The 114,114-nt window shown below is 42.9% G+C and overlaps 2 protein-coding genes and 1 long non-coding RNA gene across 7 annotated transcripts; all 3 read right to left on the minus strand.

Annotated features, from left to right (window-relative positions):
* Window positions 1-771: 771 nt before the first annotated feature.
* Window positions 772-13,343, minus strand: irf3 (interferon regulatory factor 3). Of its 2 annotated transcripts, none has more exons than XM_055920918.1 (11): window positions 13,109-13,343; window positions 12,215-12,387; window positions 11,806-11,974; window positions 11,474-11,526; window positions 11,318-11,372; window positions 11,074-11,145; window positions 10,475-10,720; window positions 8,419-8,509; window positions 8,007-8,293; window positions 5,018-5,142; window positions 772-3,508 (listed from the first exon to the last, which is right to left on the minus strand). In XM_055920918.1, the coding sequence occupies exons 2-11, from the start codon at window positions 12,377-12,379 to the stop codon at window positions 3,383-3,385; spliced, it is 1,389 nt and encodes a 462-aa protein (XP_055776893.1). In that variant the 5' UTR covers window positions 12,380-12,387; window positions 13,109-13,343; the 3' UTR covers window positions 772-3,382. The 2 variants fall into 2 exon arrangements, with proteins under 2 accessions (XP_055776893.1, XP_055776884.1); XM_055920909.1 differs by having other exon boundaries at window positions 11,074-11,148.
* Window positions 13,344-14,842: 1,499 nt separating this feature from the next.
* Window positions 14,843-59,713, minus strand: LOC129854159 (proline-rich protein 12-like). Its single transcript, XM_055920928.1, has 15 exons — window positions 58,846-59,713; window positions 47,133-47,287; window positions 38,125-38,289; window positions 33,395-37,794; window positions 32,858-33,088; window positions 31,989-32,667; window positions 31,084-31,595; window positions 30,782-30,898; window positions 30,098-30,228; window positions 29,203-29,639; window positions 28,332-28,451; window positions 23,007-23,104; window positions 16,957-17,088; window positions 16,664-16,759; window positions 14,843-16,194 (listed from the first exon to the last, which is right to left on the minus strand). The coding sequence occupies exons 1-15, from the start codon at window positions 58,920-58,922 to the stop codon at window positions 16,060-16,062; spliced, it is 7,485 nt and encodes a 2,494-aa protein (XP_055776903.1). The 5' UTR covers window positions 58,923-59,713; the 3' UTR covers window positions 14,843-16,059.
* Window positions 59,714-98,226: 38,513 nt separating this feature from the next.
* On the minus strand, window positions 98,227-103,672 carry LOC129854168 (uncharacterized). 4 transcript variants are annotated; one of them, XR_008759247.1, is made up of 5 exons: window positions 102,878-103,672; window positions 101,676-102,346; window positions 100,810-100,930; window positions 98,710-98,822; window positions 98,227-98,631 (listed from the first exon to the last, which is right to left on the minus strand). It is a non-coding gene; the product is annotated as an uncharacterized LOC129854168 (long non-coding RNA). The 4 variants fall into 4 exon arrangements; XR_008759249.1 differs by having other exon boundaries at window positions 102,279-102,346; window positions 102,878-103,202; XR_008759244.1 differs by having other exon boundaries at window positions 102,302-102,346; window positions 102,878-103,197.
* Window positions 103,673-114,114: the final 10,442 nt, after the last annotated feature.

The raw sequence follows: 114,114 nt of genomic DNA on the forward strand, positions 1-114,114 counted from the left end.
TGACTTAAATTCGTCTTGAAAATATATGGCAAGACATGAAAATGGCTGTCTAGCAACAATCAACAACTAAATATTGAACAATCTAGGTGTTCAAAAGTTTGAAGAAACTTACACAGAAAGACTCACAGCTGTAATCGCTGCCAGAGTGATTCATGTATTGACTCAGGGGGTTGAATACTTCTCTAAATCAAGATAGTGTTTTATTTTCCTTTTTTTTTTTATGTTTGAATTTTCTTGCACTTTGACAGAATATTTTGTGTAGATCGTTGACAATAAAATGACATACTTTATAATGCCACTTTCTAACAACAAAATGTGAAAAAAAGTCAAGGGGTGTGAATACTTTCTGAAGGCACTATAGTACACCATTACACAGGTCTATACCCTACCCAGCACCTTCATTTCAGCAGCAACATTTTTCTTGGACAAACTTTCTGAATCCCAAAATCGATCCCTTGACTCTACTCCCTACCACGCTGACCTGAGAAGATCGGACAGGTGGAAGCAATATGGCGACTTCTCAACACAGCCTTTTATCATAATGCTTTACCAATCCTCTCAAGTCTACAAGTACCTACTGTCAGCACTACTGCTTTTGAAAACTGTTCTCGATCATGGTCTCTTCTCATTGGTCCACGGGGACAACATTATCCAGCCAGGGAGTGAACGCTGACGGGAAGCTGTGTGTAAATATATCAATATTCCATAAATTGTATTTTTGGTCAGCTACAATGACAATACAGAGTAAAGAACGTAATGTAGATTTAAAAACACATTTTAAAGGTATTTATTTATTGTAGTCTGAATTAGTCTCATCGCAGCATACAGTTAAGTCTTGTCTTATGAAAGAGTGGGTTTTTGAAAACGAGATGAGATAGTTATGATGAGTGATGCATTTAATCTCATACATACATAAATACATACAATTGGCCAGTAGACCTTTAAATAAAGTTGTGAAATCCATTGTACCATATCACAGTAATTTATTAAGACTTAACTTCTTGAGAATACAGGGGGTGCTGTTTCGCATTAGCATAATTGCCTCTACAGATTAAACTGCCTCTTATTCAATTATTGCTGTTACTATATGCATATAACCATATCCCATTGGATAGAAAACAAGCTATGGTTTCTAAATCCGTTTCAATTTCGTCTCTGAGTGAAACACAGGTCATTTGACAGCACTTTCCCTGAGCCAGAAGAAGATTGCAAGATGTGTATGCTCGCTTCAACGCTCTGCCTATATATGGTCACGCCACCTATGACCCGAATCACACTTCCTTCTTCTTCCTCTGGGTGTCTGGAAGACGTCAGAGGAGAAATTTTTTGTTTATCTTGTACTGACGTGAAATAAGACCTATTTCTTTAGCGTGACCGACAACTTCCGGTTTCTGAGATGCGCGTTTTCAGAGGTGCCATTGTCTTTTGTTATGCTGACGTTACGGATGAAAACTATCTCCGTCTCGAAGTTTGTTTGATACATGTGACCATATCACCGTAATGTATGTTTTTTCAATATAGTTTAATCAGATTATTAGAATTTTTTCGGGAGTTTTGCCGTGTTCCGTTCTTTGAGTTTTTTAACTTTGGACAGGGACCGTGCCAGTCGACCAGTACCCAGGCTAAATGAAGAGGGGAAGTTGCCATTGTGAATGGATTGAACGACTTATCAGGACTAAGGACACCTTGATCAACATTCTGATGAAAGACCAGCAATAGTAAGACCCAATTTACGATGTTATTTCATATATCTGTCGTGCATGTGAACTGGTCGGGCGCGTCCAGCTGGTTCTGGCTGGCCTGGTTATGCTAATTTAGCGCTACATTTTGTTTTCGCTATAAAACATTTAAAAAATCTGAAATATTGTTTGGATTCACCAGATGTTGGGCTTTCAATTTCTGTACGCTGTGTATTTTTTCTGAAATGTTTTAAGACAAGTAATTAGTTATATAACGTTGGTCTCTGTAATTGTTCTAGCTGCATCAGCACTATATCAGATTGCAGCTGCAATGTAGAACTGTGATTTATACCTGAAAAATGCACATTTAAAAAAAAATAACTATGCTATACCATAAATATGTTATCAGACTGTCATCTTATGAATTTGTTTGTTGGTTTGTGGCTATCAATATCTTAGTTTAGCCGAATTGGTGATAGCACCTGATGGAGTAAGAAACTGTTGGAGTAAGAAAATGGTGTCTTTTGCTAACGTGTTTAGCTAATAGATTTACATATTTTGTCTTCCCTGTAAAACATTTAAAAAATCTGAAATGGTGGTTTTATTCACAAGATCTGTGTCTTTCATTGGGTGTCTTGGACTTGTGATTTAATGATATTTAGATGCTACTATTTAATTGTGACGCTATGCTAGCGATGCTAATCAGTGTGGGGGAGGTGGGGGGTGCTCCCGGATCCGGGTTAGGTACTCTGTAGAGGTTTTATGTGAAATAGATGCCATGCCTATGCATTACATCTCTAGTTTAGATGGATAATAACTGTGCTTGATTTGATATTTATCCTCAATTAATAATCCTGAACTGGTGCTCACAACTTGAAAAAGTTTGGAGCACAGCATAACATTTAAGAGCACCAGAAAAGTGGATATAGCCTACACGAATTCAAACTACTTCTGCAACACATGTCGTGCCCTAGAAACTAATAGGTAACCCTGTAAACACATTTGTTTATTATTAAAAAAAAGCTAAAATTGATACAAATACCTGTCATTGAAATTACATGAGTAGGTTTCTACATAGTTTGGGCATTTTTTTTTGCCTAATTCCATTTTGTCCCAAATTAAACCACGTCATGAGGGCACTTTTGAGGTCAGGAAAAATCAAAGAAATGTACATTTTGAGTGTAGCGACATGCACCTACAGCAATACATAGACTGTTGTTTGGTTAGCGGAGTTTCTATAGTCTACGTGTGCAATCAACAAAACAAAACAATTGCAGGTAGCCTGGCGTAGGAGCATTGGGCCAGTCTTTCTCTAAGGCAATAGGAAACAATGGTACAGTGAAGTCTAATCATTACAACAATTATCTGTGTGATTATTTTTCTAGGCACACTGGTGCTCCCAAATAAAAAATCCAGGTCGCACAGCAAAATATTAGGGAGCATACGTGACCAAAATAGTTGCAATTTAGAACCCCACATGCCTCGTTGATTACAGTATCATTGAAAAAAACAAAACATAGTAATGTTCCCTATTAAACATAAATGCTTATTTAACCCATTCCCCCTCACATACTGTTGTTTTGCTACTGAACAGTTGATCAAATATGGTCATACAAAATAGTAAACATTATGATAGAAGGCATACTCAGAATTTGTACATTTTCCACAGCGAACCCTTATACAGTAGGTGGATCAGTCCCTCTTTAGCACAAGTCCATCATCTCCTGCAGGGACTCCTGCAAGGACAGCTGCAGTTCCACAGACTGCAGAGAGGAGGCACCACCTTCCACCGCGATTAACTTCAGTAGCTCCAGAGCGGTTAACACCACCTGATAGAGAGAAAGCGTATGAGTAAAAAAAAAAAAAAAAACACGCAGAGAAAACAAAACAGAATCTCACTTCCAAACACCCAATGGATTGTGTGCAGGGGCGGACTCACAGTACGGGGCCGCTGAGTGCTGAAACGTGTAGCACGTTGATGGGTTTGGATTTCTGAGCTTTAACTATTAATCATCATTAGTTATATTATTAATCATTAGTTATAATAGAGACACGAGAGGTGCCGTACTTAAGCTTGGGAGGGGATGGGTGCAGGAAAAACGGTCACGTGGCAGTACTGATAAGGGGAGGAACCGTTTAAGGCCCATATCACTTAGCTCCTTGCCTAGCAATAATGATGCAATGTTTAGCAATAAGGAGGAGACTACACTACCACGGGTGGAATCATGTCTTTGTCAATTCAGCTCTTCGATCCTCTGGGAAGAATAAACTTGGTTTAAGCTTCACAGTGTCTGTTGAGTTCTTACTACAATAATTAGAACCTAACAGCGTAAAAATAGTCAAAATAAAACCTCGTCAAAAGTAGGTTTGAATGACACTGAGGCGCAGTGTTTTTACAGCTAATGCCGGTTTGCCTGAGGCTGATGCCGTGCAGGTGTTTGTACACATGCATATACACACACTCTCATTCAAATGCACACATACACGGATACACACACATGTAAATAGTGCCAGACATGCACTCAAACATACACAATTGGCCTTGCTGTTATGATTTTAGTTGTCCTTGATCTCCTTTGTTTTTTGCATTGTTATTTTCTGTAGTCCTTTGTCTTTTTCCTCTTTAGTAAATTTTTCTTGGTTGTTGGTGGGTTCTTGGGGGGGTGGAATTCTTTACATTTTTAAATTAAAAACATTTGGGGGGGGGGGGGGGGGGGTCGAGACTTTTGGAGGGGTCTCGGATGGTTGAGGGACAGCTCTTGGGGAACTGTGGGGGGGATCTTGGAGGGTTCGGGTCCCCGTTTTTGGCCTTGTGGGAGATCTGTCGACGTGCCTTTGAGCAGGGCGTTTACCCTGGATGCTTTTGTGTGTCGCTCTGAATGGGATTCTGTTGGATGACTGGTGTGGTGTAGTTGTTGAGCAGCTTCACTGCAAGTATATTGTATGTTTTGGATATTCAATAAAATAAAAAATTATAATTGTGTCGAAAAAAAGATGTGCATTGTTTTCGATTGCGGTTTTGTCAGTCCCTTCTAAAGTGTCCTGCATGGCTTGGAAACGTTGTATAGGGAAATAGCAGACATATATTTCCTGAGAGTTTCAACGTTCAGGAATGGGGTCATAATAGCTAAATAGCCCCAACCGTAGAGCCGATTTCGGAGGAAGAAAACAGAAACCGCTCCGCTTGTCACAACCGCTAATAGTTCACATCGTAGGTTACTAACAAGCATAGGTGGACCCCGAGCGGAGGAGGAAGGCAAGATAACAGAAATGATGTATTATTAAACAAAATTATGCCAAGTTCACGAGACCTGCCTATGACTGTGTGTGTGTCTCACCTCGACCATGACCAGTTTCTTCTCCCAGGGTCTGTTGTCCGGGTCTGGCCACTTCTCGCCCAGACAGAAGAATAGAGAAAAGGGGGGACATTCTCCTCCATGATTGTTAATGAACTTCAACAGCCCTGGAGAAAGAAGGGAAGAGGGTGAAGGGATTCAAAGGTCAGTGCCAGAGAACTACACATCCACCTGAAAGACTGAATCACTCCCTCTCAAACCTATTAAAGGGGCAGTTCAGTATTTTACAACTTATTGTTAGATGTTCCTAACAGGGCTCCCGAGTGACGCAGCGGTCTAAGGCACTGCATCTCATTGCTAGAGGCGTCACTACAGACCCTGGGTCGATTACAGGCTGTATCACAACTGGCCGTGATTGGGAATCCCATAGGGCGGTGCACAATTGGCACAGAGTTGATCGGGTTAGGCCGTCATTGTAAATAATATTTTGTTCTTAACTGACTTGCCTAGTTAATTAAAGGTTAAAGAAAAAAAAGAAAAGAAAAAATGTTTCCAACCCTGAAAGTTGTCTATGGGCCAGGATAATCTGTAAAGCCAAAATCACACAGGGGACGTCCGTCGATGGCATGAATTTTCAAGTGAGAGAATCACAAGCATTAATTCACATACACAGCATTGTGTACACCTGCGTTGTCATGAAAAGTCATTTGAAAAAGTTGTACTCTCCAGCCGTAGCCTGGGCTACATCCCTATGATCAAAATGAATATAGGTAGGCTGCTGCATTGTTTTCAAATCGGTAGCCTATTTGTCAGATAGGCCTAAACCATAGCCTACAGAACGTTGAAGTCGGAAGTTTACATTCACCTTAGACAAATACATTTTAACTCAGTATTTTCACAATTCCTGTCAGTTAATCAGAGTAAAAATTCCCTGTCTTAGGTCAGTTAGGCCTACCACTTTATTTTAAGAATGTGAAATGTCAGAATAATAGTAGAGAATGATTTCTTTCAGCTTTTATTTCTTTCATCACATTCCCAGTGGGTCAGAAGTTTACATACACTCAATTAGTATTCGGTAGCATTGCCATTAAATTGTTTAACTTGGGTCAAACGTTTTGTATATATATATATAGATAGTTTTGTACCCGTATCCTCCAGCATCTTCACAAGGTCCTCTGCTGTTGTTCTGGGATTGATTTGCACCTTTCGCATCAAAGTACGTTCATTTCTAGGAGCGAGAACATGTCTCTTTCCTGAGCGGTATGACAGCTGCGTGGTCCCATGGTGTTTATACTTGCGTACTATTGTTTGTACAGGCATTTGGAAATTGCTCCCAAGGATGAACCAGACTTGTGGAGGTCCACAATTTCTTTTCTGAGGTTGATTTCTTTTGATTTTCCCATAATGTCAAGCAAAGAGGCACTGAGTTTGAAGGTCGTCCTTGAAAAACATCCACAGGTACACCTCCAATTGACACAAATTATGTCAATTAGCCTATCAGAAGTTTCTAAAGCCATGACATCATTTTCTGGAATTTTCCAAGCTGTTTAAAGGCACAGTCAACTTAGTGTATGTAAACTTCTGACCCACTGGAATTGTGATACAGTGAATTATAAGTGAAATAATCTGTCTGTAAACAATTGTTGGAAAAATTATTTTTGTCATGCACAAAGTAGATGTCTTAACTGACTTGCCACAACTATAGTTTGCTAACAAGAAATTTGTGGAGTGGTTGAAAAACTAGTTTTAATGACTCCAACCTAAGTGTATGTAAACTTCTGACTTCAACTGTAGCTAAGTAGGGAAGTAGGAACAATTCTTTGAATTCCCTTTCTACAATTGACCCACACAAACTCTAGACCAGATTTGATTAATTTGAACCAAGGCACTCAATAACCATGCACTTTGAAATGTATCAATCAAATTGTCTGTCAGCAACAGTGATACCGACAAGGAATGACATTGACAATGTGATCTATAATTCCGAAACACAATTCAGCTTGTGACGCAGTTGATGCTCACGGCCATTTGTTTTCTTTTATTCACTCCCATCCATTCTATTTCCAGCGTAAACACACTCATTCATGCGCATAAAAAAATACAATGAAACACTACCCGTGTGATTTGGACTTAATCTGTGGTTGGGTTTTCTCCACTAAAAACTTCAGCTATCTTAAAATCGATGTATAACGTCAACTGTGAAATGGTTCCCGCCCTGGGGGAGGGGGGTGACTTTTCCAGAGCTAAACAACCGTATCCCATTCTGCGCATGTTACTTTAGGCAAACAAAAACTACATCGTCGCTGCTCCCCTCCCCCTTTTCTCATTGTCAATCGTGAGCGATAATTATTTAAGTTTCACCGGTGAAATCTCCATGCAGCATCTGCATGGCAACCATATAATCTCATTTAGTTTCATGGGAATATGCATTTAGATCTTCGTGGATTACGTAGTGTTGTTTCGTGACCTATTCTTTTTTTTAGCAGATGCTGTTAAACTGTTGCCTATCTGTGTTTTGTTTCAAACAAAGCACATATTTTGCCCAGCGGCGTGCGCTGTTGAGTTATTACAACATGTCGATCGAGTTGTTTATAGTTACAGCAAACAAAAGAACAGGAAGAGCGCCGGAAGCAGCAGCGGAGAGAGCAGGGGAGCTACGTAGAAAAATCGTGTGGGAAGTAGCATATGCGCAGAAGGTACGGACGGCTGTTTAGCTATCTAGAAGAGGTGTCCAGATAATCTGGTCATGCAGCCAATCCGTTTAGAAAATTGCAAGGTCGTTCCTATCACTCCCATTGATCTTTAGCTAGCGGTGGCTAAAGTTAGCTGAAGTTTGTAGTGGGTGAAGCCGAAACACGGACTACACTTTCTCCTGGCCCATAGACTACTTTAAAGTTGAGGAACCATCTTACATTTAGTAAATACTGAACCTCCCCTTTAAGAAGTTTCTCAGAATTAAAAAAAAATCATTTTTATCATGCCTCCTTTCTAATTTTTTTTATCAGTCTCAGTATATATTTTTCTCTTTCACCTCTATAGAAGTCCTTGGCCTGATATAGTGGTTCCGGGTATTTGGACACTGCCTGGGGCCTCCTGGTCTTGTCAAACTTGTCAAGGCTCCAGAAGGCCTTAATTCCACCCTTACGGAGTCCGTAGATAATGGACCCGGAGGCACCCACCTCCAGGCCCTCTCCCAGGAGAGACAGGATTTCTTGGGTCAGTTTGGCCTGAGTTTCGTCGAGGACAGGTGGTGGACTGGGCAGAGAGACCAGATTCAGGCCAGAGTCTGGGTCCAGAAGCGGTTGCGTAAGTTCAGGTCTAGTAGAGACAGAGCTACATATTAGTCCATCAGGGCTAATCGTCCTGGGTTCATAACCAAACACACAATAGACAACAACAAAAATTACAAACATGTAGCCTAGCTGTGCTATATTCCATTTTACCTGTAGACTAATCTGAACCCTGCCTCGTTCTCAACCAGCTGCTCAAGCATCTTCACTCCCCGGTAGTACACAGAAACCCTGAAGTGAGTCTCTAGGGGAAGAAAGGAAAATAATAGATTGTTGTCAAGATGAGAGGAGGAACAACTAAACCTGGGGAAAGATAGTGTTCTGTGCATGACCATATACTGTCTAGATACAGCATTGAAATTATGGGTGGCACTCCCATAACAAAACAGGGTTGTTTCAGTAGAAAAAAACATTTTGAAATGAAGGGAAGAAGGATGTTCAACTTGTTCATGTAGAACACAGCCCTATAAGCATTTAAACTATTAACATTGGCACGCCCACAGTACAATGTACACTGCTCAAAAAAATAAAGGGAACACTAAAATAACACATCCTAGATCTGAATGAATGAAATATTCTTATTAAATACTTTTTTCTTTACATAGTTGAATGTGCTGACAACAAAATCACACAAAAATTATCAATGGAAATCAAATTTATCAACCCATAGAGGTCTGGATTTGGAGTCAGACTCAAAATTAAAGTGGAAAACCACACTACAGGTTGATCCAACTTTGATGCAATGTCCTTAAAACAAGTCAAAATGAGGCTCAGTAGTGTGTGTGGCCTCCACGTGCCTGTATGACCTCCCTACAATGCCTGGGCATGCTCCTGATGAGGTGGCGGCTGGTCTCCTGAGGAATCTCCTCCCAGACCTGGACTAAAGCATCCGCCAACTCCTGGACAGTCTGTGGTGCAACGTGGCGTTGGTGGATGGAGCGAGACATGATGTCCCAAATGTGCTCAATTGGATTCAGGTCTGGGGAACGGGCGGGCCAGTCCATAGCATCAATGCCTTCCTCTTGCAGGAACTGCTGACACACTCCAGCCACATGAGGTCTAGCATTGTCTTGCATTAGGAGGAACCCAGGGCCAACCGCACCAGCATATGGTCTCACAAGGGGTCTGAGGATCTCATCTCGGTACCTAATGGCAGTCAGGCTACCTCTGGCGAGCACATGGAGGGCTGTGCGGCCCCCCAAAGAAATGCCACCCCACACCACGACTGACCCACCGCCAAACCGGTCATGCTGGAGGATGTTGCAGGCAGCAGAACGTTCTCCACGGCGTCTCCAGACTCTGTCACTTCTGTCACATGTGCTCTGTGTGAACCTGCTTTCATCTGTGAAGAGCACAGGGCGCCAGTGGCGAATTTGCCAATCTTGGTGTTCTCTGGCAAATGCCAAACGTCCTGCACGGTGTTGGGCTGTAAGCACAACCCCCACCTGTGGACGTCGGGCCCTCATTACCACCCTCATGGAATCTGTTTCTGACCGTTTGAGCAGACACATGCACATTTGTGGCCTGCTGGAGGTCATTTTGCAGGGCTCTGGCAGTGCTCCTCCTTGCACAAAGGCGGAGGTAGCGGTCCTGCTGCTGGGTTGTTGCCCTCCTACGGCCTCCTCCACGTCTCCTGATGTACTGGCCTGTCTCCTGGTAGCGCCTCCATGCTCTGGACACTACGCTGACAGACACAGCAAACCTTCTTGCCACAGCTCGCATTGATGTGCCATCCTGGATGAGCTGCACTACCTGAGCCACTTGTGTGGGTTGTAGACTCCGTCTCATGCTACCACTAGAGTGAAAGCACCGCCAGCATTCAAAAGTGACCAAAACATCAGCCAGGAAGCATAGGAACTGAGAAGTGGTCTGTGGTCACCACCTGCAGAACCACTCCTTTATTGGGGGTGTCTAGCTAATTGCCTATAATTTCCACCTGTTGTCTATTCCATTTGCACAACAGCATGTGAAATTTATTGTCAATCAGTGTTGCTTCCTAAGTGGACAGTTTGATTTCACATAAGTGTGATTGACTTGGAGTTACATTGTGTTGTTTAAGTGTTCCCTTAATTTTTTTGAGCAGTGTATAATGATATGTTTTTCTAAGATAGACTGTATTGACACCAACTACTGTGTGAAGAGAAGCCAATTGGCATTAACTTCAATTCTAACACCCACAACTAGTAATCCAATAATATTCTGAACTTACTCAAATTTTCGCCCACCATGGTTCTGGACAATTTATTTGTGAACTGCTCCACCATCTGCTGTTCATGGGCACCACCAACGGCTCCATCCATTGGATACACCGGTTGCGGGGGCAACGCGGCTCCTCCCGATGCATCCTCCATTACAACCGGATACTGCTGTTGCCCTAGCAAATCATGCTCTCCAATCGCGCCCTCCATTGGATATTGCCGTTCCTCGATGGGGAGTTCATAAACCTGAATAGCCTCTGCAGAAGAGGTTGGAAGAGTGAAGAGAAAGACTTGGATAATAGCCTATATCATGATAATCATTATGGGCCGGTTTCCCGGACACAGATTAAGCCTAGTCCTAGGGATTCCTAGTCCAGAAAAAGGCTTAAAAGATGCACTATGCTGAAATCACTCCGTTATTTCCTGGTTGATAAAATTCTAATAGTTCACCTAATTTCAGTTTAGGTGACAAAACAATCAAGTATGGTGTATAGAATCATTGTACCATCGCAACCGCTGTGAAATATATTTTTCATAACTACTGGTAGCTCGCGATTGACCTGTTGGAGTCCCCTGGTCTAGAGTGCCACATTGGAACGGTTACTCCCACCTGTTTGTTCAATGTTCAACCCTCGCAGACATTCCTGAAGTATATCCTGGTTGAAAGTGGTTGAGATCCCCTCTGCTGGCGAATAGTTGTGGGAAAGATGAGTGAAGACATAACATGAGATAACAAAAGAGACATAGTACATTTCACAAATGTAAATTTACCCTACTTTTAGATTGCATTAAACATCATCCACTTCCTGAAAGCTTGTCGTTAAATTGTCACGTTAAACTTTTATCTGCATTACCTGTGTGTACAGTTTCTTCTGCTTCAGGGTAAAGGTCATTAAAACATGGTCGACTCTAAAAGATCAGAGTTGGGGAAAAAGAAGTGTTTAAAAAAGATTTTACAGTACAGGTACTGCATTCCATTCACAAGTGAGAATTCTTATAAGCACACTCACTTCTTGTAATGGACTGGGATCTTGATACAGATCATGTTCTGGGTGCTGAGATCCTTTAGAGATGGACAAGTTTGAAAACAAAGTGATTGAGTGTCATTTCATGTTGTTTCAGAACTGAAGTTCTGCTACTAACTTACGTCTCCATTTAGATATGTAATATTGTTGCAACTTTCAGTAAATGTTAACCTCTTGGCCATTTGCTGTATATTAAAGAGAACGTGTTCTATTTGACTCATATTTCACTCCTATGTCACACCCATATGTCATTGTTTTAATGATGAATCAAGCATTGAATTGTTGTTTTCCTTTGTATTTTTTGGTTGGTGCTTTACCTCCCGTGGATGCCTCATCTGGCCACTGGAACAGTTTGTTGGGGTTGGCTGCATCATTTTTGTTGTCAAGGAGCATTTTGAACCCCTTGGCTCGGAGGGCAGAACGGAAGTTTCTCTTCCAAATGGAGGAGTCGCCTTGAACCCTACCATTGCTAACCTCAGCCCACGCCTAAGGAGAAGTGGGGACTGTATCATACCTTCTGTATTTTTGAAAGTTATTTTATCTTGAAAACTTGATTGCTGACATGCAACACATTCTGGGACTATAAACAATGAACTAATGAAACAAATACTGCACCAAAATATAGTTTTTGGGAGGAACTTTGCTTTAAGTTTTGGGGAGCAGTAAATGGTGAGTAACACTGTTATTATTCATTTTTGTAAGTGAGGAGCGAGATATTGACTTTACCTTGAAAATAAGTACATCATCGCTGCAGGAATCCTGCCTCAAAGCGTGTTTCCAAGGGATGCAGAACTGTGTTCTCTCCTGATTGGTCCAGGTAACCCCTGGATACTTTCCACTATTTATCTGTTCGCGCAGCCATGGGATGAGGAGCGGTTTGGATTGAGACATTTTTTAATCTAAGAGTTAAAGAAGAGGATTTGTTAATTTGTGACAGCCTGTGTCCACTGGGAACAATATGTATTAAATAAATTGTGGTCAGTATCTTTCTGTAAATCACAGATTTACAAAAGTTTTTTTTTTTTTTACTACTCCCTTTAAAAAATGTAGGAATAAACCAGACATGCATGTACATTCACAGACTGCAAATGATAGAAGCGATAGAATGAATAAAAGTTAAAGTAACAGTCATAGGGGTCATCATATTACAAAAATGCACGCGTTTTAAAATCAGAGATAATCAAAATATAGCCTAGCATTCAGATTAGACGATACATAAACATGGGAAATTATAAAACAGGGGTTGAGTATACTTTGTGTAAAAATAAATTGAGCAATGCAACACAAATTACACATCTATCGATCTATCTATGTATTTTAAAACTGCTAGGATTCTGGTTTAGGCTGAGTCTCATCATAGATTATGGATTTGAAAGAAATGCAACTCCACTGTATCTGTATCATAAATGTATTCATTGTGCATGTTATGGGTCATCCTAGCTACTCTTTGCTAGTTCAGGACCGCAATAAATAATTCCCAGAGATTGTAGCGAGGTGTAATAACAGACTTTGATTTTATAAATTTGTCACTTTACCACACACACAGGTAATTGACATTTGCATTAGATTGAGTAACGCAACAGTGCTAGCAAAGAATTGCACATTTAAAGGTTATTTTACCTGGTCTTCGGAGTGTGCCGACGTTCACGAATCAGTATTGTCTGGATTAAAGTAAAGCTCAGTCTGGTAATTATCCTTAGATATATTATGCAAAAAAATTGAAGTGTGTCGACCGTGACTACAGAAACTGGAATCAAATTCAAACCGAGGTATCTGTATGTCCTATCAAGCGAATACTTTCTTGGGAAATCCAGTGTGTTCAGTTTCGTTTTCCAGTTTATACGTCACAAACAGCTATGAGGTAACTTCCTTTTTGTGATCTATCCAATACCACTAGGTGGCGTAGTTACACTATTTCAAAATCAAATCACATTTTATTGGTCGCCTAAACATATTTTGCAGATGTTATCGTAGGTGCAGTAATCAAGAACAATACACACAAATCCCCCCAAATAATTCAGAAATTAGGCAAATACCTGAACGAGCAATGATTCCGGGAATATAAATATATATGATGGCGTGTGTATATAGAGTATATGGACAGTATAGGAATTTAAAAAGGTGTGTACAGCAGTAGTTGTACAGGATGAGCCACGACTAGAATACAGTAATATACATGTGAAGTGGGTAAAACAACAGTATGTAAACATTAAAGTGACCAGTGCTCAATGACTATGTGCAGTACATTAGTCAGCAGTCTCTAAAGGTGAAGGGTAGAGTACCAGGTTGTAACTGGCTAGTAACAGTGACTAAGTTCAGGGCAGGGTACTGGGCGTAGGCTGGCTATTGGTGACTATTTACAGTGGTGTAAAGTATTTTCAAGTAGTACTTTCAAGTATTTTCACTTAATTATTTTTTGGGGGTATCTGTACTTCACTATTTATATTTTTGACAACTTTTACTTCACTACATTTCTAAAGACAATCATGTACTTTTTACTCCATATTTTCCCTGACACCCAAAAGTACTCGTTACATTTGGAATGCTTAGCAGGACAGTAAAACTGTCTAATTCACACACTTATCAAGAGAACATCCCTGGTCATCCCTACTGCCTCTGATCTGGTGGACTCACTCAACACATGCTTCGTTTGTAACTGATGTCTGAGTGTTAGAGCATAGAAGCTGTTTTTCAGTCTCTCGGTCCCAGCTTTGATGCACCTGTACTATCTCTGCCTTCTAGATCAGGGCTTAATGTCTGCTGGTTTTTGTATTTTACTTTCAATTAAGACCTAGAAAACCAGGTAAGGAGTTCCCTTACTAATCAGTGAACTTAATTCAATCAATCAAGTACAAGGGAGCGAAAACCCGCAGACACTCTGCCCTCCGTGGAATGAGTGTGACACCTGTGTTCTAGATGGTAGTGGGGTGAACAGGCCTCCAGAGGTAGAAGAGGAGCTGTTGTTACAACTTCTTCACCACACTGTCTGTGTGGATGGACTATTTCAGGTTGTCAGTGACGTGCACGCCAAGGAACTTAAACCTTTTCACCTGCTGAAGCCCACAATCAGCTCCTTCATTTTGTTGACGGAGATGGAGAGGTTAATTTCCTGGCACCACTCTGCCAGGGCCTTCACCTCCTCCCTCTAGGCTGTCTCATCGATGTTGGTAAACAGGCCTACCACTGTTTTCGTCTGCAATCTTGATGATTGAATTTGAGACATGCGTGGACACGCAGCCATGGGCGAACAGGGAGTACAGGAGGGGGCTGAGCAGGCACCCTTGTTATGCTCCAGTGTTGAGGATCAGCGTAGCGGAGTTGTTGCATTTCATATACATTGATTTCAACAACAAATTGTTCTTTGCCATTTTTATTCATTTTTCAAATACAGGGTTAATAATGTACAGAAGAAAACAATGTGTCAAGAACTGTACAATATTTACACAAAGACTTTATTTCGAAGGAAAATTTGATTGACTTTTTCTTGGAAACATAGTTATATGCCCAAACATCAAACTGATAAAAATGAAATGAATATTTCCTTTTTAAATATGACTTATTTATAACCACTCGTGTGTAAGGGAACTGGATACGGTTATTAGTTTCTTTCATTTTTAACCTGCATGATTATGATGAATGAACTAAAGCACTACAATGTCTACATTTCAAATATACTCTCCCATTCTCCCCTTTCACAGACATAGTTGATAACATGTTTTCGTCTCGTCCTCAAATCTTTTGTATAGAAAAAAAAAGGAAGACAGCTCGGATATGTGGGTGCACGATTTTATGTATAACCTGTGAAAAATGTTACTTAAAATGCTAAAGCGGCATCCCAGCGCTTGTGAGAGTTTATATTAAAAACCTCATAAATAATACAAATGTGTTTATATACTACCACATAGCGCGCCGGTACTGCCGACTACTGTCGCATAGAGCGAGCGAGAATTAACACCTTTATGTTGCATCCGTTCCCATATAGTCACACTGCTCACTGCACTCCTCTAACACAATGTTTTAAAAAGCATTCTCGCCAACGTCCACTCGTTAAAAGCCGTTAGAGTCTTTAAAAGATAATTTATGTAAAAACGAAACAGTAATAGATTCTCTCTGAACTGTTTGGGACTGACACAGTTTTACAATGTCAGTAGGACAATCCTCCGTGACTTGGTGCAATACCTCATCCACCTGCCTTGTCTATCCTCTGTGACCTTAACGTCGGTCTTTGTCTCCTGATTGGTCAGTCTCCTCTCTTGGCCCATCAGGAACGACCCCAGCACCTGTGGGGTCATCATCCATTCTCAAGGTCAAGTAACTCTATATTTTAGTAATTGAGCAACTAAGGAGAGGTCACTCTCCAAGGTCACACCTACCAACCCTCGTATTCCTAGAGTGGCCTTTCAAGTTGTCCCTCAGACCCACACGACTCCAGGTGGGATGGGGCCTCTATACAACTCTATTCCCTCGTTTCCACTCGTTCACCAACCTCCGTTTCTGGGGCCCTAGTTTCTGTGCCTTATGTTATTTGGCTTCCCCCTTTCTTTCTGTATTCTTTCCCCTTGGTCTGTCTCTCAGGCCTTGGTGCTGAGTGTGAGCAGCTCGATGAAGGAGTTGAAGAGTGTGTCCAGCCAGCCATGGTTGGCCATACACTGCTGCACCACCTCCTCCTGCCCAGGGTCCTCAGCTGCCTGCTCTATAGTATTGGTCTGCCAGGGAAGACAGAATATAAACACAATATATGATGTCTGCCAGGGAAAAAAAATAAGCACAATATACGTTTTGACTATGGTAATAGTATGTCTATTTGAAAAATAGAAGTTCATGTCTAGGCTATGGTGCATCTACCCAAGGAATAAACAATATTTGATGTATACTGGGGAAACACAATATTAATATAAAACAAAATATTTAGAATTCCTATCAACCACTGTTGATTGGCAATGAAGTATGAATTTAATTTAGTTGACTGTCAGCATGGGACATATAAAACAATATATATTACGACTCGTGTGTTTATTTGAAAAATATAAGGTTGTGTCTTTAAGCAAATGGACTAATATTTCTGCTGGGTAAATTAAAAAAATTAAATAATAACTGTTCTTGATACTATTTAAATATCGCAACATATTTAAATATCTATTACAATAATATAAAATACAGGTCGGATGTCCTTACCTCTTTCTTACAATGTAAGAAAGTATGATATTTATAATGATGCAGGGAGTGATAGAGGCTGTAGATCCGACATGACTCTGTTGACAGTTTAAGGTCCTGGCGGAAGACAGAGAGGTTCAACTAATAGTATAAAAACAATATATGAAGAAAAACCCCCCACATCTAATCAAGGTTCAACAGCACGACATGGGAATACACACAACACACACACTTTATCAACTTATAAGAGATGGACAACCAACCCCCCCCCCCCCAACACACACAGAGAATTACCAACAAACACACACACACACCTGTGGTTTGGGTAGGCTCTTCTTGACTCTGTTGAGAGTCTTGCGGTTGTAGCCCTCCCCACTGAACCGCACCCTCACAGCTCCTGAGTCCAGGGGGTCCCCCGCCATCTGAGGGTACGTGTGCAGGGCCTCCTAAACGGGTGGAGAGAGAGAAATAGGAAGGACAGAATGAAAGAAGGTAGACCTTGAATATTGAAAGGCTAGAACTTTTAGGTGCCCAATCCTTGTATCATTTGTCTTTTGAGGTTAAATAAAAACATAATATTCTATAAAACAAATATAAAATGTAAATTCATGAGAATCCTGCAAACAAATACATAAAACAGATGGACAGAGACGCATACAGAGTGAAGAATACATTAGGAACACATGCTCTTGCCATGACAGACTGACCAGGTGAAAGCTATGATGCCTTATAGATGTCACTTAATGAATCTACTTTAAAATCAGTGTTGATGAAAGGGAGGAGACAGGTTCAAGAATAATGTTTAAGCATTGAGACATTGTGTATGTGTGCCATTCAGAGGGTGAATGGGCAAGCAAAACGATTTAAGTGCCTTTGAACGGTGTATGGTAGTAGGTGCCAGGCACACCCGGTATAAAGGTGTGTCAAGAACTGCAACGCTGCTGGGTTTTTCACCCTCAAAAAGGACATCCAGCCAACTTGACAACTGTAGAAAGCATTGGAGTCAACATACAAGCTTGACAGCTGGTAGTCCATGCCCCGACGAATTGAGGCTGTTCTGAGCGGAAATTGGGGTGCAACTCAATATTAGAAAGGTGTTCCTAATGTTTTGTACACTCATAAGCGCACGCACAACTAAGACACACACACACCTAATCTCATAGCAAAAGGTCTGAATACTTATGTAAATAACGTATTTCTGTTTTTGATGGTTAATACATTTTCAAACATTTCAAAAACCTGTTTTCGCTGTGTGGGGTATTGTGTGTAGATTAAAATATCAATTTAACCATTTTACAAAAACACTATTCTAAAATGAATAAAATGTTTTTCCTTATCAATCTACACACAATACTCCATAAAGACAAAGCGAAAACAGGTTTTACAAATCCAAATCAAAACAGAAATACCTTATTTACATAAGTATTCAGCTATTGAGCTCAGGTGCATCCTGTTTCCATTGATCAACCTTGAGATGTTTCTACAACTTGATTGGAGTCCACCTGTGGTAAATTCAATTGATTGGACATGATTTGGGAAGGCACACACCTGTCTATATAAAGGTCCCATAGTTGAGAGTGCATGTCAGAGCAAAAACCAAGCCATGAGGTCGAAGAGAACCATAGAGCTCCGAGACAGGATTGTGTAGAGGCACAGATCTGGGGAAGGGTACCAAAACATTTCTGCAGCATTGAAGGTCTCAAGAACGCAGTAGCCTCCATCATTCTAAAATGGAAGAGGTTCAGAACCATCAAGACTCTTCCTAAAGCTGGCAACCTGGCCAAACTGAGCAATCGGGGGAGAAGGGTCTTGGTCAGGGAGGTGACCAAAAACCCAATGGTCACTCTGTGGAGATGGGAGAACCTTCCAGAAGGACAACCATCTCTGCAGCAACTCAACCAATCAGGCCTTGGTAGAGCGGCCAGACGGAAACCACTGCTCAGAAAAATGCACGACAGCCCAATGTCTTTCAGCGGCAGGGACTGGGAGTAGTCAGGATAGAGGGAAAGATGAACGGAGCAAAGTTCAGATAGATCCTTGATGAAAACCTGCTCCAGAAAACTCAGGATTTCAGACTGGGGCAAAGGTTTAGCGTCCAACAGGACAACAACCTTAAGCACACACAAAATAAAACACAGAAGTGGCTTCGTCGGGACAAGTCCCTGAATGTACTTGAGTGGCCCAGCCAGAGTCAGGACTTGAACCCGCTCAAACATCTCTGGAGAGACCTGAAAATATGTGTGCAGAGACGCTCCCCATCCAACCTGACAGAGATTGCGAGGAGAAGAATGGGAGAAACTACCCAAATACAGGTGTGCCAAGCTTGTACTGTCATACCCAAAAAGACTCGAGGCTGTAATCGCTGCCAAAGGTGCTTCAACAAAGTACTGGGTAAAGGGTCTGAATACTTATGTAAATGTGATTCCAGTTTATTTTTTATAAATTAAAAAATAGAGTAACCTGTTCATGCTTTGTCATTATGGGGTATTGTGTGTAGATTGATGAGGGGGAAAAAACGATTAAATACATTTTAGAAGAAGGCTGTAACGTAACCAAATGTGGAAAAAGTCAAGGGGTTTGAATACTTTCCGAATGCACTGTATAGACACAGTACCAGTCAAACGTTTGGAAACCAACTCATTCCAGGTTTTTTTTTTTTTTTCCACTAATTTCTACATTGTAGAATAATAGTGAAGACATCAAAACAATGAAATAACACATGAAGTCATGTAACCAAAAAATTGTTAAACAAATCAAAATGTATTTTATATTTGAGATTCTTCAAAGTAGCCACCCTTTGCCTGGATGACAGATTTACACACTTGGCATTCTCTCAACCAACTTCATAAGGTAACCTGGATTGCATTTCAAGAAATAGGTGTGCCTAGTCAAAAGTTAATTTGTGGAATTTCTTTCCTTCTAAATGCGTTTGAGCCAATAAGTTGTGGTATACAGAATAGAGGTCGACCGATTATGATTTTTCAACGCCGATACCATTTATTGGACAAAAAAAAGCCGATACCGATTAAAATCGGCCGATTTTTATACAGTTGAAATCGGAAGTTCACATACACTTAGGTTTGAGTCATTAAAACTCATTTTTCAACCACTCCACAAATTTCCTGTTAACAAACTATAGTTTTGGGAAGTCGGTTAGGACATGTACTTTGTGAAGCCTCATGAAGCCTCATGTTGTGGGGGTGCTTTGCTGCAGGAGGGACTGGTGCACTTCACAAAATAGATGGCATCATAAGGTAGGAAAATTATGTGGATATATTGAAGAGACATCTCAAGACATCAGTCAGGAAGTTAAAGCTTGGTCGCAAATGGGTCTTCCAAATGGACAATGACCCCAAGCATACTTCCAAAGTTGTGGCAAAATGGCTTAAGGACAACAAAGTCAAAGTATTGGAGTGGCCATCACAAAGCCCTGACCTCAATCCCATAGAACAGTTTTGGAAAGAACTGAAAAAGCATGTGCGAGCAAGGAGGCCTACAAACCTGACTCAGTTACACCAGCTCTGTCAGGAGCAATGGGCCAAAATTCACCCAACTTATTGTGGGAAGCTACCCGAAACGTTTTGACCGAAGTTAAACAATATAAAGGCAATGCTACCAAATACTAATTGAGTGTATGTAAACTTCTGACTCACTGGGAATGTGATGAAATAAATAAAAGCTGAAATAAATAATTCTCTCTACTATTATTCTGACATTTCACATTCTTAAAATAAAGTGGTGCTACTAACTGTCCTAAGACAGGGAATTTTTACTCTGATTAAATGTCAGAAATTGTGAAAAACTGAGTTTAAATGTATTTGGCAAAGGTGTATGTAAACTTCCAACTTCAACGGTATATATTTGCAATTATGACAATTACAACAATACTGAATATACACTTATTTTAACTAAATATAATAAATAAAATCTATTTAGTCTCAAACAAATAATGAAACATGCTCAACTTGGTTTAAATAATGCAAAAACAGTGTTGGAGAAGAAAGTAAAAGTGCAATATGTGCAATGTAAGAAAGCTAACGTTTAAGTTCCTTGCTCAGAACATATGAAAGCTGGTGGTTCAATATTCCCAGTTCTTCAATATTCCCAGTTAAGAAGTTTAGGTTGTAGTTATTATAGGAATCATGACGCATCGATACTATTTGTATTTCATATACCTTTGACTGTTGGATGTTCTTATAGGCACTTTAGTATTGTCAGCCTTATCTCAGGAGTTGATAGGCTTGAAGTCATTAACACTGTGCTTGAAGCATTGCTAAAAGCTGCTGGCTAATGCAGTAAAGTTTGAATGAATTCTTACGAGCCTGCAGCTGCCTACCACCGCTCAGTCAGACTGCTCTATCAAATCATAGACTTTATTATATTATAATTAACACAGAAATACGAGCCTTTGGTCAAATCCGGAAACTGTCATTTCGAAAAACAAAACGTTTATACTTTCAGTGAAATACGGAACCGGTCCGTATTTTATCGAACGGGTGGCAACCCTAAGTCTAAATATTGCTGTTATATTGCACAACCTTCAATGTTAGGTCATAATTATGGAAAATTCTGGAAAATTAGTTCTCAACGAGCCGGCGGCCCAAACTATTGCATATACCCTGACTCTGCGTGAAATGAACGCAAGACAAGTGACAAAATTTCCCTAGTTAATATTGCCTGCTAACATGAATTTCTTTTAACTAAATATGCAGGTTTAAAAAATATATACTTGTGTATTGATTTTAAGAAAGGCATTGATGTTTATGGTTAGGTACATTCGTGCAACGATTGTGCTTTTGTTAAATCATCACCCGTTTGGCGAAGTAGGCTGTGATTCGATGATAAATTAACAGACACCGCATTGATTATATGCAACGCAGGACAAGCTTGTTAACCTAGTAACATCATCAACCATGTGTAGTTAACTAGTGATAATGTGAAGATTGATTGTTTTTTATAAGATAAGTTTAATGCTAGCTAGCAACTTACCTTGGCTCCTTGCTGCACTCGCGTAACAGGTGGTCAGCCTGCCACGCAGTTTCCTCGTGGAATGCAATGTAATCGGCGTCCAAAAATGCCAATTACCAATTGTTATGAAAACGGCCCTAATTAAATCGGCCATGCTGATTAATCGGTCAACCTCTAATAGAGAAGATGGTCTTTTATCAAATAGGTTTAAGTCCATATTATGGCAAGAACAGCTGAAATAAGCAAAGAGGAACGATAGTCCATCATTACTATAAGACATGAAGGTCAGTCAATCTGGAAAATTTCAAGAACTTTTAAAGTTTCAAGTGTAGTCGGAAAAACCAAGTGCTATGATGAAAATGGCTCCCATGAGGACCGCCACAGGAAAGGAAGACCCAGAGTTACCTCTGCTGCAGGAGAAGAAGTTCAGTAGAGTTAACTGCACCTCAGATTGCAGCCCAAATAAATGCTCCACAGACTTCACACACATCTCAACATCAACTGTTCAGAGGAGACTGCATGAATCAGGCCTTCATGGTGAAATTTCTGCAAAGAAACCACTACTTAAGGACACCAATAATAAGAAGAGACTTGCTTGGACCAAGAAACACGAGCAATGGACATAAGACTGGTGGAAATCTGTCTTTTGGTCTGATGAGTCCAAATGTTAGATTTTTGTTTCCAAACGACTTGTCTTTGTGAGATGCGGAGTAGGTGAACGGATTATCTCTGCGTGTGTGGTTCCCACCGTGAAGAGTGGAGGAGGTGGTGTGATGGTGCTTAGTCTGTGATTTATTTAGAATTCAAGGCACACTTAACCAGCATGGCTACCCCAGCATTCTGCAGCGACACGCCAACCCATCTGGTTTGCGCTTAGTGGGACTATAAATTTGTTTTTCAACAGCACAATGACCCAACACACCTCCAGGCTGTGTTAGGGCTATTTGACCAATAAGGAGAGTGATGGAGTGCTACATCAGATGCCCTGGCATCCACAATCACCTGACCTCACTCCAATTGAGATGGTTTGGGATGAGTTGGACCGCAGAGTGAAGAAAAAGCAGCCAACAAGTGCTCAGCATTGTAAGGAACTCCTTCAAGAATGTTGGAAAAGCATTCCAGGTGAAGCTGGTTGAGAGAATGCCAAGAGTGTACAAAGCTGTTATCAAGGCAAAGGGTGGCTACTTTGAAGAATATCAAATATATTTTGATTTGTTTAACACTTTTTTGGTTACATGATTCCATATGTGATATTTCCGAGTTTTGATGTCTTCAATATTATTCTACAATGTAGACAAATAGTACAAATAAAGAAAAACCTTGAAATGAGTAAGTGTGTCCAAACTTTTGACTGGTACTGTATATACACACACAGAGTATATTCAGAGAAGGTTACCTGGTGCTGAGTACCCATGTTAACTCTCCTCATCAGCCTCCTCTTCTGTTCCACAATGATGCCGTCAATCTTCCTCATCCCGGGGAGGTACAGCTCATCTGAGGGAACCAATTGAAATGGAGAACAAAAAATTATTTAATGGATATGTTTCACATAGCTGTCAATCATTCCAAACCTTGGGGAGGCTAACCAGGGGCATATTCAGTTGAAATATTTTAATACAATGCGCAATGGTTTGTACTGAACGACACACTTTCCTACAACATTGTACACTGCTCTTCAACATTCCTCAAGGTATGTTTGCTCTTGTTTGTTTTGTGTGGTGTGGTGTAGCCTGATCAATAGGGGGTTGAACATTTGAAATCTCAAAACAACTGATCTCTCAGCCACCATAATCACAACTTCCTTCAACTGGTCATTCAGAACAGTACAGTTTCCGTTCAATTAAACGTTAAGCCCTTACTAAACTCTTTACTGACATATTACAGCTGACATGACCACACTAGTTGCTTTTCTCAAATGAGCACAAAGCAACTGCTGAATCAGACACTTTCTTATAACCTTGTTCCAGCAATTAAGGTGAATGCGTAACCAGGCCAACCAAGTCCTGGATTGTGTAAACCATGCAACAGTGTCCCTTTCTATCAAATACATCTAACTCCTAATCAGAATGATTTAGGGCCAAGTCCTCAACTTGGGATACGCATGAGGCAACTTGTACTTTCTCACAAATCATTGGCATATTGCAAGACCTATATTTGAAGTCGGAAGTTTACATACACTTAAGTTGGAGTCATTAAAATCCATTTTTCAACCACTCCACAAATTTCTTGTTAACAAACTACAGTTTTGGCAAGTCGGTTAGGACATCTACTTTGTGCATGACACAAGTAATGTTTCCAACAATTGTTTACTAGCAGATTATTTAACTTATAATTCACTGTATCACAATTACAGTGGGTCAGAAGTTTACATACACTAAGTTGACTGTGCCTTTAAACAGCTTGGAAAATTCCAGAAAATGATGTCATGGCTTTAGAAACTTCTGATAGGCTAATTGACATAATTTGTGTCAATTGGAGGTGTACCTGTGGATGTATTTCAAGGCCTACCTTCAAACTCAGTGCCTCCTTGCTTGACATCATGGGAAAACCAAAAAAAAATCAGCCAAGACACCAGAAAAAAAATTGTAGACCTCAAGTCTGGTTCATCCTTCGGAGCAATTTCCAAATGCCTGAAGGTACCATGTTCATCTGTACAAACAATAGTACGCAAGTACAAACACCATAGGACCACACAGCCGTCACACCGCTCAGGAAGGAGACGTGTTCTGTCTCCTTGAGATGAGAGTACTTTGGTACAGAACAACATGAAAGGAACTTGTGAAGATGCTGGAGGAAACATGTACAAAAGTATCTATATCCACAGTAAAACGAGTCCTATATCGACATAACCTGAATGGCCGCTGAGCAAGGAAGAAGCCACTGCTCCAAAACCGCCATAAAAAAGCCAGACTACGCTTTGCAACCGCTCATGGGGACAAAGATCGTACTTTGGAGAAATGTCCTGTGGTCCGATGAAACAAAAATAGAACTGTTTGGCCATAATGACCATCGTTATGCTTGGAGGAAAAAGGGGGGCGCTTGTAAGCTGAAGAACACCATCCCAACTGTGACGGGGGTGGCGGCAGCCTCATGTTGTGGGGGTGCTTTGCTGCAGGAGGGACTGGTGCACTTCACAAAATAGATGGCATCATAAGGTAGGAAAATTATGTGGATACATTGAAGCAACATCTCAAGACATCAGTCAGGAAGTTAAAGCTTGGTCGCAAATGGGTCTTCCAAATGGACAATGACCCCAAGCATACTTCCAAAGTTGTGGTAAAATGGCTTAAGGACAACAAAGTCAAGGTATTGACCTCAATCCTATAGAAAATGTGTGGGGAGATCTGAAAAGGTGTGTGTGGGCAAGGAGGCCTACAAACCCGACTCAGTTACACCAGATCTGTCAGGAGGAATGAACCAAAATTCACCCAACTTATTGTGGGGAGCTTGTGGAAGGCTGCCCAAAAAGTTTGACCCAAGTTAAACAATTTAAAGGCAATGCTACCAAATACTAATTGAGTGTATGTAAACTTCTGACCCACTGGGAATGTGATTAAATAAATAAAAGCTGAAATAAATAATTCTCTCAGCTATTATTCTGACATTTCACATTCTTACAATAAAGTGGTGATCCTAACTGACCTAAGACAGGGAATTTTTACTAAGATTAAATGTCAGGAATTGTGAAAAACTGAGTTTAAATGTATTTGGCTAAAGTTAATATAAACTTCCGACTTCAACTGCATGTCCATTCCTTCAGATTTGCGAACATTTCTCTGCCCCAAGGTGCATAGCAAAGTTAGGATTCATCCCGAAGAATGGCGGGTAAGTTAGGATTCGTCCCTAAGGGAGGCAGAAAGACAAACTTCAACTCCCTAGATGCTACTGGGGTATAATTCAGTGAGGTGAAACATTCTGAATGTTATGAATAGATCAGACATGATTCCCAATTTTATCACGATAGATAATCATATCTGTTCTACACAATATATGTCTATCTGGACATTCTGTAACTTTTCATACTCCCAAACAGGGCCCTGTTCATTAGAACACATCATGGAAAAAGTAAAATGTTTTGTAACAGAAAACGCAAGTCAGCATTTCCTATTGAACAACTTCCAAAGAGTCCCACCCTGTTTCAGTCCAATTTCTTCCATTTGCTGCCTAATGAATATGACCCAGGCCAATTGGTGTGCATTGTATGTTAGATACAGCTGTTCTTACAAAATATTGGTAGTGTGTGTTTGTGAATGAGTGTGTTCTGCAATCAACTTCTGTGTCCTCCAGGGTTTGGATCATGTCGGGGTCCAGGGCCGTGTGAGTGAGTGAGTGAGTGAGTTCTGCTCTCACTGTCAGTGTCCTCCAGGGCCAAGTACGTGTGTGTATTGTGTCATGTCGGGTCCAGAGGGGTATACTACGACGCTAGTTACCGTAGATCTTTTCATGATTTTCTAAGCCTAGCCAGCTTGAGTTAGCTTCAAAATTCTAGCTCAGGCTTCATCCATGTTAAGAAGGTGGAATTGTATCATGCAACCACCATTAACTCGAGCCAGCTTGTAACTGTGCATTCGTGTTGAACGTGGATAGTCGAACGCCAAAGTCTTCATTGAGACAACGCTGCAATAGTAATCCATGCCACATTTGAATTTTTGCCGAAATCAAAATGAAATGTTATCCTGCAAATACAGCTGGCTATGATGGAAACTAGGCAATTAGAAGTGCCGTCTTTCTTTTATTAAATCATATCATTAACGTCGTCTTTGGTGTGCACAAGCCATTTTCCCCGACTCCTATCCAAAAAATAAAAACGCATTAAGTCATAGAAAGGTTTTACTGCTTGTGAAGTTTCAATCCTGCATCCTAACATTACTAAATGTGTACTGTGATATGCGTTTGAATACTACTATTTAACACAAAATAACATTTGATTAAAGGAGCTATGTAATATTTTAGCATTGTAATTTCAGAAAACGTCCTTCATATGTCTACGGTAATAGTGGAATGATAGTACTGTGAAACACTGTTTCTCCAAAATGCTTATTGGGCCCACACAAAATTGTATTCTAATGGTGCAGCCTTCTTATTGGTCAACAAAAGACGGGCCATCTCTTGCAATGACTACATATATACACACACACACTGAACAAAAATATGTAAAATGTTGATCCCATGTTTCATGAGCTGAAATAAAAGATCCCAGAAATGTCCCATATGCAAAACTAATTCTCTCATATTTTGTGCACTAATTTGTTAACATCCCTTTTAGTGAGCATTTCTCCTTTGCCAAGATAATCCATCCACCTGACAGGTGTGGCATATTAAGAAGCTGCGTAAACAACATGATCATTACACAGGCGCACCTTGTGCTGGGGACAATAAAAGGCCACCAAAATGTGTTGTGTGACAAAACTGCACAATGCCACAGATGTCTCAAGTTGAGGGAGTGTGCAATTGGCATGCTAACTGCAGGAATGTCCACCAGAGTTGTTGCCAGAGAATTGCATTTCTCTAACATAAGCCGCCTCCAACATCATTTTAGACAATTTTTGCAGTACGTCCAACAGGCCTCACAAACACAGACCACGTCTAACTACGCCAGTCCAGGACCTCCACATCTGGGTTCTTCAACTGCGGGATCATTTAAGACCAGCCACCCGGAATACTGATGAAACTAAGGAGTATTTCTGTCTGTAATAAAGCCCAACTGGCTCACCAGTTGGTGGGCCTATGCCCTCCCAGGCTCACTCATGGCTGCGCCCCTGCCCAGTCATGTGAAATCCATAGATAACTATTTTATTTTATTTCAATTAACTGACATCCTTATATGAACCTTAACTCAGTAAAATCATTGAAATTGTTGCATTTATATTTTTGTTCAGTATATGAATGGACAAAGCCATCGATCACGTGACACCATTCATTCCTATTTGAAGACTCAATAGCGCATTGAAGTCAAATGAAGTCAGTTAAGATGGCATCTCATGGAGACATAACATGCGCAGTTTGAGCTACTCCAGGAAGTGACGTTGCAGGCTAGCTCAGTGCTGCCCCTTCTCATTGAGTAACTCACGTTGAAGGCTGACTGGGGTACTACAGGCTTCCATTAGCAACTATTACTAACTTCTTCTGTGTGGCATTTTTAAATAAATCAGTTCATGGACATACTGTACATCTTGTGTATTAGAAGCAATTTTTGGTACAAAAACCATCTTCGAATTTTTTATTTATTTACACGAAGATTGACTACGAATTGGATCCTGTTTTCTGCAAACAATGCCTGTAGTACTGTGGTCGGCCTTGAACTTCAATGGCTTAAATGGGAAGGGGCAGTACTACGAAGGAAGCTAGATCTAATCAGGGTTTTCTAAAGCTAGCCAGCTTCAGTTAGGTGTACATTACAGGTTCAGGTTTCATCCGTACTACGAGGTGGATATTTCTTGTCCACCTGCCGCTAACTCTAGCAGAATTGTATCTGTACGTGCATGTCGCACAAGCTTGTCGAACGCCGAACTCTTCATTGAGACAATGGTAAATCATCAATCCATGGGTGAGTCAGTGCCACATTTTAATTTATTCCGAAATCAAAATAAAATAAAAAAAAGTTATATTCCTTGAAATTGACTGTGCTCTGCTCTCAATGTCTGGCCTCCAGGGTTTGGATCATGTCGAGGTCCAGGGTCATGTGTGTGTGTGTGTGTGTGTGTGTGTTCTGGGCTCTCACCGTCTGTATCCTCCAGGGCTTGGATCATGTCGGGGTCCAGGGCCGTGCTGACCAGCATCTCCACATAGCTCCTAAACATCTCGCGCATCGCCCGGTTGTTCACCCCGCCTTGCACTGGCACTGCACAGAGGTTACACACACACATACAGGGTTTAGACAACACACACACAAACATAGGGTTGGCACAACACCTGTATCAAAATACTCAGGCGTATTATGGTATGGAAACTGAGGAAGAAGGGCATAATGTCATCTTATGTTGTAACTCAGAGTAAAAAAATATATATGCATTTCCAAGCTATAGCACACAATGTAACATACAGTACAAAATAAAAAAGTACAAAAAATAGTGTAGTCTGCATTGTGTGTTCCTATCGTGACAACACTACACACAGCATCTCTACCTAATTGCCAAATATATTCCTGACAGATTTTCTTTTTGTCTCCCCTCCTGAGTCATTCTATTCCATTCATTGAGGGCAGACGGACACCTATTATTCCCCCGACCATCTCATAATCCCTCCACCCAGTTTGAATGCACAAACACATACTTATAGGCTAAACAGATATGGTCTACATTCCAACTGGCACCCTATTCCCTTTATAGTGCACTACTTTTTACCAGGGACCACGGGGCTCTGGTCAAAAGTAGTGCACTATATAGTATGTATGGTGTAGCTATCAAGAAATCGGTACAAAATGGGTTCACAAAGTATCAAAAACATTATGGGCTACTTTCACGGACACAGTTTATGCCTAGTCTTGGACTAAAAAGCTAATGAGAATCTCCATTGAGAATGCTTTTTAGTCCTCTACTTGGCTTAATCCGTGTCTGGGAAACTGGCCCTATAGGCACAAAATGGCTTCTCACTCTCATCCTCACTGGCTGCCTCCTCGGACGAGTCTGAATCAGATGACGAGGGGACCTCCTTCAGCCACTTCTTCCTCTTTTTCAGAGGAGGCTCTACCTTGACCTTGGCTGGCTTCGACTTGGGAGGGCACTCCATCTTCTCTTTCTCCACTCCTCCTTTCTTCTCCTCTTTTCCCTTCCCTCGTTCCATTGTTGCCACTGCGGAGGTCCGTTTCTCAGGCTTCTCCTGAGATGGCTGCACCCTCTTCTCTTTCTCCCTCTGCTTCTCTTTCAACCCCGCGGTCGCCTTTTCTCGCTGTTCCATCTTTGCCCTTGTTCTCTCCCTCGGTTCGCGCTGCACTATCTCACGCGGCGGTGCCACTCGCTGCTCCCTCTCGGCTCGAGGCGGGGTCAGGGTGGTGGGAGGCGGGGACGCTATTTTGGGGAGGGCCTGTCGCCTGTTGAAGACGAGTGGAGATTTGAATAAAGAGAAGGAAACAATATTTCAGATGGCCAGTTCCATAAGCGCCCTCTGCCAGCAAAATAGCTGACTACTAACCCTCATTTTGTGGGGGGTTATGCCCTCGCACCCTCTAGCTGGCTACATTTTTCAGTATGCTGGCTACTTCAGATTTTCTGGAACACACTGGATGGCTAGATCAAAGTGCAAACACCATGTTAGCTCTTTAGGCTAGTATTTTCCTCTTAAACATTGTCCATGGACATTCAACAGGACCGCACTCTCAGAAATGTATATTTGAGCGGCGCAAGTAATAAACCTTCCAAGCCTATCTTTCGGACAGTACTGTCTTATGAATTGTTCAATGACAAGGTGGAAGAAAAACTTTGAGAAGTGAAGGCATAAAAAACACTGAACATGTCTAGATTAGAATTGAATAAATCCCCTAATGGGTACCTCAGTCCAGATGGTCTGTGCCAGGGTCGTCGAGAGCACACTCTCACGTAGTCCTTCTTGTTAACGTTCTCCAGGAACTTGACGTACAGGCGCTGGTACCGCCTCTTGGCATCTCCAAAATAGCCCAGATACTGAGGAAGAGAAAGAGTAGCCATTTTGTTTATTTGGATACCTGATGAGTAGCTGTCAATAAGTACCTATCTTGGGAGCCACACAAATCAATGGGCCTGTTCCAGGTCATCTTTATTGCAGTTGTGCTGCACAGTTTATCAGGTTCCGCAGTCATAAAGTCTCTCAGAGTAGGAGTGTTGATCTAGAACCAGGACCACACAGTCCACTTGTTAAAATCTAAAAAGGCAAAATAGTACGAGAGCTGATCTAGAAACAGTTTGGGCATTTTAGATCTCAGGAATCACATTAATATGATATAAGCACTCTTCTGAGAACTAAGATGACCTGTAATGCAACAAACAACCACACAGACATCATCAGGGTCGTGTTCATTAGGCACTAAATGGAGGAAAAGGTACTGAATCAGGTAGAGAATTTTAATTTCATTTTAATTTTACAAAATGTTTTAAAACATTTTCCGTTGCATGCCCTGTTGATAGACAGAAACATGCATTCTGTGTTGACATCAAGCAGTGACAGTCATGTGGTTGGTGGACAGACGGACTGACTCACGTTGCTGGTGGCACAGAACTGCCTCTCTCCGTCCTTGATCTCAGGGCTGAACTTCTGCAGCAGGGCTTTCTGCACCCTCCAGATGGGGGGAGGCTCTCGACCGGTCTTCAGGGCCAGCTAGGGTTTGAGGGGTGAGGGAGTCAATACATCACATCCTGAACACACACCTACCATATATGAACACAAACATACTCTCACACACTTAACGGAACAGATGGACTATTTTGACAAACCATCAAACGTAGCGACTGTTAAACAGTGATGTATTTTTTACTCACACATTCACGCAAACACACAAATACCTTCATAGTTGCAATGTCTTCCACACGCACCACAAACTCGTCCCTCTCTCGGAAAATGCCTTCACCTCCGCTCTCGCTCTCGTCCTCCTCGCTCTCTCCGGCGATGGCGGCATCCTCCTGCTTTTGAGCCACGTGCAGTGAGGTGACCTGAGAGGCAGGGGCTTCTTCCGGGGATGCGCGGGGCTCCGGTGAGTACTTGGGGAAATCCGTGGCCGGGGATGACTGAGGAAGCGGGGAGGAGAGAGGGAGAGTGGCAGAAGCAGGATGAAGAGGGGAGGGATAGAGAGGGAGGGTTGCGGGAGCAGGATGAAGAGGGGAGGAATTGAAAGGAGGGAGGGGGCTCAGAGGTTGGGACTTCTGCTGTTGTGCTGCTTCTTGTGGCGGCAGGGGTGATGAAGGGAGAGAGAGGGGAGGTAAGGGGGAAGGCGGGGGAGAGGGAGAGAAGGATTGAGCGGGGGAGGCGGAGGGAGGTGGGGGTGTGACTGGTGCCTCCTGGGACTCTGGGAGGGAAGCTGGAAAATGGAGAGAAGTGCTAATGTAATTTCCTTCAAGAATCAATAGGTATATAAAGTATCATTTAAATTAACCAAAACAGCTGTAAAGATCACAGTTGTGGGCCTTTAATATTATTCAGTTCAAACTTGTAGAACTATCATCATAACAATGGGACTATCGTTTCTATTATTCAGTTCTTTACTTTGTGTGCAATAGGAAATCGATTCAAGGACAGAATTTTACAGCAACAGCACAGGCACAGGCTAAAATATGACAAAGTTTTCATTTTCAATCTCAGTTGAACCTCGCAAGGACATGTTTTTCCCCCTCCTTTTGCCATACTGGTATTGGCAATCATCGACGACAAAATATCATCAATATGATCTGTATCGGTCCGGTATTTCCCTTACCTTCTAATTTGGGTGCACCAAGTGTTTCAAACTCTGGCGCCTCCTCTTCCATAACCTTCACTTCACTCTCATTACCCCCTCCTCCCATCTTCCTCTCCTCCTCATCATCATTCTCCTCCATCTCCCGGTCCTCTCGAAGTAGCACAGCCGGCTCGGCCGCCTGGAGCTGGGTGTGAGGGGTGTGTGAGGGGGTCTGGGGGCTGAGGGTGGGGGGCTGCAGAGGGGTCGATGTGTGCTGGGCCTGCCTGGGTTGGGGTTGGGACTGGGGTGGGGGAGGAGGAGGGTGCGGCTGGAAGGCCAGCTGCGGTGTATCGTAGAGAGCCGAGATGGCTGAGGAGATGCTCTTCTGCAGGTCCTGGTTCTTGCCCACCGAATCCTCCTCGTCCGAGGAGAATGAGGGCAGCGTCTCCAGGTTCCTCTTCAGCTCGTCATCCAGGGTGCGCTTGCAGGGGCTGGGGCAGCCAACCAGGGCCAGGCCGCCGTTGCCCTCACCCTCCCCGAATGGAGGCGGCACTGGAGACAAGACACAGAGCCCTCCACATTTGAGCGGTGAGGCGTCACCATGTCCTGATTCCATTCCCACAGGCATTTCCAAGCCCTGAGGTCTCTTTCCCGACTTGAGGAAGTCCATGAAGGAGGCCATGAAACCCGCCTTGGATTCCGAATCCTTCTCATCCACCTGAGGGCGAGAGAGAGGGAGCGGCGGTCGGGAATAAAGAGAAAAAAATAGATTCAGGTTCATTAGAGGGGAAATACTGCTTTCCACTCTTCATTTCACCAACTGAGAAGGGTAACATTGTCACATACAACACAAAGGATAAAACATTTTAAACTGATTCAGTGGACGAACAAATTTAAAAGTCCTTTACCCTTCCATCCATCCCTTCTCCGTCCACTCCATCACTCAGCATCTGGCTGTTCTGCTTGCTCTTGTTCTGGGTCCTGTTGGAGTCTGTCCCTCCGCACGGGGGTCCGGGACTCAGGCCAAGGGAGGGAGCCGAGCCCACCGAGCCGTCCGACAGAGCGGGGTCTGTACCAGACAGAGAGTCTATCCTCAGCAGGTCGTCGGAAGAGGACATGGGGCCGATGGGCAGTTTGATCTACGACAGGATAAAAACGTGAAAAGTTTTGTTAAAACGCTAATAGAGTACAGTAAACTTTGCTATTTCCGCTACCTTAAAGGAACATTCCACTCCAAAATGAAAAGCTGTCAGATGTCATGATGCGTTCAAATCCCATGTCATCAGTTGTGTAGATCCAGATTTATGGGAAGTGGTTAAATCTTGACATTAGACTACTTTAGAGATCTGAAACCTTTTGACAAACTTTGATTTGAAAGTGTAATGTCCCTTTAAGTATAGGCCTGCTATGACATCTATATTTTCCCCTGGGGATTAATCACTCACCTTGAGAGGTGGTATGGGCTCCTGATGCTGTGGAGCCTGGTGGTGGAGCTGATGCTGTTGTTGCTGAAGGTGGTGTTGCTGCATCTGGTCCTTCCTAGTCATCTCCATAAACATGTCATTTCTCCTCACCCGGCATCCACCACCACGGTCCCTGCCCAGTTTACCCTCCATTCCTCCTCCATTCCCCCCTCCTACTCCGGTTCCTCCTCCCATCTCACCGGTCAACATTCCGCAGGGCGTGTGCTGCTCTGGCTGCGGGCGAATGCGAGGCCTACCCCTGGGCCTGGGAGGCCCCTCTCTCTTTTGCTTGGTGGGCTTACGGCCCCTCTTCTTGACCATGTCCTGCGACATGAGCTGGGGAGGGGGGCCGAGGGGGGGGTAACCTGTCGAGTGGTAGAAGTTAAGGTCTCCCATGAGGGGGCTAAGCGTGCCTCCTCCTCCAGCCCCACCTCCTGTCTTACGGCAGCTGGAGACCAGGTCGGGGAGGAGGTCGGGGAGCCGGCGGCTGTTCAGGCGGATATCTGCCGGCTGGTTGTCCTTGTCCTCGTCATCCTCGAACTCGTACTCTTGCGCGTAGCTCTTCTTGGGCAGCGTGTTGGGGTCCCGGCGCTCCTTGAGCAGATGGAACGAGCTCGACTTGAGTAGCTTCTTGGGGCGCGATGAGCAGAAGATTGGTGAGGTGAGGCCTCCAGGACTGACACCAGTACTGCCAGCGCCCCCGCCTGGACTCGAGGACAATTTCCCCGGGCCAGTGACACCCATGCCTCCGGGGCCCTGCAACTGGATCAGGCCCAGCTGCTCCGTATTGACGGTGGAGGGCAGCTCGTGGGTCTTGAGGGAGTCCAGGTCCATGGTGCTGCTGCCTGACTCGGAGAAACCGTGGCAGTACTGCACATAGCCCTGGTCACCGCCGTGGTGGCCATGCATGTCGTAGCTGGTTCTTCCGCTTCCCCCTCCACTTCCTCCACCTGAATTAGCCTTCATGGCCTCCTCATGGCCATCTCCTGGTCCCTCTTTGTTCATCTCCCCCTGCATTGGGCCTGCGCTTCCTCCGGTGCAGCTCGACTTGGAGTAGTCGTCAGAGCAGAACATGTCCTCCATGCCAGGGAAGAAGGAGCGGTCCTCGTCTTGCAGGAGCGAGTCCGGGAAGCAGATGGAGGTGAGCGGGACGAAGTGATTCTGGCTCTGGCCGCCGCTTTTCTCCACGGGGCTGACCGTGTCAAACGGGTGCTGCTCAGAGCGCTGTTGCTGGTCCAATTGGACCTGCTGTCCCAGGGTGAGCTGGGAAGGGTGGGACTGGGACTTCTGTTGCTGTGAGTGGGTGGAAGCTGAGGGAGGGGGCAAGTGGTTGGACAGGGGGTGAGCATGGCCTTGGGAGTGGTGCCCTGAGTGGCTTTGCTGGTGGTGTGAGTTGGGGTGTTGCTGTTGTTGATGGTGCTGGGGGAGGTGGTGCACTTGCGAGGAGGCGGATAAGCCCATATCGGGCTCAGAGAGTAATGAGTGGACCTCTGAGTGTTGAGGGTGGTGGGACGAGAGCCTCTGCTGCTCTTGTTGCATGCGGCACTCTCCGCTCCCTCCACCACCACCACCTCCTCCTCTCCTCCCCTCCACTCCATCCGTACTGGAGGTCTGGGAGAGCGAGCACTCCAGCATGTCCAGGGAGGACACCACCGAGCTCTGCTGTTGTTGCTTGGACTGGCTCTGGTCCTGCTGAGGAGGTCCGTGGCTGTAGTGAGTGGCCACCACTGCGGCCTCCAAAGCCTGGGACTGGAGTTGTAGCTGAAGCTGGGAAGCCTGCTGGGTAGGAGTCTGGTGTTTATTCGGGCCCATTCGCCCTCCGGCTCCATCCATCATAGCTTGTTGTTGGCTCACCGAATGCTGCTGCTGCTGCTGATGGGGCTCCATCTTGTTGCGGGTGGTGTGGGACAGCACAGACTGGAGCAGGTGGGGCGTTTGGCGGGACTGGTGTGTGGGGGAATCCATGAGGGAGGCTGAGGCTTGAGACTGAGGGTGCTGTTGCTGCTGGACCTCGGGGGTCTTGCGTGGGTACACCAGCTCCGAGCGCTCTTGTGGCTTCTTCTGCGGGTCCATGTGAGCGAGGGATTGAAGGTGGGCATGGGAGGCAGTGTGCTGTTGCTGCGGGTGAGAGGAGTGTTGGGAGCCCAGGGAGTGCTGGGTGTATGGGTCGCCCCGGCCGTAGTGCACCACCGATCCCAAAGAGTGGTGGAGGAGGGGGTGGCTTTGCTCAGCACTTCCTCTTCCTTCAATCCTGCCACCGCCTCGTCTGTCATTCCTCTGTTGTTGTTGCTGCTGTTTCTTGAGAGACATCTCCAGCTGTCTGTCTAGGCCAGTAACCGCCCCGCCAGATTCTGTGCTGGAGGTGGCGCTGTGAGTGCGGATAACGCTCTGGAGGTGGCACCTCTCCTCAGAGCTCTTTCCCAGCTCATAGGAAGACAGCCCTTTGCCACCATCTGTGGTGGAGGAGACGGGCTGGGGAGGTGCCTGCTGTTGGGCCGTCTGTTGAGATTGTTGCTGCTGGGAGTGGTGGTGGGACGCCTGGGGCACTGGACTGGCCTGGGCTTGGAAAAGGTGCTGGATCAAGAAGTCATCATCCACGTCCTCTTGAGACCTCTGAGAGCCCACACCTAGCATGCTGTTGGGGTCAGATTTGGTCTTGTTGGAGTTGGGGTGGTAGGACTGGGGCCGAGGGCCTCTGGTGTCAGGGTAGCCCTGAGGGGAGGACATGAAGGTAGGGGAAAGGACAGAGGAGATGTATTTGTTGGAGCCCGTTCCTCCTGGGGTCTTGGTGGGGCAGGCAGGGGCGGGGGAGTGCAACCCTGGACGGATGATCCCAGAGTTGGCCGACGGGGAGGGGATCGACTCAGGGATATGGTAAGATCCTCCTCCGCCACCTCCTCTCTCATTTGCCATACTGCTCGTGGCACCTCCTCCTCCTGAGCCGGAAGTCCCCCCTCCTGAGCTGCTACTACCACCGCCTCCTGAGGTTCCACCCCCAGACGGCCCACCCGACCGTAAAAGTGCGGGGGAGTGGCCTGGGCCGTAACCTATTGACGGACTTCCCTCTCCGCCTAGAGAGGAGGGGAGGGAACCGTAAGCAGAGTCAGTCCCGTATACCGCATCCGCCGAGTACGACTGGCTTTGCCCTCCCAGGCTCCCATAGCCTTTTCTTACTCCGGATGAGCTCAGGTCTTGGGCCTGAGGGGAGCTGAAGCCGCCATAGGACTGGGGGAGGTGGGAGAGAGGGGGCTGACTGGGTGAGTATGACTGGGTCTGCGGTTGCGGCGGTGTTTGGCCTGTGAGGGCAGCGGTGGGGGGTTTCACAATGGGTGCGGGTGAGCTGTAGCTCGAGAGCCTGTGCTTGGGTAAGGGCTGCTGGGCAGACGTGGATGAGGTTGGAGGGGGCTGTTGCTGCTGGGGAGCTGGGGGAGCGCTCTGGGTGGGAGGCTGCTGTCTAGAGGGGCCCGAGCTAGAGCTGGAGGGGGGGATGGAGTTGGAGGGGTGGGCCCCCGAGGCAGAGGAGGAAGAAGAAGAGGAGGTCGAAGAGGTGGAGGACGCAGAAGGGGGCGTGTGAGGGGTGCGGGAGGAGGACACCGAGCTGGCCGAGGAGTAGCCGCTGCTGGAGTTGCTCTTGGCGCCCTTCCCCACTGCTGAAGAGGAGGAGGACGAGTAAGGGGGCTGGATGATTGGCCGATAAACCTGTTCTGTCCGGGACGAGGCCTTGTGGTCCGAGGAGGGACTCTGGTCACCCAGGGGGCTGCAGGAGAGGCCGGCATGCCGGGGGTGGGCTATCTGCTGGTACCCGGCTCCTCCGCAGCTGAGGTACTGCTGCAGGGAGTGGGCTGCCGAGGAGGAGAGCTGTGACTGGGACGGCGTGGGCCGCTGGTAGTGCTTGATTACGCTGTCCTGCCGGGGCACAGCCCTCTCCTGAACCGAGTTAGATTGGGCCTGAGCTTGGGCCTGAGCCTGAGCTTGGGCTGAGGAGAACACTGAAGCATTGTACAACTGGGAGGACTGGTCCTGCAGCTGGGAGGACAGCAGGTTGAACTGATGGGACTGGATGTGTAGCGCCGACGAGGCCTGGGCCGAGGAGGCGGCGCCTGTGGAGTCCTGGGCACCCCGGTAGGCTGCGGCGGGGCCCTGAGAGGACAGGAGGCGGTCGAAGCCCAGGCTGGACTGGGAGGGACCCTTGATGTGCAGCAGAGAGTCGTGGGGGGAGAGGAGTCCGTTGGAGGTAGGGCTGAACGTGGGAGTGTCCTGGAGGGTGGGGAAGGAGCGGCTGGAGAAGGAGGCCGGGTGCTGATAGGCCGAGAGGGCAGAGGAAGAGGGGAAGGAGCCTGAGCCGGAGATGAAGAGCTCGGAAGGGGCAGGGGTGTGCATCGCTGTCAGGGTCAGATAAAGAGAACGATTATTCAACACCCGTCAACTGAAAAAAGCGGACAAGTATGACTAAATCAATTGTAACCCACTCCCCTCCTGTAAAATGTAAAAAGATAAGACAATCCAATATCCAAATGACAACAACATAACCTCAATGCAAATCACTGACACTGACAGTAATCACCGTTCAGAATAAGGCGAGGCGCTACAATGCCGACATAAGAGAGGAATAACAATTCGACATTTAATGGCGTTGGAAATGTCATATTGACTTTTGCAACCCCGTTTTGAATGTCAACACATTAACAACACAGGGCTGGTCAAATGCCTACCTGTCTGCCAGGACGGAGTGCGGAACTGGGAAAGCAGGGAGGAGGCGGAGGGTTGAGGCTGGGGACCCCGCTGGGACTCAAGAGCAGAGATCAGATTCATGACTGAGGCGTCTGGGCCAGAGGGGCTGGCGTGGTGCAGACCTGTGTCAAATAGTCCAGAGAGCCCTGAAAAGACAAATACAACCATGAGTAAACCGTGATGACCATGTCCTTATTTGACAGCAAACTCAACAGGACCCGCTTTCTCAAAAGCATCTTACGGTTAAGTTCATCATTAGAACTGTCATAGGAGCATCGTTAAATCACAGAGCTGTTTCCCCAAAACCATTGTGACTGAAGTTGTAGTTGAAAACGCTTATTATTTACCGACTGCCACAGACCATTCGTAGAAGAGCTAAGTGCGTCGTTTAGATGCCTTTTTGCCACCCTTCCGCATCACTTTATACAAAGAAGAGCTCCGCTAAACATCCGCTAAACTCCGCTAAACATGTTCTGTCACCGCTGATAACTTGAGCATGAAGTTAAAGGATAAAAACATGCTTCAAATAAAAAACAAGATGACCGCATAATAAATTTTAAAAAATACAGTAGGCCTATATATTTAAAATCATATAAAAACACTTTCATGTTCCATTTTGCTAATTGTAGGCTACGGTCTAATTTCTTACCCCAATATACAGTGCATTTGGAAAGTAGTCAGGCTCCTTCACTTTTTCCACATTGTTACATTATAGCCTTATTCTAAAATGTATTTTTCTTAAATTCGAAAAAATAAATAAATGAAATATAACATTTATAGGTATTTAGACCCTTTACTCAGTACTTTGTTGAAGCACCTTTGGGAATGATTACAGCTACAAGTATTCTTGGGTATGTAGCTACAAGCTTGGCACACCTGTATTTGGGGAGTTTCTCACATTTTTTCTCTGCAGATCCTCTCAAACTCTATCAGGTTGGATGGGGAGCGTCGCTGCACAGCTATTTTCAGGTCTCTCCAGAGATTGATCAGATTCAAGTCTGGGCTCTGCAAGGACATTCAAAGACTTGTCCCGAAGCCACTCCTGCGTTGTCTTGGCTGTTTGCTTAGGGTCGTTGTTCTGTTGGAATGTGAACCGTCGCCGCAGTCTGAGGTCCTGAGCGCTCTGGAGCAGGTTCATATGAAGGATTTCTGTACTTTGCTCCATTCATCTTTCCCTCGGTCCTGACTAGTCTCCCAGTCCATGCCGCTGAAACATCCCTATAGCACGATGCGGCCACCACCATGCTTCACCGCAGGGATGGTGCAAGGTTTCCGCCAGACTTGATGCTTGGCATTCAATAATAAAATTAAAAAAAAAAAAAATCATAAATGTAAATGTAAATTCAGGCCAAAGTGTTCAATCTTGGTTTCATCAGACCAGAGAATATTGTTTCTCATGGTCAGAGTCCTTTAGGTGCCTTTTAGCAAACTCCAAGCGGGCAGTCATGTGCCTTTTACTGAAGAGTGGCTTCAGTCTGGCCACTCTACAATAAAGGCCTGATTGGTGGAGTACTGCAGAGATGGTTGTAGTTTTTGGAGATATGTCCTCTGGTCTGATGAAACAAAAATAGAACGGTTTGGCCATAATGACCATTGTTATGTTTGTAGGAAGAAGGCGGACGCTCGCAAGCCGAAGAACACCATCCCAACTGTGAAGCACGGGGGTGGCAGCATCATGTGGGGGCGCTTTGCTGCAGGAGGGACTGGTGCACTTCACAAAATAGATGGCATCATGAGGTAGGAAAATTATGTGGATATATTGAAGCAACATCAAGACATCAGTCAGGAAGTTAAAGCTTGGTCGCAAATGGGTCTTCCAAATGGACAATGACCCCAAGCATACTTCCAAAGTTGTGGCAAAATGGCTTAAGGACAACAAAGTCAAGGTATTGGAGTGGCCATCACAAAGCCCTGACCTCAATCCTATAGAAAATTTGTGGGCAGAACTGAAAAAGCGTGTGAGAGCAAGGAGGCCTACAAACCTGACTCAGTTACACCAGCTCTGTCAGGAGGAATGGGCCAAAATTCATCCAACTTATTGGGTGGATGCAATGCTACCAAATACTAATTGAGTGTATGTAAACGTCTGACCCACTGGGAATGTGTTGAAAGAAATAAAAGCTGAAATAAATCACGCTACTATTATTCTGACATTTCAAATTCTTAAAATAAAAGTGGTGATCCTAACTGACCTAAGACAGGGAATTTTTACTAGGATTAAACATCAGGAATTGTGAAAAACTGAGTTTAAATGTATTTTGTTAAGGTGTATGTAAACTTCCGACTTCAACTGTATATTTACATTTACATTTAAGTCATTTAGCAGATCATATTGACAATGTCGCAATATTATTTTTGCGCTAGTTGGCTGTACCTGCAACAACTCAAGTATTTTCCCTCATAGCTTGTTCTTCGTCTTCTTTTTAAATAGGGAGCCAACTTGTTTTCAGCACTTTTATTTCCATGACTTCTCAAAACTAGTTCTCATGGCTCGTGTATCTGCAGCAGACATTTAGTGAACAATATGTTCGGAACATTGAATCGCAATAAAACCACAGTATCAAATTGCAATACATATCGGCACCTACGTATCATGATAATATCGTGAGGTCCCTGGCAATTCCCACCCCTAGCACCTACCCATTGACAATTCCTAGTAATTGGTTATAGGGCATGATAAAACCACTCATCTCCGAAAAAAAGAAAGGGGTGATGTGCTGCCATGACCTGGTGTGGGTGAGAAGTTGGGCAGCAGAGTTTAACTATTTAGGACCTTGTGTTGATGCCAGAGAGTAGTGAGTTACAGTAGTCTAGTCGGGAGGAGATGAATGCATGAATACGTTTTTTAGCAGCAGGAATAATTAGGTTTTGACAGGCTGTCGGATGTGGTGGTCGAAGCAGAAGGTGGAATCAAGGATGATGCCATTGTTGGATGCGTGGGGGGAGGGAGAGACAATGGTGTCATCATATGGTGAGGTTGCCAACTTTGAGTGTGAATTTGGTGCATTGACTGCAGAAAGAAATGGACAAACAGAACGAAATGCAATACATCCAAATCCCTTTTATATCCATAAAAGGTTATAATCCAAACCTTTTACATATTCACTACCCTCTTAGACAACACCTTTTGACTTATAGAATGTGGTGAAATAAGAAATTGTTAGTCAATTGTAGAACAATAGTGAAGACATGAAAACTATGAAAAAGCACATATGGAATCATGTAGTAACCCCAAAAAAAGTATCCACCCTTTGCCTTGATGACAGCTTTGCACACTCTTGGCATTCTCTCAACCAGCATCACTTGGAATGCTTTTCCAAGTCTTGAAGGAGCTTCCACATATGCTAAGCAGCTTGTTGGCTGCTTTTCCTTCACTCTGCGGTCCAACTCATCCCAAACCATCTCAACTGGGGTGAGGTCAGGTGATTGTGGAGGGCAGGTCATCTGATGCAGCACTCCATCACTCTCCTTCTTTGTCAAATAGCCCTTACACAGCCTGGAGGTGTTGGGTCAATGTCTTGTTGAAAAACAATTTATAGTCCCACTAAGAGCAAACCAGATGGGATGGCAAATCACTACAGAATGATGTGGTAGCAATGCTGGTTAAGTGTGCCTTGAATTTTAAATAAAACACTGACAGTGTCACCAGCAAAGCACCTCCACCATGCTTCACGGTGGGAACGACACAAGCGGAGATCACCTTCTCACAAAAACACAGCTGTTGGAACCAAAAATCTCAAATTTGGGACTCATCACACCAAAGGACAGATTTCCACAGGTCTAATGTCCATTGCTCGTGTTTCTTGGCAAAAGCAAGTCTCTTCTAATTATTGGTGTCCTTTAGTAGTGGTTTCTTTGCAGAAAATCGACCATGAAGCCTGATTCACGCAGTCTCCACTGAACAGTTGATGTTGAGATGTGTCTGTTACTCTGTGAAGCATTTATTTGGGCTGCAATTTCTGGGGTTGGTAAGTCTAATGAACTTATCCTCTGCAGCAGAGGTAACTCTGGGTATTCCTTTCCTGTGGCGGTCGTCATGAGAGCCAGTTTCATCATAGCGCTTGTTGTTGTTTTGCATCTGCACTTGAAGAAACATTCAAAGTTCTTGAAATATTCCGTATTGACTGACCTTCATGTCTTAAAGTAATGATTGACTATCGTTTCTCATTTATTTTAGTTGAAGTCAGAAGTTTAAATACACATTTAAATTCAATTTCACAATTCCTGACATTTAATCCTGGTAAAAATTCTCTGTCTTAGGTCATTTAAAAAAAAGTGATGATCCTAAGAATGTGAAATGTCAGAATAATAGTAGAGAAAATTATTTATTTCAGCTTTTATTTCTTTCATCACATTCCCAGTGGGTCAGAAGTTTACATACACTCAATTAGTATTTGGTAGCATTGCCTTTAAATTGTTTAACTTGGGTCAAATGTTTTGGGTAGCCTTCCACAAGCTTCCCACAATAAGTTGGGTGAATTTTGGCCCATTCCTCCTGACAGAGCTGGTGTAACTGAGTCAGGTTTGTAGGCCTTGCTCACACACACTTTTTCAGTTCTGCCCACAAATTTTCTATAGGATTGAGGTCAGGGCTTTGTGATGGCCACTCCAATACCTTGACTTTGTTGTTCTTAAGGCATTTTGCCACAACTTTGGAAGTATACTTGGGGTCACCCATTTGCGACCAAGCTTTAACTTCCTGACTGATGTCTTGAGATGTTGCTTCAATATATCCACAATTTTCCTACCTCATGATGCCATCTATTTTGTGAAGGGCACCAGTCCCTCTTGCAGCAAAGCAACCCCACAACATGATGATGCCACCCCCGTGCTTCATGGTTGGGATGGTGTTCTTCGGTTTGCAAGCCTCCCCCTTTTTCCTCCAAACAAACCGATGGTCATTATGGCCAAACAGTTCTTTTTTTGTTTCATCAGACCAGAGGACATTTCTCCAAAAAGTACGATCTTCCCCCATGTGCAGTTGCAAACCGTAGTCTGGCTTTTTTATGCCGGTTTTGGAGCAGTGGCTTCTTCCTTGCTGAGCAGCCTTTCAGGTTATGTTGATATAGGACTCATTTTACTGTGGATATAGATATATTTGTACCCATTTCCTCCAGCATCTTCACAAGGTCCTTTGCTGTTGTTCTGGGATTGATTTGCACTTTTTGTACCAAAGAACGCTCATCTCGAGGAGACAGAACACGTCTCCTTACTGAGTGGTATGACGGCTGCGTGGTCCCATGGTGTTTATACTTGATAATATTGTTTGTACAGATGAACGTGGTACCTTCAGGCATTTGGAAATTACTTCCAAGGATGAACCAGACTTGTGAAGGTCTACATTTTTTTTCTGAGCTCTTGGCTGATTTCTTTTGATTTCCCATGATGCCAAGCAAGGTCAAAGTAGGCCTTCAAATACATCCACAGGTACACCTCCAATTGACATGTCAATTAGCCTATCAGAAGCTTCTAAAGCCATGACATAATTTTCTGGAATTTTCCAAGCTGTTTAAAAGGCACAGTCAACTTAGTGTATGTAAACTTCTGACCCACTGTAATTGTGATACAGTGAATTATAAGTTAAATAATCTGCTAGTAAACAATTGTTGGAAACATTACTTGTGTCGTGCACAAAGTAGATATCGTAACCGACTTATATCGTAACCGACTTATCGTAACCGCCAAAACTATAGTTTGTTAACAAGAAATTTGTGGAGTGGTTGAAAAACGAGTTTTAATAACTCCAACCTAAGTGTATGTAAACTTCCGACTTCAACTGTATTTGAGCTGTTCTTTCCAAAATATCGACTTCGTCTTTTACCAAATAGGGCTATCGTCTGTATACCATCCCTATCTTGTCACAACACAACTGGTTGGCTCAAACCCATTAAGGAAAGAAATTCCACAAATTAACTTTTAACAAGGCACACCTGTTAATTGAAATGCATTCCAGGCGACTACCTCACGAAGCTGGTTGAGAGAATGCCAAGAATGTGCAAAGCTGTCATCAACACAAAGGGTGGCTACTTGGAAGAATCTCAAATATATTTTGATTTGTTTAACACATTTCTGGTTACTACATGATTCAATGTGTTACCTAGTAGTTTTGACGTCTTCGCTATTATTCTACAATGTAGAAAACAGTAAAAAAAAAAAAAAAAAAAAAGTTAGAAAACACTCAGAGTAGGTATGTCAAAAACTTATAACTACTACTTACAGTACCAGTCAGAACTAAGTTACAGCATCTGTAAATTAACTTTTCATCAAGTTATCAATTTAGCATTGATGACGCTGCTGCTAAAACATAGCTAGATAACTAGCCAGTTTTGCTGCTGCTAGCTAATGACTGTTTCGTTTAAATTACACTATAGTGACCTGGAAACAGGATGAGATTGCTAAAGTAGTCAAATAATTAATTGGAAACAACTATGCCATCATTATGATGTCATCAAATGTACTTTAGAGAGATGACAATGTTACCATTAGCTAGCCAAGTTTGTCAAGAAAAAGCTGAGGTTAGTGATCCTAAAGTTAGCTTTTAGTCAGGCACCAGTCTTCAAAAGAACATTCAAAACGAAACATGCAATCCATGAATAGCATGTCCTTTTAATAATAGATAGAAGACTATCTAGACACTTACTTCTTGAATGGTTGCTGCCGCTGCCAGGTGCAAGATGCATGGGAAATCCACGTGTGTACAGTGCAATCAAAAAGTATTCAGACCCCTTGACCTTTCCCACATTATGTTACAGAATTATTCTAAAATGTATTAAATTAAATGTTCACCTCATCAATCTACACTCAATACCCCATAATGACAAAGCGAAAACAGGTTTTTGACATTTTTGCAGAGAGAAATACATTATTTAAATAAGTATTCAGACCCTTTGCTATGAGACTCGAAATTGAGCTCAGGTGCATCCGGTTTCCATTGATCATCCTTGAGATATTGCTACAACTTCATTGGAGTCCACCTGTAGTAAATTCAATTGATTGGACACGATTAGGAAAGTGGCCAGACGGAAGCCACTCCTCAGTAAAAGGCCCATGACAGCCCCTTGGAGTTTGCCAAAAGGCACCTAAAGGATTCTGACTATGAGAAACAAGATTCTCTGGTGTGATGAATCCAAGATAGAACTCTTTGGCCTGAATGCCAAGTGTCGCGTCTGGAGGAAACCTGGCATCATCCCTATGGTGAAGCATGGTGGCAGCAGCATCATGGTGTGTGGATGGTTTTCATCAGCAGGGACTGGGATACTAGGCAGGATTGAGGCAAAGATGAACGGAGCAAAGTACAGAGATCCTTCATGGAAACCTGCTCCGGAGCGCTGAGGAACTAAGACTGAGGTGAACGTTCACCTTCCAACAGGACAACGACCCTAAGCACACAGCCAAAACAACACAGGAGTTCCCTTGAGTGGCCTAGCCAGAGCCCGGAGTTGAACATCTCTGGAAAGGCCTAAAAATAGCTGTGCAGCGACGCTCCCCATCCAACCTGACAGCTTGAAAGGATCTGCAGAGAATGGGAAACTCCCTAAATACAGATGTGCCAAAGAAAACTTGAGGCTGTAATCACTGCCAAAGGTGCTTCAACAAAGTAGAGTAAAATGTCTTCTTTTTTTTTTAACTAGGCAAGTCAGTTAAGGACAAAATGACGGCCTACACCGGCCAAACTCCCAGTCACAGCCGGTTGTGATACAGCCTAGATTCGAACCAAGTTGTCTGTAGTGACGCCTCTAGCACTGAGATGCAATTCTTAAACGACTGCGCCACTCGGGACCCCCAGGTCTGAATACTTATGTAAATGTGATTTTATTTCTTTTCTAAAAACCTGTATTTGTTTTGTCATTATAGGGTATTGTGAGGAGATTGCTGAGAAAAATATATATAATTCATTTTAGAATACAGCTGTAACGTAACAAAATGTGGAAAAACTCATGGGGTCTGAATACTTTCCCAATGCACTGTACATAGCCTGATTTGCAATGCAGTCCAATGTAAAGTGTGCTCATAACAATGGACTGAACTTCTCTGGCCAAATCAGACAAAGTGACTTTTCAGGTGGAAGACAGTACAAAGAAACATTTGCTGCCTTGCAGCCAGCTACTGCACAATTTCTCTTCCTTTTGCTCATTGCTTTGAAGTAGGAATTATCTCTGCACGCTGCCAACATTGAGGAATGGAATGTCAATAATACCGGGCGAGGCCAACAGCAGTGTAGGAGGATATGCAAATAACAAATGAATTGGTCTATTAGAATCAGATCGCTGTGTGATGTTAAGCAGTGGCCCAAAAACTCCATCCCACCTGAACAGACGGAAATTCCAAGCCATTTTTGCAAACAGCTCTTACACAAAAAGGGTATTATCATAGTTCACAATTTCAGTGTTATTTTGACCTCAGTGTGGAAATAAATAAATAAAAATTTAAATACAGGAAAATCTCATTAAATGCACTGCCACTTTAAGGTAAGATTTGAATGGAGAAAGCTGATCTGAGAGCAGCGCTGCCTTCTTTCGATCCTATCAGTATTGACAATTGCTCCAGCAACGTACTTAGCGAACGTTCTCTCTGCGGGGTGTTTGGGGAAATGCATGTTACATCTTCAGACATTGTAGGAACAATGCATCGTTAAAACACTTGTACGCCTAAGTTCCACCTCTATCAGGAAACCGGGCATTTACAAAAGACAGCTATACCCATGTTATAGAATTGTATAACTACTGAATAAGTCAAGGAGAGGCCTACGTATGGTGTAATGGACAAACAGACGTTATAAATAAAATGTGGCCCTATATGTTACTCGGTAAAAACAAATAGTCCCCCCCCCACACATGTGGCTTCCATAGAAACTGCCTCCAATATAATTCTGTGAAATGCATTTGTCAGTGGCTGCATCCTTACTACCAAAAGCATGGCCTGTCATATATCATTCCGAAAGCCCTGTACTGTGGCGACAAAATAATAAGGTGTGTGACATGTCTCTCACCCAAACTCCGTCCTGCTCCCCAAGCACCTCCTTGGCCAGAGCTGCCCGGGTGGTGATTGGTGGCATAGCCCTGCAGAGGGTGAGGAGTGCCGTAGGCTTGTCGATGGAGAAGCTCCGACTCAGGGTGTGATGATCTGGAGCTCCCATAGACGAGACTGGGGAGGAGGAGAAGAGGTAATTCATTTAACTGTTCAAGTCCATTTTCATGTTAAAATGTTCCAATGGGTGACCTTTGGGAGAGGCTGTGAAATTGAAATGTATTCAACAACTATGTAAATACTAAGTGGATTGTTTGTCATGACAAAGTACAACACTCTGTTTAGAAAACTTTGCAATCGTATTAAAAAGTTATTCAGATACATCAGTCAACTTAGAGTGCATCTATTCTCCATCCTAATAAAAAGGAATATGGCATAATTACTTTAGGTCACCATTCTTGACATTGTAAAGAATGTGGCTATGAATTACACAAAATCAGTAACAAGATAATCAATTAGCATTTTCAACAACAACAAAAAGATCTTAAAGCCTGTTGTAGACTTCTTTATTCGCAATTCCTATCTGTGATATTTGACCAACACTACTTTATGCCTGTACCCCCTCCTAGGGCTGTTATAATTATTATTATGATGCATACTACCTCATTTTAAAATGTGGGCTAAACAAGCACATTTCAAGAATTAAAGTAAATTGATAGAATGGCGCATTCTTGTTAAAACATCCAGCCTATAAACTAGAACAAACTTATAAAAATATAAAAACGCAACATGCCACAATTTCAAAATGTTTACTGTGTTACTATTCATAGAAGAAAATCAGTCAGTTGAAATAAATTCATTAGGCTGTAATCTATGGATTTCACATGACTGGGAATACAGATATGCATCTGTTGGTCAAAGATGCCTTTAAAAAAAAGGTGGGCACGTGGATCATTAAACCAGTCGGTATCTGGTGTTACCACCATTTGCCTCATGCAGTGCGATACATCTCATTCGCATAGAGTTGATCAGGCTGTTGATTTGTATCTGTTATGGATCCCCATTAGCTGCTGCCAAGGCAACAGCTACCCTTCCTGGGGTCCAGCAGAATTAAGCCAGTTATACAATTTCAAAAACATTACAATACATTCATTCCAGACTTCACAACACACTAAGTGTGTGACTTAGGCCCATACACAAAATCCATGTGTGTATAGTACGCATGTTATCATGTGTGTGTATGCATGTGTCTATGTTTGTGTTACTTCCCAGACCCCGCTGTTCCATAAGGTGTATTTTTACCTGCTTTTTAAATCGGATTCTACTGCTTGCATCAGTTACCTGATGTGGAATAGAGTTCCATGTAGTCATGGCTCTATGTAGTACTGTGCGCCTCCCATAGTCTGTTCTAGACTTAGGGGCTGTGGCATGTTGGCCCACTCCTCTTCAATGGCTGTGTGAAGTCGATGGATATTGGCAGGAACACGCCATTGTACACATCGATCCAGAGCATCCCAAACATGCTCAATGGGTGAGTATGCAAGCCATGGAAGAATGACATTTTCAGCTTACAGGAATTGTATACAGATCCTTGCTCCATGGGGCTGTGCATTGTCATGCTGAAACGTGAGGTGATGAATGGCACGGCACGGTATCTCTGTGCATTCAAATCAAATTTTATTGGACCCTTACACATATTTAGCAGATGTTATTGCAGGTGTGGTGAAACACTTGTTCCAAGCTCCAACAGTGCAGTAATAACTAATACACACAAATCTAAAAGTAAAATAATGTAATTAAGAAATATTAGAACAAGCAATATTGGAGTCTGGTGTATAAAATGTACACTATATATTAAAACAAACGTATGTGGACACCCCTTAAATTAGTGGATTTGGCTATTTCAGCACACCTGTTGCTGTCAGGTGTATAAAATCGAGCGCACTGCCATGCAATCTCCATGGCTTTACGGAAGAGATCAGTGACTTTCAACATGGCACAATCATAGGATGACACCTTTCCAACAAGTCAGTTGGTTAAATTCCCACCCTGCTAGAGCTGCCCCGGTCAACTGTAAGTGATGTTATTGTGAAGTGGAAATTCCTGGAGCACCAACGGCTCAGCCACGAAGTGGTAGGCACACACAAGCTCACAGAATGGGACCACAGAGTGCTGATGCGTGTAGCACCTAAAAATCGTCTCTCCTTGATTGCAACACTCACTACCGAGTTCAAAACTGCCTCTGGAAGCAACGTAACATAACGGTTTGTCGGGATCTTCATGAAATGGGTTTCCATGGCAGAGCAGCTGCACACAAGTTTAAGATCACCATGCGCAACGCCAAGCGTCGGCTGGAGTGGTGTATAGCTTGCCGCCATTGAACTCCGGAGCAGTGGAAACGCCTTCTCTGGAGTGATGAATCACGCTTCACCATATGGCAGTCTAACTGACGAATCTGGGTTTGGCAGATGCCAGGAGACATTTACCTTCCCCAATGCAGTGCCAACTGTAAAGTTTGGTGGAGGAGGAATAATGGTCTTGCGCTGTTTTTCATGGTTCGGGCTAGGCCCCTTAGTTCCAGTGAAGGGAAATATTAACACAACATCATACAATGACAATGTTGTGCTTCCAACTTTGTGGCAAGAGTTGGAACAAGGCCCTTTCCTGTTTCAGCACGATAATGCCCCTGTTCACAAAGTGAGGTCTATACAGAAATGGTTGGTAGGGATCGGTGCGGAAGATCTTGACTGGCCTGCACAGAGCCCTGACATCTACCCCATCAAACACCTTTGGGATGAATTGTTACACCGACTGCGAGCCAGGCCTAAGTCGCCTAACATCAGTGGCCGACCTCACTAATGCACTTGTAGCTGAATGGAAGCAAGTCCCTTCAGCAATGTTCCAACATCTAGTGGAAAGTCTTCAAAGAATAGTGGAGGCTGTTATAGAAGCAAATGGGGGGACCAACTCCATATTAATGAGGGATACACAATATATCTGTGAACATATCGGAATCGGACGATATTAGCTAAAAATACCAACATCAGTATCGGCCCGATGTCTAGTTTAATGTCTACGTGCAAAACCAATGTCAAAGCTGACGTGCATACCTATATAAAACGCAGGTACATGACGTAAATGACACCCACTATCGTTAAGTTTGGGGTCACTTAAAAACGTCCTTGGTTCCATGAAAACATACATGAAATAATTTGCAAAATCAATAGGAAATATAGTCAAGACGTTGACAAGGTTATAAATAATGATTTTTAACTGAAATAAGTGCCCCTCAAACTTTTCTTTCGTCAAAGAATCCTCCAATTGCAGCAATTACAGCCCTGCAGACATTTGGCATTCTAGCTGTCAATTTGTTGAGGTAATATGAAGAGATTTCACCCCATGCTTCCTGAAGCACCTCCCACAAGTTGGATTGGCTTGATGGGCACATCTTACCATACGGTCAAGCTGCTCCCACAACAGCTCAATAGGGTTGAGATTCGGTGACTGTGCTGGCCACTCCATTATAGACAGAATACCAGCTGACTGCTTCTTCCCTAAAGAGTTGTTGAAATAGTTTGGAGCTGTGATTTGGGTCATTGTCATGTTGTAAGAAGAAATTGGCTGCAATTAAGCGCCGTCCACAGGGTATGGCATGGTGTTGCAAAATGGAGTGATAGCCTCCCTTCTTCAAGATCCCTTTTACCCTGAACAAATCTCCCACTTTACAACCACCAAAGCACCCCCAGACCCTTACATTGACTCCACCATGCAGGACAGATGGCGTCAAGCACTCCTCCAGCATCTTTTAATATGTTCTGTGTCTCACGAATGTTCTTCTTTGTGATCCGAACACCTCAAACTTAGATTTGTCTGTACATAACTTTTTTTCCAATCTTCCACTGTCTGTGTTCTTTTGCCCACCTTAATCTTTTCTTTTATTGGCCAGTCTGAGATATGGCCTTTTCTTTGCAACTCTGCCTAGAAGGCCAGCATCCCGGAGTCGCCTCTTCACTGCTGATGTTGAGACTGATGTTTTGCAGGTACTATTTAATGAAGCTGCCTTTTGAGGACTTGTGAGGAGTCTGTTTCTCAAACTACACACTCTAATGTACTTGTCCTCTTGCTCAGTTGTGCACCGGGGCCTCCCACTCCTATTTCTATTCTGGTTAGAAACAGTTTGCGCTGTTCTGTGAAGGGAGTACTACACAACGTTGTACGAGATCTTCAGTTTCTTGGCAACTTCTCACATGGAATAGCCTTCATTTCTCAGAACAAGAATAAACTGACGAGTTTCAGAAGAAATGTCTTTGTTTCTGGCCATTTTGAGCCTGCAATCGAAACCACAAATGCTGATGCTTCAGATACTCAACCAGTCGAAAGAAGGCCAGTTTAATTGCTTATTTAAATCAGAACAGTTTTCAGCTGTGCTAACATAATTTCAAAAGGGTTTCAATTAGCCTTTTAAAATTATAAACTTGGATTAGCTAACGCAACGTGCCATTGGAACACAGGAGTGGTGGTTGCTGATAATGGGCCTCTGTACGACTGTATATATTCTACAAAAAAAAAGCTGTTTCCAACTTCAATAGTTATTTACAACATTAACAATGTCAACACTGTATTTCTGATCAATTTGATGTTATTTCAAATGTACAAAACAAGGAAATTTCAAATTGACCCCAAACTTTTGAACGGTAGTGTAGGTACATGACATAATGACCCCATGTAAAATCTAGCTGCACGTGCAACACAGCATCCCTAACCTATCCCACAATGTCTGCCGTGTGGATTGAGCAGTCAACAAGTCGAGCAGTCATTTGAAAGAGTAAGAGCATTTCAGCGAGACAACTCAGAAGGCGAAATACATTAACGCCAAGATAATGGAATTCATTGCCCTTGACAATCAAACGTTCTCTGTCGTGGGTGATGTTGGCTTTCGCCGACTGGTCGAGGACCGGTACACACTACCAGGTGCGCTATTTTTCAGATGTTGCCCTACCGCTATTAGCTTCACGACATACTATGGAACACCGTTTGGGTCATTGCGTGTCAAAAAAGATACAGGTCAAATAACACTATTTGATGCGTTAAATAAGCTTATAATTTGACACATCAAATAACACAGTTCTATTATAGAATGCTGTGTGTTCGGAATTTGCACCTGCAAGCCAAGCGCCACCACTACTAATCAGTAGCACTCAAAACTGTACAAAAAAAGTCTGCAAACAAGCAAACACTGGCCACGAACGATGTGTTTACAATAATGCGTTGGTAATAAAGCAATATTTGTTTGACCGCAACTTCTGGGGTAGCTAGCTTTAAATGGTACCTAGTTAGCACATATACAACGAGCCTGAAAACAATGACCAGTAGAAACTGCTGTCATTCTCATTATTCTTAGCAATGCTTTAGGAATCCTTGTGAGTAAGTATTAGCTAGGTAGCCACTTGTTGTTCGCCTATTGAAATTTAACTTCAGTTCATGAAAATAAATAGCTAGCCAGCTACTTAACGATGTTGCCCAAAGCTAACATTATAAGCAACCAGCTAGCTTCACGGGTTGTGTGTTGTGAAGCTAGCCACAATAGTGGAATTTGCGGTTTGCCTTCAAAATAAAAGTACCTCTTTAAAAGTGATGCAGAAGGTTACAATTGGTGAAATCATGCCATATTTAGACTAGATCATGTTAAACAAGGTTAGAATGTGAAGCAATGAAATGGGGTAACAGTCTACTCGGTGACACCCACAAAACACAACTGTGAAGAGTTTACACAAATATTAGCGTTGTTGCTCTTATCGCGGGACTGACGGTGTGAAATCACCTCCCCAGTCAGCCTATTGTGTGTATTGACATTCATATTTCACTGTACAGCTTTACCTATGGATTGAGGATCAAGGAAATGTGGTATCGGTCTAATCAATACACAAGATATTTTTTCCCAACGTCCTCCTCAGAGTTACCAGACTCCAAAACATCCACATTTTACATTTACATTTTAGTCATTTAGCAGACGCTCTTATCCAGAGCGACTTACAGTAGAGTGCATACATTTTTATTACATTTTTCATTTACATCTTACATACTGAGACAAGGATATCCCTACCGGCCAAACCGTCCCTAACCCGGAAGACGCTATGCCAATTGTGCGTCGCCCCACGGACCTCCCGGTTGCGGCCGGCTGTGACAGAACCCAGCCCAGCCTGGGCGCGAACCCAGAGACTCTGGTGGCGCAGCTAGCACTGCGATGCAGTGCCCTAGACCACTGTGCCACCCGGGAGGTACTGAGCCACGCAGTATTGTTTTTCCTCGGGAATAGTGTTCAATACATATAGGTTGACAAATGTGGCTCAATTTACAGTTGTTTCAGAGTCCTGCAATAAGAGCTACGACGCTAATGTTCTCTGGGTGTCACTGAGTAGACTGAAAACCCATGTCATTGATCCACAATCCGTAGGTAGGGCTGTACAGTGAAATAAGTATAATACATCCAGTATGATTAACAAATTGTCAAATAAACAAATTATAGTATTTTGTTGATTTTATATAATACATTCCAACCTTGTTAAGCATGATCTATTCAATTATGGCATAATTCTACTATTTGTATTAATTTGCATCACTGTCAATGACATACTTTTATTTTGATGGCTAACTGCAAAGTCCACTATGTTGTCTAATCCTTAGTGTGGCTAGCATCACAGATTTTTCCGACCACGATTAATCAAGTAAGAACTGTCTTATAAATTACGGTTATTTTAGATGACACATTAGCGAGCAAACTATATAGCTCGTGAAACAGATTTTTTTGCTGTTTTTGGGGAAGTACAATGTTTGCATCCATGAGCTAGCTAGCTTTTTTTATGACCAGCACTGTAGGTGCGCGAGACAACCTGACCAGCGTCATAGCATACGTATCGATGAATCGTTGTGGCATATGAAATACGAGTGATTGTGTAATCAATGTATAATAACTATGTAAAAAACGTATGAACGTGTCGTTGCGCACTGTCACTGTGTCCGTTTCCATCTTGTCCAGTTGTGCATGTAACATTTCACATAAACCCTGTTTCTTGTCTACATCGAAGTAGCGGTCCTTGTACATAGCATCGAGCATGTTGGCGACACAAAGAGAGAATGCCACCGAATCACTTGTTCACAGCCTGTGTGGGCAGTTTTGTTGCGGGGGCAAACTGTTGTCAAGGGCAACTATTTCATTTGCCAATGTGGGCCAGTAAAAACATCCACCTCATTGGGAAAAGGGGCCAGCTTCACTCCATAGAAACTAGTCAGCACTAACGTCGCTAGTGAGAGGAAGCAATTAAGTCCATGACTAGCAACAGAGATGTATTGGCTGTCTAGATGTGTAAGGAGTAGAGGTTGACCGATTCATCGGAATGGCCGATTATTTAGGGCCGATTTCAAGTTTTCATAACAAATCGGAAATCGGTAATTCTGGATGCCGATTTTGCAGATCTTTTTTTTTTACAACTTTATTTAACTAGGCAAGTCAGTTAAGAACACATTCTTATTTTCAATGACGGCCTAGGAATGGTGGGTTAACTGCCTTGTTCAGGGGCAGAACGACAGATTTTTACCTTGTCAGCTCAGAGATTCAATCATGCAACCTTATGGTTAACTAGTCCAACGGTCTAACCACCTGCCTCACGAGGAGCCCACATGTTACGCGAATGCAGTAAGAAGCCGAGGTAAGTTGCTAGCTAGCATTAAACTTATCTTATAAAAAATAATCAATCAATCATAATCACTAGTTATAACTACACATGGTTGATGATATTACTAGTTTATCTAGCGTGTCCTGCGTTGCATATAATCGATGCAGTGCGCATTCGCGAAAAAGGACTGTCGTTGCTCCAAAGTGTACCTAACCATAAACATCAATGCCTTTCTTAAAATCAATACACAGAAGTATATATTTTTTAAACCTGCATATTTAGCTAAAAGAAATCCAGGTTAGCAGGCAATATTAACCAGGTGAAATTGTGTCACTTCTCTTGTGTTCATTGCACGCAGAGTCAGGGTATATGCAACAGTTTGGTCCGCCTGGCTCATTGCAAACTAATTTGCCAGAATTTTACGTCATTATGACATAACATTGAAGGTTGTGCAATGTAACAGGAATATTTAGACTTATGGATGCCACCCGTTAGATAAAATACGTAACGGTTCTCGGTTCCGTATTTCACTGAAAGAATAAACGTTTTGTTTTTGAGATGATAGTTTCCGGATTCGACCATATTAATGACCTAAGGCTCGTATTTCTGTGTGTTATTATGTTATAATTAAGTCTATGATTTGATAGAGCAGTCTGACTGAGCGATGGTAGGCACCAGCAGGCTCGTAAGCATTCATTCAAACAGCACTTTCGTGAATGCTTCAAGCATTGCGCTGTTTATGACTTCCAAGCCTATCAACTCCCGAGATTAGGCTGGTGTAACCGATGTGAAATGGCTAGCTAGTTAGCGTTGTGCGCGCTAATAGCGTTTCAAACGTCACTTGCTCTGAGACTTGGAGTAGTTGTTCCTCTTGCTCTGCATGGGTAACGCTGCTTCGAGGGTGGCTGTTGTCGATGTGTTCCTGGTTCGAGCCCAGGTAGCAGCGAGGAGAGGGATGGAAGCTATACTGTTACACTGGCAATACTAAAGTGCCTATAAGAACATCCAATAGTCAAAGGTATATGAAATACAAATCGTATAGAGAGAAATAGTCCTATAATTCCTATAATAACAACAACCTAAAACTTCTTACCTGGGATTATTGAAGACTCATGTTAAAAGGAACCACCGGCTTTCATATGTTCTCATGTTCTGAGCAAGGAACTTAAACGTTAGCTTTCTTACATGGCACAATTACTTTTACTTTCTTCTCCAACACTTTGTTTTTGCATTATTTAAACCAAATTGAACATGTTTCATTATTTATTTGAGGCTAAATTGATTTTATTGATGTATTATATTAAGTTAAAATAAGTGTTCATTCAGTATTGTTATAATTGTCATTATTACAAATAATAAAAGTAAAAAAATTGGCCGATTAATCGGTATCGGCTTTTTTGGTCCCCCAATAAATCATAATCGGTCGACCTCTAGTAAGGAGTTGACTGCACCTAGTAGGAGGGAATAAATATATGTGCTTGTGTAAAACTTCCTTTGCATGACCCAGTGGGTGAATAAACTTGGTTTGAGCTTTTTCCTAGTTGTCCTTGAGTTTTTACTCTTTTTGTTCAGAACAGCTCTAATATGCATGCATATGGGTGTTTTGAATTAACCATCACCTTAGAAAGTGCTGTCCATTTCTTCTGTTAGGCTTTGAAACAACATCCATAACGACCGTGTTTTCCACTCACATGCAACCGGTTGATTAACTTCTTTCTGTAAATTGATCAATCACAGTGAGGTGAGTTTTAAAAACACACACTGTTTTGATAAGTGTTTGACGTGATTTTTGATTGCATTTGCATTGATGTCAGATTGGTTAGAAAGACAATAGAGGCCTGAGTACCAGGCGAGTTGGGTACTACTAATGTATGTCCAGAGTGCATAAGAGGAGACTACCATGACTCAGCGGTCATGTAGAATTTTACTGCAGTCATGACTGCCGGTAATTTGGTCAACGCAACAGCCCTCGTGATGACTATCAACTTTTCTGATCAATTTGATGTTCTTTTAAATGGACAAACTGTTTTGCTTTTCTTTAAAAAACAAGGACATTTCTAAGTGACCCCAAACTTTTGAACGGTAGTGTATATGGATGATTTATGAAGTCAGGCACATTTAACAGTTAGGCTATTGATTATAGACCTAATTAAATTGTGGTTTCCTCTCTTCTCACTTTTCTTAGAAAATTAAGCAAAGGGCTGTTTTCTCGTTGCCTAACTCTGCTGCTGCCGCCTCCACCACATTGTTCTAAATACCAACATGCTGGTTAACGTTGCTATTCTGCACATAGCAACATGGTCTAGAAAAAGAGACCAATTCAACAGCGCATTGATGCGTTTCAGAAATGCGACCACTATCCAACGCTGGAGAAAGCGCATTTGTTATAAAATAATATGTGTATTTGTGTTGCTCCATTGTTCTTGCATAATATAACCATATACAATTTCAGTAGCACATGTCTTAAACTGATGGACTATGCCATCCCCAAGGTCTCCACAATGGATCAATCCACTTAGACAGTCACAAATCAGACAGATGTCTTGTACAGGTGTATTTTTTGCTACTGCTCGACTAAAGAAATCGATGTTGACCAACAACCTATCGACCAAACAATTGACCAGTCCACTAAATGGGGTCAGCCCATGTCATTAGGTAGCCTAGCTAGCAATCGAAATCATAGTAGATCCCTATGGATTATTGTAATTTTTGGGGAATTTTTATTAGGATCCCCATTAGATAAGGCTGAAACGCTAGCTAATCTTCCTGGGGTCGAACACCAATTAACAAGACATTACAAACAACCACAAATCAAGTCTTCACAAACACTCAACAAGTAGACAATACAGACAACTAAAATACCTGACAGGAAACACATTTAACATTCAGTTAATGCTTTTTCCTTTTCGTGTCCAGTCATATGGTCTATCGGATTGATGGCAATATGTTGAAAACACTGATAAGAGAAATTGAAATAAAGACTTAACGTATTTTGGTCACTAGCAAGACTGGGTGTAATGCATTGTAATTTACTTAACCACAATAACCTAAAGTTGTGGTGTTATTTAAGGAGTCAATGTGTTGACTATCATTATCATTTTTCATAGCATAAGAGTTGCCAACATTCAACCACTGGCACCTTGTGCTGTGACTCCCTAGACGCAAGCTATGACCAGAAGTGACTTTTCATATCAGATTAGAAGAGCATTTTCGCTAACCTTAACCTTTCCTAATTCTCCTAACCTGCTACGAAAAAGTCACTTCCCGGTCATAACTGTGTCGTGGTGTGTTTATAGGTAATCTCCCTAATGGTAATCACTTGCCAATCAAAAATGTTACATTGTAAACGTTTGATACTTCCCAGGCTGAGGTATCTCTCTTACTATGTGAAACAAATGTATCATGCAATGTTACGGTAGAAAACTGGTCAGATACCAATTGGGCATCAAGCTATTCTAAATAAACGTCCCACACAAGTTATTATTATTTCTGTAAACATGGCGCACGTACAGGACTTTTATTTTGACATGAGGTAATCAGATAGGAAGTGACCCGACAACAGACCCACGTTTGGAAAGTCTATTTAATAATACGATCAAAGATATTTTCTCAGATTTCCCCGTCATAATGACCAAATGTCCTGCCCACCGGCACAGTAAATTGAAATGGAATTGTATTACATTTCTGCCTTCCCGCGGACTGTTTTGTGCAACCCAATATAATTGAAAGCAACGCTAGTGTATGTAAATGCACCTGCGTTGCTAAGAGCAGCTAGTTCCAACCCATCCCATTTTGCTCCCGTTCAATCCCTGTCTGTATACCTAAAACCACGCATCGTGTCTGTCAATCGCATTGTCAAGAGTTCTGCTTGCTAGTCTTTCCACCCCGCTTGTTCCATTCCCTGCTGTTTATAATAGTAACAACATCGCGATGCTGCCAATAAGCAGGATACAGATCGACGTCAATGTACCAAATTAACACCCAATCGATTACAAAAAGGCAAAGAGAATGTAATATATTAGCTAGTGTGTAAACATTATATGGACTGAATCAGTTGCTTACCTTGCTTTCGCGGATCTTTCGTAACTCCATCCTGCGCCCAAATCACCGAACCCTGTTCCCGGGTAATTTCTATCCATTTTGAACTTACGAGGTGTGTGACAAGGACGAAAGCAATTATGACAGAAGTGGGGTATCCGTCTTCCCCGTGATCGATTTTAGACTATTTCCCCCTTGTCATAAACAAGTCCTTGGCCATGGAAAACAGCATATTGAAAGAGAAATGAAGGGGAGAAGAAATCTGGATGAAAAAAGGGGGGGTCTGGGGGTGTACTCTAACCACCTCAAATCAGTCTGTCCTTTCCTACACTTTCTCCAAATATAATTTCCACAATTGCCAATTTGCAACGAAGTTATGCATGATCATGATAACACTTTTGTATTTGTCAATCATCGATAAGTTGCAGAGAAACATTTGATCAAACGCGTCCTTTCCTGACGTATCTCACTCCCTTTATTTTATCAACTGAACAAATTCCGAGATTTATAAGATTACCATCGATATCTCACGATTGTTGCAAAATGTATCAAACGATAAGATATCATATTATCGTGATTTTTTTTAGCATGCAAAATACCTTCCCACCCTAAAATTGTTGTGGGCTACATTAGCAGATGCTAGCTAGCCCTGTCGACGCATCAAAATAAAACGGATTTACTATTTATAAAGCCTGCTACGCTTCCTTCTCTTTTTACATTAGAAAATAGTGATAACGACGATATCGCGAGGTCTGGAAACCATAATCTAAATTCCGAAAATCAATGAAGACGGTAGAAGTAGGCCTCTTTTTTTATATTTTTTGTTATTTTCCTATGAAGACGCCATGTTTGAAGGCGGCTGGCTCGCTCTCTTTTCTCCCTCCCCTCACTCACATCTCTCAAGCACACGCGCAATCAGTTTTTTATGTCCTCCATTCACCGGTTCTGTTTCGGCCTAGCAAACAACATTGTTTTTGTTTTGTTTGTTACAAATGAACATATCATAATAAACAAAAAACAAAGCTCATAGATATAAAATTGATACTTGCCATGCAAACTCTAAAATTTAATATTTGTATAGTCTAAAAATCCAGATACCTATTCATCCAGGCTGTTGGGCAGATATTGTTCAAACCCTTTGTTTTGTAGGTGAACAATAATGTTATTACTCAAACTTAAAATGTATTAAGTAATTTTTTACCAGGCCTCATCAGTGTTGTACTTACACATTTATTTTATTATATTTTACCTTTATTTAACTAGGCAACTCAGTTAAGAACAAATTCTTATTTTCTATGACAGCCTAGGAACAGTGGGTTAACTGCCTTGTTCAGGGGCAGAATGACAGATTTGTACCTTGTCAGCAAAATGTTATGTCCAATTCCTCTACTACCCCTGTGAAAATAGATATGTATTTAATTAATTGAATAGCCTACATGTCAGATAGCCCTGGAAATCAAATGTAAATATATATATTCTTTACCATTTTAATATTGTACAACAGCTTCCCTGCATTTTGACATGAGACCAGCAGATGGTACTCTAAATGTGTTGGAACCCTATGGTTGGAACAATGGGACACATAGGTTGCGTTCATAAATTCACTCTGGCTATCTACTCCGATTTCAGAGCACTCTCGCCTGAGTGTGCCAGACCACAGTATAACTGCTGCATTTACGAATGCTCAACACCAGTTGAATATGGCTGGTGTCAGTAAACGTTGGCAAAAAGCGTAGTTATATTGTTGCCAACAGCACAGTTACAGTCACCAACGCTCTGTATAACATGAAAACTGTCTAATCAGCTCTACTAGGCAGGGTGAGTGAGTAAAATGTTCAGAGTGAGGTGGACTTATTTGTATCTGAAAGTAGCTAGCCAATTAGCTTGGGTGCTTGACTGTCGTTGTGAGGTCAGAACGCTCGAATCAACTCTACTCTCTGCAAGAGTGTCGCGTGTGCGCGCTGAACGCGAAACGCTCTGAATTTACGAAACGACAATCTGACAACACTGAATTTACAAACGCCCAGAGGGCACTCCAGAATTAATTTACAAACACACTCATAAATGCCATGGGACAACTGATTCAATGATACGAAAGACCGTGCCCTAACAATGGTAGTAGTTGCCCACAAAGCGGCACCGCGGGCTGTCTAGCTCCGCCTATCCTTTCTTTGGATTAGTGAATATATCTAATTATTGTAATATTTTTTTAAAATATCGATAAGGGTTGTTGACATCAACTGCCGGTATTCAATGGAGAGTGACGCTATGCTACTTGCTTCATTACATGAATATGCATAGCCATCTCGAGACAATGTTGATATAAAGTGTTTTTTCTCAAAGTTGCCGAGATGTCACGTGGCCTACTTATATCAGCATACTCGTAACAACTGTAGCATCACGAAACTTCTAATCGATCAAATAAACCTCACTCAGAAAATTAGCCATATATTTTTGTTGACCAAATTCACTCTCATTGACCTCCATACAAAAACTCCTTGCTTGGTGGGCAAAACAAAGAAAAACCGCCACCTGCTGGAGGGAGACATATTTCCCATCGAGTTGGGCCCCTATTCCACTCTGATAATACCAAATAGTAAATAAATGTTATAGGTAGAAAATAAATAGCTACATTTCATTTGTGAATTTCTGTCCCACCCAACATGTTCAAATATAAGTTCCAAGAATACAGACACTGCTTTGGCTTTACCCTTTCCATTTCTGAAAGTAGTGCCCTGCTGAAAAATACCCCAAAGCGGCAGCATTTTGGGTACACGAGCACGAGGGAGTGGACGCACATTGTGGTTATGGAGCACAACAAGATTGTGTGACAGAAACCAGCAAGGGACAATCAAATCAAGACTACAACAGTAATGACACAATCACCTCATTCTTCTCTCTGTGAATTCTCAAAACTAAATACAAAAGACATGTCTACAAAAATCACCTCCAAAGGGCTACTATTGACAAGAATTATCTGTCAAAGTCAATGAGTTGGGGGAGGATTACAGACAGTACTTTGAGATGAGGAAGAGGGTTTTGGTAGTGCAGGGTTGTGCTTAGACAGTACATGTATTGTGTATCAGAGCAATTGAGAAGTGACATTTCTTAAATCTCCCATTCACAGCAATTCATACTGTGTAAGAACTGCTCTCCTCAGACTTTTCACAACTTCTTGAGCCCCCCCCCTTCACTTTGTTTACTGATCTTTTCTCTCAAAAGCAGCTCCCAAAGTCCCAAATTGTCCCGAAACAATACGCTAGCCTGTCCCATTCGGTTAACACCTTTACCAACAAAGGCGTGCTGCCCTACATCCCTTCCACAAAAAGTATAAAATGCTAACACCACAACCATGTCTTTCAAGGAGACATGCAGTACCAGCGAAACTTCTGCAAGAGAACCAAACAGTTGGTGGTTATGAAGCCCTACACCACTTTTTGGCAAAGTCTTATCCAGCTGGCTGTTCATCAGATAGGACAAGACCATTCGCCATAAGCACAAAGAATTTCAGCTTCCCCAGCCCACTATGCCAAACACCATTGCCAGTGTACCAAAGCCAGATAAAGGACTATGGCTGTGTTTACACAGACAGCCCAATTCTGATCTTTTTTTCACTAATTGGTCTTTTGACCAATCAGATCAGTTCTGAATAAGATCTGATGTGAAAAAATCTTGTGATTAAGATCAAGTAGTGGAAAAAATATCAGAATGGGGCTGCCTGTGTAAACACAGCCAGTGTAGCTCAGCATAAGACCATGTAGAACAAGGGTTTTGTAAATAAACTGAACCAGGTTATCAACCAGCTAATTATTACAACTAGACGTGCTAGATTAGGGCTGGAGTGAAAACCTACAGGACTGTAGCTCTCCAGGAACAGGGTTGGTGAGCCCTGATGTAGAACCTACATGAGATAGATTTAAAAATATATATGTATATATATATAGATTTAAAAAAATATATATATATATATATATATATATATATATATATATATATATATTTATATACATACACACATATACACACACTACCATTCAAAAGTTTGGGGTCACATAAAAATGTCCTTGTTTTTGAAAGAAAAACAAATGTTTTGACCATTAAAACAACATCCAATTGATCAGAAAGACATTGTTAATGTTGTGAATGACTATTGTAGCTGGAAACGGCTTATTTTTAATGGAATATATATACATAGGCGTACAGAGGCCCATTATCAGCAACTATCATTCCTGTGTGCCAATGGCATATTGTGTTAGCTAATCCAAGTTTATCATTTTAGTTAGCACTGCTGGAAATTTGTGCTTATTAAAGAAGCAATAAAACTGGCCTTCTTTAGACTATCTGAGTATCTGGAGCATAAGAATTTGTGGGTTCAATTACAGGCTCAAAATGGCCAGAAACAAAGCACTTTCAGAATCCCTCTTCACTGCTGATGTTGAGACTGGTGTTTAGCGGGTACTATTTTATGAAGCTGCCTGTTGAGGACTTGTGAGGCATATGTTTCTCAAACTAGACACTCTAATGTACTTGTCCTCTTGCTCAGTTGTGCACCGGGGCCTCCCACTCCTCTTTCTATTCTGGTTAGAGCCAGTTTGCGCTTTTCTGTGAAGGGAGTAGTACACAGCGTTGAACAAGTTCAGTTTCTTGGCAATTTCTCGCTTGGAATAGCCTTCATTTTTCAAAACAAGAGTAGACAGACGAGTTTCAAAATAAGTTATTTATTTCTGGCCATTTTGAGCCAGTAATCAAACCCACAAATGCTGATGCTCCAGATACTCAACTAGTCTAAAGAAGGCCAGTTTAATTGCTTCTTTAATCAGAACAGTTTTCAGCTGTGCTAACATAATTGCAAACGGGTTTTCTAATGATCAATTAGCCTTTTGAAATGAAAAACTTGGATTAGGTAACACAACGTGCCATTGGAACACAGGAGTGATGGTTGCTGATGATGGGCATTTGTACCTTTGTACACCTGTGTAGATAATCCTTTTTTTTTTTTTTATCTGGCCCGGGGCAGGCTGTCATTTTAAAATAAGAATTAGTTCTTAACTGACTTGCCTAGTTAAATAAAGGTTAACTAAAAAAAAGATCTGGGGAAGGTTACCAAACAAATTCTGCAGCATTGAAGGTCCCCAACTACACACTGGCCATCATTCTTCAATGGAAGAAGTTTGGAACCACCAAGACTCTTCCTAGAGCTGGCCGCCCAGCCAAACTGAGCAATCGGGGGAGAAGGGCCTTGGTCAGAGAGATGACCAAAAACCCGATGGTCACTCTGACTGATTTCCAGTTCCTCTGTGGAGATGGGAGAACCTTCCAGAAGGACAACCATCCCTGCAGCACTCCACCAATCAGGCCTTTATTGTAGAGTGGCCTGATCGAATCCACTCCTCAGTGAAAGGCACATGACAGCCCGCTTTGAGTTTGCCAAAAGGCACATAAAGGACTATCAGACCATGAGAAAAAAGATCCTCTGGTCTGATGAAACCAAGATTGGACTCTTTGGCCTGAATGCGTCACACCTGGAAGAAACCTGGCACCATTCCTACAATGAAGCATGGTGGTGGCAGCATCTTGCTGTGAGGATGTTTTTCAGCGGCAGGAACTGGGAGACTAGTCGGGATCAAGGGAAAGATGAACGGAGCAAAGTAGAGAGATCCTTGATGAAAACTTGGTCCAAAGTTCTCAGGACTTCAGACTGGGGCAAAGGTTCACCTTCCAACAGGACAATGAACCTAAGCACACAGCCATGACAACGCAGGAGTGGCTTCGGGACAAGTCTCTGAATGTTCTTGAGTGACCCAGCCAGAGCCCAGACTTGAACCCGATCTAAAATCTCTGGAGAGACTTGAAAATAGCTGTGTAGCGACGCTCCCCATCAAACCTGTCAGAGCTTGCAAGGATCTGCAGAGAAGAATGGGAGAAACTCCCCAAATACAGGTGTGCCAAGATTGTAGCGTCATACCCAAGAAGACTCAAGGCTGTAATCACTGCCAGAGGTGCTTCAACAAAGTACTGAGTAAAGGGTCTGAATACTTATGTAAATGTATTATTTCCAGTTTTTATTTTGAATACATTTGCTAAAATTTCCTAAAACCTGTTTTTGCTTTGTCTTTATTGGGTAGTGTGTAGATTGGAGGGGGGGGGGTGGGGTGGGGGGGATTTAATCCATTTTAGAATAAGGCTGTAACGTAAAAGTGGAAAAATTCAAGGGGTATGAATACTTTCTGAAGGCAGTGTATATCAATCTTAAATGTGTCTGCCTTGAGCGATTCACTGAATATATTTATATACGCTGTACAGGGCTCTGTAGCATCAAACAGATGCTAGACATTCAGATATCCAAATAATGTTTATTTGTAAATCAAAAATACTGGGGTGTTTACACTATTTAAAGATAGTTCAAGACAACTGGGTGTTCAACAAAAATGTTATGGTAAAAGTAACATTCAAAAAATATAGCATGAACAGTGTAGTAAAGTTCAGTGTGTCTGAGGTGTAACGCCAAGTGTAGAGTACTGTAGCTACAGATTAATACACCAGATGTGATTCACCCAAAGATTTTAGCTAACATCTTGTCTATTTCAAGTCTTCTCTCATTGATCAAGACAGGTGTGTTTCCACCCCAAAGTGCTGCATGTCATGATGATAGAGAACTGTCTCGATCCATGAGAGAAGACTTGAAATAGACAACATGGCGGCATACATATTGTTGAATTACTTCATGAAGCAAAAACAGTTTTTATTTTAATAACGGAACATTTTCAAAATTTAAAAACTGACCCTTGCAACTGGACACAGACATGTTGAGACTCCTCTTTCCTCGCCTCGCTAAGGTTGGTCAAATTCTCTGCGCTACACCAAACATGATCTATTCTGTAACTCCCAATAATGGATACCAAAAATCTTTGGTTAAATCACATTATCTGGGGTAACAATCTGTACTGTAGTCAAGAGAACTGGTGGTCATGATTAAAATGCCACTCACAAAGAAACATATAGTATGGTCAGTGTAGTAATGTTCAGGGAATACTTGTAAAGCTGTGGGAGGAGTGTTGTCATGATCAAACTGCCATTCAGTTCATGAGTCATCTGCTTAAAATCAAACAATGTCTAATTCCTGACAGGGATACAATGACATATGCAGGCAAAGGAATTCTGTTTCTGTATCTGTAATCCACTCCAGAAAGGTACCACACAGTATTTATTATCTGTAAGACAAAAAAATTGAATAAATTACTCTATTGCACAGTTTGAACGACAGTTGAACTGTTCCAGTATAATATCAACATTAGGGTAGACTAGTTTACATGCATACATGTGCACAGGCACAGATATTACATTTACAAGCTAACTAGCTAGCAAAATCCAGTCATACATTACTCATGTGTAATGTTTCCAGGTAAACCTAGTTTAGGTGGCTGGTTATAGCTTGCTGTTTAGTAGCCATATCTATGACTAAAAAGAGAATGGGTTTTACAATCGAGATACAGAAGATCTCAAATTATAAAAACTATTATATTTTTAGTCATAGATATGGCTACCGGGCGGTAGTTAAGCCAACTTAGTTCGCTAGATAAGTTAGCAAACAGAACAATTATTCGATTTCCCTCCACACTGTAACACATTAGTATTGTAATGAAACAGCAGTCGATTTCCGCGCTTATAAACCCAGAGTCGTTACAGTATGTTAGCAATACACGTTTCAGTAGATATACTAAAGTCAGCTAGCTAGGTGGCTTGCAGGAAAATAGCTTACTTAGCTAAGCACTGTATTTGTAATCTGCCCTCTTGGTAGGCTGGACACATCACATTTTTAACAATGCTTTTTTCTGATTAAAAACTAGTTAATTGCATCCGCCATGTAGCCCAGTTTCATAACGTTACCATATGCCCCTGCTGCTTGCCATAGTTTTGAAGTAATAGCGGAAAAAAGTGTCCTTATTTTCAACCCAGTCTCTCATTAAGTATGTACAAATAAGCACAATGTTTTTATGTACTAATAGCACAAACGTATGGCGAACCATACTCAATAACGCCAGATACCTCTGATGCCACGCCCATTCTGAATCTCTTTAAACTCAATGCGCCCTGAGTTTGTGCTATTAGTACAAATAAACACAACTGCTTATTTAGTTGAAGCTAGCTAGCAATTTTACAGTGAGAATGAGGTACGTTATTGGACAAGAAATGACACATAATCTAGTATTTTCTGTATTTCGGCCAGCATAATTCTAAAGTATTTTATTTGAATCAGTTACGTATATTGGTTAATCTTGCAGACAGGAAGTGATTTTTTGCTCTGGCCAACAGTATTATCACAGATAGAACAATGAGACAGATTTTTCACTGGATGTATAAATATGAAGCATCCTCTTGGTGTTGCCTCTCATTACCAAATATGGTAGTAAGAGGAAGCCCACTGGCGGGCAGTGGGAGAAGATGGAACGAGATGGATGATTCTGTAAATGTTCTCATCGAAGATACATTTGATCTCAATACAGTTGTTTTCTGTTCCCAAAACTATAATCTGTTATGAACAGAGTGGACTAAGTTTTGTAGACTTTAGCCTTTGCCAAAGTTTTTTTTAAATTGCGTTGTTTAGAAGGAGTGCGAAGTCGAATTGAGTTATTGCAGGCTCTCATTTCACAAAGAAATATGAAGATGTATGCAGGAACGAACCAATAGGATCTCGCTAGCTCGTGCTTGGCTCTGCCCACCCAGCTTGCTTGTTCTGCCCACTATGACTCATCTGTTCCCATTGGAAACGACAGGCTGTGGTCTAATAGGCTGCCCACACCGCTCGTTGCAAAATATATTAGGAAATCTATGTTATTCAATTATTGCACCCACACTGCTCGTGCGCGCCAACGAGCGTCTGCGTTGCCAAAGGCTCAAATATAAGTCATTCCTATTTCTGACGCAGATCGCGCTGCAAGTCCTGCCTCTCCCATCTCCTCATTGGTTTATAGAAGCAGGTACCCATGTGCCATCTCCTCATTGCTTATACCCACGTGGGTGATTGACAGACAAACTGATGCCGGTTGTCGTGGTAATACTATGAAAGTTTAGATGCCAATTACCATATATGTTAAATTATGAAAAAGCCTGGAAGGAGGAGAGATGACTAGAAACGACTTGGTTGAACGTTTTTATGTGTGGATTAATTGTCGGAGTAGAGGACCTTGTGCATTTCAGGTAAAATAACAACCTAATGTTTATATCCCAGTCCTCCTTCCAGGCTTTTTCTTCTCTTGACTTTATATTGAGATTGGCAACTTTCATAAATTAGGTGCATTACCGCCACTGACCTCGTTCCTCTTTCAGTAACCCATGTGGGTATAACCAATGAGGAGATGACACGTTGCTACCTACTTCTATAAACCAATGAGGAGATGGAGGCAGGACATGCAGCGCGATCTGCGTCACAAATAGAACTGACTTCTATTTTAGCCCTTGGCAATGCAGATGCTCGTTGGCGCGCACGAGCAGAGTGGATGCAATAATTGAATAATATAGATTTCTAAATGTAATTTTCAACGCTTGAGCGGTGTAGTCAGCCTGTAACTTGGTTTAGTTATATTAATCTTTGGTAGTATCTTGCATGCTAATGTTAGCTTTTTGGTTCCCGCCAGTTGCAACCCCAGTGAACATTGGGCCTTTTTAGCTAGCTTGTCGCCGTTATTAATTATGTTTTAAAAAATACATTTTATCAATCGTGTAAGCACATGGAAATACTTTTTAGTGAATTATTGAGGTATTTATTTCATGATTTAAAAGTGTCTGGCAGTGAGTGACGGACTGTCAATGAAAAAGTGAAAGCGTATCAAGCTCATTTAGCGAGAAATGGTGGTTGGAAGAGCGCACTTGTTTGAAATGGAAAAGTGTCGCTGTAGCCTTTGATAAAGAGGAACATCAAGACAAAGCAGCTGCTTTATAAGTTCGATGCACTGTTGAGCGCTATATCCCGAGGGGTTCATGCTTATTGTACGGATATTGTGACAGGACAGCCGGTTAAATGGCGTTCCTTGAGAAGGCAAGAACAAGATGTATGTCAGGAGAAGTGCAGTATTATCATAAGGAGACGCATACTTGGAATACGGAGGAGGAATGGAGGGAAAAGGAGAGGCAGAGGAGGTATAAGAGAGAGGAAGGAAGAGGGTGAGCTTGAGTCAGTTAAAAATTGTGGGGAAAAAGGGAGACGGTTTGTTTAAGAAGAATGGTAGAAAGTGTAAACAGAGTAAGCTGAAGACAGCAGGGGAAATGGAAGTGAATGAGGGCGAAGTATCGGAGGTGTAGTGAAGTTCTTGGAGCCAGAGGCTTGCACCGAGGGTCAGGATGAAGATGAGTCTGTGACAGTAGGAGTGAAGTTTTTGGAGGACCCTTGCCTTTTGGCTGATCCAGTTGTGGTTTCAGGGTGTGTGAAAACAGAGTTGGGTGCTGTGGAATCATTGAAGGTAACCAGAAGTGGTCTTGTGATAATTGTTTGTGTTTCTGCTGGTAAGAGGGAGAAGGCACTCTGCGTTAAAGGCATGGGGGCAAGAAATGTGAATTGGTTTGCTCCCATTTAAAGGGCGCCATTGAAAGGAGTGATTACTGGGGTAGCAGTACATTTAAAGTTGACCAACTGAAGGGGAAGATTCCCAGTGTTTGTGATGCTCGTCGTTTGGTGCGACGCAGACAGGGTGGCGTGAGTGGTGAAACAGAAGAGTCATTGTCTGTTCTTTTGAGTTTTGATGTTGAGTCTTTGCCTGACAAAGTGATGTTAGTATATATAAGTTATCCTGTACAAGCTTTTGTGCCGAATACATTACGTTGTTACAGGTGTCAAGCTTATGGGCATGTGGCAGCAGTGTGCAGGAGGGAGGTTCCTAGGTGTGAGAATTGTGCAGAAGGGCATGAGACAAAGAAATGTGTAGCATTGGGGAAAGTAGTGGTATGTGTTAATTGTAGGGGTGCCCATGCGGCTGGGGATCAGAAATGTCCCGTGTGAGAGAGGCAGGTTGAGGCTTCCAGGGTTAGAGTAGTGCAGAAGTTGTCATATGCTGAGACAGTGAAGAAATTAGAGGAAGATGGGTCAACGGGGAGGGATCCTGAGAGGAGCGGTGTGAGTAGTAGATCTGTACCAGTACAGAGGTGTAGGGCAACAAGTGATGGATATTTCAGTAAGATTGGATTTTTAGCATTTATAGCAATGGTTATCAACTGTACTGCAGGGATGGACGCAGAAAATTGAGGTTGTGGTGGCAGCTGCAGAGAGGTATTTGGGTGTGCGAGACTTGGAATCAAGAAGAGTTACAGGGTGTGTTAAGTGGTGGTGTCCCATCCTTTCAGGTTGCTGGCCTGAGGTAGAACTAAATAGTTTTAACCCTAAATATTTATTGCCTAGTGGAGTAGGGTGGTGTTATTTTTAATTATAGATATATAAAGTTGAAGTCTGAAGTTTACATACACCTTAGCCAATTATATTTAAACTCAGTTTTTCACCATTCCTGACATTTTATCCTAGTAAAAATTCCCTGTCTTAGGTCAGTTAGGATCACCACTTTATTTTAATAATGTGAAATGTCAGAATAATAGTAGAGAGAATTATTTATTTCAGCTTTTATTTATTTAATCACATTCCCAGTGGGTCAGAAGTGTACATACACTCAATTAGTATTTGGTAGCATTGCCTTTAAATTGTTTAACTTGGGTCAAAACGTTTCGGGTAGCCTTCCACAAGGTTTACACATAAGTTGGGTGAATTTTGGCCCATTCCTCCTGACAGAGCTGGTGTAACTGAGTCAGGTTTGTAGGCCTCCTTGCTCGCACACAGGGCGAGGTCAGAGCTTTGTGATGGCCACTCCAATACCTTGACTATGTTGCCCTTAAGGAATTTTGCCACAACTTTGGAAGTATGCTTGGGGTCATTGTCCATTTGGAAGACCCATTTGTGACCAAGCTTTAACTTCCTTACTGATGTCTTAAGATGTTGCTTCAATTTATCCACATAATTTTCCTGCCTCATGATGCCATCTCTTTTGTGAAGTGCACCTGTCCCTCCTGCAGCAAAGCACCCCCACAACATGATGCTGCTACCCCCATGCTTCACGGTTGGGATGGTGTTCTTCGGCTTCCAAGCCTCCACCTTTTTCCTCCAAACATAACGATGGTCATTATGACCAAACAGTTCCATTTTTGTTTAATCAGACCAGAGGACATTTCTCCAAAAAGTACAATCTTTGTCCCCATGTGCATTTGCAAACCGTAGTCTGGCCTTTTTTATGGCGGTTTTGGAGCAGTGGCTTCTTCCTTGCTGAGCGGCCTTTCAGGTTATGTCGATATAGGACTCGTTTTACTGTGGATACAGATACTTTTGTACCTGTTTCCTCCAGCATCTTCACAAGGTCCTTTGCTGTTGTTCTGTGATTGATTTGCACTTTTCACACTAAAGTACATTCACCTCTAAGAGACAGAATGCGTCTCCTTCCTAAGCAGTGTGACGGCTTAGTGGTCCCATAGTATTTATACTTGCGTACTATTGTTTGTACAGATGAACGTGGTCCCTTCAAGCGTTTGGAAATTGCTCCCAAGGATGAACCAGACTTGTTGAGGTCTACAATTCTTTTCTGAGGTCTTGGCTGATTTCTTTTGATTTCCCCATGATGTCAAGCAAAGAGGCACTGAGTTTGAAGGTAGGCCTTCAAATACATCCACAGGTACACCTTCAATTGACTCAAATTATGTCAATTAGCTTATCAGAAGCTTCTAAAGCCAATCATTTTCTGGAATTTTCCAAGCTGTTTAAAGGCACAGTCAACTTAGTGTATTAGTGTAACCTTAGTGTAACCTTAGTGTAACCTTCCCGCCCCAGCTCAGTACCACCAGTGCCTACACCACGCACCAGGCTTCCAGTGCGTCTCCAGAGCCCTGTTCCTCCTCCACGCACTCTCCCTATGGTGCGTGTCTCCAGCCCAGTGCCTCCAGTTCCGGCACCACGCACTAAGCCACCTGTACGCACTGTTCCTTCTCCCCGCACTCGCCCTGATGTGCGTGCCCTCAGCCCGGTACCTCCAGTTCCGGTACCATGCACCAGGCCTATAGTGCGCATTGAGAGTCCAGTGTGCCCTGTTGTTGTTCCCTCCAGTGTGCCCTGTTGTTGTTCCCCGTACTATCCTTGAGCTGCGTGTCTCCAGTCCGGTACCACCAGTTCCGGCACCACGCACCAGGCCTACTGTGCGCCTCAGCAGGTCAGAGTCGGCTGTCTGCCCAACGCCGCCTGCACTGCTCGTCTGCCCAGCACCGTCTGAGCCATCCGTCTGCCCAGCGCCGTCTGAGCCATCCGTCTGCCCAGCGCAGTCTGAGCCATCCGTCTGTCCAGCGCCGTCTGAGCCATCCGTCTGTCCAGCGCCGTCTGAGCCATCGGTCTGCCCAGCGCCTTCTGAGCCATCCGTCTGCCCAGCGCCTTCTGAGCCATCCGTCTGCCCAGCGCCTTCTGAGCCATCCGTCTGCCACGAGCCATTAGAGCCGCCCGTCTGTCCCGAGCCATTAGAGCCGTCCGTCAGTCAGGAGCCGCTAGAGCCGTCCGTCAGTCAGGAGCTGCCAAAGCCGCCAGCCAGTCAGGAGCTGCCAGAGCCGCCAGCCAGTCAGGAGCTGCCAGAGCCGCCAGCCAGTCAGGAGCTGCCAGAGCCGCCAGCCAGTCAGGAGCTGCCAGAGCCGCCAACCAGTCAGGAGCTGCCAGAGCCGCCAGCCAGTCAGGAGCTGCCAGAGCCGCCAGCCAGTCATGAGCTGCCAGAGCCGCCAGCCAGTCATGAGCTGCCAGAGCCGCCAGCCAGTCATGAGCTGCCAGAGCCGCCAGCCAGTCATGAGCTGCCAGAGCCGCCAGCCAGTCATGAGCTGCCCTCCAGTCATGAGCTGCCCTCCAGTCATGAGCTGCCCTCCAGTCATGAGCTGCCCTCCAGTCATGAGCTGCCCTCCAGTCATGAGCTGCCCTACAGTCATGAGCTGCCCTACAGTCATGAGCTGCCACTCAGTCATGAGCTGCCACTCAGTCATGAGCTGCCACTCAGTCCGGAGCTGCCACTCAGTCCGGAGCTGCCACTCAGTCCGGAGCTGCCACTCAGTCCGGAGCTGCCACTCGTCCAGAGTTGTCCCTCTGTCCTGAGCTACCTCTTTGTCCTTAGCTACCTCTTTGTCCTTAGCTACCTCTTTGTCCTTAGCTACCTCTCTGTCCTGAGTTGTCTCCTCTATTGTGGAGGGGCCTTAGTGAGGGTTCCTGGACCATGGTCGGGGGCGAGGGTCGCCACTCAAAGGACGCTAAGGAGGGGGACAAAGACAGTGGTGGAGTGGTGTCCTCGCCCACCGCCGGAGCCGCCACCGCGGACAGATGCCCACCCAGACCCTCCCCTTGAGTTTTAGGGGTGCGCCCGGAGTTCGCACCTTGAGGGGGGGGTTCTGTCACGTTCCTGACCTGTTTTCTGTTGTTTTGGTATGTGTTTAATTAGTCAGGGCGTGAATTTGGGTGGGTAGTCTATGTTTTCTGTTTCTATGTTGGGTTAAGGGTTGCCTGGTATGGCTCTCAATTAGAGGCAGGTGTTTGGTGTTTCCTCTAATTGAGAGTCATATTAAGGTAGGTTGTTTCACAGTGTTCGTTGTGGGTGGTTGTCTTCTGTGTCTGTGTATGTTGCGCCACACGGGACTGTTTCGGTATGTTTGTTCGGTTTTTGTGTAGTCTGTTTTCCCTGTCCATGCGTTCTTCGTGTTACATGTAGTTCTTAAGTTTAAGTCTGTTTAGGTCGGTTTGTTATTTTGTAATCCTTCCAAGTGTTTGTTTTCGTGTTTCGTCTTTGTGTTAATAAATCATTATGTATGCACAACCCGCTGCACGTTGGTCGAATCACTACTCCTCCTCTTCGTATGAAGAGGCGTTACACATCAGATTCAAGCTTCTGGGAAAAATTAATGTCCAGTGGCATTGCCCTACCATACCTCCTTGCCCATCCAAATAAAATATTTAAATATTGATCATTTATTTGACGGAGATGCTGCCGACAGAAAGACCCATCGTTGTCAGATAAAGCATCGGAACAATCGAAACAGCAACTCTCTATCTCAGTATGTTTAGCTCAGGTGCGGTATTTGATGCTGTCTGGACTAAAAGAGTATGGCATGACATTCTCTTTTTTTGGCACACCACATCAGATACATGGGGCTACATATTGTACGACAGAAAAGCGCTGTTTTTTTCGATCGGATGCTATTTTGGACTTACGTGCAAAGGTAACCTACATTTTGAAGTGGTTTGTTTTACAATCTGATGAAAACACCATGACTGGTTGTGTTCATGCCACATTAATAGGTAGGCTAATACATTTTTAAAGTTGAATTAAATGTTGTTACTATAAAACCCACAATAGAACTGCTAAAGCAGTCATTTGGACTGCTCATGAATTAAAACTATTTATTACTCTGCCAAGTCATGCCCCCCTCCATCCTTGACTTTTCCTAAATTAGTCTAAAATACACACTGTCGTTGTTAGAATCTTAATATCACAAACAGGACTGGTGTTATAGACAGTTTTTGGAGGGCATGTCATTTTTTATATGTTTTTCCCGTTGCCCCTCCTCTCGACTGTAGGGCTTGCTCCCCTCCTTCTTCCGATAGTTGAATATGCCATGCCCAGTTGAAACTCACCCTGATAATTGCCTCGAAAGTGAACCTAAACTATACCGAAACTAATTTCACACATAATAACAGACTAAATAAATTAAGTAGGCTAAATTGTGATGGTGGAGAATGGATGATTTGATGAGCGAGGGGAAGTGGACAACACATAATTATGTAGGTCATCCCCAATAGTGAATGAAGAACAGGGTGGGCCATTCTATTGTAATGATCTATTCTAATTATAATCTCAAAATGTTATGTACTCTATTAGTCTACTCTGGCCTACTTGGAGTACATAGTGAGAGCATACGTAATTTACAATGGTAAGATGACCTAGACGAATGGATGCACTCGTTAGCGTTGCTACAAAATCTAAATGAAAACGACTCAGATGGTGGGAAAGAAATTAATCATGATGACATCTCTGTTGCGTATTCCTCTGATGCTGAGCCTCAACCTGAGCCTACATCTCCGAGGCCTAACTGAAAAAAAAGCCAAAACTGTGCACTGAGCAGGTGCCCACGCCACAGGCAAATGAAATGGTGAGCCAGGAGAGATGATGGCACTATTTGGAATAGAATCAGCTGTTGAGAATTCTAGGGGCTATTATCAGCATAAAATGTCATCACTGCGGGAGCAGGGCCTACATTTCAGGCAATAAATAAAATCAGCAATGCACTCAACAGCTTTCGTTGTTGAGGCTTTGTGACATGGACATGCTCCAACTGATAATTGACATGGTTTTCAAACCAAACAGGCTACCTAAATATGGCTCCCAATCAGAGACAACGACTAACACCTGCCTCTGATTGAGAATCATATCAGGCCAAACACATAGAAACAGACAAACTAGACATACAACATAGAATGCCCACTCATATCACACCCTGACCAAACAAAACATAGAAACATACAACGCAAACTATGGTCAGGGCGTGACAGTACTCCCCCCCCCCAAGGTGCGGACTCCGGCCGCAAAACCTAAACCTATAGGGGAGGGTCTGGGTGGGCATCTGTCCGCGGTGGCGGCTCTGGCGCGGGACGCGGACCCCACTCCACCATAGTCATTGCCCGCTTCAGTGGCCTCTTTAGAGCGGCGACCCTCGCCGCCGACCTTGGACTGGGAACCCTAATAAAGGGCCCCACTGGACTGAGGAGCGCCTTTGGACTGAGGGGCAACTCCGGACTGAGGGGCAGCTCCGGACTGAGGGGCAGCTCCGGACTGAAGGGCAGCTCAGGCGGCTCAGGCGCCTCTGGACTGAAGGGCGGCTCAGGCGCCTCTGGACTGAAGGGCGGCTCAGGCGCCTCTGGACTGAAGGGCGGCTCAGGCGGCTCCTGACTGAAGGGCGACTCAGGCGGCTCCTGACTGAAGGGCGACTCAGGCGGCTCCTGACTGAAGGGCGGCTCAGGACAGACGGGCGGCTCAGGCGGCTCAGGACAGACGGGCGGCTCAGGACAGACGGGCGGCTCAGGCGGCTCAGGACAGACGGGCGGCTCAGGTGGCTCAGGACAGACAGGCGGCTCAGGACAGACGGGCGGCTTTTCATGTCTTGTCATATATTTTCAAGCAGATTTAAGTCAAAATTCTAACTCGGCCACTCAGGAACATTCACTGAATTCTTGGTAAGCATCTCCAAAGTAGATTTGGCCTTGTGGTTTAAGTTATTGTCCTGCTTAATGTAATCTCCCCGTGTCTGATGGAAAGCAGACTGAACCAGGTTTTCTTCTAGAATTATTTTTTTTTTCATTAAGTTTCTTTTTTATCAAAACAAAACTCCCCAGTCCTTAACGATTACAAGCATACCCATAACATGATGCAGCCACCACTATGCTTGAAAATATGGAGAGTGGTATTCAGTAATGTGTTGTATTTGATTTGCCACAAACATAACACTTTGTATTCAGGACAAAAAGGTAATTGCTGTTATGACTCTCCTGTGAGGATCCAAAGATCAGGTTACAATGGATCAGCGTCTACAGAGCCCTTTCAGCCGCAGAGGGGAGGAGGGATTGGTGTGGGGGTCTTATGACACCTCATGTCGATTGTAAATAGCAGGCAACAGATAACTCCTTTTGGTCTCTAGTATTGGTGAATGGAATCCCTTTGTTAGAGAAGGTTTTGCTGCCCAAAAACTCTAACGTCCAACAGTGAACACTGAGACAATATATTTCAACATCCGAATGTGGGGTATGATGAGAGATGGAATATGGGAAATTAATGTCTATTTTTCTGCTGTCATTTCAAATGGCATAAAAGTGATGAAACGAAAATATTGTAACCTGAAGAGCTTTTACACGGTGTATATCAGGTTTACATCCTTTACGCTGTGTATGAAATATCAAGTACGAAGAGGGAGCTCAGAGGGCATGTCAGTATGACAGAAACGTCCCTTTTTACCCAAGTGTATAAAAGTGAGCTAAGAATTAACATACCAGAATAAAAGGACCATAAGCTGCAGCTAGGTCTACATTGGTCATGACCCTGCAAATCAACACGAGTTGAAGAAGACAAAGTAGCCTCTAGCTATCAATGTTACAGTTGAATATCTGTTCTAAGTACTGTAACTAAGAAAGTTAATTTATGTAGGACCATCCGGTTATTCTCTTCAAATCATCGTCAACAACACTGCTCTCATAACAACTCTGGGGATCATCGACATGGCTGATTAGCTGTCCTCAGAAGACCACTCTTCCAGAAAGAGTGAGGTTGACGGCAACATTGAGTACTTTTCGGAGAGTACTCTTGTGTCTGATGAAACAAAAATAGAACTGTTTGGCCAAAATGACCATCGTTATGTTTGGAGGAAAAAGGGGGCCGCTTGCAAGCCGAAGAACACCATCCCAACCGTGAAGAACGGGGGTGGCAGCATCATGTTGTGGGGGTGCTTTGCTGCAGGGTGACTGGTGCACTTCACAAAATAGATGGCGTCATGAGGAAGGAAAATGATGTTGATATCTTGAAGCAACATCTCAAGACAAGGTATTGGAGTGGCCATCACAAAGCCCTTACCTAAATCCCATAGAAAAATTGTGGGCAAAGCTGAAAAAGCTTGTGCGAGCAAGGAGGTCTACAAACCTGACTCAGTTACACCAGCTCTGTCAGGAGGAATGGGCCAAAATTCACCCAACGTACTGTGGGAAGCTTGTGGAAGGCTACCCGAAACGTTTGACACAAGTTAAACAATTTAAAGGCAATGCTTCCAAATACTAATTTAGTGTATGTAAACTTCAGACCCACTGGGAATGTGATGAAAGAAATAAAAGCTGAAATAAATCATTCTCTCAACTATTATTCTGACATTTCACATTCTTACAATAAAGTGGTGATCCTAACTGACCTAAGACAGGAAATTTCTAATAGGATTAAATGTCAGGATTTGTGAAAAACTGATTTTAAAGGTATTTGGCTAAGGTGTATGTAAACTTTCGACTTCAACTGTATGTTCTGTTGCTACTGTTCCAATCACGTATTTGCGATGGTACCCATCAGACACCACTCAACAATGATCACAAATATGTGATCGTACTTATCAAAGGGTTAACTACTTCTAAATGTCTTAAGATCAGTCATGAATGAATGAATTTATACATAGCTACATGTTGAATTTATGGTTTCCTTTGGGCAAATCAGATGTCAGTGTACTTACTACATTGAATACAGACTGCGTAAACCCAACTTCACTCTGAATTTACTTTCACATAACTTGTGTAAAACAAGTTAGAGGAGTTACTTTCAACTATTCAATGTTGTCAAGGTAGAGCATAGCTACGTAAATGAGTATGGAAGATGATCAATTTCCAAATGTGTTGGCATGATAGCTCAGCAGAAACTAACACTGTTTTTTTCCAAAGTTAAGCAGGGTACAAAGAGGTAGGCATCTGGATGGTAGACTCGTTCTCTTTAGGTTGATGGCAAGATGTTGAAATGATGACATTGACTCAAACGTACCATTTTACTATCAACATTGAGACAAGGTCAAATAAAATATATCTAATCAAATAAGTAATTCACCATAATGTCAATCACCCAATATACACTGAACAAAAATATAAATGCAACATGTAAAATGTTGGTCCCATGTTTCATGAGCTGAAATAAAAGATCCCAGAAATTTTACAAACGCACAAAAATCTTATTTCTCCTAAATTATGTGCCCAAATTTCTTTACATTCCTGTTAGTGAGCATTTCTCCTTTGCTAAGATAATCCATCCACCTGACTGACAGGTGTGGCATAACAAGAAGCTGATTAAACTTCATGATCATTACACAGGTGCACCTTGTAAAAAAATATATATATATAAAAGGCCACTCTAAAATGTGCAGTTTTGTCAAACAACACAATGCCACAGATGTCTTAACCTCTTGGAAATAGGGGGCGCCCTTTTCACGTCTGGATAAAATTGTGCCCAATTTAAACGGCCTCGTACTCTGTCCTAGATCATATTATTATTACTATTGGATAGAAAACACTCTGAAGTTTCTAAAACTATTTGAATTATATCTGTGAGTAAAATAGAACTCATTTGGCAGGCAAACTTCCAAACAGGAAGTGAAAATTCTGAAATGGGTCTCTGTGAAAGGCATTGCCTATTCAATTGTCTTGTATTTATGGATCTGTATGCACTTCATACGCCTTCCACTAGATGTCAACAGGCAGTAGAACGTGGAATGAAGCCTTTTCTGGGACTGGATGGGACTCGTTGGAGTGAGAGGTCAGCCATATTGGTAGTACTTGGCTACGCACTTGGGTTTGTCATATCGTTGTCTGCAATGCGTTAGGTAGACACGAAGAAATGCTCCGTCTGGGACGTTATTGGATATATTTGTGAAAAACATCCTAAAGATGGATTCTCAACTGAGTTTGACCAGTTTTTTCGACTTTTATTATGACTTTTTGAATTTTTCGTTCATGCGTAAAATCTTCATGGACACGTGAGCTCCACCATGCTAGCCAAAGTTGCTAATTTGACAGAAGAAATGGACATTCTAAAACAAAACAACGAAACAAATGCAGGTGGCGTAGATCGTCAAAATTCTTTAAATGCTTTATTATCTTCAAAATGCTTTAAATGCTTTATTATCCAACTGTAAAAGCATATACTGTACAGTACTGTATTTCTTCATCAGCATCTTTATGCTTTCGTTAATAAAATAATGATAAAAATACTCTTTCAAACACACACGGTCACGTTGTACAGCGCCATTATGGCTATTAGCAGGGCTATATTTTGGCCTTCATGGGCGGCGCACAATTGGCCCAGCGTTTCTCTCCCTCTAAAAACAGAAATAAATGTTTCGGCCTTTACAAATATTATTTTGACCTTTATTCAGATTACAATCGCTCTCTTTAATTTTTTTGAAAAAGAAATAACCTCCAAAATATCGTTATATACTGTATTATCAAGTTGATGACACAGTCATATAGTGGCACCTACATAAAGCTGAGTGACTCACTCATTCATGTCTTTGGATCAAAATAAATAAGTTTCAACATTCTTTCTGATAGTCTTTAATAAAGAAATGTTTTGGTTATCCTGACCTGGACACCATGTACAGTATTATAATAGCCCATTATGGGCAATTAGCAGGACAATATTCCTTTACCAACACCTCTCTGTATTTTGATACTTTGTGGATGGGGGTCCTGAGTGGATTGGTGCTCCCGTAGTGGAAAATGCGTTGCTACATGTGCAGGTTCGATACCCGTGCCGGGAGACACGAGGCGGCTTTTGGTTTTAATTTAGAATTCTCCAATCCTGTATATGTAATTATTGGCGGAGAGTCAAGTCATATTTTTTGATATACTGTAGGCCTACCGTAGGCGACATGAGTCTCATTAGTGTTGAGTAATGCGCTGTTAAAAGTGGTGTAGGTCTTGTTTATTTAAAGAGCATATTGAAGTTAGAAGCAATAGCTTACAACTATTTTAGCACTGTTTCACACTGCTCTGAGACTGGTCTTGATAAATCAATGAGATTTTTATCGTCATTGAATCTCTGTGTATTGGCTAGACTACAATTATGGTGTCAAAATGTTATGCTCTTAGTGTAACCTTTATTTAATTAGGCAAGTCAGTTAAGAACAAATTCTTAATTACAAGGACAGCCTACTCCTACCTCCACGTTGGGGAATTGAACCCCGGTCGCCCGTGTGCCCCTACTGGAGAACAGTGGATTAACTGCCTTTTTCAGAGGCAGAACGACAGATTTACCTTATCAGCTCGGGGATTCGATCCAGAAACTTTTCGGTTACTGTCCCAACGCTCTGACCACCCCACTGTACTCCCTGAAAGGGGGTACACTATACTCCCTGGTACAGTGACCTGAAGAACATTGCTCGTTCAGTTAAATGGCATAACAATTGCAGGGAGAATATAAATGCCTACATTAGATTCAAGCTCCTGGGGAAAAGCTGCATCAATCATCAAATCAAAACCAAATCATATTTTATTTTATTTTGTCACATACACATGTTTAGCAGATGTTATTGCTGGTGTAGCGAAATGCTTGTATCAATCAATCAATCAATCAAGTTTATTTTATATAGCCCTTCGTACATCAGCTAATATCTCGAAGTGCTGTACAGAAACCCAGCCTAAAACCCCAAACAACTAGTAATGCAGGTGTAGAAGCACAGTGGCTAGGAAAAACTCCCTAGAAAGGCCAAAACCTAGGAAGAAACCTAGAGAGGAACCAGGCTATGAGGGGTGGCCAGTCCTCTTCTGGCTGTGCCGGGTGGAGATTATAACAGAACTATGCCAAGATGTTAAAAAATGTTCATAAGTGACAAGCATGGTCAAATAATAATCATGAATAATTTTCAGTTGGCTTTTCATAGCCGATCATTAAGAGTTGAAAAACAACAGGTCTGGGACAGGTAGCGGTTCCATAACTGCAGGCAGAGCAGTTGAAACTGGAATAGCAGCAAGGCCAGGCGGACTGGGGACAGGAAGGAGTCACCACGCCCGGTAGTCCCGACGTATGGTCCTAGGGCTCAGGTCCTCCGAGAGAAAGAAAGAGAGAAGGAGAAAATTAGAGAGAGCCAAGATTTTCAAAATGTTCATAAATGACAAGCATGGTCAAATAATAATCAGGAATAAATCTGTTGGCTTTTCATAGCCGATCATTAAGAGTTGAAAACAGCAGGTCTGGGACAGGTAGGGGTTCCATAAACGCAGGCAGAACAGTTGAAACTGGAATAACAGCAAGGCCAGGCGGACTGGGGACAGCAAGGAGTCATCATGCCCGGTAGTCCTGACGTATGGTCCTAGGGCTCAGGTTCTCAGAGAGAGAGAAAGAAAGAACGAGAGAATTAGAGAGAGCAAACTTAAATTCACACAGGACACTGGATAAGACAGGAGAAGTACTCCAGGTATAACCAACTGACCCTAGCCCCCCGACACATAAACTACTGCAGCATAAATACTGGGGGCTGAGACAGGAGCGGTCAGGAGACACTGTGGCCCCATCCAAAGATACCCCCGGACAGGGCCAAATAGGAAGGATATAACCCCCCCCACTTTGCCAAAGCACAGCCCCCGCACCACTAGAGGGATATCTTCAACCACCAACTTACAATCCTGAGACAAGGCCGAGTATAGCCAACAAAGGTCTCCACCACAGCACAAACCGGGGGGGGGGCGCCAACCCAGACAGGAAGATCACGTCAGTAACTCAACCCACTCAAGTGACGCACCCCTCCTAGGGACGGCATGAAAGAGCACCAGAAGTATGTGGATGTGTCACATATTGTTACGGGAGCGACGCAGGAGATGAGAAGCAGGTACGGGCGAGTGAAGGTTTATTAGCTGGCTGACGGACATGAAACGGAACAGGAACACATAGCAAACACAATACGGAACAATGCGGACACAGGGAACCATGACCAAGGAACAGGGGGTAATCAACAAAGTGCAGGTGAGTCCAATGAGCAGCGTTGCCAACTCCTCAGTAAGGAACGTAGCTATTGGCTGTCCTAAAACTTGCTCGAAGTCGCTAAATGACGTCATCACCTAATTTGAATAATTGGCCATGTGCATGTAATTGTGATGGACGCTGTAGGAGAGAGGAATAACTTTGTGGGAGAGACAAAAAGTGAGCACAAAACACCCTAAATATGTTTAGAACTACAAATGAGCAAACTGCAGAGAGTGGCACACACAGTCGAATAGGAACCAGATATTTGAGGCCATACTCCTCCTTTAGCACTTTATGGCCCTTATTGTTAATCCCCGTCATAACAGAGGCATTGTCAGTCCCTATCCCCAGGAGTTTCTCTTTTTTAAGACAACACTTCTCGAGGAAAGCCACAACAGCACGGGCTATAGATTTGGTATCTCCTCCCTCCAACTCAACAAGCCCCAGAAATATTGATACAATTGTCTGCTTGGTGCTACTAAAGTACCTTATCGCAACCCCCAGGTACTTAGAAACACTTACATCTGTGGACTCATCGAGGAGGAGGCTGAAACGCTGGTCACCCACATCTGCAACCAACTTTTTCAGAAAGTATGGTGCTAGAACACTATTAATCATTTCTGTGCACTTTATCCTGTGCATTTTGAAGTGGGTAGCAGCAGTGGAGTCTGAGAAAGTTGCTCTACATGCTTCTCCAATGTGATCACATGCCAGCATGGAGTAGTGTTCAGCGATAGCTAATGCCATGGTGGCCTCAACCTTTTTTTCAGAGTCAATATTTTTTACCATAAATGGCAGCTTGTTTTGGGTGGAACTGTTTTAAGGCTTTACCTTTTGAGTATGTTTTTGAGTTGTCATGTGTTTTTTTACGTCAGTAAGTTTGGCGTAGAAATCAGCCTTACAATACAGGCAGTATGCCCGTCTATCATCTCCAATAAACGATCAACCAACCTTTGAATTCAGGGTTTGATTCCCACTCCTTTCTGTATTTTTGAGTGTACAGTTTAGACTGAGACATGATGAGCTAGCCAGCATGTTTAGCTTATTTCAGAGAGGCACACACACAGTGGACAAGGTGAGTAAGTGACTGAGGCTGTGTGAGTCAAATGCAGTGATTTATTTTAGACAAAGAACATTTTACATTTACATCCCCCCTGAATGTAAGCAAGGACGGGATCAGCCAGTGGCAGCTTCCCGCATGCCCCACCATTTTGGGACCTATGGTGCAACCAGTCTGCTTGCAGTTGTCAGTTATCGTCAGGATGATCAGGGCTTTATTCAGGAACATTTATTGGGCTACTTTGATGTCTCAGTCTGTGTTTGACTTGGATTTCCAAAATGTCTTGAGTTTATATTCATGGAGAAACTTGTTGCCCAAACATACAATGGTGCAACTGTAATGAAATGTATATGCTATTTCTATTTACAGCTAACTCCCCTCCCTGATTAAAACCTCTACGGGATCAGTGTCCCTAAATTGGGACAGTTGTTCAATATGCAATAATGTGACTAGACTGACATTGTAAGCAACGGCCAACTTTCTGGGCTCCTGAGTGGAGCAGTGGTCTAAGACACTGAATCTCAATGCAAGAGGTGTCACTGCAGTAGTTGGTTCAAATCCAAGCTGCATCACATCTGGCTGTGATTGGGAGTCCCACAGGGTGGGGCACAATTGGCCCAGCTTTGGCTGGGATAGGCCGCAATTGTAAATAAGAATTTGTTCTTAACTGACTTGCCTGGTTAAATAAAAAATAAAAATAGAGGGCTGAAAGCTTTAATTCTTGTTTATCTAACTGCAGTGTCCAATTTACAGTAGCTATTACAGCAAAAAAAAATGCCATGATTGAGGATAGTCTACAACAACAAACACTTTATCACAGCAACTGGTTTGATACATTCACCTCTGAAGGTAAATAATGTACTAGTAGCTTGCTAGCTAGTAGCTTGCTCTGATTTGTCATCCTGAGGGCCCCTGAGATAAAATGTAGTGAGTTTTATTTTTTAATTTTTTAAATACATTTTTATATTCAAATGTAGGAACTGGGTTCTACAGTTTGACCCCACTGCTGTCCCTGGCTCCACACACACCCTGCCCGGCCATCTAGATGTGTGAAGGTTGGTGTCTTTTCTGTAGGGAAGCTAATGATCCATCATGTATCACATTCTTGGGAGCTTGTAAACATAAATGTTTTTATTACCATATCATTTTTGTATGTTCTCTATAGTTATGTACTTGAAAATATTTAAGTTGACCAATTCAGAACATTTGGGCAAACTCCTGGCAGTTGTAATTCTACACTGGATCAGTCTGAACCTTTGCACACATACTGCTGCCATCTTGTGGACAACATCTAAATTTACACCCCAAATCCTATCAATGGATGGCCTTTCTCTTGCATTTCAAAGATGATAGTATTATCCTTTTCCAGATCTAATGTGTTATATTCTCTGACATTAATTTCAAATTTCCACAAACTTCAAAGTGTTTCCTTTCAAATGGTATCAAGAATATGCATATCCTTGCTTCGGGTTCTGAGCTACAGGCAGTTAGATTTGGGTATGTCATTTTAGGCAGAAATTGGAGAAAAAAAGGGTCTGATCCTTATTAAGAGGTGATGACCACTCAGCTACCGTTGTCATCTCTCTCCTGACATGAACTGAAGCCACATTTCACGTGCCCGCTTATTCACTGGCAAGTTGAATGTTTCCTGTCCAAGCACTGTGAGTACACTTACACATTTTCTCTCATTACTGTATGTAGAGTCAATCACACATTCAAACATAATCATATTATTACACATCAATGATTTTAATCCTTGCTTGGACTAACTCATTCTTAGCTCTTTTGTCTAACTGTGTTGTGTTATTGTTTTTTGTCCTCCCAGTCCAAATCCTGTCCTGCCCTCAGTGGAAGAGTTGAGCTCTCTCCAAACACCATCCATCCATCCATCCATGATGAGCCTGTCCTGCACTGAAGTCTATGAACACCTCAACCCCCATCCTTCACTGAAGTCGAACCTCTGAACACCTCAACTCATGCCTCATTCAATCACTGCTGTGATCCCTTCCCAACACTGTAGGTAGCTCTCTCATTCCCATTCCCCATAATACTGTGCTATAAACATCTTTATTAAATGCTTGAGGTTAAAATAATCAGTCTTTGACGATTTTTCCTTAATTGTTCAAGTCACCAGCCTCCACTGGTGTCCACATACTTTTGTATATATAGTGTATTTCATCTGTTATATGTGTGAAATCAGTTTTGGTATAATTTCGTTTTTTTTTTTTTTTTCAATTACCGGGGTGATTATCAACTTGGCATGGCACCTTCCACTGTTGGGAGAAAGAGCAGAGCAGGCCCTACTGTCAGGAGGAGGGGCAACGGGGGAAAACCTTTAAAAAATGGCATGCCCTTCTAAAACCGGTTATAATTACAGCTCTGTTTATGATATTAAGAATCTAACAATAGCAGTCTGTTATATAGACTTATTAAGGAAAAGGGGGGGCATGACTTGAAAATTGGCAGAGAAGGATGACCAGAAGGAGCCGCTGCTCAGTGCAACGCAGCCTCCGTCCTCATGGATGAAGACCACGTGGAGCTGGTGTAGCGAACCGTGGCAGCAGTGGCCCTGCCCTCTCTGGCCATCCTGACCGGGGCTCAGGAGATCTCAGACGACTAGTGGAAGGACATGGTCCAGAAGACGCTCCAGACTCGCCAAAGCTCAGAAGGCCTGACTATGGAGCGCAAATAAGCCTGAATTGCCTCCTTTCCCACAGTGTTTTTAATTGTGTCCTGCATTTCACCATCACACTTACCCCAGGGGAGTCTGAGCTGAGGTCCTCTGAACAGGTCATGAGTCCTAGGTGTCTCAATTCTCAAGATATGAGAGAAATTGTGCAAACCCCTTTATGTCCAATTCATATTATATTAGGATATATCTCCTAAATATTTGTGTTTGAAAGGAGCCTCTGGGTACTCACTGATCCTAACCTAGAGGGCGGCAGGTAGCTTAGTGGTTAAGCGCGTCGGACCAATAACTGAAAGATTGCTGGTTTGAATCCCCAAGCCAACTAGGTGAAACATCTGCCTGTGCCCTTGAGCATGCCATTTAACCTTAATTGCTTCTGTACATTTCTCTGGATAAGAGTGTCTGTAAAATATGTATATATTTTTTTCATGAGCAGTCAAAATGACTGACTGAGCAGTTCTAGTGTTAAATGGCTGTGGGCTAGCAGACTGGTTCATACTGTGTACATTACTGTTCATACTTTGTTGTCATTGAATTTCAATTATTTTAATGGTTGTCCCTAACGGCCTGATTCATACTGTAGTTTGTAGACTACATTTCTGTACCATGCATATTGTTGTCTGTTTAGCATTGCTGAAGCCAACTAGCCAAGTCCATAGATTATAGGCACTCAGTAAATAGATATGAATGATAATTCATGAAGAGCCTCTTCATTTGTTCCCCATACATTCACAACCAAAACAAAGAATGCCAAAACAAAATATCTTCATGCAAAATGGTAGTTCAGCAGGAAACTATTGTATGCAAAAACTCACCACTGCCTGAGCAGATGATTTCATCTGTATACATTTGAGGAGATAATGGGGTTGGCGCCAGAGGGGTCTCGACGTATGACTAATGTTGATTGGGTTACTTACTTTATGCAAAAATATAAACGCAACATGTAAAGTGTTGGTCCCATGGTTCATGAGCTGAAATGTTCCATATGAACAAAAAGCTTATTTCTCTCAAATTCTGTGCACAAATGTGTTTCCCCTGTTACATCCCTGTTAGTAAGCATTTCTCCTTTGCCAAGATAATCCATCCACCTGAAAGGTGTGGCATATCAAGAAGCTGATGTGCTGGGGACAATAAAAGGCCACTCTAAAATGTGCAGTTTTGTCACATAACACAGTGCCACAGATGTCTCAAGATTTCAGGTAGTGTGCAATTGGCATGCTGACTGCAGGAATGTCCAGCAGAGCTATTTCCAGAGAATTGAGTGTACATTTTTCTACAATAATACCCCACTAACGTTGTTTTCGAGAATTTGGCAGTACGTCCAACCGCGCCAGCCCAGGACCACCACATCCGGCTTCTTCACCAGAGGGATCGTCTGAGACCAGCCACCCTGACAGCTGATGAAACTGTGGGTTTTCACAACCAAATAATTGCTGCACAAACTGTCAGAAACCGCCTCAGGGAAGCTCATCGGCATGCTCGTCGTCCTCACCAGGGTCTTGACCTGACTGCAGTTCGGCAACGTAACCGACTTCAGTGGGCAAATGCTCATGCTGGAGAAGTGTACTCTTCAAGGATTAATTCCGGTTTCAACTGTACCGGACACATGGCAGAGGTGTGAAGTCAACGTTGTGAACGGAGTGCCACATGGTGGTGGTGGGGTTTATGGTATGGGCAGGCATAAACTACGGACAATGAACACAATTGCATTATATCCAGCAACTTCGCACAGTCATTGAAGAGAAGTGGGACAACATTCCAAAGGCCACAATCAAAAGCCTGATCAACTCTATACGAAGGAGATGTGTCGTGCTTCACGAGTCAAATGGTGGTCACACCAGATACTCAGGTTTTCGGATCCACGCCCCTACCTTTCTTTTTAAATATCTGTATTCCCAGTCATATAAAATCCATAGATTAGGCCCTAATGAATTTATTTCAATTGACTGATTTCCTTTTAAACTCAGCAAAAAAAGAAACGTCCTCTCACTGTCAACTGCGTTTATTTTCAGCAAACTTAACATGTGTAAATATTTGTATGACATAACAAGATTCAACAACTGAGACATAAACTGAACAAGTTACACAGACATGTGACTAACAGAAATGGAATAATGTGTCCCTGAAAAAAGGGGGTTCAAAATCAAAAGTAACAGTCAGTATCTGGTGTGGCCACCAGCTGCATTAAGTACTGCAGTGCATCTCCTCCTCATGGACTGCACCAGATTTGCCAGTTCTTGCTGTTAGGTGTTACCCCACTCTTCCACCAAGGCACCTGCAAGTTCCGGGACATTTCTGGGGGGAATGGCCCGAGCCCTCACCTTCTGATCCAACAGGTCCCAGACGTGCTCAATGGGATTGAGATCCGGGCTCGTTGCTGGCCATGGCAGAACACTGACATTCCTGTCTTGCAGGAATTCACGCACAGAACGAGCAGTATGGCTGGTGGCATTGTCATGCTGGAGGGTAATGTCAGGATGAGCCTGCAGGAAGGGTACCACATGAGGGAGGAGGATGTCTTCCTTGTAACGCACAGCGTTGAGATTGCCTGCAATGACAACAAGCTCAGTCCGATGATGCTGTCACACACCGCCCCAGACCATGACGGACCCTCTACCATAATCGATTCCACGTCCAGAGTATAGGCCTAGGTGTAATGCTCATTCATTCGACAATAAACGCGACTCCGACCATCACCCCTGTGAGACAAAACCATTACTCGTCAGTGAAGAGCACTTTTTTGCCAGTCCTGTCTGGTCCAGCGACGGTGGGTTTGTGCCTATAGCCAACGTTGTTGCCAGTGATGTCTGTGTGGACCTGCCTTACAACAGGCCTACAAGCTCTCTCAGCCTATTGCGGACAGTCTGAGCACTGATGGAGGGATTGTGCGTTCCTGGTGTAACTCGGGCAGTTTTTGTTGCCATCCTGTACCTGTCAAGCAGGTGTGATGTTCGGATGTACCGATCCTGTGCAGGTGTTGTTACATGTGGTCTGCCACTGCGAGGACGATCAGCTGTCCGTCCTGTCTCCCTGTAGCGCTGTCTTAGGCGTCTCACAGTATCTGCAGTCCTCATGCCTCCTTGCAGCATGCCTAAGGCACGTTCACGCAGATGAGCAGGGACCCTGGGCATCTTTCTATTGGTGTTTTTCAGAGTCAGTAGAAAGGCCTCTTTAGTGTCCTAAGTTTTTATAACTGTGACCTTAATTGCCTACCATCTGTAAGCTGTTAGTGTCTTAATGACCATTCCACAGGTCCATGTTCATTATTTGTTTATGGTTCATTGAACAAGCATGGGAAACAGTGTTTAAACCCTTTACAATGAAGATTTGTGAAGTTATTTGGATTTTTACGAATTATCTTTGAAAGACCGCGTCCTGAAAAAGGGATGTTTCTTTTTTTGCTGAGTTTATGAACTATATCTCAGTAAAATCTTTGAAATTGTTGCATGCTGCTTTTATATTTCTGTTTAGTGTATATACTGCATATACATACATACATACATACATACATATATACAGCGCATTTAGAAAGTATTCAGAAATCCTTTCTTTTTCCCACATTTTGTTACTTTACAGCCTTTTTCTAAAAATGTTTAAATAAATGTTTTTCCTCATCAATCTACACACTACCCCATAATGAGAAAGCAAAAACAGGTTTTTAGAAATGTTCGCAAATTTATATAAAAAAAACACAGATACCTTTCATACATAAGTGTTCAGACCCGTTGCTATGAGACTCGAAATTGAGTTCAGGTACATCCTGTTTCCATTGATCATCCTTGAGAGGTTTCTACAACTTGATTGGAGTACACCTGTGGCAAATTCAATTGATTGGACATGATTTGGAAAGGCACACACCTGTCTAAATAAGGTCCCACAGTTGAATGTGCATGTCAGAACAAAAACCAATCCATGAGGTCGAAGGAATTGTCCATAGAGCTCTGACACGGGATTGTGTCAAGGCACAGATCTGGGGAAAGGGTACCAGAACTTTTCTGTAGCATTGAAGGTCCCCAAGAACACAGTGGCCTCCATCATTCTTAAATGGAAGAAGTCTGGAACCACTAAGACTCTTCCTAGAGCTGGCCGCCTGGCCAAACTGAGCAATCAGGGGAGAAGGGCCTTGGTCAGAGAGGTGACCAAGAACCTTATGTTCACTCTGAAGGAGCTCCAGAGTTCCTCTGTGGAGATGGGAGAATCTTCCAGAAGGACAACCATCTCTGCAGCACTCCACCATCAGACCTTTATGGTAGAGTGGTCAGACAGAAGCCACTCCTGAGTAAAAGGCATATGACAACCCGCTTCTAATTTGCCGAAAGGCACCTTTCAGACTCTCAGACCATGAGAAGCAAGATTCTCTGGTCTGATGAAACCAAGATTTAACTATTTGGCCTGAATGCCAAGCGTCACGTCTGGAGGAAACCTGGCACCATCCCTATGTTGAAGCATGTTGGTGGCAGCATCATGCTATGGGGCTGTTTTTCAGCGGCAGGGACTGGGAGACAAGTCAGGGTTGAGTGAAAGATAAATTGAGCAATGTACAGAGATATCTTTGATGAAAAACTGTTCCAGAGCACTCAGGACCTTAGACTGGGGTGACACTTCACCTTCCAAAAGGACAACGACCCTAAGTACATGTGTTTGAGTGGCCCATCCAGAGCCCAAACTTGAACCTGATCGAACATCTCGTGTGAGACCTGAAAATAGCTGTGCAGCGACGTTCCACATCCAACCTGTCAGAGCTTGAGAGGATCTGCAGAGAAGAATGGGAGAAACTCTCCAAATACAGGTGTGCCAAGCTTGTAGCGTCATACCCAAGAAGACTCGCAGCTGTAATCGCTGCCGAAGGTGCTTCAACAAAGTACTGAGTAAAGTGTCTAAATACTTCTGTAAATGTTATATTTCAGCTTTTTATTTGTACAAAAAATGTAAACATGTTTTTCCTTTGTCATTATGGGGTATTGTGTGTAGATTGATGAGGAAAAATAACAATTTCATAAATTTTAGAATGCTGGCCTTCTAGGCAGAGTTCCTCTGTACAATGTCTGTGTTATTTTGCACATCTTAATCTTTTATTTTTATTGGCCAGTTTGAGATATGGCTTTTCCTTTGCAACTCTGCCTAGAAGGCCAGCATCCCGGAGTCGCCTCTTCGCTGCTGACATTGATGCTGGTGTTTTGCCTCCCACTCATCTTTCTATTCTGTTAGAGCCAGTTTGCACTGTTCTGTGAACAGCGTTGTACGAGATCTTAAGTTTCTTGGCATTTTCTCGCATGGAATAGCTATTTCTCAGAACAAGAATAGACTGACGAGTTTCAGAAGAAAGTTATTTGTTTCTGGCCATTTTGAGCCTGTAATCGAACCCACAAATGCTGATACTCCAGATACTCAACTAGTCTAAAGAAGGCCAGTTTTATTGCTTCTTTAATCAGGACAACAGTTTTCAGCTGAGCTAACATAATTGCAAAAGGGTTTTCTAATGATCAATTAGCCTTTTAAAATTATAAACTTGGATTAGCTAACACAACGTGCCATTGGAACACAGGAGTGACGGTTTCTGATAATGGGGCTCTGTACGCCTATGTAGATATTCCATAAAAAATCAGCCATTTCCAGCAACAATAGTCCTTTACAACATTAACAATGTCTACACTGTATTTCTGATCAATTTGATGTTATTTTAATGAACAAAAAAAATTACTTTTCTTTCAAAATCAAGGACATTTCTAAGTGACACCAAACCTTTGAACGGTTGTGTGTGTGGTATATATATACAGTGGGGAGAGCAAGTATTTGATACACTGCCGATTTTGCAGGTTTTCCTACTTACAAAGCATGTAGAGGTCTGTAATTTTTATCATAGGTACACTTCAACTGTGAGAGACAAAAATCCAGAAAATCACATTGTATGATTTTTAAATAATTAATTTGCATTTTATTGCATGACATAAGTATTTGATACATCGGAAAAGCAGAACTTAATATTTGGTACAGAAACGGGAAAGAAAGGGAAAGAAAACCAAGTATCCTAGCAGGCTGCAACCTGTTCAGAATGAGTCTGACTTCATCAGATAATTTTAGTGTCAGTGATCGTGTGTCAGTTAGAATTGGTGCAGACCTCAAGTCATATGCCAAGGGGACTTGTAGAGGTTTTACTACAAGTCAATGTGTCTTACACCATTGTAGTGGCGATAGGTATGAAGGAGTCTATCTCATAGCTATGTTATCCACGGAGTAGCTAACCTCACGACGGAAGTACTCTATAAGCACTGAACCAGTTGTACGCGGTGTGATCATGGTTCATGACTTCTAATAACTTTCCTCCTGAATGGAGGGTTCTATTTATTAGTGGCATGTGTGTTAACCATTAGAAGAGTGTTTTGGAGATTCCCTTCCACGTGTTGCAATCTGAGGGACTACTGCCTCTCAATGGCAATTAGAAATGTTAGGTCTCTAACCTTCTTACTGATTGTGGCTGGACTGACTGTTTCTGGCATTGGTACTGGTACCCAAGGGAACCAGCTACCCTGTCACGTTGCCATACTGGAGTCGGGAAACAGATGCAGGACTGTGTAATAGGGTTTTGTATTTAGGCCAAACTACGGTGTGCCGTGTAAAGGCACTGGGACGCTGACCAAACAATAACAAAAACACAGGGTTAAAACCCAAAACAAAAGAGCGAGGAGTACCTCGAATAAATACAGAAACGCACAATGATTATCACACGGGACAAGCCCCGCAAAAAACTGCGCAATCCACAATGGCACGAAAGCCAAAACACAGGTACTCACGCACGCCAATGGACATTGTAACAATAATAGACAGCCCCATGGTGAACAAAGGGCACATATATACAAATGCAATCAGTGGGAATAGGGGCCAGGTGTGCGCAATGAAAGTTCCAGAGGGATCTGTGACATACCCTACCAATTAATTCAAAAATGTTATCCTACCGGAACACATGATTAGAGCATTTTACTAGTTGCATTGTAGTTGAGACTACAAATGGCAAGGAATGATTATTGTAACCATTTGTTTTTGGAGGTGGACTTATTTTACAACCAGTGTGGTACACCTCAGTGATATCTCAGATGTATTCTAAGGTTATCCTTGTTAAGATGCTCGACTTCCGGTCGCAACTTGTGGACTTGTTTAGGTGCTAATGTGCGGTTTGTTGCTAACGTTACTTTGCTACCTGCCAACTTTACATTTTTTACTTTCCCATTTTTAATAACCATTTTACATTTTTATTTTTCCCTCGTTCTACTTTTTTCTTTAAACCTTTTCACCTCCGACACTATCTGGGCATGGTTCTACAGGACCTCCACCTGCGAAGCTAAGTAGTAACATTAACATTATGCCATCTAATTGCAGTCGCTGTACTCATAATATACAGGATAACTATTATCGCCTTATGGTGTGGATAGCCATGCTACACGGGTAATTTAAGTGCAGGAAAGGATGAATCCGCGTCTGTGCCACCAATAAGTACAGATGGTCATTTAAATCCCCTCGCACAATCCCCGCAGCCGGACAATTTTCTCATGGCTTCTGGAAGGAAATGCTGTCGGAATGCTCAACCGGTGTCGCTCCATTAAGCAACAGTTGGAATCAGAGGCCAAGCCTTCTCTGGTCTCTCCTCCACCCGTTACGGGGTCTGAGACGCCAAAGCTTCTCAATATTAGCTCTGACAAATTGAAAACCCTAGTCATTGGCGACTCCATTACCCGCAGTATTAGACGTAAAAAATAATAATTGGCAATCATACACTGTCTACCAGGGGGCAGGGTTATCGACTTAAAGGCTATATCTGAAGATGGTGCTGGCTAAGACTGAAACTGGGGAGAGTATAGGGATATAGGTCACCAAGCGCAACGTAGCTTCAGCATGTAAATCGGCTAGAAAGATATGTCGGCATCGAGTAATTGTCTCTGGCCCCACACAGTCTCACAAATCAATCGCTGGTTGAAAACTGTTTTCTGCCTCTCCCAAATGATAGAATTTGTAGATAATTGGCTCTCTTTCTAGGACTCACCCACAAACAGGACAAAGCCTGACTTGCTGAAGAGTGACGGACTCCATCCTAGCTGGAGGGGTGCTCTCATCTTAAATATGAACATAGAAAGCGATCTAACTCCTCTAGCTCCACAATGAGACAGGGTGCAGGTCAGGCAGCAGGCAGTTAGCCAGCCTGCCAGCTTAGTGGAGTCTGTCACTAGCACAGTCAGTGTAGTCAGTTCAGCTATCCCCATTGAGACCATGTCTGTTTCTCAATCTAGGTTGGGCAAAACTAAAAAAACATGGCCGTGTTCGCTTTAGCAATCTCACTGGAATAAAGACCTCCATCAACCATTATTGAAAGAGATTGTGATATCTCACATCTCAAAATAGGGCTACTTAATGTCAGATCCCTCACTTCCAAGGCAGTTATAGTCAATGAACTAATCACTGATCATAATCTTGATGTGATTGGCCTGACTGAAACATGGCTTAAGCCTGATGAATTTACTGTGTTAAATGAGGCCTTTCCTTCTGGTTACACTAGTGACCATATCCCCCGCTCATCCCGCATAAACGGGGTAGTTGCTAACATTTGCATAGCAAATTTCATTTTACAAAAAATAAATACTGCATTTTCATATTTTGAGCTTCTAGTCATGAAATATATGCAGCCTACTCAATCACTTTTTGTAGCTACTGTTTACAGGCCTCCTGGGCCATATACAGCGTTCCTCACTGAGTTCCCTGAATTCCTATCGGACCTTGTAGTCATGGCAGACAATATTCAAATTGTTGGTGACTTTAATATTCACATGGAACAGACCCACTCCAAAAGGCTTTCGGAGCCATCATCGACTCAGTGGATTTTGTCCAACATGTCTCGGGACGTACTCACTGCCACAGTCTTACTCTGGACCTAGTTTTGTCCCGTGGAATACATTTTGTGGATCTTAATGTTTTTCCTCATAATCCTGGACTATCGGACCACCAATTTATTATGTTTGTAATCACAACAAATAATCTGCTTAGACCCCAACCAAGGATCATCAAAAGCCATGCTATAAATTCTCGGACAACCCAAAGATTCCTAGATGCCCTTCCAGACTCCCTCCACCTACCCAAGGACGTCGGAGTACAAAAATCAGTTAACCACCTGAGGAACTAAATTTAACCTTGCGTAATACCCTAGATGTAGTCGCACCCCTAAAAACAAAAACATTTGTCATAAGAAACTAGCTTCCTGGTATACAGAAATACCCAAGCCCTGAAGCAAGCTTCCAGAAAATTGGAACGGAAATGCCTCTCCACCAAACTGGAAGTCTTCCGACTAGCTTGGAAAGACAGTACTGTGCAACATCGAAGAGTCCTCACTGCTGCTCGATCATCCTATTTTTCCAACATGATTGAGGAGAATGTATTTTTGATACTGTCGCAAAGCTAACTAAAAATCAGCATTCCCCAAGAGAGGATGGCTTTCACTTCAGCAGTGATAAATTCATGAACTTATTTGATGAAAATATCATGATCATTAGAAAGCAATTTACGGACTCCTCTTTAAATCTGCGTATTTCTCCAAAGCTCAGTACAACACTGCCAGGACCTAGGATCAAAGGATACACTTAAGTTTTTTTTTAATCCTATATCTCTTGACACATTCATGAAAATAGTAATGGCCTCTAAACCTTCAAGCTGCATACTGGACCCTATTGCAACTAAACTACTGAAAGAGCTGCTTCCTGTGCTTGGCCCTCCTATTTTGAACATAATAAACAGCTCCCTATCCACCGGATGTGTACCAAACTCACTAAAAGTGGCAGTAATAAAGCCTCTCTTGAAAAAATAGAACCTTGACCCAGAAACTCTAAAAACCTATCGGCCTATATAGATTCTCCCATTCCTCTCAAAAATGTTAGAAAAAGCTGTTGCGCAGCTGTCACTACCTTCCTGAAGACAAACAATGTATACGAAATGCTTCAGTCTGGTTTTAGACCCCATCATAGCACTAACACTGCACTCGTGAAGATGGTGAAATTATATTTTAATGGCGTCAGACCATCTGTCCTCGTGCTCCTAGACCTTAGTGCTGCTTTTGACACCATCGATCACCACATTCTTTTGGAGAGATTGGAAACCCAAATTGGTCTACATGGACAAGTTCTGGCCTGGTTTAGATCTTATCTGTCGGAAAGATGTCAGTTTGTCTCTGTGGATGGTTTGTGTTCCTCAAGGTTCCATTTTAGGACCACTATTGTTTTCACAATATATTTTATCTTTTGGTGATTTCATTTGAAAACATAATGTTAACTTTCACTGCTATGTGGACGATACACAGCTGTACATTTCGATGAAACAGCTGTAATCTACACCTCGATTAGGCTGATAGAAATCCTCATTATTTAGTTGAATGATTTTGAATTTGAGCGACATTATTTCTTTATAACCTACACTTTCTCATTCTAAACTTGTTACGAGTTGGACGGCTGTAGTTTTGTGACAATGGTCAAGAGCTGTTGCTTACTGACTTGACAGATCCAACGCAGTTACACCTCACACACCGCCAAAACATCAGCTATGCGGGTGTCGGCTATCGCCGGTTAACGCTTGATCTGATTGAATCTAGGCCTTACACTCAGTCAGTCTATTTAGTTGTATGATTATTGTCAGTTAAGAAAATTGTACCTCTCTCTTTTAGATCTGCCACCCCCAGCAGTTCAGCTGCAGTCACAGCAGTCCTCTGCTGTGGTATTTAATTTACCAGCTGCACCAGTTCCTACTACACTGGCCATGAAGGGAGAAACTTTTGAGGATAAGCATTACATGGGCTTACTCCTACCTATCTCTCCGATTTTGGTCCTGCCACACATCAACTAAAATATCATTCTATTTGTCACATGTGCCGAATACAACAGGTGTAGACCTTACAGTCAAATGTTTACAAGCCATTAACCAACAATGCAGTTTTAAGAAAATCCCTAAAAAAGTAAAATTAAAATAACAAATAATTAAAGAGCAGCAGTAAAGAGTCAATCTGTCAATGTGAGGGGTGCAATGCAAATAGAGCAGCAGCATGGGGGGGGGGGGCAAATATTCTGGGTAGCCATTTGATTAGATGTTCAGGAGTCTTATGACTTGGGGTTAGAAGCTGTTTAGAAGCCTCTTGGACCTAGACTTGGCACTGCAGTACCGCTTGCCGTGCGGTAGCAGAGAGAACAGTCTATGGCTAGGGTGGCTGGAGTCTTTGACAATTTTTAGGGCCTTCCTCTGACACCGCCTGCTATAGAGGTCCTGGATGGAAGGAAGCTTGACCCCAGTGATGTACTGAGCCATACGCACTACCCTCTGTAGTGCCTTGCAGTCAGAGGCTGAGCAGTTGCCATACAGTGGTTCGTCCTTTAAAAGTTGCAGCATACTGCGGCACAGTGTGCATGGTACCACAGAATTCTATGGCACGTTATTTAAGTGCCAACCACTGGTACCATTAATGTTAGTTAGTGCTCGTTTGACCACCAGATGGCATCTTTGAGAAGCATTTGATTGCCTTCAATGGTGGCTGTACTAGAGAATTTAAAACCTTTTGTAAAAATGTAGTATATAGGACTGATTAAAACATTTTGCCAAACATTATCGTGTTTCTATTCCAAGAAAAACCTCTGGGTTTCCGTTAGGATGGAATGGAAAATATGGCACTGTATAATGTGACGGTTGGGAATAGACTACAGTTCTGGGCCATTTAGCTAAAGAATCCCGTGTCGTGCGCAGCCGTAACAGAAATTTTGGTCAACTTATTTGACCTTTTCTGCTGCTCTTGGGACACGGCATGGCACTACTTGATTAAATAAAACACAAAATAATCACAATACAGTAACTATTGGTCACTCTTATGTATTATTATTCTAATATGTATTCATCATAGAATTGTCAGTTAATGATAAACCTTTAAACTGCACTTTTCCTCCCCTCCCTCCCTATCTCTCTATTTTTCAGCTCCAGATGACAAAACCTACACAGTCCAAGGGTTGCAAGTCTGCCAACTTCCTTCTGGTCACACATTGTATTCAGAGAATTATCCAATAAACCAAAGGCATTGCTTTAACAGTGAATGTACTTTATTTCAGATATTTTCCTCAAATAAAATGTAGTATATAAATTGTAATAACTTGTTTACATTGGGTCTTGTGTGTGAGAGTAAGACATGTTTTTCAACACACAGAATTTCCTCAAACTGTAAACATTAAGCCATAGTCTTTTACAATATTATCAATCACACTTTGATTTGATAGATATTTAGAGTACTTATGTAGATATTGAGAATGGCTATGAAGGAGTAGATATCTCCAATCCTAAAATAAAATGGAGAAAACATTAAATAAACATGTAATTACAACTTGTTTACATTGTGGATAATGTGTGTGAGTGCATGTTTTATTTTGCTTTGTCAGTCTTGCTAGGCCCAGTGTATGCACTTCTGGGTGAGGCTGTCAGGCATGGAAGATCTGAAAGAAAGATGCACATAGTGACAGTAAATAATCAGCTCACCATGTCTGTGCATATGCAATATAATTCTGAAGTACCTGTATCCATCTGGGTATCCTCAAAAGTTTCTCCCTTCATGGCCAGTGTGGTGCAGCTGGTAAATTAAATACCACAGCAGCTGACTGCAGCTGAACTGCTGGGGGTGGTAGATCTAAAAGAGAGAGGCACAATTTTCTTAACTGACAATCATACAACTAAATAGACTGACTGAGTGTAAGGCCTAGATTCAATCAGATCAAGCGTTAACCGGCAATAGTCGACACCCGCATAGCTGATGTTTTGGCGGTGTGTGAGGTGTAACTGCGTTGGATCTGTCAAATCAGTAAGCAACAGCTCTTGACCATTGTCACAAAATTACAGCCGTCCAACTCGGAACAAGTTCAGAATGAGAAAGTGTAGGTTATAAAGAAATATTGCCGCTCAAATTCAAAATCATTAAACTAAATAATGAGGATTTATATCAGCCTAATCGAGGTGTAGATTACATCTCAAACTCCAGTGTTCTAACCTGTAAACAGGGCTGCATGAGATTTCTGTTAATGCAACTCCATGCGGCCAATGGCAATGTCCGCTTTAGGTATAATGCCAGGAGCTGCTTGTGAATTTGACAGCTCTAACACAGTTCCATCTCAGACACCGCCAAAACAACCACTATGTGGATGTCGGCTAAAACAGGCGTGATTTAATAGAGCCCCAAGTGTGGGAGTGTGTGTATACAGTGGGGGAAAAAAGTATTTAGTCAGCCACCAATTGTGCAAGTTCTCCCACTTAAAAAGATGAGAAAGGCCTGTAATTTTCATCATAGGTACACTTAAACTATGACAGACAAAATTAAAAAAAAAAATCCAGAAAATCACATTGTAGAATTTTTAATGAATTTATTTGCAAATTATGGTGGAAAATAAGTATGACAGAGTCAGGGTATGTGCAGCAGTTCGGGCCCCTGGCTCGTTGCGAACTGTGTGAAGACTATTTCTTCCTAACAAAGACAGCCAACTTCGCCAAACGGGGGATGATTTAACAAAAGCGCATTTGCGAAAAAAGCACAATCGTTGCACGAATGTACCTAACCATAAACATCAATGCCTTTCTTAAAATCAATACACAGAAGTATATATTTTTAAACCTGCATATTTAGTTAAAAGAAATCCAGGTTAGCAGGCAGTATTAAACTAGGGAAATTGTGTCACTTCTCTTGCGTTCATTGCACGCAGAGTCAGGGTATATGCAACAGTTTGGGACGCCTGGCTCGTTGCGAACTAATTTGCCAGAATTTTACATAATTATGACATAACATTGAAGGTTGTGCAATGTAACAGGAATATTTAGACTTATGGATGCCACCCGTTAGATAAAATACGGAACGGTTCCGTATTTCACTGAAAGAATCAACCTTTTGTTTTCGAGATGATAGTTTCCGGATTCGACCATATTAATGACCTAAGGCTCGTATTTCTGTGTGTTTTTATGTTATAATTAATTCTATGATTTGATAGAGCAGTCTGACTGAGCGATGGTAGGCAGCAGCAGGCTCGTAAGCATTCATTCAAACAGCACTTTACTGTTGCCAGCAGCTCTTCGCAATGCCTCAAGCATTACGCCGTTTGTGACTTTAAGCCTATCAACTCCCGAGATTAGGCTGGCAATACTAAAGTACCTATTAGAACATCCAATAGTCAAAGGTATATGAAATACAAATGGTATAGATAAAATTAGTCCTATAATAACTACAACCTAAAACTTCTTACCTGGGATTATTGAAGACTCATGTTAAAAGGAACCACCAGCTTTCATATGTTCTCATGTTCTGAGCAAGGAACTTAAACGTTAGCTTTTTTACATGGCATATATTGCACTTTTACTTTCTTCTCCAACACTTTGTTTTTGCATTATTTAAATCGAACATGTTTCATTATTTATTTGAGACTAAATAGATTTTATTGATGCATTATATTAAGTTAAAATAAGTGTTCATTGTTCATTCAGTATTGTTGTAATTGTCATTATTACAAATATATATATATAAAAAATCGTACAATTAATCGGTATCGGCTTTTTTGGTCCTCCAATAATCAATATCGGCGGTGAAAAATCATAATCGGTCGACCTCAAGTGTATACGTGTGTTTTGATAATTACCTGGACCACATCACACCGCTTCAGGTCTACACGCCTCTGGAAGTTCCAGCCTGCCAGCCCAGGCCTGGAACAGCTTGGTGGAAGGACGGTTACCTGCTACCCACCGAGCAAGTTGACAGATCTGAAAAATGGGCACAATATAATTTTTATGACAAAGCCTTGACTACTCACTAACCTAAATAGAACAGACTATGGGAGGCGCACAGTAGTACATAGAGCCATGACTACATTAAACCCTATTCCACATCTAGTAACTCATGCAAGCAGTAAAATTTGATTTAAAAAACAGATAAAAATACACCTTATGGAACAGCGGGGACTGTGAAGAGACACATACATACACACGATAACATATGCACAAACGTACACACGGATTTTGTGTTGTAGTAGAGTAGTGGCATGAGGGCACACAATGTGTTTTGAATGTATTGTAATGTTTTAAAAATTGTATAACAGCCTTAATTTTGCTGGACCTGAAGAGTAACTGCTGTATTGGCAGCAGCTAATGGAGATCCATAATAAATACAATACAACAAATGAATTAAGTTTGTGTGTGTGGGGCAACCCACGCAGCAGACTTCATTTTACCAACTGCTCATTGTACTTGCCCTTGCAATCTGGTGTGTGTGTGTGTGTTATTATTATGACTTAGAAGTCTCAACCTGACCACATCCTTGTAGTAGGCCATTCAGTGATTAGCTTGGGAAAAAATGATCAACAGTGTAGAGTTAAAAGGATATCAAATATTCAGATCTGGATTGACAAGTAGGCTAAATCTTGTGAAGTTACAAACCTCTAGGGCTTAGTCTACACAAGTTAAATAAAGAATGCATGACGTGAGCTCTAGGACCATGCCCCAGGACTACCTGGCCTGACGACTCCTGGCTTTCCCTGTCTTCAGTCCACCTAGTCGGGCTGCTGATCCAGTCTCTGCTGTTTCTATCTGCAGATATGGAATCCTGACCTGCTCAAGGCCCACCAGAGGTACTAACTTGTCCCAAACCCGCTGTTTGATCCTGTCTCTCTCTACCAGACCTACTGTCTCAACCTCTAAATGCTCATCTATGAAGAGGCAACTGACGTTTACTCCTGAGGTGCTGAACTATTGCACCCTCTATAAACCTCTTATTTGACACTGCTGCTCATCTATGAACATTTAAACGTCTTGAAGAATAATCTGGCCAAATGGCTGTACTCGTTTATAATCTCCACCAGCACAGCCAGAAGGGGACTGGCCACCCCTCAGCGCCTGGTGCCTCTCAGTTCCTGCCTTTCTGGGGAGTTTTTCCTAGCCACTGTGCTTCTACATCTGCACTACTTGCTCTTTGGGGTTTTAGGCTGGGAATCTGTATAAGCACGTTGTGACAACTGCTGATTTAAAAGGGGCTTTATAAAATACATTTGATAGATTGCTTGTATATGCTTCTATTCATGTCAGTAACTCCAAATATGACATTGAGTTGTCTTACATTTCCTCAATCGGAAGTTGTACCTTAAGCCAACACTTTTCCTGGTCTTTCCTGCTCAGGACATGGGTCTTCAGGTTTGGGAATGGAGGGTCAAGAGAATTGGAATTTTAACAATAATTAGTGTCCACATTTATGAATGAATGAAATGCATTATGGGTTAGCTGTGTATCTCATCTGATTGAAAATTGCTGATGATATACTGTATTTGTCTATTTTCTTTTGAAAATCTGTCACCAAACCACAGAATTATATCTAGTGTGAGTACACACAAACATTAGCTTATTTTACCAAGTCAAAAAGAACATAATTTTGTCAAGGAACCCAACGAATAACAACGACGCTAGTCTACTGCACCCCATATCAACCAACTAGCAGCGACAAGGCTATATTGTTGTAATTCAGTAATACTGTAACGTTACTGTAGCCTACTGTACATCACATTATTATCCACCTAGCTAGCTAGTGATAGCTTAGCTAGCTCCAAAGAAACAACCAATGAATGACAACAAGCTTTTTAACAAAATACCTATCTAGCTTGTATGATTGCATATAAAAAAAACTTTACAGATTATTAAAGTTTTAAAGCAAAGTTGATTTACTAGTATGCTGCTCTCTCGGGAACTCGCGTGAGGCATCCAGATATGAGGTTAGCTAGCGTCGTTAGCATTAGCTAGCAGCTAATATATGCAAGTATCTATCCAGCAACAATGTCGAGGTCAAAAAACGAAAGAAACTATATTAAGCCATGTTGACTTCGTAAGATAAGTCAAATTGGACAGAAATAATTAACAGGTTGAACGTACATTTCTGTGACTAACTAGCTAACTTTAGCTTGCTAGACCAGTGCCGGTGATGCACCTATTCCTATTTACAGTGTGCGCCCCTCCCAAGTCTTGCATGGAGAAGCGCCACTGAGTCAACATGTGGCCAGAATTATATTACATCCGGGTTGGTTTCAAACCCCATTGACAATGCATGAGAAACTGTTTAAAGCCGTTTAGCAAAATAATCCCAATATGTTCTTGAACTGACTTGCCTAGTTAAATAAAGGTTACATTTATTTATTTTTATTCGCCCATGGCTCAGACTTGCCAGCCTGTACAGGCGGATTGATGAAAGTCTCCCTGTTAACCAGCTAACTTTTGATACCAATCAATACGAACTCCTTCATCTTGTCATCGTTCTTCATGAAACTGATCTCAGGCAGAGGTCAACCCTCAGTTTTAATTCGCACATTTTCCATTTACCTCAGAGAATGAAAGGGGTTCTTCAACAAAAAGTCCACAACATTCTCGGGTAGCGTTGGTCATTCTGCCAAACTGCACACTTGCGCTGGCTAGCTACTGCTACTTACTACTGAAGTTAGCAAGGCAAATTGAAATAATTGCGCACTAACTGGACACAAGAATAAAGTTCTAAAACCAAGAATACAATTTATTATCTACCACCTTTGTCTCCTGTAATTTGAATTTAATAATATCACTTGTCACACTCACCAAGCTTCTCATCACATAGAATCCCCCAACCCCCCCAAAATGCTCAACACATTGAACCCCCCCGCCCCCCAATAATGCTCTGCTGCACAACCCCAATACGACACACTAGGTTAATTCTCTGATCCTAATCCTATGATTAGATGGAAAACATGTCAGTACATACAGCAAAAACTGATTGGTTGGAGGTCGTCCTCTGGAAGTGGTCATAATAACCGTGCAGGTCTGTGGAAGGGGGTGAGGCCTACGAGCATCCTAGGTTTTGTATTGAAGTCAATGTAGCCAGAGGAAAACGGAAGCTAGCTGTCCCCCGGGTACACCATGGTGCTACACCAGAGAGTGCTGTTGAAGTTACCATAGACCTTCATTGCAAACAGTGTGTTTTAATCAAGTGTTTTGGTGACATATGAATATATTTAGTATAGTTTTATCTGAAAAGGATAACTTTAATGTTTCACAATTTTTATTTTTATGAAATTTCAATGAGCAGGATGGTCCTCCCCTTCTTCCTCTGAGGAGCCTCCACTGGTGGACACCCCTTCAAATGAGTGGATTTCTGCTATTTCAGCCACACCAGTTGCTGACAGGTGTATAAAATCGAGCAGACAGCCGTGCAATCTCCATAGACAAACATTGGCAGTAGAATGGCCTAACTGAAGAGCTAAGTGACTTTCAACGTGGCACCGTCATAGGATAGCACCTTTCCAAAAAGTCAGTTCATCACATTTCTGCCCTGCCAGAGCTGCTCCGATCAACTGTAAGTACTGTTATTGAGAAGTGGAAACGTCTAGGAGCAACAACGGCTCAGCCACGAAGTGGTAGGCCACACAACTCACAGAATGGTACAGCCGAGTGCTGACTCGCATAGTGCGTAAAAATCATCTGTCTTTGGTTGCAACACTCACTTCTGAATTCCAAACTGCCTCTGGAAGGAACGCCAGCACAATAACTGTTAGCTTCACAAAATGGGTTTCAATGTCCAAGCAAACACACACAAGCCTAAGATCACCATGTACAATGCCAAGTGTCGGCTGGAGTGGTGTAAAGCTCGTCGCCATTGGACTCTGGAGAATTGGAAACGCGTTCTCTGGAGTGATGAATCACGCTTCACCATCTGGCAGTTCGACCGATTAATCGGGGTTTTGCGGATGCCAGGAGAACACTACCAGCCCCAATGCATAATTCCAACTGTAAAGTTTGGTGGAGGGGGCGGTTTTTCATGGCTAGGCTAGGCCCCTTAGTTCACTGCAGGGAAATGTTCAGGCTACAGCATACAATGACATTCTAGATGATTCTGTGCTTCCTTTCCTGTTTCAGCATGATAATGTCCCTGTGCACAAAGCGAGGTCCATACAGACATGGCATGTCGAGATCGGTGTGGAAGAACTTGACTGGCCTGCACAGAGCCCTGACCTCAACTCCATAAAACACCTTTGGGATGAATTCGAATGCTGACTGCGAGCCAGACCTAATTGCCCAACATCAGTGCCTGACCTCACTAATGCTTTTTGTTGCCTTCCCAGAAGAGTGGAGGCTGTTATAGCAGCAAAGGAGGGACCAACTCCATATTAATGCCTATAATTTTGGAATGAGATGCTTGACGAGCAGACGTCCACATACTTTTGTTCATGTATTGTAAATGAAGTAAAAGTATGATGGGGAGTGTAGAAAAGGCCCATGGAGTTGGTGGAATAATCCTTTAATTCATGGCCACTTACTCAGCTGGGCCAGAGCGCTTTAATTAGGTCAGGTGGCAATGACCAACAGATCTCATCCACATAAAAGGAGGAAAACGGCATCGCCTGATCTCGCTGCTTTCTCTTCCTTAACTCCGTCTGCTCCAGAAGTTCTGTGCGTCCATGAATCCACGTAAGTCCACCGACTCTGTTACCTTTCATCTGAACTATCTGTTGCGAGTGGGAGAGTGGGCTATCAGTTATTGTTTATAGTTGTTATCGCGGAGCGCGGCTAGGAGTGCACGCTTCAAACATATTGTGTAATGTGAATTGTAAATGATCATACGGATCCTCATAGGCCAATTATGCAATCGATATGTTTAATATGTAATTAAATTAATTCCATGTACACATGAAGACCAATTGAAAGGATGAAATGAGAAATGTCATTGTTTGCTAACTGATCGACTTTGATATCAAACTAAAGGAGATTATAGATTGAATGACCATTCACTGTTTGTATTTATTTCATGATTTATGTGAAATAGTTAAGAGCCTAAATGACTCACAGGTGATTACTATTGACTTCTTAATTAACTGGATTCATGAATTCCCTAATTATGTTAATAATGAATGATTGTTATGATTTGATCTTTGTGATTATGAATTTGATTGGATACGTGTTATTTTGTTTCCTTTGTTATGCAGCACAGACTACTCAGTAAATATACCACTTTATGGTTAAAAGAATTCCTGCCTCAGTCTCATCCATTCTTCTGTCACCTGACACGTGACCACCTGTTCACCTTCACTGTCAGTCATCCTACCCGTCCAGCTACCCACATAGATTCCACTAATCTTTCAATGGTCCTTCGAGCCGGATGATGACTGAACCAAAGACAGGTGAAATGGAGGAGGAGAGGGAAGAATTGTCTCCACTGGAGGGAAGAGAGGAGGAGAGGGCAGCTGAGGGAAAGGTCTTGGAACAAAGGAAATATCCAGGAGCTAAGCCTAAAGCAACAAAGGCTTCATCCTCAACCACCAGCAGCACTAGAAGAACCAGGCAAGCACCTGGTTATCTTAAGGATTATGTGGTCGAGATTTCGACATCAAAGGGCAAGCCCACTAGAGTTCAAGGTGATGATGGATCAACTGTACGTTTCAGCCATCAACCATCTCCTCTGAGCCAAGCACCGGAAACTGCGTTGGAGCAGGAAAGTGGTCTACAGGAAGAACCCATGGAGGTGACTCCCACAGCACAGGTCAACCAGCTTCCTGAGGCAGGCTCCGCTCACTCCTTAACTAAAGGGAAATCGTCGAGGCACTCTAGACGGAGTGGGAGTTCGATCAGTGGATACCCCTTTGGAAGTGGCCATGGCAGCCGCCATTCACTAGCCCTCAGCGATTCACAGACCGCTGTCCTACAAGAGAGGATGAAACTATTAGCTTTGGAGGAAATTGAGAGTCAGATTGAGGAGGAACGACAGGCTGATGTACGATGTCATCTATTGGATGTGCAGGCCCGTAGTGCTCTACAGGAACGGGAATTCATTGCCAAGGACCTGGCACAACAGCGACGGCACCGTCAAGCCAGAAGGGAATTGGAGGAGGCACGGATGGTCTCATCCTTCCTGGAGAGGAACGAACAGGGAGTTGACCTGACCACCCCTCCACATGGACCTGACCTGTCTGCCTTTCTTTCCCAATCTGCCCCTCTGGTACAGCATGGCACACAGGCTCCGGGGTCAACAGCCAACACGGAGCACGGGGGACAGGCCGCTCCACCAACGCCCTCTAGGCCAGTGACAGAAGTTAGCATTCCTCCATGTGGACAAAGCATCACTCCTTCGCCTTTCCGCCAATTACCAACCACGGCAAATCGTTCCTCTCGTCCAGGGCCAGGCCAGTCCTCAAACATCAGGTGGAAGGGCTCTCACCCAATTCCGTCTGCCACCAATGGAGGGTCTGGGACAGTAGGGGACCGGCCCAATGAGGTCACAGTGGGCTCATCAGAAGTCCCGGGTTCATCTTTCACGCAACCAGAAGAGGGAGCCAATATTATGAAACTTCTAGTAGCCTCAGCCTATGGAATTCCCAGACCCAAACTGCCATACTTTGAGAGCGGAAAGGAGAGTGAATTTGTCCTTTTGGAAATGGCATTGGAGAGCCTACTGGGTATTCACAGTCATCTCTCAGAACGCTACAAATACCAAGTACTAATGGATCATTTGCGGTTTCCTAGTGCATACAGGCTGGCCCAATCTTTTATGCACTCCGCAACACCATACACTGCAGCTCTCCAGGCCCTGAAGGCGAGATATGGTGAGCCACGCCAGTTAGTCCAGAATGAACTAAACAACATCCTGAACACGTCTCCAATTAAAATGGGAGACCATGCTGCCTTCCAAGAGTTCTCCCTGGCTGTCCAATCCCTGACCTCAATGCTCCAATCTGTTGAAGGAGAAGATGGGAACGAGCTGAAATGTGGCTCCCACGTGGACAGGCTTCTTAGCAAGCTTCCAGTGTACCTCAGAGACAGTTTCATTGAACATTGTTTGAACAGGGGCATCCTGAAAGACGGCTCGAGAAGCACCTATGCACTCAGAGACCTGGCCGCATGGTTGGAGGTGAAGGCCAAGGCGAAGAGTATCGCTCACCAGGCCACAATCTCAGCCATAGCCACCGGGGGAAGGAAGGAGTTTGAACGCCAGGGGGGACAGAAAAGACCAAATCCCACTACCATGTACTTAAATAGTGAAGCTGGGGAGGAACCCGGGAAGACCCCTCTCAAGAGCAAGAACATCAAATTCCAGCCTTACTGCCCATATTGCAATAGTAAGGGACACTTCCTTGGCTCATGCCCCAGGGTAAAAAAGCTCACCCAAACTCAATTGAAGGCCTGGATCACTTCAGGCGAGCGATGCTACAAGTGTGCCCGTAGCCATAAGGCGGAGACCTGCACATTGAGGAAACCCTGCAATCGCTGTAAGGAAATCCATCTCACAGTGTTGCATGATGTAATTCCCCAAGCACAGAAGGAGCAGAGTATGCTCATGGTAGGAGCTGCAAAGGAGCTGTACCTCGACCAGCAGAACCGGTCTCCAAGGGTCATGTTGAAAGTGGTCAAGGTCACTCTGCAAAGTGAAGGGAGAAGCATTGATACATTCGCCGTTCTAGATGATGGGTCAGAAAGAACGATCATTCTCACGGCGGCCACCCGTCAGCTAAACCTGGAGGGGACTCCCGAGACCCTTAACCTCAGAACGGTGCGACATGATGTTATCCAAATGAAAGGCTCTGCTGTGACCTTTAGCATTTCACCTTCAGGAAACCGGGACGTGGCCTATAATATCACCAATGCCTTCACGGCAGATGGCTTGAATCTTGCGGAGCACTCCTGCCCGGTAAGTGTTCTCCAGAAACAATATCCTCATCTACGAGGATTACCTCTTCCTAACTTGGCCAGAGTAGCGCCACTTATCCTGATTGGGTCAGACCACCCACATCTCGTCACCCCGACTGAGCCTATACACATAGAAGGACTCTGGAGAATTGGAAACGCGTTCTCTGGAGTGATGAATCACGCTTCACCATCTGGCAGTTCGACCGATTAATCGGGGTTTTGCGGATGCCAGGAGAACGCTACCAGCCCCAATGCATAATTCCAACTGTAAAGTTTGGTGGAGGGGGCGGTTTTTCATGGCTAGGCTAGGCCCCTTAGTTCACTGCAGGGAAATGTTCAGGCTACAGCATACAATGACATTCTAGATGATTCTGTGCTTCCTTTCCTGTTTCAGCATGATAATGTCCCTGTGCACAAAGCGAGGTCCATACAGACATGGCATGTCGAGATCGGTGTGGAAGAACTTGACTGGCCTGCACAGAGCCCTGACCTCAACTCCATAAAACACCTTTGGGATGAATTCGAATGCTGACTGCGAGCCAGACCTAATTGCCCAACATCAGTGCCCGACCTCACTAATGCTTTTTGTTGCCTTCCCAGAAGAGTGGAGGCTGTTATAGCAGCAAAGGAGGGACCAACTCCATATTAATGCCTATAATTTTGGAATGAGATGCTTGACGAGCAGACGTCCACATACTTTTGTTCATGTATTGTAAATGAAGTAAAAGTATGATGGGGAGAAAGAGGGAGAATGGGTGAGTTGATGAGCGAGGGGAAGCGAACGATCCATAATTATGTAATCGGGAATTGTGAATGAAGAACAGGGTGGGCCATTCTATTGTATTGGTACAGTATATTTTTATTATAATCTCAAAATGCTATGTACCCTATATTAGTCCACCAAATCCAATTAGTCTTATCAGTCTACTCTGGCCTACTTGAGTACACAGTGAGAGTGTGTGTAATTTACAATGGCAAGAAGACAAAGACGAATGGATGTACAAGCTGCGTTGGCGCTGCTACAAGATCTGAATGAAAATGAGTCATGAAGAAAGAAATGAATCATGACATCTCCGATGATTATGCTTCTGAATCTGAGACTCAGCTTGAACCTACCCCTCCAAAGGATGGCACTGTTTGAATAGAACAAACCGGTGACAATGCTACAGGCCGATTATCATTGAGAGAGTAAAGAACACATCAGCAACACACTCACCAGCTTTCATTGTTTTATGTGACATGGGTATGCTACAGCACATCAGTGACTGTACTGTGGCTGAGACACTGCCTGGGATCTGTCTGTTGATGAGCTTGAAGCAATTTTTTTCAATCCTGTATGTCGATGGAGCATTCTGTGGAAAGAGCGTGTATTCTGGTCAGACATGTATAGGATACCTTTCTTTGGACGAAACGAGAACGCGTCACCCGGAAACAGACAAATTCGCCATGGTACACAGCACATTAGCCAGTGTTACCTAGTGTGGATTTTTCAGTGTAAAATGTATAGTGTTGATTCAGGATTCAAATTAACTCTGTAAGTGTGAAATTAACACTCAGGGGTATAACATTACCCTAGTTTGGGTGTTAATACCCAGTGTTGATTGTGAGAGTTTGATTGTGTAATTTTTTTTCTCTGTGGCGAGTAAAACATTACCATCAAAACCACACCCATCATATTTGCCAGCATAATCTATTTAAGGTAGATTTTTTTGTATTGTTTTTAATATCTGTGTTTTTGCATGCACATTCATTGATTGATTCATCTTATTCTACACAAAGATAAATAACATGTCTTTTTCTAAACTAATCCAATCAGTTAGATGTATTGCACCCATTACCGAAATGGTTGTTCCAGTTTAAATAGTTTAGGTAGTCTCCTTTGCCAATGTCCCAAACCCTGACTGTCATTCTTTTTTTTTTTTCTTTTCTTTTTTTTTTTACCCCCTTTTTCTCCCCAATTTCGTGGTATCCAATTGTGTTAGTAATTACTATCTTGTCTCATCGCTACAACTCCCGTACGGGCTCGGGAGAGACGAAGGTCGAAAGCCATGCGTCCTCCGAAACACAACCCAACCAAGCCGCACTGCTCCTTAACACAGCGCGCCTCTAACCCGGAAGCCAGCCGCACCAATGTGTCGGAGGAAACACAGTGCACCTGGCAACCTTGGTTAGCGCGCACTGCGCCCGGCCCGCCACAGGAGTCGCTGGTGCGCGATGAGACAAGGATATCCCTACCGGCCAAACCCTCCCTAACCCGGACGACGCTAGGCCAGTTGTGGGTCACCCCACGGACCTCCCGGTCGCGGCCGGCTGCGTCAGAGCCTGGGTGCGAACCCAGAATCTCTGGTGGCACAGCTAGCGCTGCGATGCAGTGCCCTAGACCACTGCGCCACCCGGGAGGCCCCCCTGACTTTCATTCTGAATGCAGATTGTGGGGGAATACAAATTCCAACTGTCCTAACTCTGGCTGGACTCAAATAGAAATGTCACATCACTTTGCAAGCCAGCATACTGTGACTTGCAGGCTTGATTTGGCCTGTAAACTAGGAGTTTCAACACAGCCTTTCCCAAACTTGGTCGTGGGTACCCCAAGGGGTGCACATTTAGCTTTTTGACCTAGCAATACACAGATGATTCAAATAATCAAACTTTGATGAAGAGCTCATTATTTGAATCAGCTGTGTAGTGCTAGGGCAAAAAAACGAAACGTATAGTACACCCCTTGGGTTCCCCAGGACCGAGTTTGGGAAACGCTGTCCTAACACCACTTTGTTAGAGTAAAACTAGGCCACCAAAGTAAAGCTTTATGAAATATGTAATGTTTTGTCATAAAGTTTAATTTGAATGATTACATTCGCCTAGGTACTCATTTGGTGAAAGCCACAGGCCTTTAAACAACCATGTTTGTCACTAACAAATAGCCATGGGTGGCAACTCTACAATTCACTCGAAAAGAAAAGGCACAATAAAGATATATGCAAATGAAGCTTTACACCACACAGTTTTAATTACACCATAGTGTTAAATTTGAGTAACACTGGCTAGTGCAATGCAGTGTTCATTTTTTACACTATGAAGTGTTACATTAACACTCAAAATGTAAGACTATAATCAGAGTACATTTTACACTCTGAGATAGTGTTAAAATGAACTCTTTGTGTTGACCACTGTCATAACGACTCATTCATTATAATGCCATTATTGCTTTTGTGTTGTTTTTCACTATTTATCAAGCACACTTGGCACTTATAATGATGTTTAGGCTACTGATGTTGGTGCATCTTGGTGGTTAGGGTATTCTTTTTTGTGGTGGTTATAAAAAGAAGCTGTTAACGTGTTCCAACATATGCTTTCTGTGTCATAGTTGTAACAAAGGCAATCCACTAATAACATTGAATGAACACTATCATTTTTTGTTTTCTTGTGGTTTTCTGTTTTTACATACATTGACTGTACAAAAGATTAGGAACAGCTGCTTTTTCCTTGACATAGACTGACCAGGTAAATCCAGATGAAAGCTGTGATCCCTTATTGATGTCACTTGTTAAATCCACTTCCATCAGTGTAGATGAAGGGGAGGAGAGAGGTTAAAGAAGTATTTTTAAGCTATTGAGACATGGATGGTATTGTCACGCCCTGATCTGTTTCACCTGCTCTTGTGATTGTCTCCACCCCCTCCAGGTGTCGCTTATTTTCCCCAGTGTTTCCTGTCTCTCTGTGCCAGTTTGTCTTGTATGTTTTCCAGCATGTTTTCCCATGCTCCTGTTTTCTATTCTCTTTTTCTAGTCTTCCTGGTTTTGAACCTTGCCTGTTTTTCTGGACTCCGTACCCGCCTGCCTGACCTGACATCAAGCCTGTCTGCCACTCTTTACCTCTTGGACTCAGACTCTGGTTTTGACCTCATGTCTGTCCATGACCATTCTCTTGCCTACTCCTTTTGGATTATAAATAAACAACAAAGACTCTAACCATCTGCCTGCTGTGTCTACATCTGGGTCTCGCCGTGTGCCCTTGTAGGTATGTGCCATTTAGAGGGGGAATGGGCAAGAGAAAAGATTTAAGTGCATTTGAACGGGGTAATGTAGTAGGTGCTAGGCGCACCGGTTTGAATGTGTCAAGAACTGCAATGCTGCTGGGTTTGTCATGCTCAAAAGTTTCCTATGTGTATCAAAGATGGTCCACCACCCAAAGGACATCCAGCCAACTTGACACAACTGTGGGAAGCATTGGAGTCAACATGGACCATCCCCTTGGAACGCTTTCGACACCTTGTCCATGCCTGACAAATTGAGACCGTTTTCAGGACAAAAAAATGTGTTCCTAATGTTTTGTACACTCAGAGTATAGCTAATAGTGGAGGCTCCTCAGAGGAGGAAGGGAAGGATCATCCTCAGTGAATTTCATAAAAATTGTGAAACAAAGTTATCATTTTTAGATAAACTAAATGATTGATTAAAACACTGTTTTGCAATGAAGGTCTACGGTAGTGTCACGGATTCCTCCGGTACTGCTGCTCATTCCGTGCACCAGTTCCGGAGGTCTACGTCACCGGCCTCGAGGCGTCACTGAACTGTCTCATTACGCACACCTAATTCCAGTTCCCCTGATTAGTAATTGTAGATATGTGCCCTCTGTTCACCATTGTCTTGTCGGTTATTTTTCCCATGTCCGTTGGACTTGAGTATCTGTGCTTTGTTTCGGCATTCGTGCTGTGTGTGTTGTGTACTCGTTATTATAGGTCTCGTCCCATGTATTGTTGTGCACTTGATATTACGTGTCTCATCCTGTGTATTGGTATTGCTGGTCTTGTCCCTTGTATTTAGAGGTTTTACCTCGCTCTTTTGTTTGGGTTATGTGTTTGTGGGCTTTGTCCCCGTGCCTTTTCATTGCATGTTGTGTATATTTGGGGTGGAGTAATAAACCCCCCCTATTACGAATTCCTGCACCTGTCTCCAATCATTTATACAGCGTGACAAGTAGCCTCAACAGCACTCTGTAGCACTTTGGTGTAGCTGGGGGACAGTTACTTTCTGTCCTCTTCTGGGTACATTGACTTCAATTTTTAAAAAACTAGGAGGCTCGTGGTTCTCACCCCCTTCCATAGGCTTACACAGTAATTCGGTTGGAGGACTACTTCCGGAGGACGTCCTATCAGAGCTCTTCCAGCATGAACCGACATGTTGTCCACCCAAAGTATCACAGAATGAATCTAGTACTGAAAGCATAACTGCCTGGTAGGACAATTGCTTGGCCTCCGACCGCAA

This window comes from Salvelinus fontinalis, chromosome 1 (genome assembly GCF_029448725.1).
Source record: "Salvelinus fontinalis isolate EN_2023a chromosome 1, ASM2944872v1, whole genome shotgun sequence".
Taxonomy (NCBI): Eukaryota; Metazoa; Chordata; class Actinopteri; order Salmoniformes; family Salmonidae; genus Salvelinus; species Salvelinus fontinalis.

Excerpts from the sequence above, each read along its gene's own strand:
- irf3 (XM_055920909.1), bottom strand. The coding sequence starts at position 12,379 with ATGTCTCAATCCAAACCGCTCCTCATCCCATGGCTGCGCGAACAGATA. Across the intron at positions 5,143-8,006 it reads GGCCAAGGACTTCTATAGAG|GGCTGTTGAAGTTCATTAAC; the intron begins GTGAAAGAGAAA and ends TTCTTTCTCCAG. Across the intron at positions 3,509-5,017 it reads AGAAACTGGTCATGGTCGAG|GTGGTGTTAACCGCTCTGGA; the intron begins GTGAGACACACA and ends TCTCTCTATCAG.
- LOC129854159 (XM_055920928.1), bottom strand. The coding sequence starts at position 58,922 with ATGGATAGAAATTACCCGGGAACAGGGTTCGGTGATTTGGGCGCAGGA. Across the intron at positions 37,795-38,124 it reads CACTCCGTCCTGGCAGACAG|CGATGCACACCCCTGCCCCT; the intron begins GTAGGCATTTGA and ends TGACCCTGACAG. Across the intron at positions 33,089-33,394 it reads AGCCCATACCACCTCTCAAG|ATCAAACTGCCCATCGGCCC; the intron begins GTGAGTGATTAA and ends ATCCTGTCGTAG.